Source organism: Carya illinoinensis, chromosome 3 (assembly GCF_018687715.1).
Source record: "Carya illinoinensis cultivar Pawnee chromosome 3, C.illinoinensisPawnee_v1, whole genome shotgun sequence".
In the NCBI taxonomy this organism is placed as follows: Eukaryota; Viridiplantae; Streptophyta; class Magnoliopsida; order Fagales; family Juglandaceae; genus Carya; species Carya illinoinensis.
Genome location: NC_056754.1, coordinates 53947702 through 54090824, shown reverse-complemented (window position 1 = coordinate 54090824; position 143123 = coordinate 53947702). Strand labels below are relative to the sequence as shown.

Genomic DNA, 143123 nt, shown 5'->3' with positions numbered 1-143123 from the left:
TTCTGTAAATTAACTCTGCCACCTTGCACCTAAGCCTTCGACTTTCGAGAGGCAGATTAGTAAAGCAGTTTGTTTTTAATTTTTTCCAATCAGACGACTGGAAACTGAAGAGGAAAGCCCCATCTGAACCCCATGCATGTTTTCAGTAACAACTTTGGTCAGAAACAGTAGAGGACCTTTTACGGTGGCTTCGGGTAAAGATACCCCAATAATCGCCCCCTTTCGTTTTTTCTTTTGGTTTTTCATTTTGATTTACTTTAATTGGTCATTTTCTTCAACATTTTGGTGGTGTAGGTGTTGCCCTGTGAGACTTTTCATTCAAGACTTCGCCGGCCCTTCTATTTTCGGGAATTAGACTTTGGGTTTGTGTTTCTGACTATTGTGAATTCGATGCCTGTGAAATTCCTCTTTGTTCTCTGCGGTTAGTACTGATACGGTTATGTTGGTGTGAGCTGCATGCTGATTATGAGTTTAAACTGAAAAGTGTTATGCTTTCCAATCAAATTGGGATATATTGGGTTTGAGTAGACCCACTTTAATGGTTCCCGTGATAACTTGTGAGTCAAATTTATAGTTCAGTGATGGTTGTGTGGGAATTTTTGTAGAACAACAGCTTCAGTCTAAACTTCAGTTAAATGGTGGTCCAGCTTATTTTCATCTATATGATTTTATGATCATCATTGTTGACTTATTTGCCTAGTTGGTGAAATGAAATCTATCAACATCTTTGGTTTTTTTGAATTGGTGTTTACTATTTGAGGATTATATTTTACGTATAGAAAGATAATAGGAGGGATAATACATTCTGGTTAGTTCAGTTGTTCTTCATTAAGATGGCATAAAGCTTTGTGTCGAGGATTTTATAGTTAAATATAAGGCAATTCCTACATGCTCCATTTTTGTTGACGAGGAAACTTTTTAAATCAGCAGCACCTTGGTTTTCATTTTAGCATGTGGATAAATGCATGCACAACACATGTTATATTGTTATTGAGGTTCCAATTAAGATGTTACTTAATGTGGGGTCAAAAGAAGTTAGTTAGACAATTGCTGCTTTTCACAGCGCTTAGCTTGTAATTAGGTTAATCTCTTGTATACTTCCTGTGTACTTGGGCCATGCTTGATTATGTGGATTAATAAATTCTTCTTACTTATCAAAGGAAAAAAAAGAAGTTAGTTAAGACAATTGAATAAAATTGTCATTGAACCAAGCACATTTGAGATTTCAATGATGAATTCATGGCTTTTGTTTATCTTTAGTAGAATTCGAGAACCCAGGACTTGATTTTTTTTTATAAGTAATAATCTATCAGTCCTTTCCAACCATAGACACCACATTAAGCACAGAGGTATCATCCGCCACAGAGCTGCCAATTGAGCGCTATTGTGCGGCTGATTCCAGCATGCAAGTAGCTCCACCACACTCCTAGGCATAATCCAACTCAGCCCGGCTCTACTAAGGATACCCGCCCATAACTCCCCAGCCACCTCACAATGTGGGACTTGATTTTTTATTAGTATGGTATGTTTGTTAAGCAATAGAAATGAAATTAGATATGGAAGGAAAAAAAAATAGCTGCATCATACTGTCTAGTATTGGAATCTGGAATGAATTAAACAGATGTGGCACAATTTAAGTGACCGAAAAACAGAATGCCAGATCCTATTGCTTCATCCTTGGGATCAGCTATAATTGTGCAGAGAAAAAAAAATTGGCTTAGTAGCATGCTTTCACAGGTAAAATCCATCAAATTATCTTCCTTAAATCTGTCATCCGGTGGCAAGCAGCAGCTAAATCACAAATTTCAGTAGTATATATATCCTCATCCCCTTCTTTTGCTGGTTTGCTTTGCAACAGGTAGAGTGTTAAGTTCTACCTATATGATGCTTAGATGTTTATTTCCTTCATATCCCATTTTCATGCCTTGAAAATGGGTGAAAGGAAGGGTTGAAATATGGTTGTTTACATTTATATTGATTTTCTTTTATCAGCCCATACCACCATATCGTACATGGTCTTGGGATATTTAGGCAGGGTGCAAAATATGTAGAAGCATGTTAGATGGCTGTGGAAACTTGGTGGTTTGGACAATCTGTGAGATACTGACAAGATGTATGTGATAGCACCTTGTGAGCCCTGATTTATCTTGTTTATGTTGTTGCTTTATATATCGATGATGTCACTTGTGTATCCAAATATCTACATTTTAATCCACACGATATATACCCTATAGTATGGAATGCTAATTCCACATGCAATCATATTTTTTTGCGAGGAGCTCAGTTCTTTTACCCATATGCTGCTATATGCTTTGGAGTATGTTGGATCGATTGATTGCATTGTTTTCCCTCCTAATCATGTCTTTCCACATGCTTGATTCTCTTGTTGGCTTGCTGCAGTCAATTTCAAGCCTTGCTTGAGGCGCAGTTGTGGTCCTTGTGAACTGGTGCGGACTATTAACCATTATAGCAGTGAGCATAATCAGTTGGACTCTACTTCAATATCTTCCCTATAATTGATTCCTAAATTGCTTGGATATTATTACTTATTTTTTAAAATTTATTTTTACTTTATAGTGCTGATGGACTTAGGGCACAAAAGGTCTTGTTGTAATGATGAGAATGTGGAAAGTTTCCCAGTTCCACCAGGTTTTGTATCTCTTACATCCTTCACATTGAGGAGGGTGGAAAGAAGTGAAGAAACCAATAATTCCATGTCCTTCGAGAGTGCATCTACACTAGAGCCAATCAAGACGGACAACATGTCTGACGTGACCGATATTGCAGAGTTGAAGAGATCTTGCAAACGCAGACCATGGATACCTTTCGACAAAAGCAGTCACAGTCCAGAGGAATCTGAATCAGGACTCTTTGACATGGTCATAAATATTCTTCTTGTTTATACAATGCTTTAGTTTGGTGCTTTGATATATTATGCTACTGTGTGGTGTAAATTTAGGGAAGCGTTGTTTCAAAATATTTGTTTTCAATGAAATTCCTTCTCAGTATTAATTTTCATACCTGACAAGGTCCCCCACAGCGTCCCTCTCAATTCCGAGGATGATGTGTTGTTATTTTACATTTCTAATCTTAAACTTAGTGCCTAAGAATATCTTAAGAGAGGCATAAATGCCCAGGTCCATGCTTTGCTATCTTTCTCCGTACCATGAAAAATTGTATTGTTGTTCTAATTTGAAATGAGGATATTGATATTGAAGAGGCAAGAAAGAGAAATAATTGTATTTGTATATGGTTAGTAATAAAATCATATAGGGACAAACCTAGGAAGCTGAATGCAGATGATTTGGCTGTGTGCATGGAGTGATTGTATTTATATGTTTTAAGGGTGTGGCTTAGAATATGTCTTACCTCTGGATGATTCATGTGTTAATAATAAGTGTAGTACATCACAAGCAGTATCTGTTTGATTTGTTTTTTGATATGAGTGGTAGTTATGGTGGTATTTCTTTCTTTGCAGGATCTCCCTAAAACTTGCCTTCCAAAAGGGGTTACTCGTGGATGCCCAGATTGTAGTAATTGTCTGAAGGTTGGTTCTTGTTAGTTAACCATTCTGTTTGTATTATGAGGTCAAACTTTCCATTGCACTTGAAAACTTGCAAGCATTACTTGGACAGGTTCCCATGACGTTCATTGTCGGTGGATTTTTTGTAAACAGGTAATAGCAAGGTGGCGTCCGGAAGAGGCAAGAAGGAGTGTCAGTGAAGAGGCTCCCATTTTCTATCCAACGGAAGAGGTGTTTCTTGTCTTATTCATGCAATTTCTTTATTTTTCTTTCATTTACGTGCTCTCAGTATCCTTTTTTAAAATGTAAAGTATTTTTTTCTTGTTGGAAATTTAATTCTTGCATGACCTTGAGCCTTTTGCTGCAGGAATTTGAAGACACTGTTAAGTATATTGCAAGCATACGCCCTAGAGCAGAAGCATATGGAATTTGTCGTATTGTTCCTCCTTCTTCATGGCAACCTCCTTGCCTAATTAAGAAAAATAACATATGGGAAAATTCTACGTTTGTTACCCATATTCAGCAGATAGATGGGCTTCAAAAACAGTCTTCACAGAGCAAAAGAGCTAGATTTAATGAAAATGTAAAGGGTAAGAGTAGAAGTTTGAGTATGGATCTAAACTATGAGTCTAGTGATGAAGATGCCACAAACCCTGATGATGTTGGACGTTTCAATGTTGAAAGCTTTGAGTCTGAACCTGGCCCAAAATTTGCTCTCGAAACTTTCAAGATATATGCAGATGATTTCAAGTGCCAATATTTTTGCAGTGGAGGTAAGGTTACAGGTCGGGATAAAAATTCAACTGGGTTCCAAGATAAGGGGGAACCATCATTGGATGATATTGTGGGTGAATACATACGTATTGTTGAGAATCCAACTGAAGAAATTGAGGTATGTTTGAAGTTATACAGCGTATTCATTGCGTGACATTTTCTATATTCATGCCTGTTCCATTGAGCAGATTATGTTGTCATGTCTGCCCACTTTTTAGGTGCTTTGTGCAAACCTGGAGACTGGAGTTTTTGGCAGTGGATTTCCAAGAGTATCCAATCTTGTGGAGATATCTGGTTATACTAAGTATTTGAAATCAAGCTGGAACTTAAATAATATACCTAAACTGCCCGGTTCTCTTCTTTCTTTTGAAACCGAGGAGACGTCTCATATCTTACAGCCTCAGCTTCGTGTAGGAATGTGCTTTTCTTCACTTCAATGGGTAAGATAATTGGATTCTTAGTTATCTGGGTATAGATAGATAGTTCCCTCATTAAGTCGTTGAATGTCCATCCTATTAAATCTCATTCCATTGATTTTCAAAAACAGAAATCTGAAGAGCACCACTTATACTCATTGTGTTACATGCATTTGGGTGCTCCTAAAATATGGCATTGCGTTCCAGGATGCTATAATGTTAAGTTTGAGACGGCCGTGAAGAAATACTTTCCAGATTTGTTAGTTGAACCTCTGTTGGGTCATAAGCTGGTGAGTTGCAATACCTTCTTATGTAATTGCTTCATTGATGCGAAATGCTTTTGTTGTTCAATAAATTAATGGCATGGGATGCATATCTTCTGCTACCCGGTGGACTCATTTTCATCACATGGAGCTGATTAGCATGCACATATTTAAAACTCTGTAAGAAGCATATACTCTGGTAAAAATGCAATACCTTTTTGGCTTGTAGTCCCACTTTAATTCCCATTTGCATTCGTATATATACTCTGGTCAATAGGCACGAAGTTCTTATGATTCCAAACTGGAGCATGTATTTTCTAGTTATGCCATGGATGCCACACCATTGACACTACACTGCATTAGATAGTTCTTGGCCATAAAGTCTACTTTGTCTCCTTTCTATGCTACTTGCTGATTTCATAAGCCAATATATGCTATCATTATTGAACATGATCCTTCATGCTGATTGGTCACCCTTGTTTTCCTGTGCCCAAGTCGATGTTGATGGAAAATAATGTTTCGCCAGGATGTTTTAGAAATTATTGAAAGACGCATCTCATTCAGTACTTGATGTTTTATGACATTAGTTTCTTCTGTACAGGTTACTGAAAAATCTGCCTCCATGTTGAAGTCAGAGGGTATACCCATCTATCGTTGCATTCAATATCCTAGGGAGTTTGTTCTTGTCTTCCCAGGAGCATATCATACTGCATTTGACTCGGGCTTTAATTGTACGGAGGTGGTAAATTTTGCTCCCCTTGACTGGTTGCCCTTTGGGCAGAATGCTGTAGAACTCTATCATGAGCAAGGAAGAAAAACTTCACTATCCCACGATAAACTGCTACTTGGGGCAGCTAGGGAAGCTGTGAGGGCACAATGGGAACTTGTACTTTGTGGGAATAACACATCAGATAATTTGAGATGGAAAGATGTGTGTGGAAAGGGAGGGATATTAGCAAAAGCGCTCAAGGTAACCCCTAGATTACACAACTCCAGCTCCTGAATGTAAAGCAGATGAATAATAGAAACATTTTTTTTGTTGCCAACACATAATAGCGGTTGAGTTTTGAGCTTTTCTTCTGTTTTATTACTTTTTTCAGTTTTCTTTTTATTATATTCTTTACTGCTGCTTTCATTTTTGCACTTAACAGAAGACTTACGTTTTTCTCAACATTGTTGGAGCGAGTGACCTGATTCAGACTTCTTCGTTTTTTCTTTCTTTTTGTGTAGTCACGTATTAAGTACGAAGGTATTAGGAGGAAGTACCTTTGCAACTCTTCACGGTCACAGAGGATGCGTAAAAATTTTGATGCTACCGGCAAAAAGGAATGCACAGTGTGCCTCTATGACTTGCACATGTCTGCAGCTAGTTGCCAATGCAATCCAAACAAATTTTCATGTTTGAATCATGCAAAGCAGCTCTGTTCTTGCCCTTGGGGTGACAAATTTTTTCTCTTCCGTTATGAAATGAATGAGTTAGATATTCTACTTGAAGCTTTGGAAGGAAAACTAAGTGCAGTCTACAGATGGGCTAAAGATGATCTTGGACTGTCTCTTCATTCTTCTGTCTCCAAAAATAGTCCACAAGAACCATGGCTTGCAGGCCGTCAAAACTCTCGTTCAGAAGAATCAAAACAAAAGGAGCACAAATCCCAAAATGTGGGAAAACCCAATGGAATTGATAGAAACTCTGCTTCTAATATTAAGGCAGAAATAAAGGCACGTCTGCTCCAATCTAAAGTCTTGAATAACTTGAAAGCAAAAGACGATACCGTGGAAACCCAAGATGCAGCAACGCGAAGCAGCATCAGTACTCCTGCATCTGGTATTGAGACAGAAACAAACGCACATGTGCTTCAATCGACAATGTCCAACAAACCAAATGAATACGATAATGCAGTAGCATCTACAATTAATTCGAGTGCGACAGCAGATGGTATTTCATTTTTGCAGAGACAGGTGATATTTGAGGTTTCTTCTGAAAGCACCAGTGTGTCAAGTTGCTCAGAGTCTGAGGAGGAGACATTGGATCTTATCTTTGGTTCAGCTAAAAAGGGTGCTGTATAGGTAAAGAAGTTTCATTTGTTAATCTTTCAAGAGGTGCTGCAATAGAGTTGACTGCATTGTTTTAGGAAAAAAAAAAGGAGTACAATAGAGTTGAACGTTCAAATCCAAGATTAATGACGTAACATCTTATGATAGGATGAGAGTATCACAGACATCTGTACTTTAAGATTACTTGATATTTACCTAAAAATCTAAAGGTACATCTTCGAGCAGTTAGGCCTCACAGAAGCAAATTTTCAAATAGTCCCATAGATTTCTTCCCAAAGCAGGTTTGTTATTGTAACTTACGATATTCCAGTTGATTTTTAGTAGAGTTGTAAGTGACAGAGACAGAGAAGATGACTTGTGATGTGGTGAATTTTTTAGGGAAGGCATCTTGCCTCCTCTTGTTTCCTCAACTTGAATGCAGCCTGCTTGAAATTTGTTAAATACTGAGTAGTCTTCAATCTTCATCACACATCCTTTTTTTTTAATAACAGATGACATCCATTCATTAAAGAGGACATATAACTTTGACTTAAACAACAAGCTAGTTATAAACGTTAATAGCTTATCAACACATTAATGTGGTTGACATGATCTAGTCCAGACGGCTAACTTTTAAAGACCTAAGTCTAAGAGACAGTTTAACTCTATCCATGATAGAGTTACCAAATCTCCATATCCGACTAAGCAGAATATGGGACACCAACCCCACCAAACCCCACCAAACGGAGGGGGGGACTACTCCATCCGGACAAAAGTCAGATGGTACTATTTTTTTATTTTTATTTTTGGAAATAAAAGACAAGACAAAAAAAAACACTGGAAACATTGTACACGGAAAACCAGTGAACCAGTAAGTATTGTAGCGCATGCAGTACACGTGCCACGCTAGAAGGAAACTGACAGCAGATCTTGGTAGTCCCCGACTCACAGGCTCCAGAAATGCCGCTCATGGCATCAGCAGAAGGATTCCTGGTTGCGTGTGAGAGCCACGCGCCGGTACGCCCGGAAACGTTAGCCAGTGCGTGCGGGCCCTTCTCTGCTCCGTTTGGCACCGTATTCGGTGGTCTTGAAGATCGGTGGCTGGGCAACGTCATGGAAGGGCGCATGTTGGTCAGTGGTTGCCGAATTCTTCCAAATCTGCGATTCTCTTATTTAGCCTAAAAAAAAAAAATAACAAAACACAAAAATAGAAGGGGGAGGGGTAAGGAGGCGAGGAGATGGAGGGAGGGGTAAGGGAGCCGAAGCTCCCACCTCCTCTAGCCGAGAGACGTTGGTGGGTGTTTAGAGAGAAGTGAGGTTTTAAAAACTAGAGAGAGAGGACGCTCTTCTTCATATCACACATCTTATTAAGTGATCAGTTTTTGGTGTTATGCCCAACACTCTTTATATATATTATTTTTAGAAAAATATTAATATATATCACTATCTTATCATTAATCATTCTCGTGACAGTATTTAATAATTCTTGTATTTTTTTTTCTATTGATGCCATCCCCCTCTCAGATATCTCATTTACGTGATAATGACTTCGGCTATGGCGATTTCCGTTCCTCTTGGTGTTTAATGCAATGACCACCGCCGACACTCACTCGTTATATTTTATTACGGCGAGAAGTAACAAACATATAACGGCGAGCTTTCATGCTCATTTTTTAAATCCATCAACCTCGGATATCTATTACGTTTTTCCCTCACATCTCCGGAACAATGGGTTCTCTCCCGCTGAACTCTTCGTCGGAACACCTAGTTCCACCGGATTCTCCACCTCTCGGAATTGACGAGAGTACCCTCCTTACTCTCTTCAAATCCCAGCAGAACCATCTGAACTTCTTCTTCGAGAACCTCTCGCTCCCCCAAGCCCTTTCCTTCGCCCGCATCCTCCTTTCTGCCTCCGGAACCATCTTCTTATCTGGCGTCGGTAAGTCTGGATTCGTCGCCCATAAGATCTCCCAGACCCTCGTTTCCCTCGGCATCCGCTCTGCCTTCCTCTCCCCCGTCGACGCCCTCCACGGTGACATCGGGATCCTCACACCGCGCGATGTCGTCGTCTTGTTCAGCAAATCCGGGACCACCGACGAGCTCCTCCGCCTCGTGCCTTGCGTGCGGGCTAAGGGCTCGTATCTTGTCTCGGTCACGTCCGTGGAGGGCAACGCGCTCGCCTCGGCTTGCGATATGAATGTGCATTTGCCGGTGGAGAGGGAATTGTGCCCGTTTGATCTGGCGCCGGTGACATCTACGGCTATCCAGATGGTATTCGGTGACACGGTGGCGATCGCGCTCATGGGGGCCAGGAATTTGACCAAGGAGGAGTACGCGGCGAATCATCCCGCGGGTCGGATTGGAAAGTCTCTCATTTTCAAGGTCAGGTTTCTGGTTTCGATTGGAACTCAAGAATGTCTCGATTCCTTTGTTAATTAGCTTAATTTTCTGGAATTTTGGTGTCGTTTAGTTCCGGTGTGGATTGTTAAAGTTATCTTTTTTCTTTTGTTTGGCTTAAGGAATTAAAATTTACAAATGATTGGTATTAGTTCATTCAGGTATTATTGGTTGGATTGTTTCATATGATATGAATGCGCGATTAGCTTAGATTTGAGTACTTGTCTTCAGTTTATGGGTATTAAGTGATGTTCGTGTGTTAGATGTTACGATTGTTTTGTCCTTTCTTTATGTAATTGATTCATTTGGTGGCAATGCTTATGTTGCGCCGGGGAGAGGAGGTGGGGTATATATATATGCTCCTACTAATGCAGGTATAGTTTATTTAGTTGTTTTCTCTGGTGTTGCTGTAATTTGAGATGATTCGCTGTTAACATAGCTTTTGGAGGTTTGTGGATAACTTTTATTTCTTTTCTCAGTAGTTTATTTACTTATTTGTTTTTTCCTAAATGTTCGTTGGTCGAACAGTCCTTGGTTATGGAAAAAAAGTAGACCTTGTTGGCTATTCAAATTTGATAATGAATAATATTACTGGGAGCATTCACTTACTGAAAACATATTACCGATAGCAGTTACCTGTATGCATAGCAGGCACCATATCCTTAATAATGGCCATGGTGATGGCTGAAGTTGCAGACACTTTTTTTTTTTCTTTTTTTTTTTGAGAACAGAAACATTTGTACTCATATTAATAGTATTGTTTAGCATCTAGCAAGACCCTAGATTGGATAAAATTTGGACATTGATGACACCACTGAATGGTGTTTGACTGTTTTCCACAAAATGAGCATGCCTTGTAATTAAATGAGCTGCTTCATTTCCTTGCCTACCAACATGAAGAACATCATACACTGCAAATTGAGAAAGAAGACTTTGAATTTCAGAAATCAGATTCCCTTGCATTGAAAAAATAGGTTCCTTAGAACCAATAGCTTCAAAAAGGGTCAATGAATCCCCTTCCAATAGCAAACTGGAAAAACCTATATTCAAGATCATCTCCCTCAAAGCTGACACCGTTGGTGGTGGTGATTTTGGGATAGCAGTGGCATACACCTGTTATGTGATATCCCCATATGATAAGATTGAGGATAGGTGGTGTATGGGATCTCACATTGCTTGGGAATGAGAAGTTCTTGCTCTTTATAAGATTCCAATGGGGCTCCAATTCTATCCTTGACTAGTCCTTTTTGAGTATAGGCCACATGGTTTGGGCCTTCCATTGGGGTATTACATGTTACAGTTTTGATGGTGCCTGTACTGAGGATTGTGGCGTTGTTGCTGGAAATAGCTTTGATTTCTTTATTGATATTGATGTACAATATTTAGTTTTCTATAATTTACCATATTTCCCTGAATTAATTTTGCCTATCTTTTCTTCTTGTGTGCCTGCGATGCAGATGCTTATAAAAACAGGCAAAAGTTGCTCTGTAAGAAAGAATATCCGAACTTGATATTAACAAGTAACCATTTATTTGAGGTTCAGGTAAAGGACGTTATGAAGAAGCAGGATGAGCTTCCAGTTTGCAGGGAAGGAGATTTGATAATGGATCAGCTAGTGGAGCTGACAAGTAAAGGATGTGGGTGCTTGCTTGTTATAGATGAATATCATCATCTGATTGGAACATTTACTGATGGTGATCTGCGGCGCACACTCAAGGCTAGTGGAGAAGGCATATTTAAGCTCACAGTGGGAGAAATGTGCAATAGGTAATAGAAGGAAAATATTCATCTTCTTTATCCGTAGTTAACCTACAATTAGGCTAGCTTGCTCCTTCACAATTTTTGTTGGGTTCAAAATTTAAAGAAGCTTACGTGGTTAGTGGGCACCATGTGGAGTAGATGTTACTGTGATTTCTTGTTTCCATATAATGACCTCTTATATGGACGTTCTTGTTCATTATTCAGTTTGCCTATATTGCGCAAATTGTGATTAGGCTGAAAAGATGAAATATTTGGATCCTTTGGAAACTGCTTTTTAATCAAAACCTGGAAGAAATGGTTTTGAACATTCTCTAGGTGATAACACATACATGGTACACACTCACAAATGTATGTCTCGACGGAAAGAGGGAGAGTGGGACTAAGATAATTGTGATATTTTATATGATACGGATAAAGGTAGGTGGTGTATGGGATCCTATATTTTTTGGGAAGGAGAAGTTCTTACTTTTTATAATATTCTAATAGGACTCCAATTGTATCATTGACTAGTCATTTCGGAGTATAGGCCATATGGTTTGGGTCCTCCATTTGAGTGATACTAATGGTATCAGAGCCAACGTGGGACTTAAGTTGTGTCACTTACGATGGACTAGCCCGATGAGGACATCAGGAATTTAAAGGGAGGGAGATTGTGATATCCCCATATGATATGAGTAGGTGCTGTGTGGAATCTTATATTGTTTAGGGATTAGAAGTTATTACTCTTTATAATGTTCCAATTCATGTATTATTGATTGGTCCTTATGGAGTATAAGTCATGTGGTTTAGACTTTTTATTGGGATGTTACAATAACCTTCAAATTACTAAGAGTCTCTCGGTTATTTCAGGAAACCAAGAACCATCGGACCAGATGCAATGGCAGTGGAGGCAATGAAAAAGATGGAAGCACCACCATCTCCTGTGCAATTTTTGCCTGTCACGGATCATCAAAATATATTGATCGGCATTGTCACTCTGCATGGACTAGTTTCTGCTGGCCTTTGATGTACTTACGTGCTTTTTTATGTCTTCTATGTTTAATTCCTGTGATGATTCTTTGTTCTGTTTATTCTTTTCTCCTGTGGCGTACTGCATGCAGGGGGTTGATCTGTGCTGCTATTATTGTATTGTGGATAAAGACAATATATGTTGGCATTGTGCCACAGTAACGTCACCTCTAGTGCCTATGAGCATTTTTCTTTTCTTTTATTTTCTTTTCTTTTGAATTTGTCGTACGAAAACTATAATACATGTACGTGTTACAGTTAAATACATGCTTTTTCCTAATTCTTGTGTAGTACGTACGGTGAGAATTATAATCTCTGACTTTATCTTCTGATCCTCTGTTCTTGCAAAGAAAAGCATATCGATTGATTATGTACAGATAGCTCAACAAAGAGGAAGGCAGCTAGCGCTATGAATTGAGACGTTCCTCGTCATAAAAATGAATTGGCCAAGGAAATTAGGAAAGAATAGAAAATATTGCATAATTATTTTAGGGTGTCGTTTGATTATATAGATGAGATAAAATAAAATAAAAAATTTATAAATAGAAAAGGAAAAATACTTGAAGCTAGTTCTTAGGAGAGAGAGAGAGAGAGAGAGAGAGAGAGAGAGAGAACCCTAGAGGAGTCGTCACCACCTGTCCGGCAAGTGATAATACACGTCCAGCACAGATAGGATTGGCAGACACCGACGACGTCACTAAAGGGTATCTGGCAACGGATATTCGATATCCTTCTAGTGACCTGGTTATTACTTGTTTTGTCTCTACTTTTCTTTCGCACCAACGTTCTCGGTGGAGACACCATCGTCTCTCATAGAAAACTACGATGGCCTCTTTGTTGGCCTCCGACGTTTGCCTATTCTTCAAGTGATTGTTTTTTTTTTTTTGGCTTGGGTTTCTTTTTCCGAGTCTATTAGACAACTTCTCTGATGTTAGCTTCTATAGAACTTAGGACATCGGCAACTTCTCGAAAGGCATTTCGTAGTCACCGTTTTCCTTCCGGTGGATTGGTTTGTATTTCATAGTTCCCGTAGCCTTTTTCGACACAATGAAGCCCCCTTTCGGCTTGGAAAGCCCCTACTTTTGAAGTTGAATCAGTATGGGTCAAATGGTGCCCTTTTGAATAGAATCGAAGGCTTTTGAGTTTTTACCAGAAACTTGAAAGTCTTCATTGAAAATAGTGGAGAGGGACAGAAGGGTTTGGAGATCTGTAGTGATGGGTTTGAGTGCTATAGAATGGTTGGTATCTATGGTGGGAGCAGCATTAAAGGCTGGAAAAAATTCAGATTTTACAAAACACTTGCGCGAAGGTAACTGAGAATTCATGGCTTAATGATGCTTCAACAAGCATAGTTGGTATCTAACTGTCACCGAATATGGTGGAGGAGGTCGACGGAGTGTTATAGTAATTCCTGAAGGGCATGAAGGACAAGGTTGGGAGGAGAGCGTGGCGGGTCAAAAGGAAACTTAGGTTATTTGAAGTGGGGTCTACGTCTGGTGTTGGTGTAGAGAATGCAGTAATGGAATGTCATTCGCTTAAGGTAACACAAAATAAACCATTAGACAGTGTTACACCCTTGCCTGAAAATGGTAAATGAGTTGTAAAAATTAGCTGAAGTTGCACGTATAAGGTCGCTTGAGGTGAACGGACTTGCTGTCACTCTAGAAGCTCCAATGGCGATGGAAAGAAACAATGGAGTTGATGAGAAGGTACGAGACTTGTCGTTGATTCCTCGCATGGAAGAAAGTCCAGAATTGGAAATGCAGTTGGTTAATGTGTCTGAGGATAATGTTGCTCCCCTGGTCTCTTTTCCCTCAATACCAGATTGGGTTTTGCCTAAAGTTCATGAGATCCTGCCTTTTGTGGAGATTTCACGTGAAGGATGTGAAGACCAGTTCAATGAACTAATCACCGCAATCGAGGCAAGCCATGCGCTTGAAACCAAAAGTTTTAAGAAAAATAGGGAGTTATAGCGTCTCTCTTGGATAATTAACTACGACACTAAGGGAGGTAACTCCAGTAAAGGAAAGTCTAAAGGGAGGACAATGTGAAGACGGGAAACACAAGGGGTTGGGGTTTGGCTTGGGTATTAGTGTAATTTTTTGGGTAGTTTTGGGTTGTTTTTCAATGGCTTTTTTGGGTCATTAATGCCTCTTTTTTATGGGTTAGGTGTTTTCTTGTATACGTTCAAGTGTACTTGATTACTCATTTTGATATATAAAATATTTTTACTTGTAAAAAAAATTGTAAATAGTAGTGAGATAGTTTGTGAATAGTAGTGAAATAGTTTGAATTAAAATATTTTACGAGATTTTGGAAACGAAGACAGAAAAAGTTGAATAAAAATATTATAAAATTAAAATATTATTAGAATATAATTTTTTAATATAATTTTTATTTTGATATTTGAAAATGTTTGAATTATAGTTTATATTTTGTTTGAAAATTGTTAAAGTTATAATAATTAAGTAATGATTAGATTACAAAATTAAAATTTTGAAATTGAAAAGTATTTATATATTAATAGTATTGGGATATATATATTGAGATCAGATCAGATGGATTTAGACTATATATAAAATTAAATGGTGTCCCTAGTTTAGATTAAAAAATTATCTAATTATTATAATTTTTTTTAAATTTTAAAAAAATACATATAATAAATAATTTAAAATTTTAAAATATCAAAAATGATATTGTATTATCGACTCCTAGGTGGGCAGGGAGAGATGGAGACTTTTTTGGGTCTTAATTACTTTCAAACTCATGGAAAAAATGGCACCTCAATCTATATAGGTGATTGAGATGATGAACCTGCTATAATATATAGGTAATTGACTTAAATATATATATATATATATATATATATATATATATATATATATATTGGGGATAATGATATATAGATAGATAGCTGCATTATTAATGTATGGATTTGTCATTTTGTATAATATTCCATGAATATGATGGATATTTGCAAGAACTTTCAATATACAATTATATAACAAATTTTAAATAATATTGACACAATACATCAATCAATTAATCAATCAAAATATATATAAACATGACTTATTTTCTTGTGCAAGCTTTATTTACGTAAGAAAGATCGCACTGTAATATATATCAAGAAAAATCTTCGAGGGCCCTAGCTTGAAAAGGCAGTACCTCTATTTTCTCAACCAAACGCCCTACCTACCTACCTAGCTAACTACTTCCATGCTATAATATTAATGGCCTTGGTGGTAGCTAGGGTTAATGGAATCAATTAATATTGTATATATCAAAATGGAATAATAGCTTTAGTACTCTCATTAATTAATTAATGTCATTAATTCCTAATCGATCTAAGTATTTGAATCAGTTTTCTTCTCAATCTTAATCGAATCATGAATTGTATATCCTATTTTTAATTTATATATAATATATAAATAAATTTTTACGATTAAAATTTTATAACTATAATGATTACTATCGACGAGAACAAACACGTTTTAGTTAGAAATAATTCTTTTGATTATAAAATTTTAATTTGTAATTAAAATTTTATTTATTTTTAGTGCATATTGTCCTACAAACTATATAGGTAAGATATTATATATATGTTTTTTTTTTCTATATAAAGAGACAAAAATTACATATTCAAGAGTGATTACTCTTAATTTTATTAAAAATTTCTCATTTGTTACGGAAGAAAATCGTGATCAAATACTTGAAATTACAAACCAAACCCAGTTATGCGAAAACCATTCAAATAAATGTATATGTTATGGTCATTAAAATGAATAATTGCTCATGAGTAGTACACTTCAGCCACATCAAGTACTTAAACGACAAAGGTAGGTACGTAGGGTCGGATGATCTTCATGATAAGGTACAATTGGAATGATTAAATATTTAGCTAGGCTTTAGATTTTGTGCAGTGCTAGCTGCTAGTAGTACGAACTATTACTGCACTTGTCTCGTCATAAGGACCCTTGTGTTAATATCGTTTGATCTCATGTACATATGCATGTTTACTTTGTGGAACTCATATATCGTACGTGCGTACTACGTTAATTAATGAAGTTATGGAGTTGATCATCTGATGCTGCATGCCCATTGATCTTCAGCCCAGTAATTAAACTCCATAATTAACGTACGTACACGTATTAATTATTATTTTCATAGTTGAATATATAAGGTACTCATCGTATTACTCATCCAAAAATAAATTATTATTCTCCCTCGATCTACAATATTAATTTATCAATTTTTTTTTTTTATGTATAGTTATTTTTATATATTATTTATATATTTTATTGATATAATTAGTTAAAATAATTATTTTATATTAAAAAATAATACAATTAATTGACAATTATATTAATAAAATACACAAAAAATATGTAAAAGTAATTACACATAAAATTTTTGTTAACTTATAGAGAAGTACTGCTACAACTATAAAAAAATCTTATAAAATAAATTTTTTCTTAGAAAAACTTTTAAATTGATACGATTTTATTATATGATATATTAGATTTAATACTTTATAATAAAAATAATTTTATAATTTAATATATCATATCAAATCACATTAATTTATATATTTATTTTTATAAAAAAAAATTTTAGATATAATAGATCAAATAGATTTGTAAACAAATTGAGTTTTAATATTTGATTTGACGTACGCCCTTAAATAAAAATTTGAAGTGCATTCTTTAAAAATTAAAAAAATCTGAAACACTCCACGGATAGAATTTCTCATATGTACGAAATAATCTGTTGACATCGCGGCATACGTACCCTAATTATAACAATAAACTAATTCTGACACTTTATGAATTCAATGAAAAATAAGAGAGTTTCAAGAGATTGAGAGAGAGCGAGAGAGGAGATTCTCTTATTAATCTATTATCAAACTTATGAATTCCTTAAAGGATACGGCGATATATATAGGAGTATAAAAAAGACTATACTTTTGATGACTAGCACTATATATTTGACGACTAACACTATGCATTTGACGGCTAGTTAAATGTGGTCATACAATTCAAGATAGTTTATAACACTTTCCCTTTAGATGACCATATTTAAAGAATATGTCTCGTTAAAACCTTGCCAAGGAAAAACCCTGTGAGAAAAAAAAACCAATGGCGAAGGAAAAAGAGTACAGTATTCATGTGTATCGCCGAGTGCTTTAGGATTGTCTCATTAAAACCTTGCAAAGGAAAACCCAATGGGATAAAACCTTAGCGAAGGAAAAAGAGTACAATCAGCATAAGTCTTCAAGACATTACTTCCCCTGAAAAGTGTATGATAACAGGTCTTCAAATTTCCGCATTCCAATGTTCTGCACAATTTTCTTAAATGTTGCAGTTGGTAATGCTTTTGTGAATAAATCTGTCAGATTTTTACCTGACCGTACCTTCTTGATATCAATTTCAACTTTCTTCTCATGAATTGCAATGATCTTCTTGTGTATATCTGAAATATAACTCGCATCTGTACATCCAACTAACTGTGGACTTGATCCATGTTGATAAAATAATCACAACTGGATCTTTCTGCTCATCACTACTCTTCTGGAGTTGTACTCTTCTGGAGTTCTTGTAAATAACACAGTTAGTGGAGAATTCATCAACATTAAACCACTAACCTCATTTTTTAATAAAAACGGTGGCCAGCCTTTTAAGATCAGACAAGCACCGCGGATTTTCAACTCCTCTGTAGATGTCAGGCGTGCTGTCAGGCACTGCAGCTGTCAGGCGTGCTGTCAGACGCCGCAGAGCTATGAAGCTATATTCCATCTCTTTTCTCTTGTTTCACGAGAGATGTTGTATCATAATTTTCTCTATAAAAGAGATATTTAGCTCATCTTCATTCGCATCTCATCTTCTTCACTTTTCTGTAATCATACTGCATTTTTACTCTGCAATCTCTTTCTGCATTCTTATCCTACAATGGCTCAGCGATCTTCTCATGGCCAATATATGAGGTACTCTACACCTCGTTCATCAGCTGTTCCTGCTTCTACCACAGGTGCTATCATGCAATATAATGATCTGACTCATAGGTCAGATAATGAAGCTATCTATGAGCTTGTGAGTCTCGGTACCCGATACTCATCATCCATTGTCGCATTTTCTCAGCGACTGCAATCCAGAACTTGTGGAGTTGACAATCTCCACGAGAATATTGCTATACTTCAACGACTTCTTCTGGAGTTCAACATGAAGATAGAATCAATAAAGTAAGAGAATAGGAATTTAAAATCCTTACTTAAATCTTCTTTTCGATTGCCCACCCCTTTAGATAGGGATGCCATGCAGATTCTTGAAAAACAAGAGCGTTTGAAGAATTAGGAAAAGTGTCTCAAATTTCTGTAATTCTTGCTTCAAGATAATAAAATAATATTTCACAAATATTCATATTTGTGTTTTTATCTTTTGGTAGATGTTCTATGTGCTCCCTTTTATTTCTTCTTTAATAATGCACACTTCATATCAAACCCATAATATGAATCTGAAATATTAATTGTATTAAAAGATGGTATTTCATGACTAATAACATCATCCATCTTTCCTTTAAAGCCGCAAGGGTTTCAGATTTATATTTCAAATATGTGCAGTTTCATGAGCTCTTCTGGAGCCTCAATGACATTTAAATCATATATATAAACTGCAATAATAGCTTGTTTCCATTTGCGTTTGGATTGCTTTAGATCATATAAGGATCTTTGAAACTTGATAGAATACATATTTCCAGATGTATTCATATTAGAAGTTTCAGACATTTTTTATCCTTCAGGGATTTTCAGATATATATCATGATCCAATGATCCATATAAATATACAGTTAATCATGCATATCCAAACTCTCAGTAACTTTCAAGCTAATAAAAATCTCAATATGATTTCAACCACTTTAAAATCATATCAATATTGTTTCTTCGAGAAACTAACTTGTGATTTCTATATCACATTTTCATATTAAAAGCTTCAGGCTTTTTATATCATGTATATAAATATCCACTGATATTTAACAAAAATCACCTCTTTAGGTGTTTGGACTTCAAGTCCATATTTATCACATTTTACTTAGTGATATCAATTCTGCAGGAATTGAGAAACTAACTCGTGATTTATATATCACATTTTTATTTCCTTTCTATAAATACCCACTGACATTCAACAAGCATCACCTCTTTAGGTGTTTGGACTATAAGTCCCGATGCATCATATTTTACTAGTGAATCAATTCTGCAACAATTGTTTCTTTCAAATTTGGCCAATATTTTACGTCGTATTCTTCGACGATTCTTGATTCACTTTCATCATTACTTCTGGTAATATCAATTGCCATCTCATATGGAAATACGTTGTCGACAACGATTTTATTTCTATCCATAATTTCTCCATTATTCATGAAATGTATCGAGATCTCGTTATTTTCAGGTACCTGTTCCTCTTCAATGGAAGACATTTTCATGAAAAACCTCTTCAGGAGGCACTCTTCAAGAGTTTATATAGGAGAATTTTATACAGAAAATTTGGATGGACTTTATTGTTTGTTTTGTGGGTATGGCATCTTCAGGAGCACCAAATTATTTGTGTATTTCTCTTTTGAGATACTCTATCTTTTGTATCGATAAGTCTCACATACCTTTAGACATGTCTTTAGACTGCTGAATTTCTTAATTGTCCTACAAGGACTTCAATCCTCACTGGAATTTTAGCAGCTAGAATATGAGACATTTTTATCTTATTGCATCCAAAATTTAATTATCATCTGAACTTCTGGTTCACATATGATAATCAAGATAACGTCGAATAATTTCATCTTATTTGCTTCAAGCAAATTTTTCTTTCCACTTCTGGTAGTAAGACTTTATAGTAAAAGAATCTTCTGGTTCTTTTATGGACGTCCATATGAAAATCATTCGACTTATCGTAATTGATTTTGGATGATCAAGATAACCATGAAAAGATACAAATATTTTGAATCATATCACCTTTTGATGCATCATAATATTTGATTCAATAATTTGTATAATATCATCTCAAAGAGAAAGTTTACAGCTTTTCCAATACGAGCTTCTGGCCCGAAAAGATATTCATTATCACGTCCAATCTCTTAGTTTCTTTGAATGAAACACATCATTCTTTTCATTTCAGGGAATAGAATGATATAAATTCATTATCATTCACTTCAGGGAATGATGTAGATCTAGTAAGACATGAATAATGATTCTTATCAAAAACTCATTATTTTGCTCAGTCACTGAAAGACCAGATATAAATTTAGAATATATTGTGAACGTTTGCATTTCATATTGCTACTTCAGGAGCATACTCGATATTGTTACTTCAGGAGCACATTCGAGACGTTCATTCAAATATATATTCTTTCAACAATTTCAATTATGCAACTTCAGGTGCATAAATCATAATGAGCTTTTGGTACACGTGTCACTCATTTAAACTATGAGGTACTCAATAAAATTATTGATTTAGGGCAATCCTTCAAGGATACTCCATTTCCATTCTCAGATAAATCATATCATCAATAATTTATAATAAGTATAAAAACTATGTGAATAAACATACAATTTATCAAATAATAATAATCAATATAATCATAAATATTCATCTCAATAATTATAAAAACTCACTTGAAGTTGAAAGATTACTAACTTCATAGTTTGTTTTCAACATAATCTCGTGCAACTGTCTCTGAAGACTTTATCATGTGAAAGCTTTTTGCGTGTGTTATCAACTCCACTTTTTACTCAAAAGCTTTCAAGAAAAGTCTAACTTATCCAGCGCCTCAATAATCATAACCTATCAAGTAAACATGTCAGAAAATCAAGCACACAAAACTGAAATGTTTAGCACGGAATTGAAAATAATAATATAGCTCTGTGAGGCGTGGGTCCTGCTCGTTTTGGCACAAGCTCCAGAGGTGGCCGATGCAGGTCTCCACCATCACCAAATAAACCCAAGCTTTTCTTTTACACCCTGCATTTTTTCAAGATATAATATTATAAGTGAGAAAAATATAATAGTATAATAAAAGTTGGTAGCCTTTTGAGGCCTTCATAAAAATAATAGGCGGCTTCTTCAGCAACCCATTTTTGACTTTGATCATTGTTTGACTTGTCTTCTTTTAGCAACCATTTTAGACTTATTTCCATATTTTCTCCGTAATAGAGTGAAATTCCCTGCCGGCATCGCCCAAGTGATGTTTTCCAGAATTTTTATTTTTATTTATTTATTTTTATTTTCTTATCTTCCCTTCAACATCTACAACTTGGCGACGACCCTTGCTGTACCGTTGTAAATGCCTTCCGGTGCGAGAAACCAAAGCAACCATGTTTTCTTGAGACATCAAGGTCTGGGTTTCAGCCTCAAAGCCACGTAACTTTCTGGTAAGTCCCCCAAACTCACTGTACACTCCTTTACAGAGCTCGAGGGAAGCCAAGGCCAGCTTATATATCACCCAATTTCCTACTCCCATCACCACCATCCGATCCTTGCAGATGGAGTCAAGCTTGTTGAGAATACCATGGCAGATGGAGGAGAGCTCAGAAAGTTTGGCTTTGAGAACATCCATGTACCGAAACTGGAGCAGGGATCCGAGCGGCACCAGGCGCTAGAGCTGATCTGCAGAACGTAGCCATTTTGAAAGAATTCGGCGAGGAAGCTCCCGATCTTGGTCATGAATTGGCCGGCCGAACGGAGTAGTTTCAGGCCGTGGTCTCATTAACAAAGCCAGGGGCTGCCAGATCCCGCCGGCGGCACTGAGGACGGAGACCTTGCGCTCGGGATGCGAGCAGCGGAGGTTGCTCTGCTTCTAGCTATGGCAGATTGTTCGGATCTGAACATCGTCGGCCTCATTTTTCAGGAAGAAGAGAGACTTGGTGCGGCGGTGCTTCACGGTGCCGTTTTTCTTTCTTAAAGTGGACGAAGCTGGTTTTAATCCTCTCGGCTGGATCAAACTTGCAGATCGCATGTTTGCTCCCACCAAGATATAGCGACGGCGGCATCGGAAGGTCAACATTAACCTTAAACGTTACGGGATTGTTTCGTCCATTGTCGCCTCCGCTATACCCATCTTTCTCTCTCCGGCCCATTGAGCACGAAGCACACCAACTCTTTCAAATCGGAGGTTGCGTGAGAACTACGACGAGGAGTTAGATTCTGGTGGTTCGTTTGAGAATCGTGCTGATAACGTGTTATGAACTCAATGAAAAATAAGAGAGTTTCAAGAGATTGAGAGAGAGCGAGAGAGGAGATTCTCTTATTGATCTATTATCAAACTTATGAATTCCTTAAATGATACGGCGACATATATAAGAGTACAAAAGAGACTATGCTTTTGACGACTAGCACTATGCATTTGACGACTAGCACTATGCACTAGCACTATGCATTTGACGGCTAGCTAAATGTGGTCATACAATTCAAGATAGTTTATAACAGACTCGACTTAATTTTTGCTATGGTCTTTTTGCTAACATGACGTGCATGCAATTAATTTTGTTGCCTAAAATTAGAACTCATGACGTCAGTTTGCTTATTGGAGTTAAAGGGGCTTGACTAGTTGCCCTACTCAGATTGGACATGGCCACACGGCTCAATAGCCGAGGCTCAATCTTAAATGGGTCATCTTTGTTTAAAAATATTTTAAAAAAATCTAAACTACTGTAAAAATAAAATAAAAAAAATTAAAAAGTTAAGATTTAAATAGAAGGACTAAATCAAACAACAAATCGCAAATGATAAAATTTAAATTTAAAACTACAAATTATAATAAATTTAAATTTATAATACCAAAATATTAATAATATCATAAATTTCATTCAAATATGAAATAGTCACAATCCCTCACATTAGTCAGCTTGATAGTCCATACATTTGAGTCAATGACTCGAGGGTGATTTTCAATTTTCATACATGAAGTTTCTCAGATACACTATTTAATTTTTAGTCATTTAACTATATACTTCTAAACTATCAGTCAAGTGATATATGACATAAACATATTGTGATGACCCGCTTTTATGTGTATTTTCATTGAAGGGTTATTTTTAATTTAATTAATATATTAGTTTATTTATTTTAAATTAATGTATTTAAATTGATTTTTAATTTATTTGATATTGTGTTTTATTTATTTAGTCATTTTACGGTTTTTAATATCGTTTTCAGCAGATCAGTTTTGATTTTCGGAGTGAGGACTGGATCGCATTTCTTTCCTCCATCTTTTCTTCTCTTTTTCCCTTTTCTCTTTTTTCTCTTTTCTTTATTTTTCTTTTTCTTTATTTTTTTCCTCCCTTTCTTCCCGTGCGTTGACCCCCCCGTGCGTTTTCTCTCTCTCTCTTCTCCCTCACACCGTTCCGTCCAGCCACCTAGTACCGCCGCTCGCTGTCGCCGTGAGCCACACCACCACCACCAATCTCTTCCTCTCCCTCCGGTGAACCACCCCACAAATTTCCACCGCCAATGGAGCCTCCGTTTAGCAGAAAAGTCACCATCAAGCGAACGGTTTTTGATCCGTTTTGCCGCCGTCGCTCCACCTCCGGCCACCACCTCTTCACCACTTCATCACCAACTCTTTGCCGTCCTAACCCACCCATTTCCGGCCTCGATCTGTCGCCGGAACAGTCCCCACGAGCTAGCTTTCCGATTTGGGTATTTTGGCCTCCTACCGCCATTCTCGCCGCCACCCACAGTCAAACTCCACTTCCTTTAGCTTCATAAACATCCCTAGACCATTCTCTATTAATCCTGAGCTTTGATTTGTCCCTATTTAAAAATGGATATTTTACAACCCACGGCCACAGTCACTGTTACGTTATTTTTCCTTCACCGTTTGCTGCGCGCCGATCCATCGAAAATTAATATATAGCGCTGTAAGTATTTTTTAAACTCTACTTTTAGATTTAAATATATTTTACTCTTACAATAAATATTTATCTGCTGGTTGGTTGATTTCGGACTGAGTCCGAGGAGTTCGGGGGTCGGATGGATTGAGAACGGAGTGCTTGGTTTTGGTTGTTTGTGATTGCTTGGTTATTTGTGCCATGAGGCGTGCGTTACATATTGCATACATGTGCATTTTATTCAATTGAGAAAAACCATGTTTTATTGGCGTAAATAGATTTCGGGTGCGTGTGTCTCACGAGCCCAAGCCGGGATGGGTTATTATCTCGATGAAGCTCCTCTAGTCACTCGGGAGCAAAATATACTGAGTGACGTCCCCTAAGTTGTCCCTGGGCGACGACGAGAGCGGGGGCTAGAGGATGCTTGGCTACGAACGCGCCAGGCGCGGAACTAGATATCGCTCTACTCACCGACTCTGTGGCCCTTCTCTGGCGAGGGCTAGAGGATGCTTGGCTACGAATGCGCAGGGCGCGGAACTGGGCATCGCTCGTTTAGGTGTCACACGCGTGGTCGTTACCTGCGGTGTGGCACAGGAGCCAGGGTGTGCGGATGACCCCTAGGGGAGGTCATGGTGCATACAGTTTAATTGGTTAATGGATATGAGTTGGATATGGGCCAAATGTGATTTTTGGCGGGATATTTGGAAAGGTTATGTTTTTGGGCCAAATGAGATTTTTGGGGTGCGTGGAAAAATTATGATTTTATGGGACATGTGCATTGCATTCTTTCATACATGTTGTTTGAGTTAATATGTTTTTATCTAGTGGTGTTTGGATTTTACTTACCTGCAGCACCATTTTTGATACCGTAGATTTTGGTGCAGAGTTCGAGGAAAAGGAGGAGGCTGAGCTCGAGGATGCGGCTCCGCCGGGATGCTGAAGTTAAAGTCTATGCTTTGTAGTTAGTTTTTAAAATAATATTTGTGATTTGTAATATTTTATTATGTATGTTTTGAACAGTTTTGTATTAAACAAGAAAAATTCTGGTACTTAGTTTATGGCTTTGCTTTTCGCTGCGTGTTTCTCGTGCACATTTGTTGCTTATACACACACTTGGTACTTGTCGATAGGGTGGTGACCCGTGATGTCATCATCCGGACGTCTCTATTTCCCCGTGTCTGTGCGTGGGGATTTGGGGGCGTCACACATATTATGAACTTGCCTCCACTTTTAACTCTGACGAGTTTTGCATTTTGGTATTGAGTTTGTCACCAATAAATGGGCCATCCCATAGTGTGTCTATTTCATTCATCCACAATTAGTCTAGGGCTTAAAGTTAGGTTTACAAAATTATATAAATTATAAATTAAATAATAAAAACATTCAAATTATGTAAATAATTATTTAAAATTATAAAATTACCTGATTCAAGCATATATCTCTCGACATCAACGGTATCTACTCCAATGAAAGTTGAACTTAACCACTTCTATGTGTAAACGAGGGCTTCGACGTTGCTTAGAGATAATAAACTCCGATAAGCATCCAAGACACGACCTAATCCAGTTCTAAACGCCGACCTAAAGGCAATCGTAGTCATAAGAATGGCTAGCACATCCCTGCCTATTCGGGAAATGACAAGAAACTTGTTAGAATTCAACTTCCATGTTGCCCAGATGAGTAACATAAGAGGTGAGTCAATTAAGTTATATTTAAAAATTAATAATTATAAATCAAATACATAATATAAAATATAAATAAAATATGAAGCAGCAATAAATATAAAGAGTAAGGATAAGAGAGAAGCAAACTTAATATGTTAACGAGGTTCAACCCCACTACCTATGTCCTCGTCTCAAGCTACCCTATGAATATTCTCAAATTCATTATTCAACTTCCTTCAAGTGGAGATGAAACCTATTACACCTTTGAGCAACACCTCTACAAAGAATCTACGTAGAACACCATCTACACTTACAATCACCTTACACGTGGTGATTTAACTATTCCCTATGTAGAACACTTTCTATACGCATAAGGGTTATACACACCCTTTTACTGATACAAGAGCAGATACTGAGTAGGTTATCAGAGAATACTTCTCAATAAATGAAACAAAAACAAAACAGAACAAACTATATCTCTCTCAAAATGAATAAGGATTAAGACTCAATACTTATAGAATAAAGATTGAAAGTTGTGAATGAATGTTGGGCAATGATATGTGTATACTTTTGTTATTAATTTGAAGATCTCAATTAAGCTATTTATAGGCATATGAGACTCCATATTCAAATTTGAAAAGATTCACATGTCAAATATAACATCATTCACTTTTCAAAAAATTCAAATAAAATTTTTTCCTTTTTGTAATTGTCAAAGACAACAGCATTCATTTTTTAAAATATTCAAATATAATATTTTTACTTTTCACATAAGACAAAATGAGTATTGTTTAATTTTTAAAATTTTCAAACAAAATCATCTACATTTTATATAAGTAAAAAAGAGTATCAATCACTTTTGAAAATATTCAAATAAAATATACACGTGAAAGATGACAATTAATCATATTTAATATTTTCAAAATTTAAACTTTTAATCATGTCTTGTACATATGAAAGATGGTAATAAATCATCTTTCAAAAATTAAAATTTAATTTTCAAAAATATTATGCACATGTAGAAAATGTAATTTAGTGTTTTACGTGAAAATATTAATTTTTAGCCTAAATCCTAATTTCGAATTTTTTAATAGATTTACAAAATTACTCTATAAGCTTTAATGTGAGTTTATTCCCTTCTTGCTCATCTTTGATTCCTTGATGTGCTTGGCTCTATTGCGTAGACAGCTTGAGATTGAGACTCATTTATTTGTTAAATTCATTTGTTATCATCAAAATCAATATGTAAATATATAATAATATTAAACTTGAAACCTTAAGTTCAACATTCCATCAAATTAATATTTGAAATGTATCAACAGGTGCCTCGATATCTTCCATAAAGTAACGCTTATCTTAAGACTAATACTGCATAATATTGCTATGCATAGTTTTGATAATAGTATCGTAGCCACAATAAATTAAATTTAAACTTTGTATAAGTGTTTCATTATAGGAAGATGTCGAGTCGATCGAGCGTGAAGAGCTACCACGTACATTCGGTTGAAGGCTGACCACTACTGTTGTAATGTCTATATAAATCATCAATATCACATTTAAGTGATCTAATAAATTGATCAGCGTCTTCATCATTGAGGACTTCCCTAATCCAATCTTCTACAATCGCCAACTTATATTGGGGGTCAAAAATCACAACTACAAATAATAATCTATTTATTTTATCCACATCTCCCCAATATTTTTTATATTTGTATTTCATTCTCATAGTCATTGCATTCAACAAACTCACACTGTTAAAACAACTCTGTTGCAAGTGATCATAAAGCTCCGAGAGCTCCTCAAAGTACATGTTTGTAGTAGGATATTTTATCTAAGATATTTACATAGTTATATCATAAAACAACTTCTAAAATTAAACAAAATACTTGATATTGGCCCAAGTGTGCCCGGCACACCAAGCCTCATTTTCTTCCTAACTGACTCCAGCAAAGCATACATCATGCCTCCATCCTCAGCCTCCATTCATTCGAACGTTGTTTGGTACTTCTGTTCTATATCTAACATATCATGCATGTAGAGTTCTATCGAGTTAGAACGACCAGTTACAACATACTGAAAGGTGTGATCTCAAGTTGTTCAACAATTACCTTAAGAAAAAGTTTAGTTGCAAGCACATTTGTGTACCAATATATGTACTAATTTATTGCGATTAGTTAAAAAGTAGATTTTATTAAAAACAATGTTAATTTAAATTTTAAGTATGAAAGAATCAGTATTGATATGCAGATTAGTACGCGACTTTGTTTATATATAACAAAATTCTTACCTTAAACTAACGAAGCCATTGAGGTAAACCCTCACATATCTAATAAGGTTCTAAATTTTAATAATAGAATATCAACATCCTTAAACCTTTTAAAAATTATGAGGTTGATAATATAGACATAATATCAAATATGGACATACTGATTTTCACAAACGATGGCCTCATTTATTAACATATTTTGTCTGAACTGCTCAATGCTGGTGTCATTCACATTGATATTATCAACTGTGATAACTAATTGTCATGAATGATATCTCTGACTTTGATTCCGATTCTCCAACTTTAATCGAGCCTATCGGAACCTTATCGGAATTCAGTATTTTTTTTTTTAAAAAAAATTTATAATATTATTAAAAAAATATATTAATAATAAAAAACAAAAAATTAAATAAATAAATAAATAAATAAATAAATAAGGCGGTAGGTATCAGGGAGCGGTGATTATATCATTTTCCCGAATCAAAAGCGCGCAGTTGATCTCTAATAATCATCGGAAAAGTGAAAGTTGAGGTCGAAGGAAAAACAGATCACTAGCTAGGGAAGACAATACCTTCAGTACTACTGCTACTACATCAACTTTCTGTACTACTACGACTACAGATCAGTACTGCATGAGTGTAATTAACCATGGTAACTAGAAAGAAACGATATCATGACGTTTTAAATTATTTACGTACGCGTGTCAACACAAAAACTGTAAGCTCTCCTGGCCCCTACAAACAAGTAACAGGATCGAATGGGAACATGCACACATCCTAATCCTTTGTTCTCCGACAGGAAATTAAGGATCAAGGGTCCTACCTACGTGCGTAGTTACCTATGCCAGCTGATGCCCGCCTAGATACCTCTAGTAGTTTTCATTTCAGTTAATATAATTGTTACTGTAATAAATGTTAGTAAACGTACCAAATCCCGATCAATCTTTTGGAATGATCAACCTAAATAATGCAAGGGTTATTCTGCATCGATCTCTGGTAAATAATGCAAGGCCTATTCGAGTACATTGGATGTCTGCTTTCACGATCGAGCGTCGGACCGTACGTATAGTCTAGGAAGTTCTATTCTTAATTGACAAAATGTGCAGAATTAATGCAAGTGTATTATTATACATATGTAGATATAAGCATGCAGGAATATTTTGACCGGGAAGAAAGACAGAACCTTCAATTATATTGTCTTATATTATTACAAGCTGTACTGGAAATCGGAAAATCAAGACTTTAAAAAAGCCTAAAAATATGCCATGCATGCACGAATCCAAATGTAGTAAAACAAACTACTAGTTCTGTACAACGTTGAACGTACTAATCGTGAAGGCCAAGGATTTATTTTTATTTTTTTAAAAAAAGAAACTAAAAAAATACTCTGGCATTATGAGGCAGAAGAAAATACTGGAGCTCCTGCAGTACTGTAGAATCTCCTCTTTCTTACCGGACTACAGTCATCTCTAAGTGACATGACATGCCCCTGATTTGGTAAAAGTGAAAAAATATAACATTTTCTGATAATGACTAATCCAAACAGTAAAAAGTGGAAGAGTGCGACCCAAAATACGCCGGAAAGGTCCAAACTGTACAGTCGTAGACACTAGACAGTACAAACTGGGAAAGATGATGAGATTGGGACCCACGCGCACCACATCCAAAGCGGGAAGCCAAGCAAGCGCATTTGATGTGGACAGAACACTCAATTGTCCACGTGGCAATATCAACGATGGTTATGGACTGCGAGACTGACGGAGGAAATGAGATGGTCGTTCGCGGTCATTTTACTGTAGCAGACATCGGTGACAGGACGGCACGGGGGGACTTTCAGGGCTGTAGGGTCCGGTCCATGTTAGATCCCCACCGACGGCATTTCTCACGGTTCTCTTTTTTTGCTTTCGTTTTTTTGTCAAATTTAATGTCCCGTCTGATTGACCGTAGAATGCGGGATTCTCGTACGACATAGCGTTTTCTTAACTTAATCTGTATTCCAGTGTGTTGTTAAGAACCTTAAACACCCTTCTGAGGTCTGATACATGAGAAAAACACCCTCCGTTAGCATCATCTTAATACTCGTTAGAAGCTTTATTTTTCCTCCCATTTGAACATTCAGAAACCTTTAGAGAGATCTACATAAACATGTTTTTGCGAGAGCGAGGGTTTCTTGTGATGAAGTTGGGGCACTTTTGCAGAAACTGCAGACAGCATGACAAAAGGTAGTGGGGAGGGAGTTGGTAGCCCTTTGGAGGAGCTTTTCTTTTTCTTTTTTGTTCTTCAGAGAAACAATAAAATTGCAGGCACAAGCTTAAATCATGCACTTATGGGGAACGTAAATGTTTGGGCAGCCTTTCTGCCATTTTTTTGGCGTCTATTCCCCCCCCCCCCCCCCCCCCCCCCCCCCCCCCCCCTTTTTGTCTGCACTGGAAGACACAGTATTCTGGACATAGAATTAAAGCGAGAAAAGAAGATCAGGGATAACATAAACTCTTCGTGAATATGGCCACTGCAGATGATGAATATGGCCACAACAGATGATGATCATTAGTTTGACCAGGTATATAATAATCGCTTAATATATAAATATATATATATATATTACTGATCGACATGTAATAAACATTTGATTTCACTGTAAAGTACTGAAACAGTAATTACTAGAAGAATTTTTCAAGAACATATAAACACCGGCCTATTTCGTTCCAATATTAATTTTTGTTGCATTTTTCTCCTAACTTTATGCATGCAAGACGATCGTGTGAAATATGTTCTTTTCCGACATTCATCCACGACACAAATCTGTGTCGTGTTTTATAGTAGTGTGGTCATAATTGTTTAGATTAAACTTTAAAGAGTTAAGAGTTTAATTAACTAATTCAATATATTATATCTAACGTTTTTAGGATTTTTGCTTAGAGGAATATTTGATCTAACAAGTGAATTACAAAAAATATATATATATATATATATATATATATATATATATAAATATATTTACGAACATAAAAGAACATATAATTAAATCTCCCTTGTAAAGGAATTATATCGTGATTTCGAGTTATGACAGGACCTATAGGTTGAATTAAAATATGTTGGTATTATGCATGAACATCATCATGTTATGTCCCATATGTATGTACATTAATTGAATGTTACCATCAGGTCAATAGTAATATTGATAGATCGTGAGTAGTTGACGTGGATGTTGGGTCTAGGAGTGTAAATTTTGGAATATTATATATTATCCTAAGTTTGAAAAATTTAACTAAATTAGACTCAATGATACAATTGTCCTGTTGATTAATTCCTTAGATAAACCCCTAGTACTTTAGTTTTAATTGTATATTCCATATTCTAGATTTTATTATCATGATGATCATCTCTACGACTTGAATTGTCTTGTAGATATATACCATGCATGCATCTTGGCAATGCCATTAATTTCTTTATAACTTGATCTAGTTGGAACCCATATTCATGAGCTGTACTGAACACAGGCAAGCAGAATTCATGACTCAAAAGAAGAGCCAATTCTTTTTAGGATTTAGGAACCAGAGAAGTACGTACAGTAGTTTTGTTTCTTTTGGGCGCATTAGTTTTGTCTCTTAAATCAATTAGTACTGTCCTTAATTTTGACGATTACGGGGTTTCTAATTAACTTGGTTGATATTTTGTTCTTCCTCTGATTGGTTTCTTAGTGGAAACCATAAAACTCTTAATTAATTAGTATCATTAATCTCTCTCTCTCTCTCTCTCTCTCTCTCTCTCTCTCTCTCTCTCTCTCTCTCTATATATATATATATATATATACATATATATATGTATGTATGTATGCATGTAACAAAGCCATTATATTCACTGCAAATTAACTCTATATATATCTTAGGCCATTTTTTACTCTTGCATTAATGGAAGTTGAAATTTAATTAATTCGTGACTAGCAACATTTATAAGAGGGTCGACCATAATCTCATTGAAAAAACCAAATTTCACAACCACTTAAAAACCTGCCACGATAATTATATATTCTTATTAGGAGGTTAGAGGTCATAAAATCAATTGCTCTCGCTCATATGCTTACCAAAACTCTTAACTAAAATTTTTTTATTGTCTAAATTACCTGAATTACTCTCTTAAACACCCTATTCACGGTATTGGCATTGTGTTATTAATAAGAATGGGAAAAAGATCCTCTCTTTTTTTCTTTTTCTTTTTCCGAACTTGAGGCCTCAAGTACATGGCCGACCATATATATATTGTAGCATTCATTAATTTCATGTACATGTCTATTTTTCTTCTACTTGCAATTGAGACCCTCAAATTCAAACAAAATATTGAAGAAATCTTGATCCAAAAAAAGGTCATGATTGATTTGATTTATAAAATTATTTGCGTTCTATCATCTATATATATATATATATATATATATTTGGAATTGTGGTCGCTTGAGATCAGGTGATTTGATGCTCACCGTTGTAATGGGATAATTTGACCCTCATGGAATTATATATTTCCTTTGGTCTTGAGAACTTGGCTAAAGTAAATATCTCAATAGGGACACTTAGATCAGAATGATGACCTTAATTTAAGGTAGCACTAGACAATCATTAGCCTCAAGGGGCTGAGCAGTAATGGGTACCTCATCATGTTTTGACCGTGTACTAGATTGATCCGACCAGGCTTAATTTGTGTGCTTATGAGTTGATAATTAATATGAGCTTTGTGGTAATTGTGTGCTTGTTTTTGAAGCTAAGAAATGAAAACAATTGCTCTCAGACATTTTCAGACTACTTCATTACTATTCATAAACTATTCACTATTATTTTATTATTATTTACAAACTATTTTACTATTATTCACAGATGATTTAAGATTTTCTTAGCATCCAAACGGAGACGGAATGTTCCTTATCCGACAGTGAAACCAGATGTGTATATTCATGGTGGACTTCTCATCCTCGGTGTCTTGTTCATGTTGTGGTTGTGACCTGCAGAATGCGCTTTTTCATATGCTTTGTGTTGCAGTGGTGGCTGATTGATCTGATCCCTCCAGTAATATCAGAGATAGTTTGGAGGCATTGTACAAAAATTTTTTTTGTCACTTGCTATAAATGGTGAGAAATAATTTGAGATACTCTAGCTAGCCATAGGTTTGGAATTATAAGGTTATTGCAAAATTAATTGTCTTCCTTCAACATTCTCATGTACTTTTTTCAACTCTAAAAGGATTATTGTTTATGCTCATGTCATTGTTGTTCAGATTATTTTAAATGAAAGTAGATATATATAGTAAGGGTGTTATTTAGTTTTTTTTTTTTTTTTCTTTTAATGGGAAAAGTAGTTGTGCAGGAATTTACTTATAAATTACGCTCCCTGATCATCCCCTAAGAAAAAATATCCTTGATCAAGTCGACGAACGCTTCTCTTACAGTACTAATTTAGCGTAGCATTCGAGCATAGGAGACAATATGTATGGTAAACTTGAATCGAACAATATATGTGTGCTTAATTGTCAAGGTCGACAATATTAATAATGTTAGCTTTAAAGCATTACTTATAATAAGCTGCGTACGTGGTCATGTTTTGTCAATAACTCTACGTACGTACCTATATATAAATATGTCTATGGACTATGATGTATCAATATTATTGATTATCTTGATGTGATTTGATAATTTTCAATGTATATTGCAATATATGTACTTTTACACTAAAAAAGAAAGAAAACTAAAAGGTCACCTATCGCTTTAATTTGTCATATATATGTATATATCCTAGCTTGATCATGATCAGATTGCTTAAATATTATGAATACTGCAAATATTCTAATCATTCTTTTTGGCCGGACTTTTCATTCTTTGTCTTTGTTCCCGCACGACCTTTTCATCCATCATTTCAAGCTAGGCAGCCATCCACGGCGCGCATGCATGATGATCACCAGCTTCTTAATAATAGTGAAAAGTCTCCTCCTAGCGAGCGAGCTAGCTAGCTAGCTCATTGGTGCAGTTGGAGGTTAATTTTCACTTAATGTGGGGGACGGCAATGATTCCACCCATGAACGTCGAACAAGCAGCGAATTTGGTCATTGACTGTCATTCCAAAAGATTCTTATGATATTCGATCTTTATATATGTGTATATATATAGGGTTTTTTTACTATATATCTTCACCACATCCTGAAAAAGCAAAAGATTCATCTCTATCTTTTTGTTGGCTGATCACTATCAGATGATGGGATGGTACTGACGATGGTAACGAAAACATATTATATGTGTGTGTGATTAAGTAAAAACAAACATGATCGATCGATGATATATGCTAGCGGTAATACTACTACGTACTAGCACTGCTGCATTCACGTTTAACGAATTATAAACCTTCCTCTTCTGCTAATCCTGTGCTCTAATTAATTTAGTGAATGCCTTACATTTTAAGCTACGTTCGCAGCTTAGCATAGCATTTCGCATATACATATATTGTAATCATGTAATTCTGGCGCTTCTGTAAGTATTCAGAATTCTATTTTGTAGAGTACAGGAGGCGTTAGAGAAGCATTGAAAGTAGCTAGCTACCTAGAACTTGGAACAAATATACGTGTGAGAGAGAGACCAATAGCAGAAGCTAGACAAATGGAATCTGAAACTGCATGCATCAAAAGGATACCTAGAATAATACTACAGATCATCACTATGAAAACAGGTAATCTAATTAACCCAAAATCGTTAAGATAAAAACTAATAAAGGATCTACCAAATTAAATTGGAAACTGCATGATTGGAACAGATGAGACTTATCTCAACTCGTATCATTTAATTATTATAACTTTCCAAACTTCCAACACAAGATATAATAAACAATTCATTTTTTCAAATTTTAAAATGATATTTTAATAATATTTTATTTAATTTTTAACTTTCATCTCAACTCATCTTAACTCAACTCATTATCCAAACTTAGCTAGTTTATGGGGGAGAGGAGATCAACAAAGTAGCCAATTCTAAGAATAAAAGACGATCGAGGACTGATGTTTAAAAGAACTCAGAAGATTACACATGCATTAACTACACTACTTAAGATTCTTCAGGCCAAACAATCAGAAAAATAATATTATATCCAAATTCATTGGGAAAAAGATGAAAAATAAAAGAAGCATAAAGATGACAATATGATATAATGCAATCAGTAATAAATCCTATGCCTTTACATGCAGGGCATGATAGACAACAGACAAATCGATAAAGATTGAATTGAAATCTGGTTTTGACAGAAAACATAATCATTTTTGTATTGTCGGTTAAATCAGCCAAAAGTATAACATAGTTATAAGCCAATTACGTACAAAATGAAGATATATGGGAAAACAGAGCCAAGAAAAAATATACTGGTTGACAAAGAATCATGTCCAGTTTAAACTAAAAAAATAAGCTGATCACCATTCAAAGGAAAGCATCGATCATTCAGTGCTTCATCGGTACCATCGATCGTGAATGATAAACGTTATTTACGGCTGATAACATATACAAAGGTATATATGATTCAAAAATGATTTATCTTATTTTACTATATATTAATTAGAGGGTCCCTTCGTTTATATTTAAACATGTTAGCTTATCCTGATAAATCCAAATGAATGGATTCTCTCTATGCACTAAAGTGGTAGCGATATATATGTAGTTTCACATCCTACTAAATAACAAGAAGAAAGGTTCTACCATGATCATTAGCCTACGTACTAAAGGTGTTTTTTCCCCTTCTAGGTCATATTGTTGTGATGAGAACTTTCTACATCAAGCATAGGATTGTGGCGTATTCTAATAATTAAGATTAAGAAAAACAAAGAGGGATGAAATTAAGGGTCATACTCAGATCCAGATAGATTTTTTTGGCCTGACTGATTAACAAAATCTCCTGACATCTGATCCATAGGTTTGTTCCTCCAATCACTTTAATCGTATTTGATTACTCATTATTAGTGCATATATATTTTTTCCCAGTTAGGATCAATAATAGCAGGAAGTTGGATGTTAACTTTGTCTTTTCTTCTAATTAAAGTATATTTTCCATGATTGGAATTCTTACTAGTCCCACCATTTCAACAATATTCCTAGTTAGTGGGTGTAATTTCACTACCTCAATGCTTTAACCTCTTTGTCAATCACCCCTTTTAGGGTGCATGCAAGCTGTTTCTAGGTCCTCTTTACGCATTGGGAAATCACCATAAATGAATCTTTACAGGCAGATAGGTTAAAGTTCATTAACACATGAGATCAAACAAATAGTTAAGATCGAAGATTTACAGTTAAAAGCTTAGACGAAGTTACACTAATTGCATTTCTGCCATTATTCTTAAATGAAATGACAGCACCAAAGAGACACGATCTAAATTAATTGAACAGTCATAAGCACTAGGAAGATTTCAAATATTCTGAAAAAAGCCCAAAATAATTAGCCTAAAAGAAAACTTGTTATATATGATTGATCTTTTCGAGATTTTATATATCTTTATTTACACTCTGATCAGCTACTTCTCTTGACTTCTAAGACAGTAAAGTAGTAAATTAAAGTGGCAACACAAACGAGAGAAACAAGGGAGAGTCAGAAGTAAAGACATACAGAAATAAATGATCAACAGACGACCAACAGTACTGAGACACATCCATTAGACAATGTATATATAGTGATAGACATTTCTGACATATATATTTAGTGATTCATAAGTAAAGTCCTTTCAAGCATTTGATTCAGAAACTTTGAAACCGAATTGCCAGCAACATCGACAAAAGAACAAGAGAAACGAAAGCAACCTTCAGAAAAGATATGAAATCCAACACATAACCCTGCAAATCTATAGCTTTGCATAGATGATATTCAAGTACTACATAAAACTATGAGCAAAATATGTTCTCAGTTCCACATAGACCATATCTCCTGGTACACTATCTTTCCATAACACTTTTTCAGTGATAGTCTACTACGAGTGATTAACACTGTTTGGATCAAAAGCAGAATCATGATATCTCAGATCCATAACATTGCTTTCGTAAAACCCAACAGAATACACATACAGACGGTCTGTAATAGCTACCAACTTTTAGCTAGATATTTAACTAACCCTAAAGACACTACTAAAACGCCACAACGCTGAAAAAGAGAAGAGGGAGTACCCATTTTTAAATTTTAGCAATTTAAGAGATAGGCCCTGGATCGAGGAGGGTAGAATTTTCGGAAGGCCTTATTGACTTGCACCTGGGGGAGGCAGCGCCAGCGGTGGTGGCAACTGTTGGCGGGGGCGCTTCCGCTTCTTTTTCTCATAGCTGATCCCTCTTGCTTTTGACTGCAAATCACGTACCTCACGAAGATAGAGTCTAACTGCTCGAGCCCCAAATGGGTTAGCTTCAGGCTTCCCTCCGTTCTCTTCAAAGGCAGCTCGGAGGCGTCCAATGAGCGCATCGAGGCTGCCCCAGGCCTGGCGCAGCGGGCATGGGCAAGGGGCTGGAGGGTTAGGGTGGCCATAAAATGGGCAGATTGGAGTGTGCACCTTTGTCTTCCCAAATTGGTCAAGGTACCTGTTGGAATATATAAATTGCATAACCTTTCTATAGAAATCTAAACCCTTAATATTAATTTGTTTAAGCTTTTGGGAAAAAAACTAGTAGTGTCGATTAATTTAAGCTCTACCGGAGGAATTCAAGAACGTGGGCACCGCTGCATCTTGAGAGGGAAAGAGGAGGACGGTGGTTCTTCAGGTATTGGCCGAAGGTGTTCCAGTCCCGGCGCTTCTGGTTTTCGTAGCGGCTGCTAGGAGCAGAAGCTGTTGAAGAAGAGCTAGCGGCAGTTAAGCTGTTATTGATGGTAATAGAATCAGTGATGCTGGTGTTCTCGGAGTTGGAACTCTCCATTAATTCTGGGAGTGAGTCCATGGATCTCTTTTGGGTTTTTGTTTGGTTTTTCTTGGATCTTAGAGCAACAGTAGCTTTTTTCCTAGGAAATTGTGATGATGTTATATTTCTTTGCTCTTGCGATCTTGTACTCAAGCTAGAATAATCCGAGGACAGTGAACTGAGAGAGGGAGAGAGATTTATTTCAGGAAAAGATGTATATATACTGTAGTTTCTTTTAGTAGAGAGTCATCTATTTTATTCAAGGGCACGAAAAGTGAATGAAAGAATAGAAAAGAAAAGAAAGATACTAGCTCCGATTACTAATTTTTTCCTAAGCTCCGATTACATAATTTCCATTTTCGAAGAAAGACAAGCTGGGAGGGAGATCAGGAAGGGAAATGGAGCTGCAAAGGCTGAGGCAAAACAAGATTTTGATATTAAAGATGATGTGAATAAGGGAAGAGATTGATTGGAGAGTGAAAGGACTTCTCCTCTTTACCGTCTCTACTGTGGCCTTCCTTTCTCCTTTTCACTCTATCGGAGTTTTCTTTTTTCAGCAATACTATAAAGTTTTCTTTCTTTGAGTAATACTATAAAGCTTGGAATTAAGGATATTTCAGTGGTAGAATTTTCAGTTGCTTTGGTTTCTGAAAATAAAGCAACTGAAAATGTAAAGAATCATTTTTCCTACTTTCTCTCTATATAAAGTTGATGCAACCCATTTTTTTCTTAATATTTAATTTAATTTCCGCTCGACTCATCTGATCTTACTTGTTTGGCAATTATTAAGGGTGCATTTGTATCTTAGATTTAAACTTAAATCAATTCAATTTAATTTAATTTTTAATTGAGTCTAATATTTAAATATATAATTTTTAAATTACTAATTAATTCATCTCAATTCAAAACTTGAGACGTATAACATTTTTTTAATTCAACGCATGACTCATAATCTTTTTTTAACCTTTTATAAATATATTTAAACTCATCTAATTATCATGTAAATACATCTAAATTCATTTTAAATAAATTTTATAAAATTTACTTCACTATCTCAATTTAATATTATTATAAAACAATTAACTCATCTTACTTAAGTCAATTTCTAACCTAAATATAACAATTCCACTTGTTTGTACAGTCGGAGAGAGAGGAAATTATGTGCTAAGGCTTTTATGGAAATGGCAGAGTTAGGCAGAGGTAATGCAGACAGGACAATGTTTGAAGGGGAAAAAAATTAAGGAAATAACATGATTGTTTCTTGACTCTGTACCACTGTACCAGTGAATGACAGTTCCTTTCCTTGGGACTAGAATGCCCTTTTTCTATTTTTTTTTTTCCTCATAATGAATACTACACAAGAGTTCGGTCTCATCTTAGTTATTAATTACATAAAACAAGTGCCCATGGACACTGGCAAATGTATGGAAATTTTGTTTTAGGCAATCATAGAAAACATAGGATATAAAAGTGAGGATTCCAGGATTATCTCGATTAATTTCACGTAAAAGAAAAATTAATTTTTAAAAGTAAACAAAAAATTCAATTAACAATCTCTATGCATGCCCAATCAAATTTTGACAACAGTAGTTTGTCCGATTATATATAAAAAATTATATTTAAAATTATAAGTATTCAAATATCATTCAATCACTTTTAAAAAAATAATAAATGTAGGATTTATATTAAAAAATTAATTTTTTAATTGTAGACCACAATTTTTTTAAAGTAATCGCACAACGCTTACTCACTTCACGACTATATATGACATTACTCATTATATAGAGATTGGAAACTTTTGATTTTATCAGTGGTTTCGGTGCATGTCGTTGTATACGAGTGAGAGTTTTATATCCACAGAAAATTTAATAAAAATAAATATATAAATTAATGTATAATTTGTAAATTTATTTTTATTAATTTTTTTTGTGATTAAAATATTCTGAACCCTAATTGTGACGAATCAATCTTCCTCTTTTCTGTGCCTAAATAAACTATGTTAAGGGAAAAAAAAAGGAGTTTCCTTATTTTCATAGTTCTTGTCCACAGTCGTTTCAAAGAGAAAAGCTGTCAAGAGAGATAGGCGGCGATAAAATGAATTAGTTTTGGAAATTTTATGCAACAGTTGGGTTAAAATAATTAGGTTAATAATTTTCTAAACCTAATTAATTAATGTACAGCCTATTTTTGTAGGCGGGCTTAAAATAAAAAACAATTGTTTCCTTCCTTTTCCATGGATCTGGAAGGTGTACAAATTACGTATATTTGTAATGTTTTTTGAAATCTCCAGAGGTTAGGAGTTTATGCCATAAAAAAGAGAAGCAAAGTCTTGAAGCTAATTAGCTAGCTATATATAATCAATATTGTAATTAATTAATTAATTACACCTTGTAATGTTGCTTATACATATTGTTAACATCATGTTTTGCATGTTTTTGGACTGGATTCTCAGCAACTCGAGTTTTCGATCTTGAGCCTGCGGACACAAAGAAAAGATCGCGAGACAAAAGCTGTGGTGGTGGTCGAGGAGTCTCCAATGTTAAAGTTAGTATCATCTTAGAGTTTAGTGTAAGTATGTAGAGAGTTCAGAGAAAATTTCTTGTATCTGGGAATCGTCTTTTATATCCGATCTCTGAGGTTTATGTTTATGCCATATGTCAGGAAAATGTGTCCTCTCAACAGCTCATTCAATTAAGCTTACTTAATGTGGCATGGCTATCTGGGATGGTGCATTTAATGTAACGTGGCTCTTTACCCCGTTCAGCTAGGAAATGTATGCGATCGGGCTCTTCTTTCCCTATCTGTCAAATGATCAAAAGCTACCCACAATCTAGACCCACCTGTCTGCTCAAGGCTACATGGGATCATGCTCTGTTCATCAAGGTGGCGTGTACCTCCCTCCCAGGGTGAGTTGCCCGCACATTCAAGGTCATAGTTCGATTTCTATTCCAAGCTTGGAACCCTTTGATCAGGCCAACGGGTCGTTCGGTTGGCCTAGGCCCTTAGTGGTATTAGGCTCACACTGGGAACAAAACCCCCTTACACATACATAATATCTTGCTTCATATTGACTACAACTACGTACTGCAACGTACAACATATATATGTATCAACTACGTGTTTGTAAGTAAAATGTTTTAAATGCAAGCCAAAATAATAATAAATCTGAAATGATCACGTAAATTAAGTTACACATCTTAAACAATCAATTCAATACCGGTCAAAGTCGTCATGATCACTTTGATGCATACCCACGGCCTAATATCATGATCATCATAACCAAACTATTATATATATAGAAGATGGCTACCCTTAAGCCATCAGGAGCCATGAACTGATCATGAGTTCATGAGTACTACGTACTCAAGATCACGCGAGTACAATTGAGTTTCAAGTCAGATTATTGATTTTTTTTTTATACATTATTTTCCCACGTATATTTAAAATGTGATCAAACATGCAACAATATTATTGAGGTGGCCGTAAATATTGTACTAATACAAGTTAAATGTGGAATTAATATTTCAACTATTTAATTTGCAAAAGAATGAGTTGGAATTAAATAAGGGCTTTCTATATATACATATATATATATACATATAATAAAGTAACGTAAGAATAACTGTTTGTGATTAAAATAGACTCATTTTGATAAATAAAAAAATACTTATAGGTTTGGGTGTTGAGAAGTGTTGAGGAGAGTTGTGAATAGTAATAAAAAGTAGGTGAAAAGTAATAATAAAGTAATGAATAGTAATAAAAAGTAAGTAAAAAGTAATGAATAGTAGTAAAAGTAGATGAAAAGTAATAATAAAGTAATGAATAGTAGTGAGAAGAGTTGAGAAGTGTTGAAGATACTTCAACACCCAAACACAAATGGTTGATCAAAGTACTAACGATAAAGTACTAGTTCATGATTTAATTAATCAGCATTATTTGCATATAATTTTGACATTGCCAATTAGCTAGCTCCTAGCTGGACAAGAATGCCCCCAAATTAACGAGGCTAATTAAGAAGGTATAATTAAGGAATAAAGCAAGCTACTAATTAAGAGATACGAGGATAACTTTCCTAGATTTTCAACAAACTAAGCTGTATAACACACACACACAAAAAACGAAAAATTAATTAGTATTCACCCGTAGTACCAATACTCCTCGACAGGGGATCAGGGCGCTGTTGGAAGCGGCCGGCAGCATATGTATATAGTACTACTGGGAGATCACATATATCCCTCTACATGATGACCATCTCTACATCGATCATGGATTCTTCATGGGGCGGCTCAAGCCACCTTGCTATATGTAAGGGGTGACTAGCAAGAGGGATGGGGCCGGTCAGCTCCCCGGCCTCCAGTCCTGCTTTTGGGTAAAACATCGTCGAAATAGGTGATTTTTTATGGTCCAGTAAATGGACTGAAAGCATTAGAGGCAGGATTTTGTGGCGGCGCATATAATTTACATGCACAGCTTAATTGCATGGGTGACAGATAGGCAGCGATTCTTACCATGTCTTCTAAGAGATCAATATGGCCGGGCGCTATCTGTTGGAGATCTTAGTACTACAGTGGTTTGTAATTGTCCAAAATGCAGTAAATCCTCATGATATTTACAACGTCCTAGAGGAAAGGAAAAACATGAAGAGAGAATCGCATACTTAAACCAGTTATTTAATCAGTTATATATTGTATCTGATGATAATCAAGAAAAGATTTAAGGAATAATAAGTACCTTGCTGCATGCATCATTCCTGATCTAGACTCTAATGGAATGAATGTGTCGGCAAAAGGAATATCGGAAACAAACCTTTGCCTGCTGGGACATCCTTAATCATGTACATGCACACGTACATGAATTAATTACCAAAGTTTGATAGAGTTCGAACAAAGCCAGCCATGCAAATAAGAGACGCAACCTTGGGGAAGCAAACTAAACTATGGTTCTAGATTGAAGGCCGAGAAGATCTAGATCAGCAACAGGCACAAAATAGGGCTTAAGAAATGTTGAGCTCAAAACCGCCTAGAACACACACCAATAAAATACAGATCATAATATTTAAGTGGTTCAGTAACTTGTCTATGTCCACTGAAATAAAATTCATCATATTTGTACAAGTTTACAAACGTATGTACACTCAGTATAAACTATCTTCTCTCCTCTATTTTTGCACGCTAAAAGTTTACACATCAGAGTTTTCATTTTATAAGAGAAGTTCTATTAAATATCAACCAATATTGATGACAAATGGTGACTTGCAGCAACTATGTTCAATTTGTAATAATATAGGACGGTGCAAAGCAGTTATTTGGACGGTGCAAAGCAACTGTTTTGGACTCCTTAGTTGCAACAATCACTCCCTCTACCCAAATGTGTCATACTAGGCTACTTACAAATTGTTGCAACCTTTAAATGATTGCACCTCCTCCTCAGAATGCTTATTAGATTTGACACGAGAGACTTCCGCTATCAAATGCGTCTTAAGGAGCCAATGCACCCAAAGGTGCTCAGCAGTATGTAATATTGATCAAATCCAAGTAGTGTTGGAACTTGATTCCTGTGACGAATTTTGTTAACATATCTATTGGATTATCTTCAATGTCAATCTTCTGAAGTAGAATGTCTCATTCTTCTAATATCTCATGTATAAAGTGAAATCAGACATCTATGTATTTTGTTCATAGTGGATATATTTGATTCTTGACCAAATGAATTGTACTTTGACTATCATAGTAAATAATAATATCTTTCTGCTTAAAACCCAAATATGTTATCAGTCCCTGTAACCAAATGACTTCTTTCACTGCTTCTGTTACAGCCATGTATTCAGTCTTTGTAGATGATAGTATAATTATAGACTACAAATTTGATTGCCAACTAACTGGTCCTTCAGCCATAGTGAACACATATCCAGTTGTTGATCGGCGTTGTCAATATCACATACATAGTCTGAGTGAAAGCAATTGTTGAGCTCAAAACCGCCAAGAACACACACCAATAAGATAGAGACAATATTTAAGTAGTTCAGTAACTTACATATGTCCACTGGAGCAAAATTCACTATGTTTGTACGAGTTTACAAACATTCAGTATAAACTCTCTTCTCTAATTTGTTTTTCACACTTAGAATTTACACATCAGAGCTCTCTTTTGATCAGAGAAGTTATACTAAATATCAACCGATATTGAAGTGTTTGTACGAGTTTACAAACATTCAGTATAAACTCTCTTCTCTCATTTGTTTTTCACACTTAGAATTTACACATCAAAGCTCTCTTTTGATCGGAGAAGTTATACTAAATATCAACCGATATTGAAGACAAATGGTGACTTGCAGCAGCTATGTTCAATCTGTAACAATATAGAACGGTACAAAATAGTTATTTGGACGATGCAAAGCAGTCATTTTTTACTCCTTAATTTCACACTTAAGTGATTTTCAACAAGAAAATATCAATATGCATGCTAAATTAGGCAAATGGTTTTACACGAATAGTGTATAGAAATAGAAATATTGAATATCTATATATGAAGCTAGCTGCTCGGCCCATTTGCAATGACAAGGAGATGAGTAGTAGGGTCGGTTCTCCAGACACAACAAATTCATTTTTTAGTACCTACTGATCAATACAAGAAACTAATTAATGTTTCTCGAGCTCATAAAAAAAAAATGAGGTTTGATCTCGAGAACAGGAATTCTATTTTATATACAGTTCTTAGCTCTTTGCAACATGCTGGCAATCCCTTTAATTCCCACCTGAAGAAAATGCCAAATCAAATACTTTCATTAGTTATACGGATTATTTTATTTTTATTGTAGTACTTTTCGTCATGAGATTAACCACTGTTTCCCAAAGCAGAAAGTTACGAAGCCCATTGTATATATGCCCATCATGCTAATCAAGGAACCGCCTTAACCCCTGCTCATGTGACCCTGTCCCCTAATTAATTACTTGAATTCATGCTAGCTCCACATGATCATGTACACCAACAGATTTAGAAACCATACAAAAGACAGAAAAATTAATAATTAAATCGAAAGAATCACGGTTCCGACAACGATTGCATGTCGGGTCAATTGAACTCTATAGCATCTGGCCGGATTGCATGCAGCATGTACATATATATATATGGATTAGTCTGCTGTGATGACCTTAGTTCCAATTATATATACAAATCATGATCATGTGTAGCCCCACAACGATTAATTGTAATTTATCGGGTCGAATCTAGCTAACTCCACAAGCGAGATTATAAGGAATCATAGTTTCGACTAATTAATCTGCCTCTTAGATAATAATTAATGTATTGCATGCATGCATGTATTGATAAATTAGATATTAATAATGCTTCCTGATAACCTCGTACCGGCCAATTTCTTCGTTACAGTAAGCTGGATATAGTTAGCATTTATGTAAATCAGATTTGTTCGTGATGGATACACGTGTCGTGTGTGTGTATATATATCGAAAAAAAAAACTAATGTCGAATAATACATGAACAGTACTTTTCTGCATCGGTGGGTCCAAATTCAGTTGAGTACGTACAGCTTTTGGTCTGCTGGAACATGGGGACTGATTTTATTGGAGCAAGTAGCGCCATGTTTAATAATTGAACCCTTCAACTTCAAGAAGGCCAGACGGCCTCTACTTCTGTCCAATCAGAGGTTAATCCTTTTGTGAGCCACTGATTGTTGGTGACACTCAGTGCATGGTCGATCTAGGAGTACTTGCTTTTAGCCTAAGAACCACAAGTTCCAGTATACAAGGCAAGATCGATGATGATGATCACATATAGGAAATCAGTTAGATGCTGGGAATCATATCCACTGCTCTTAAAAAATCTCACACAGATCATAAAGAGATACAGAAATGCTTAACTGGGACACGGCCGGAAGCTTTGGAATTTTCTTCACTTTCATGAACAGTTAGGCCTGTATCAATACTGTTCATAAATATATTCAAAGGCTCCGAAATGAATTATTGATCAAAGTCCTGCAGAATGGTTCTTCAACCATTTTGCAAGATCAAACAAATTTTTATATGATCTTAATCATGAAATTTTAGTATCTTAACTAATAACCCTAACTGATCATACCGCTATATCTATTTGTGTAGCTTATTTATGAAGATTTTACATGACATAGGAAATTGGTTCAGGTGAAAAAAAATAAAAATGTGGTTAATTAGTTTTGAAAAGCTTCTTTTTCTCAAGAATTGTGCAATTCTTGCTGCTACAGGAGGGCTATAGCTGCTATTGTTTGGCCCTCTGTGCTGCTGAACTTGTGCATAACTCATACTGCTTGACAGTTGTTTCGCTTGCTTTTGTTAAGAGTATATGTTAAGGGTTTGAGTACCCTGTTAGGCAGAGAAGCTCAATATGAAATTATGAATCTCAATCATATTATTTTATATCTTTTTATTTCTATCAATAAAGGTTCTAACTATTAATTCATACAAAAAAAAATATAAATAAATAGGGTAATTAATGGAAACGGATCAAGTACATGATCTTCTAGAGTACTTTATATATTGTTACCTAACATTATTTTGAAATTAATCAATTACTTTACTTCTAACATTTTGATTAATCAATTTCATCTCACATGATGAGAATACTAGCTAGGATGATAAGATTTATTTATTTTTAATAAAAATTTAATTAATTCCATATCTTAACATTTCCAACGTACATACCCTCTCTTTCTGAGAGTTATGTGCTTAATTAAAAAAAAATGGATTGTACTGTCATTTGGGATTACCGAACAGATCAGAGGCAAAGTTTGCGCAAGCTGGAGACAAGGTAGCTAGTCGGCTAGTCAAATATTCCCGGGCAGAGCGGGCAGAAGGGGCAAACCAACCCGAATTTTTTTCTCTTTTTATCTTGACATTGAGAAAAGCAAAGCATAATATTGCTGTCTTCAGATATCTTTGTATTAAGCAGTTCAAGTACTGTACGAGAGATTATTTAAACAAAGCCCCTGTTCCAGAATTAGATTTTATTGCCCAAAGAGGGGAGAGAGAGAGAGAGAGAGAGAGAGAGAGTTCTTCTTTTCTTGTTTGTTTTTTTCCTGGTGATCTATAGTACTGGAAATTGTGAAAAAAAAAGGAGTGTCCTCTTATCTTAAAACCCTCACATGAAATGATCTATGTCTGGGTTCGAGTTTCCTAAAATGTTTATTTGTTAATCTTATATTAAATGGCCGACGTGTGCCATGCAAAGTGCAACATGACTTGATCTTCGGCACGTGCATGGCGCTTTATTTGGTTGCTCCAATGTCGAAACATGAGCAAAACCCTAGCTGCTAAAACCCCACCAATGGCAGGCAACGACTTTCAACACCAACTGCATTAACTTATTAATGCCACATCGATCGTCGAGGTGGGGGATCAGTCCATCTCAGTGCCTGTATTTGTACGTTTCGCAGTTTTTATTGTCCCTTTGGGGGGAAAAAAAGGAATCAGTGTGTTCCCTTCATTTAATATATGGGAAAGATCAGGTAAAGATTAAAGATGAAAATGATTTTTTTAAACAATTTTTTTAACAATGCAAGGACTTTCCTTTCCACTCTGCCTTATAGTAGATAAGAGGAGAGTCCCAGTTTTGTTTTTTGAACCTGAAGGACTACGTTGAGTTGAATGGTTTTCTGGGGCAGGTGATCAATCGTCAGAAAAATCCCTAGAGAGAGAAGCTATCAAGGCCGGTCCGGTGCCTTTCCTGTTTTTACACCCACATGCAAGAAACTCCCTTCTACACTCATCAATAGCGATTTCTCTCCCCCTCCCTCACGCAAGCCATTTCCTCTCCTCCCCTCCCTTGCACAGCGTCGATTTCCTCTCCCTCTCCCCGTGCCTATTTCCTTGCGCGCAGTCGTGTATCTCCTGGTAATTGTATATACTACGTTGTGTATTCCCTTCCTGGCCTACGATATCTTCTCATCGTTCTTGTGGCCATTTGAATGGGATTTCTCTAATAAATATCTACTGTCAGAACCAATTTCTTCCAAATTATACTTCACCTCAGAATTGAATAACCTAGACCCCTGAAAAAAAAATAATGAAAGAAAATGTCCCACAAATTGAATTTTAGACGGCCGAAACCTTTGTTTTGAACACGTCAAAACATGGTAGGCTTCAAAGGGAAACCGATTAGGCAGAGAGAGAGAGAGAGAGTGAGAGGAAGTTATACTAGTGATAGATAGGCAGTTTCAAACTTTGTGTGCAACTGTGCATGCCAGAGGGAAATATAAAATGTTTATAAAAATAAATAACTTTAATTGATTGCGACACTTTCTTAACTAATCTTATTTTGATTATTTGGTCATATTTAATATTATATTAAAGATAATTGAATACTTTAATATTAAATTAATAGCTTTATTATGTAATTTTTTAAACGACTTTAATGTATTGAAAAGTGATAATGAATCAGTGTTACATTGATATTTGATAGGCTTATATTTTAATATGTATATATGACTCATATCAAGTTAAAATTGATTAAGATAAATTATCTCATTTATTTATAAAAAAAAAAAAAGAGAAATAATCTCATTTGTGCTTCAGCCAATAAAAAAAAAATGTGGATCAGATTACCGAGCTCGAGTCGAGCTACTCGAGCTCGTATCAACTCATATATTTTTTGTACTCAAGTTCGAGCTGATATATATGCTAAACGAACTCTTGACCCCCTGTTCGAATTCAAACTCAATTCGATTCGTTTGCAGCTTTATGCGTGAATAACACAACCCGACCTAATATGGCGGCCTAGGTTCCCAAATAGTGATGGGAAAATTAAGCGCCAAACTGCTAATTGATAGTATATATGTATTCTGAGTGTTATACTTGTATGGGAAAAGTAGGCACGATTGTGAGGAAATCAGCGCTGCAAGAGGGAGGGGGGAAATGAATCACTGTTGATGAGTATAGAATAGAGTTTCCATGTAGGTGTAGAAAATGAGTTTCTTGCAACTCCTGCATGGCAAATCTTCATTGGTGAGTGTAAAAATATGGAAGGCACGCGACCGGCCTGTAGCTTCTCCCATCTCTAAAATATCTTACATTTTTTCAGATTTTTAGAGGGACCTAGTTAGATTTTTCCCTGCTTAAAGCCACTATCCCTGATGTCTAGCCAGTTTTAGTTTTCATCTCATGTGCCCAAAAAAGAAAAAAGAATCTTTTTTGCTGTTATCTTAGGCTTGCGAACCACATGCTAGGAGATTGTCATATTCTTTTAGCACATGGAATGCAGGACCAAAAATTAAAACGAAAAAGGGGCATTGGTTGAAATGGGAAGCAGAGAGAATCCATGGAGGAAAGCACCCATGCATGAATCCAGCCCCTTCGAAGAAAAGGCATCAGAGTACCCGATCGAAAAGGTGAACTCTAGGTTTGGGCTTTTACTACCTGGAAAGGCTATAGGGTTTGGGCTCCTCGATGAGGCTGTGGACCAAAGTTTGTGTCTTGAAAAGATACATAATCGTTTCTCCACTCCGGGAGCATTTAGTTGACTTTACTCTTGCTCTTTTATTGGGCACTATGCCGAGAAATAATTTGCCAAGGAAAACTTAGAAATGATGATTTATTATATACACAAGATCCTCTGCCTATTGAGAGTTGCAGAATTTCTTTTGAAGAATTGGCTTATCATCTGTTTTTCTCATTCTTCAATTTACTTGGAAAAAACATCTTTGTACCATCTACTTAATTAGAAAAATAAAAACATATTGTTACATTCCTAGCCCCACATAATCCGGAAGAAACTGAAGTAAATACATAGAATCTGATGACTTTGGGACTTGCGAAAACACCTCAACTGAAAAGTTTACTCGGTTTATGCATAACCCTGTGGTGGGCACAACCATTTTCAGTAAGGGTAAACAATTCCTCTTACTTTCTTCTCATCACCTGACTGGAAATTCACTTTCCAGTAAGCCAAACAGAATCCTTTGAAAATACATCAGAAGCAGCATCGTAATTCGTCTAAAGGCTAGAGCACCAAAGGCATTTACTAAACACTGTTCCAGTTGTATTTTCTTTCCTTTGTTCCAGGAATGAAAGTGGACCACTGAACATGATTGTTGCATACAATGTCGATAATGAAGTACTAATTATCCGAGAAATGCCACCCAATTTTCACAAATGTGAACTAGTTTTGGGTTGTGGAGCCTCATAAACTGGTTCATGTATGCATAACCTTTAAGTGGGTGTTGATCCCACATGCTACAGAGGTACGAAAGTCCAGTAGTTACATGGCGCCACAATAACTACCAATAAAACTGGAAATTTGGTGCAAAAAATAGAGCAGATGACAAGTCTCTATCGCATATATATAGCATAAACACTGTATGATATATACAATATATGTACAACACTTCAGGAAGACCTAAAAACAGCATAAACATGTGGCAACTACGTGTCATGCTTCACCAAGGTATGTTCTCAGGAAACTAAATAGTCCTAACTTCAAAATCCAGTCCCATTTTGCACATCATAAGAAATCCATCACTACCCACAATAACGGAGGAAAAGAAAATTTTCAGGTCTATGCTGGAAATGGACATCTTTGAAACTAAAGAATGTATGAAAAAAATAAAAGGCCCTAAAGGAAAATCTTAAAGAAGAGCAACTAACGAGGAGAATAATGCAAAATAATAATAATAAAAAATTGTATGCAGCAAAAAACCAACAAAATTTGTCTCTTCAAGATTTGCCCTTCCCTGCAGCCACTTCTCGCTGATTTCGGAAGTGACTGAGAAGCTGTTGTGCCTGCATAATATAAAACAATTATATATTGTCATATCTGTTTCGTCAATTTTGATCATTCTCAACAATCACAAAATTTGGACAAATTCTGTATCAAGACACAGTCACTAGGTATAAATATGATGATAACCACAGTCGACTTCCAGAATTTATTAATGCAGCAATAAACCAATACAGTAATACTCTCTGAAATGTTCTTGTTTTTCCAAGACATCTTATGCACATACAAATGCTTTCTCTCATGTGCTTTATAGCTTCTGCTATATGGATGGATCACTCATCTACTGTTTTTTTTTTTTTTTTTTTTTTTTATAAGTAAGAAAGAATCACTCATCTACTGTTAAAAGTATTAGAAATTATAAACATGGATAAAGGAAAATGGCGGCTGATCACATTTGGGTTGGGGTGGGATGTTGTTACTCTTAACAAAAAGGAATATCGTCATTTTCTTTTCTTTGTTATTTCACTCTCGTCTTCCAAGTCAAGCCCTTCTTAGAAACACTCACTGAGTTATATATGCAGAACATCAAATCTCTTAAAAGCATTCTCCTTAATGGCACATCAACTGGTAAGCAGATGAGCATACCAAAATGAAAAGGATGGGCAGGCATATGACAGAATAATAGAAGAAACTGTGTACCTTTTCGGCACATCAACTGGTAAGCAGATGAGCATACCAAAATGAAAAGGATGGGGAGGCATATGATAGAATAATAGAGGAAACTGTGTACCTTTTCCTTTGCTCTTGGTGTGCCGGACTGAGATAACGCAACCAAGGGAGGAACAGCTCCTTCTTGCAGAACCAGGGTACAATATTTAGGACTATGGAGGCACAGTTGCAACAGTATGGAAGCAGCATTTTCCTTTCCCCTCTGAGTTCCTGATTCAACAATCTCAACCAGTAAAGGGATACCCCCTTCCTGCCCAATTGCTGAACACCCCTCCCTAATTGTTGACAGGTTTGATAGAAGAGCAACAGCCTTGTCAACCATCCCACTATCAGGGTCCATCAAAACAACAAGGTACTTCACAGCTCCAGCTTGAACTATGCGAGCCTTATTTTCATGAAAAATTGATAGGCTGAACAAAGCAGTAATGGCATCTTTCTTCCCTCTAAGAGTCCCTGAGCCTAGAAGACCCACCAATGCTTTAACTGCACCAGAACGACCAATTTTCGCCTTGTATTCTTCTAATACAGAGAGGCTGAATAGTGCAGCAGCAGAATTTTCTTTGGCTCCATCATTTCCAGTTTTCAGAACATGGATAAGTGGTTCTATAGCTCCTGCTTCCCCAATCATGGCCTTATTATTTTCATTAATTGACAAATTTAATAGAGCTGTCACCGCATGCTCTTGTGTTATCTTCATTTCTGAATACATCAGCGAAAGCAATGGTGCAATAGCTCCACACTTGCCTATAATGATGCGATTCTCCATGTTGTGCTTTGCAAGAAGCCGCAACCCTTCTGCAGCTGCAGTTTTTACTTCATTTGATTGACACTTAAGGTCTTCAATCAATCTCTTGACATGAGGAGTTGTGGTCAACTCATCAGATCCCAAGTCCGAAAATGGGAGCGAGTTTTCTCTGAAGTAATTATGGTTTCCATTCTCTGGTACTTCAACTTTTGTTTTGGAGCTGCCAAATTTTTTTTCTGATAACCAAGAAAATCCTCGTTGGTTATAGCGAGGAGAAGCAGCAAGAAATTCAGTTGTGATTTCACCGGAGAGCTCATTCACATTTTCATGCCTATTAGAAGTACTTGACACTTCATGTGATGGTGGAGGCACATAATCAACACAGGAAATGGCACTTGAGGCTGATTCACTCCTGCTATGAATATATGACTGATCAGGTGATGCACGGTCGAACTTTTCCATCTCCTTCCTTTGGCATTTATTGGAGTTCTCTCCTGTTAATCTAGATGAAACATCACACTTTTGCTTTTGAAATCCATTTCCAACTTCAGGTGATGATCTTGATGTCGAATTGCTACTGTGTAATGAACGAGGCGAACTATCAGTGCAGATTAACTTTTGTGGAGATATATGATCCGAAGGGGATGACATTGAGGCAAAATTATCAAGTCTTACATTGTTTTCATCACACCAGTTTGCTACCATGGCTTTTACTGTATAATTGGGAATGAGTTTTGTGTGTGAGAGTGTTTGACGAGTCTTTGGACAAATAGTCAACCCATTATCAAGCCACATTTGAATGGAAGACCTCTCATAGGTTTGGCCTGAAGCCAAGATCACGGGATCCAACATGAGTTCTGATGATAACGGGCATTGGAAATATGAAGGGACTGGGACTCCACCTGTAGCTTCAAACCGCTGGATTTTCACCATGCAATCACGAATGTGGGAGACAAGATTCATGATTTGGTAGAGTTGATCTAGTTCCCCTTTGACTTTGTTGACCTGGGCATTTATTCTCTCTTTCTCCAGAGAAATACTTTCTTTTAAAAGTTCCTGTTTTGTAGTAAAACTAAGCAATTCAATAATCTTCTCTAGAAGTTCTGTGCAGGGAATGATATCATCTCTTTGACTTCTAAGAGCCTCTCGTATATATTCCGTTATTCTTTCCAGCTTCAGACATTGAAGTTCCTGCATACAATTCTGAAACGGTACAAGAAATTACTCTTACAATTGCCTTCAATGACCAGAAACGAGTCATAGCTATTTACAGCCAGTAAACTACACTTTCTAAGGAAATATGAAACTTGTAGAAAAAGAATAAGAAACAGAAAGTTTATCTACTAAAACCAATTTCACACAGAAAACAATATAGCAAACATGATACCTGCACACAAATTAAAGTAGATGAAGATGACTGTAACAATCTATACAGTATGCGACAAATCTCAAGTGATGAGCTCCGGATTTTCATCAACAATGGCTCACTTCGCAGAACCTGGAGATACAGCATATAATTAATTAGAAAATAAATGCAGAAAGTCGTCAATAAAAATATGCACACTTGCAAAATACTTACAATGCTCCTCTTTATTACCCGAGCACATAGGGATATAAATAGAAGTTTGCAGTCTAACATAAATGCTGTGGTAATGTTACCCTTTTTCATCTTTACCCTATGATTATTTCAATGTTAAAAGATATCAAAAAGTATTCAGTTTCCTAAGGCATGAGCCAGAAAGAAAGTTCCACAACTAAAAACTAGATATACCAACGATACTAATACTGTTGAATAATGTGTTCCAAGTGCACTTTTTCTTGCTTTTCATTTCTCGGGGAGGAGGAATGGGTGTTCAATTGATCAGGGAAAATAAGCCAATAAAGCATTACTTACACTGCAAATTTTGCTCTTTTTTGGAGACCAGTTTTCTATGAATTCTCTAGCCTCATTGATAGCCACATCCAATTCTTCACACTCCTTATATAAGATTTCATCTGAAGGAATTTTGTAATCAACAGTTTCATCAAGAACTGCTTTTAAAAGCTTCAGTACACCTACTAGATGTCTGTAATCCTTCTGAAGAGGCATATGTTTTATTGACTGAGATGAAACTAGATGAATGAATCGAGAAATGCTGTTGATAAGACAATTCACAACTGTTGCATCCATTTTACCTGTTCTGATAAAACATATAACAAAACTAAATAAGTTAAAAATAGAGAAATTTATGAATGTAAAGCATTGTTAGAATATTAAGTAGTCTACAATTATAAGAGTTCCCTTTGACAATGACTATGTTTGCATTGCAATAGCAGGGGTCTGCTGATTCTATAGAAAAAATGTGCACTCATTACCTATTACAAACTCCACAGCTTGAAGAATTTCTTTAGACTATCAATCAACACATCAAGCTATCTCCTTTCTTCCTTTTAAAGAAAATAAGAAAAGGCCCATATCAACATATGATTATACTTAAGCATAATATAAAAGATAAGAAGATTTTGCAATGAAAATGGGGTAGAAAGATAAAGGATGAAGAAAAACAGAAACTTGAAGCAGCTGGAATTTCCTGGCAGCTCAATCAATTGTCACATGAAAGAACAAAAAGGCAATAAAGAATCAATGTCAAGGTTCAGTCTGTAAGTACGTCTCACGGAAGGATGCAGAGGCCTACCAAACAAAACAGGAAATGGGACTGTCGCTGTAACAAAAGCAGCTGGAAAGGGAGCAGAAAGCAATAGGAGATTCAGATCTTAGTGGAATAGCCTGTATAAAGTTCCCACATGGTTCTGGAGAATGATGAAGAAAAGTTGGTCCCAATAACAAAAACCATGTAGCCAATTTAGGCATAAGAGAGCCTACTGAACTAAGGTCTTTGAAAAGGCTAAAGTAGAATGTATAGCTTGTGGCTACTGTCTCTGCAATGAGCTTGTAATTCAGCCAATATGTCAAGACATCCAAGTCGTCACATGAGCCAAAGGTGGCCCTTCTCATTTTAAAACAATAATAATAGCAATAAAGAAGTCCCAAAAAGAATTAGAAGACCCACAAAACAGTAAGGCATTTGCTAAAGAAAAGCCTTGAGTTTTTTGTTTTAAAAATTTAGAGCACTAGAAACCCATCACATGTAAAAAATTAAAAATTAAAAATTAAAACACAAGTCTAAATCAATGCAACTTACTTATAATGGGCCTGGGAAACAGGGTTCCGAGACACAGCCCACCTGGCCAATCCACTTCCCTAGGATTCCTGGAGGAAATATCCATGTGTTAACCTAGACGGAGCTGGCAGATTCCTTATTTCAGTAAATGAAACGGGGCAGGGGGGCAGGTGGGTTAAAAAGTCAGCTGCGACTCGCCCACCCACCCACCCAACCTTAATTACTAAAATCTAGCTCATTAAATATTTTCTTTACTCCGCATTGTTCTTCTTTCTGCCACCTCTCCTTACTGTTTTTTTTTTTCTCTGACAATGGTTGGTTTTGGTTTTTTAATTTGTTTCTTTATTTTGATCATGAGGTTGTCAATTTTGGATTCGTAGCTTAGTTTTTGGTTGTTGTAATTAGTCTGGGTTAGCCTAGCCCCTATCCACCCATTCATAGGGCATGGGTGGGGGACCAGGTCGAGGTAGCTAGTTACTTCCCCTGCTCTCCAAGTTTTAGTTACTTGAGTGAAAGAGAAAGAACAAGAAGGTAGCCAGTTAAAGGAAGCTGCATGTTGTGGCTGGTTAACATTGGTATAGGATTAAAAAAATATATATGACAAGGCACCTCATCTTTAAAGGCTAAATGATTGCATGCCAAAACTCAGTTTAGTGCTTGTGTTGACCATCCTAAACCATCCTAAAAATAGAAAAAGGAAACCCCATTTTGGTTCAGGAAAAAAAAGTGAAATCAACTGGTAATTAATGCCTTTGTGTCAATCGACTTAGAAGAAAAAGTTAGTGCCGAGTGCAATCTATCTAAAAAGAAGAAGACATCTTCATATTTTTCTTTTTTCTAAGTGGATTATGTTACAACAAAAGAACTACCAAGTAGGACGATTTCTAAAAATGTATTTGTATTATTTTTATTTAACCTTAAGACATTATTATAATATTACATTAAATTTTAAAAAAGCCCTGCTTAGGAATTTCACCTTAGACCTCCATTCATATCGAGTCATCCCTGGTGCTATGTTGCCCCTTGAGGCATCCCAGCAACAATGTATATACCACTGTAAGTTGCTTTTGAAACGAAATACTGACATACTAGAAAGCTACCAGCAGCTTGCAGAGAATTTAATGATGTCAGGTTGTTAACCAGAGAAGCAAGCATAGAGTATATAATCAAATACTCATAATCCTTGAAAATGCATCTTATGTTACACTAACAAGAATATGTGACCAACTAAACCTTTGGCACGGTCGGAAATCCCCTAGAATGAGTTTGAGCCACAAGTCCTGAAAGAAAGCACCCCACGGACCACGGACATGAATCTAAGAAAATAAAAGAAATGAACCTTTCCTGAGGATTCACAAATTCCATACCCATTTCTCTCTTAAGCGAAGCCTTTGGACATTGGAGATTATAATAAAATATTATTTGCCTTCCCTTTAGTAGCTGAGAAAAGCCTGGGTAGGGAAGAGGATTTATATTAGTTTTAAACTATTCACTTCGCCTGGAAAAACAAGAACCAGAACTGAATTGAGCCTAAAACAGCCATTTGGATAGAATGAATAGAATTCCCATTTATGGAAAAATCGTATGAACAATAAGATTCCAAACATTACAATTTTCTCCTTCCAAGCCTTTTAAGCAACGAGCCAAAGGGTATGCGAATTTGCTAAACCAATAATTATTGCTTCCAACACTTGAAAAACCAAGCTAAAAAATTTCTCATCAAAGGAGTGCAAATATTAGCAAGCCAACATTCTTTGATCACGTCCTCAAAGTTTCACACATGAACCAGAAGAGTTAGACGGCATAAATCCATACAAAAAATAATAATAATAATAATGATAATAAAAGGGAAAGGGAAACCCCAGCTCATCTGATCTCCTACCCATTGACATATCCCACAAAACATTCATATATTTAGGAAAACCCAACATTTAATTAGCAGAAACGATAAAGATATAATTGAAACATACCTTTCTGCATGTGGCTAAAGCATGAACAGATCTTGATGAACCCCAAAGCTTAAAACTTCACCATGAAAATCCATATGTGACTCATAAAGATTAAATCATCGCTAACGAGTGCAGGTCTTCGTGCCCTGCTTTCCTTGCAAAGCTGCGAAAGAGAGAGAGAATGAAGAACCAGAAATAAATTATAATAATAAAAATTTAGGGAAAAGTTAAAAAAGGGTAAATTGCTGGGGCCCGACGTAGTTGCATTTTTGTTGGGCTTTGTGGGGAAAGCTTAAGTAAGAACATAATAATGATCAGTGGAATGATAAAGAAAAAGTGGAGACTAAAAATGGGATTTTGGGATCATATGATTACATTAAAGAGATAATGTGTAAAATAAGTCAGAACTTTATTTATTAACTGATGTAACAAAAGGCCGAGTGATTAAGAGAGAAGTACCGTGATTGTTCTTCAGAGACACCCTTTGTTTTGGATATATGTTGTCATGTTCATGTCACTTTTCCTTTTCTTTTTCTTGGTTTCTTTGGGTTGAGGTGATTTCTCTCTTTAATTTTAATCCAAAGACCTTTATTAATGGAACTTTGTTGGGACAATGGGGATATATATATATAATGTAAATAATAATTATAGTAGTGAGTACTTAAATACTATATAATTATTTTTAAAAAAATAAATAAATAAGAGATCTATATAAAAAAAATAATAATTTTTTTAATAATAAATTTTATTATTTTTTAAAACAACTGCACGACAGTTGTTTATTTCTTATCAGTATGTAACATTATTTTTATATTATAAATATATATATATGGGGTCCACGATGTTGGCAATTTATGTCACTTCAACCAATAGCAGCTACCCCATGAATTGGTGTGTTGGACCGGACCATTCAACCATGACATATAAAAGTGAAAGATTACATTAAAGTCAAGTATTTTTTATGTATGCTAAGATGTTAATTTAATACTAGATGAACATCAGATGGCAATAGGGAGAATTCTCTTCCCTCTCAATAATAATACAAAAAACAAATCGGTATTATGGGGGATTAACTAGGACATGATCTCTATCATTTCACAGTTAAGATAATCCAAATTTCATGATAAATAATTTCAATAAGTTTAGAACAAATGGGGCCCATCTCGAATTTGCTAAAGTATTGTGACCTACAAAATACCTACCATAAACAGTGGCAAGAATATTTATAAGGTTTTTTCATGATTCCAGACCATTTTTGTAGACTTTTTAGTTTGGGGTCCATTTAACCATAGCTCATTTAAAAATCCCTGAAGTATTTGTGCTAAAGATTCCAGGCGAGGCCAGGCTGATTGCATGATTGATTGTTAGATACTAACTAACCCCAGCCCCAGCAGCAAATCAAATTGATTAATTTAATGTTGTGTGTAATAGACCATATATCTAACCTTATCTGGTCTAGCTACTACTACCATACAATAAAAATCAAAGTCTTTGGTAGCATGAGATGACTCTCGGTGTTGGTAATATGCCTTAATGGCATCTTGTCCCCTTTTAAGTCCTATGTATGAGATTATTGTCTTTTTTTTATGTTTATGTTTTTGTTTTTTAAGGTAGAACTTTGTCACGTGGAAGCGATTTCGTCTACAAATTTATTCTTTTCTTCTTTTTATTTTTCTATTAAATTAAATTATATCACGTAGATAGTTTGTAGTACAAAATTTTTTTAATATAATTATTCTAAATACTTCATGGGTTTCAATAACCTATCTTAATAGAGTTTTTTCCTTTTTTTATATAATTCTTTTACTAGATAATAAAAATGTTTATCCCATTGTAAATTCATTATGTTTAGGATTCAAGTTCTTAAATTATCCAAATGGAGCCAAGATATTGTCAATATCTATATATCTACATGTAGATCTATATATAGAAACAAAGATGAGTAAGGAATCAAAGATTTAGAAGTTGCTCAATTAAAATCTTTAAGATCAAAATGCTAAAATTAACACTCTTTTAAAATTTCTATTTTCAAAATATGCTAACTTAGTTACATATAATAGTTTACATTTAATAAATTTAAGTACTATTCTTGCGCATTGCGAAAGTATACAATTAATATTAGTAATACGATGAAATAAAATAAATAATTCAATTTTTTCAAATCTTAAAATAAAAATAATATTAAAAAAATATATTCTAATAATATTTTGTTCAACTTTCAACTTTTATCTCAACTCATCTCATTTCATCTGCCAAAACTAACAAATCTATGAAATGAACGACAGGTGGAGTGTAGAATAATTTTATACAAACTATGAATTGTGGTAATAATTATAATAATAATAATTATAATTATTATTCAGCTATATAGTGCATTTATATATGAAATGTAAATAAGATGATCAAGAGACGTATGTTTAGAGATAATGATCACGAGTATAATGCGATTTGGAATGAATAAAAATGCTTCTCTATGATAACATGAACTGGTGGGGGTTGAAGTTACATTATTATACAAAATCAATTACTAATTATATTATTTCCCTTATGTGATAGTATGTTCTAAGAAGATTGACACATTTTTTTCAGTTTTTAGGCCATTTTATGCTTTCTGGTTCAACAATTAGTTGACAAATCAAAGGAAATTATCAGCTTCTCGAGTCATCTAATTTGGAAGATAGCATGCATGCATATTGATGATGGTTTTAACAGAAAATAGCAAGACAAGAATAAAAGATAAGCTTCAAAGTCAACTGAATCCTCCAAAATAGCATCCTTTTAAGTTTGGAGAAGATCGTGAGTCAAAGGATAGTAGGATATAGCCTGATAACAAAAGTTAGAACTTAATTTCAACCACAAAATACATATATGACCAAATGATATCCTCTAACCTCTTCTTGGACACTAATGATTTCCAAAACAAACCATTAAAATCTTCAGGAATTCGGAAGAAAAAGACAGACAGCATTTGTTACATCAGCATTCACAAGTTCAAAAAGGATGCTTATTTTGTTGGGCAGTTAAATGAGGCCAAACAGTGTTATCTTGAGGTATATTCTGAAGCTGCCAAAGCCATATCTACCCTGGAATTCTTTGCCAGGTACATGGTAAAATTGACCTTGAAAATTCACTTTGATTTGCCAAGAAAAAAAAAAAAGAAAAAGAAAAAAGAATCACTTTCATTTCAGGGCAAGATGCAATTAACATAAGACTGCACATCATTTGGAGAATTGAATGCAATGCTGGCCGTAATCTTTTTCACTCTCTAACTATTAGTTGGGCGCCACTGTGATCCACTGATCCCTTTAGTGGTCAGAAGATGTTAAACATTACCTAACTAATATCTCTCATTCCCTCAACTGTGCTATTACCCATCTGTCATGCTATTTGCCCAATTAATCAGAAAGAGTCATCCAAGAAACAGACTGATCCATCTCAGCAAGTTCACTAATCAATTAATGGTCTCCTTGTGATAAGTTGGAACTGGCAAGGAATGTGCTATCTAAATTCAAGTCCCAACAAATAGAGAGAAATGTTATTCTAAGGCCTCTAAACCAAACACCATCTACATGGCGTAATTTGATTTGTAAGATTCAAATTTTATATGGTGTAGAAGCCTTAGAATAGAATGATTCATCTAAATAAATATAGTTACATCAATAGGGCCATTATTTCTAAATGTGTTAAGAGTTGCAGTTTTATGTCTTTTCTTCCTGGTTAAATAATGTATCACGAGTAAAACCTAAGATTCTTGAGTTGTGCATGTTATTTTATCACTTTACAGACCATTTTAAATAACATCTTAGTCTGTAGTAACATGATCTATGACCACTGACTCTTAAACTAAAGCATCATCTAATTATTCGAATAAACCAAGAATTGTTAACATAAATAATATCATAACCTTCGAAGCTTGACTCCACTCCCAAGATGTATCGGCTCCAGTTATGGAGTCTGTCCCCTGATTAAGTAGTAAATTATTACTAACTAATTTGATCATTTATGTGGCCGTGTTCCACAGTCTAATAAATAAAAAATAACGGGTTTAAATGACAGAGCTCAGCTGGGAACTGGCACTCATCACTACCGTACACACACGCCCCCAAGCTTCCAAACCAACTTAAAAGGTCTTTGGCATTTTCTTCACCTCAGTGGCACACCTAATTATTAAGTATTCTAACAAGATTGCAAGCCATGGACAGGTGTAAAAAAAGAAGTATAGAGTCTCAGAACTCAAGCAAAACAAGTTTCTGATAATTAGGATCATAGCTCCATAATATATATGACATAACCAAGATAATTATTTACGCCTAGTACTAAACAATTTTGAAACATATAAACGTTAAAATGAACAGATGGTAACTATTTTAGTCGACTGGTTAAACAAGAGTACGGGACCCCTATCATCAATCATGTCATGTTTCATATGGAACTTTTCTTTTTTGTATGGGACAGTTTCATAGAGCATGCTGGGTTTACCCATCCTCCCTTTATATTTCTCTGTGAGCGGAATCTGCTTTCCACGAAAGTTTTATAAATGGAATCTAAGCTTTTATTTATGACAACCTGATAAATTTAAGATTACAACCTCCCCGTCTATTACTCTTAATCATGATGATACATTGCCAGCTTAACTCTTACTAGATGATGTCAATCTCTAGCCTGTTGCATTCTGGCACCCCACTTCACACTATGTAGGCACACACCTTCCATATTCACTGACATAAAAGCAGCTGAATCATTAAAGTGTCCCTTCATTTTTAATTTTTATTATTATTTTCTTTTTGCCTTCTTTCTTGGCGTGAAGGGGCCCCTACCGTCTCAGTAAGCAAAGGGCTCAGTATGAACAGTGAACACTAGGTGTAGTAGATTCAGTTGACTTAGTAATGAAAATATTTCACATTGATTTGGTGAATGAATTGTTGACCCTTTTACTTGTTTGACCTCCAGTTCATTCCTTAAAAGCATATGCTTGCAACTCCCAACTTCAAAACCTAAACACTAATAAAAGCGTAATATAGAATTAGTATCCATCCCTTTACTTCAACAATATTTTGTTTCCTTGATCTTGCAAATTTCTTGATTGTTTCACCTTTTGTGTTTTTTATTTTTTTGCCGTTTAAGCAATGCTGCCAGTGCCAGGAAAGGACAGATTCATAAAAGAGTATGTACCCCGCGTGGGGGTGGGGAGAGAGAGGATAGAGAGAAGGAAAGGACTTTTGTTGTCTAAAATCAGTGACTCACACTCAAGCTTTCAGTTAAGCTTTGCCAGCTGGGTAAAGTTATGAGCAGTAAAAAATGCAGTACAACACGATCACATTGGTGAACTGTTAATGTTTTATGCAAGTGTCGTAGTAGCAAGTTACGACAAGTTGGAGATTTTCGTGGATTCTATGAAGCATGCCATGTGCTGGTTTCACCCTCTCTTTTCAGATAAATGGAAGAGTAGGGTCATTGATGTTGGTACCCGTGGGCCCTGTCGCTGTGTATTGGCATCATCAAATGTTTCAGGACACATTTTTGGCATCGATCGAAGGTGCCAGACTTACCTGGAATGTCACCCAACTTCAATCGGCACGTCACAATTAAGAAAACTCATTAAAAACACGTAATTGATTCATTAACTATGCATCAACCCCAGTTTCTCTTAGAATCGACTTCTTTAATGTTCGACGCCAAGGCTGCTCTCATACAAGGACTTGGTGTTCTTTACCAACTGATAAAACTGGGTATTGTTGCTGCAGTGTATCTTGCCTAGCGAAGCGGCTGTTACTGCTCCTTCTTGGCTGGCTGTCCATTTGACTGCTGCATGCATTAAGCCATTCTTGGTTGTAAAATGCATCTAATGAGAGCTTTTTAAAGTTGTGTAGTGTTATAGTGCATTATAGAGTTTGTAGTGCTCTATTGTGTGTGTGGCAGTTGGTACCAAGTAGTTGATCAGGTGTTCACGAGTTTATTGGTCATAAGCACGTAATGCTCTGCAATTTTCTCTGGCATCTGATGTATATTGATTTATAACTTCATGTACAGGACTTTTGGCTAGTGAAATCTTATTTAGGCAGATTTATGGATGTAACTTCCTCGTCTTCTACTCCATGGATTACACACCACCGATAGCATAGGTACTTGTCAGACTGCTAGTCTATATATACTCTGTAATTGCAGTAACATTGAAAAAACAGCGTTTCCAGAATAGTTCCATAAAAGGAAAGGGCAGTTCCCCTTGCGAACTGTACATCACAAAAATGCAGGGTTGCAATATGTGCATTTATGTTCAAAACCCCATTAAATGAATGTCACAAGCTCATGGATAAAAAAATATATTAATGTCAAAATCTTAAAACAATCCCAGCTCCATAATAATATGTTAACTTATCAGACAGCATAAAGCCTCACAACCTGCTTTATCTTAGATCGGCATACAGGGCAAACACCTTTCTTGGCCTTGATCTCAACCAAACAGGACATGCAACCAGCCATATGACCACAGGGAATGCATGCTCCCTCTACTGGAGCTTCCCAACATATGATACACGAGGAAGAACTGCCTTTATCTTTCACATCATTTGTTACAGAATCCCCATCCTCTCTGGCTGGAACAGACCAGTCCACTGGGCTGAAATCAATGGATGGATAGTGAATTGGCCCTTCGTCCAAACACTCCTTGGGAATAGGAGGAGCAGATGGAACTGAAGCTGAAGAATCGGATGTAGAAACACCACTGTTTGTGGGAGCAAGAGGAGAAACATTACCGCTGGTTCGCCCATGTTGAGTTGTATTGCCAACCGTCCCAGAAGCAGGCAAATCCCATCCATTGTAATCTTCTTTTGAAGGCTCATCCATCCTCTCATTGCTACTTACATTTATTTTTGCGGTTCCTACAGCAGGGCCCCACCCATTGTGACTAGCATTCACAGTAGAATCTCCCCAACCATTTGTGTCAATTGATTCAAAGCTCTGGTGAGCATTTGGAGGAAGTGGGGGTCTCTCCATGGCAGTAGACTGGATGGAGGCATTCATTCCCACAGCCAACTCAACAGCTTCTGCAGAAGTTTGAGGTGCAGCTTCTAGAGTTGAGGTTTGAGTATTGTCAAGCACTGGGGGAGGCATAACCTGAAAAGCAGAGACATTAAACGGCAATGTTGTGGGTTTTTTATGCTCTAATTTGATTTGGCTAAGGATGAATCAGAAGAAAAGGAGATTATTAAGATGCTCAAGGTTCCTTCCCCAGCTACTTTTATGCTACAACTCACTTCCTTCACTCTCCTAAATATCCATTTACAGTCTTAATCACACAAAAAATAATAGTATAACTTCTAATTCTTTATTTGGGTGGAGCCAAGCTTGATGAGCAGAAATTTCTTTGGGGCTGTGCTTAGGCAAACCTGCACCCCGCCCAATTGACTGATTCATAACTAACTCATCATTCATCCTGATGTAAAAGTAGCTACTGTTGTTATGCAAGCAGATTGTCCCATAAATAAACCAACAGCATATTCCAGTATTCAAACTAATTTGTCCTTAATGTGTTTCGGAACAAGATTTTTAAAATGTACTCCATAGGGCATTGCAATGTTTCAACTTGGTTAAACAAGAGCCCAAAAGAAATGGCCATATTTATTGTACCATCAAGACAAGTTACAGTTAATAAGTCATCATGTTACTGAAGAATACACTGCAAACATTCTATTGTGAACCGGAACATGGCTTCCATCACTATAAGCAGTCATCCATACCAACAAATTTAGAAATCCATACAACTATCATGCATGAAATGCGACAACTTGTAACTTGAAGCAGAACTACATTCTGTGAATACTTTTTAATAGTGTACCTGAGAAATTCCTACGCACACATTATGTAACTGTCGAAGTTGCTGTTTATCACCCTCAATGGCGGATGCAAGCTTATACCGAGTTTCTGATAAGAAATACGTGATTAGTAGACAGAAACAGCTCAGCAAGACAGCAAGACATTAAATATACACCATTATTTTTTTTTTTTTAAAGAGAGTAAAATGGTGTTCAGTAAAACATGCTCTTCCTCCATTTTAAATAGGTGATCTTTATTTCTCAGATTAAAAAAATGGTCAGTTGCAGTTTCAACTCCAGATGAACTAGGAGATCCACCTCAAACAAGTAAACACCCAGAATTAAAAAAGAATAAAGCATTTGGCAAACATAGTATGACTTGTTGATAAACATTTTACATGCTTATTCATCACTTTCTTTACCAATAAAAAAAAAAAAAGTTCACATGCTTATAACTTCTAACTTCAATGAAGAGCATAAAGTATGTCTTTGTAATAACACTTTGGCATTATTGAGCGGGCCCAAAAAAAAAACAATCAGAGTACCAAAATCAGTAGTTAGACACGTAACCTAAGAAAGGTACGTGACCTAAGATATTCTCCCTGCACTAGATAGACAACAGGATGCAGCATTGTTTTGCTTCAGTTCCATATTTTCATTGTCAAATATATCATAAATTGGCAGTAGAGATAATGACTTACAAGAGGCATAAACCCAGAATGCAAAATTTATAAGAAACACAATGAGATGGGTGCATTCGAAAAAAATGCACTATCCAAATTTAAAGAGAGAGAGAGAGAGAGAGAGAGAGAGAGAGAGAGAGAGAGAGCAGGAAAACAGATAATTTGGGTGTCTGTGTCCACCACAAAAGCACATTCTGGGGACAAGCTGATATGATCGATAGAGAAAAACAATATGGAGTAATTTGATAAATGCAGCAGATGCTTCAACTACGTAGGACCTTAAAGAGAAGTGATGTGTAGACAAAACTTCACGCCTACTTAAAAGGGAAGATTCCAACAGCACGAGACGTGTCTACTTAAAAGGAATGATTCCAACAGCTCCAACAAATGACTAAATAGACCTCAAAAACTCCATACATGCCTTGCTTAGATGTTTCAGAAATAAGGATCACTACATATCCCCACACGAACTTTTGACCAAGATATAATGATAATAGTAATTGTGCCATGAATACCTCATGACAACTAGACATTTATTGGTGATTAATCATCTATAAATCAAAAGCCATCAATTAGAAGATTATATATCAAGAAATAATAATTTCACTGGCAAGAATTACTGGAAAACTGATCAACTATAGTTAAAGCTGGATCCTTTTGATGAAAAACAGGTTCCTCAATTCTGGCCTTCCAAAGAGCAATAACTGAACGAGGCTGCACATCCTGTTCATTGATCAAAATCACAGTTTATATGAAGCACAAAAAAATAGCAGGATATGATAGTGAAAAACAACTTTTTTGAAGTACAAACTTTCAAATGCACAAATAAAGGAGTAGGCAATGAAAGAGTACGGGTCCATTTGGCAACACAATTATTCTCAAGTATTCTCGGATATTTCATTCCCAAACATCACTCAAACACAAAACACATTTTCAATTTCAAAACTTCATCTTGTTCATCTAATCATTACAACTTTCCCAAACTCCCAAAAAAACACACAAAAAAAATTACTTTTTCAAATTTCAAAAAAAAATTATATTCAAACAATTTTTTAACTTTATAAAATTTTTATTCAACTTTTTCTCTCTCCTTCCCAAAACCCAATAAAACATCTTAACTCAAATCATTTCACTATTATTCACAAATATAATGAGATATTCTAAGTATCCAAACAGGCCCTAAAACAGTTAACATATCTTGAAGTACAAATTATAAGTAATACTACTTCGAATCTTAGAGGAATTACTCTATGAGTTCAGCTGGTAGCAAGAAGTATTTTTGGCCGCTACTCTAGTAGCTCAACAAATTTTAGTTGATTCTCCCCCCAAAAATAGGGGAAAAAGGATGCAGCACAATGATGGGTATAAAACCCAAATTCTGTTCATGTGGGCAACGCCGCAGAGCCAGAGAACCACATGAATAAGGGAGAAATTTATTGTTGCGGCAACGATTATCATTCATCCACCAGCCAATACCAGGAACTTGGTTTGCAGCTGTGGCAACTCCAAATGCAGAAATTTGGAAACAATGGCAAATTTAAGAAGTGCTTTGAATCCTTATTATGAGGAAAAACCATGACCCAACCAGGTTTACAATCCATTAAATTAGCAAATCATGGACAGAAATGTTGCATTGGCATTCAGACATACAGTGTCTAAAGAGCGAATACTAATTAAACATACAGAGAACTAACTTTTAATTAAGTGAAATTTCTTAGCAGACAGGTTTTTGCATTAAGCTCTGTATGTATACAGCACCAGATCATCCAGTAGGGTTCTGCAGTATAAAATGATTTACTAAACAAAACTCTCCATAATTGACATAAGAACGGCACAAAGAGGTTAACAAAGATTTTATTTTATTATTTTTTTTTCGGGGGATGGGGGGGGTGAAGGCAATAAGACAGGAAGGCTTCTTATGGGATTTTGCCCATGGAATATGTTTATAAGTTCCTGCAGAAAGAAGCCAGCCAGATTCACATAGAGTGTCTTCTATTATAACAATCATCTTGACTGACTGACCGACCGATTAACTTAAGAGACCAAGCATATACAAAAGAAAGGAAGGCCAAAACACATCCATTAGGTTGTGCATCCACACACACCCCACGCCTTTCTACCCAAGGTTTATCTTTTTGCTGAGGTGTTAATCAAGAATAATTTCTAGAATCCTTGAAACAAACTGAGTATATGCCAAGGTCCTTTGGACCAGATGGTATAAGACCTGGTCTCCAATAGGACAACCAAGTTCTAACCCCCTCCCCGTATCAAGAAAAAAAAAAAAACTGAATCTATGAACATCTATGCTAAGGTTGGGTAGGGATGCCAGCATGTATCAACCAGGGTCATACAACTCATAACATACTATTCCTTTCTATGATATCATAGATAGATACCAGCTGGCAGTCTTATGCATTTTTTTTCCCATAATCCAATTTCATAATAGGTAATGACAGCCAAAAGAAAGATAAATGCTCCCATCAAACAAAGAAATTAGAATCACAAAAGTATAAAGCCATAAATAACTTCACCGACTATGTTCTGTCATACTTGCAAAGTAGGATATATCATGAGCTCCATTTTGAGAGGCATTGTAGAATTACTGGAACCAAAAGGTATAACAACCACCCAACTGCATGCAATGAACTCATATTAGCAACCATAAACATATATAGGGATCTTTTCCAATTTACTTATTAAAGAAACATATTTTAACAATAAAATTCTTAAATTCCCTTTGGGAAAAATGGTAGATTTTGTATCTATAAGTAGCATTTGTGTGGTCTCAAAAGTGCATGATAGAAAATGATATCCTTAAAAAGAGCATTATAGAAATTGCAGTGAAAATAGAGAACGTGAATACTATACAGACATTGTTCTTGATAACAGTTTAGGTGCTAATGCTTCAAGAAAGCTTGGACCATAAAATTCCCGCAACCAGCCAGAGAAATGGCAGACATGATTCTGAAAAGCAACAAACAAAGAGTACAACTTTGAACAAATTAGACCACAAAGAGAGAGAGAGAGAGAGAGAGAGAGAGAGAGAGAGAGAGAGAGAGAGAGAGAGAGAGAGAGAGAGAGAGAGAGAGAGAGAGAGAGCTTTTAAGTAATTGTGACTTTTAAATTTCTCACACACACCTCAATTGCACGAACAACATTAGTGTGCCCTTTTACTCTGGCAACATCAAGTGGAGTTTGACAATCATCATTCCTCACCAGGGCATTTGCTGCAACAGTTATTAATAAACTAGTCCTTTAGATGTAGCAAAATAAATATCACGCTAATAAATGATATCAGCTTGTTGCAGCAACGAAGCCCATCCACATTAATATAATAAAACAAACCTCCATGGGAAAGAAGTAACTTAACAGACTGTTCCAAGCCTTTTTTTGCTGCATGATGTAAAGGAGTACCTGCATGAGCCCCTGCCAAAAATGAAACAAATCAGAAAGCAATCAAGCAGATACAATTAATCTTTCCTGTTCATGGTATTTCTATTATTCAAAGTGCCATACAACTTTTGTAACTGTTTTATCATGATTATCTTGTTGTTTCAGTTGTTATGTTTTTGTAATAATTAGTAACTTGGTGTAAGAACATGAAGTAAATTAAACACGAATAACTTTGTGTATGTTATGTAACAAGATATACGTCTGACTTCAACTATAACTAGTTGCCAATTGGTGCAACTACCCCATTTGCAACATAATAGCCAACGATTCAGTGGAGAACGAAAGACTTTCACAGGCATACCAGGACGATAAGCATTGACGTTGGCACCCAATTCAATAAGAGTTTTGGCAACATGAATCAGTTCGGGATTCATGCATGCCACAATGAGGGGGGTCTTTCCTTCTCTGTCAATCCACTGTACAAAAATCAAATTGTCAAAAAGTTCTCCATAAACACGCATAGAGCAACCACATACAGCTTAAAGCAAAAGAATCAAGTTTTAGAATTAACACGAAGAAGTGTTTCTGTTAGAAAACCAGTACAATCATTGTTTCAATCACGAAGATACAGTCCCAAGTTATTTTCTTAACAGAATCGATGACTATAACAAAGACCCAAGATGACAGGATACCCTGACTTGATCAATTCACCATAGTTTGTTTGAACTTGTACCAAAAAATGTCGTTTATAGTCATTCGTACTTAATTCTCAATGACCAGATTGATTTTTCCACTGCCAGAAAAATCAATAACCATGTGAAAGCCCATTATGCTAACCGCTATTCCCAAACTTATCAGAAATGAAGAATAAGATGTAGATGGTTGAACTTAAAGATGTTAAAAATAAACGAATTGGAAGGGGTGAGGAAGAGGAGCATCGTTGGCTTTACCTCAAGGCTAGCACCTTCCCTGCAAAGAGCTTTGATGGCTTCCACGTTTCCAGTGCTGACCAGTTCATAGAGCAACTCCGCTCTGGGTCGTTGTTGGCTCATGGAATTTAGGCTTTGGCCCATAATTCAAGACTCCAAAAAGAAATGATGTAACAAGAGAGAAAAACAGAGAGAGCAACAGAAAATCTGAAGCCAAAAGGAAGCAGAAGAATCCACAGGAGAGCAAAATCTGTTAATTCTCTGAATTGTAAATGGGTTTTTGATAACACACTCGCTCAACGGTTTTTCAGAAATTTAGCAGTGAAGAGAAGTCCTGGGTTGCTTCAGAGGAGGTTTTCGATATTTCTTGAACGTTTTGGATTTTCGAAGAACAATGCTGCGCCTCATATAATTTTCTCAAAAATTAATTATTTTTAAACAATTCTATTTAAAAAAATTTATATTGATGTGAAAAGTTTATACAATGTACAAACCATATTAAAAATGAGATTTTTAAATAAGTTTTCTCTTTAAAAATACTACTCACTCACGTGACAAATATTGATGGATTTGGGCAAGACAAGAATTTTTTATTTTAGATAAAAATTTAAAATATTATTTTTTAATATCATCATTATTTTAAAATTTAAAAAATAACTTAAAATTTAAAAAAATTAAATTATTTATTATATTCTATATAAAAATTTAAAAAAGTTATTCCGATAAAATAAAATAAGAATATAATTTTATATCTCATTCTACCTGTCAAACATGTCCTAAAAAGAACATTTCCCAGTGCTTATTATTTGTATTTGTGTGTGTGTATATATATATATATATTTAATAGCCATCAGATTGAAAGCACAGGGCCAAGGCTTCAAAACTCTTCATGGTTCATTCAAAACAACGACAATTATCAATAGAAAAAATATATATGCTGATTTCCTTTTCGGCGCTCTATTATAAACATGGAGAACCAAGAGCTGTATTAATTATTTCCTCCATGGTATTACGAATTAGCAAGCAAAACAGATCAACTTTGTCGCCAAAGATGCTGAAAAATGCAATTGCTAATCAAAGTCAGAAACTTTACCCTATGAATTCGATGCATTTTAACCAAAAAGTAACATGACGAGAGACAACAATGAACAATCTCAACATGGACATCAATAGCTCATATCCAAAAAGACATAGGAAATGGAGAAAGGAAAAGATTCAGAACTCGCCATAGTCATTGAAGCCCTCGGGAGGGTTTGAACAGAAGTACAAAACAAACTGATCATAAGTGTCTACTACTAAAACAAACCTAAAAACGAAGAAACGCTATCATGTTTTTGCTTCAGTCATACATCATGGATCATACCAAACTCCCACTTAGCAATTCCACAAGCTCACTCTTCTTCATCTTTGAATACCCTCTTAGACCAAGAGACTTTGCAAGTGCCCTCAATTCTGGTAGCTTCAATGCACTCAAATCCCCATGCACATTTTTCGGCTGCAAAACTCCATTCTCATCATTAAAAGGTTCGTCAGCATCTGAACTCTCACCTTCAGACAAATTGGCAAGTCCACTATCTAGAAAAGTGGCCTTTGGCTTGGATTCAGGCTCAAGCGCTAGATCCGGCTCTGTCTCTGGCTCTGCTTCCAACGCTTGTTCCAACTCTTGTTCAGGCTTTAGACCATTCTCAATTCGATTCTCATCTCCCTTCTCACTTGAATTCACATGTGGCATGGTATTGATGGTTTCCGCACCAGAATAAATAGGCTGGTATTTAACACGAGGGATAGGAGACTTGCGTTGGAAATTTGACACAGGCCTACCTAAGAAAGTGCCATTATGTTCTTGGGCCTCATCCTTCAGACTGTTATTTGAATTATAGTAGATTCTACTTTTTCTTCCATTGTAGGAGTCATTTTGCACTTGCTGGTCCAACATGAGATCTTTGTTGCTGCCATTACTTCTGCTGTTTCTCTTGCTTTGCTCTACAGAGTGTTTCCTTAATAACTTAAGGAGGGAATCTACAGTGTCACTCTCTTTGCCTTGCACTTTCGAGGTTTCAATCTTCTTTTCTACTTTGCTTGCAGCTCTCTCTCGAAGCTGTGCCTGAACCTTCCTGAACAGCTCAACTATCTCCTTCTCCCTAGGTCCAGGGGCTGCAGTTGCATGGAACTTTGGGGTATTGGAGAGGGAGAGTAATGGTCCATTTTTCGGTGATAACGCATCAGATTCATTGAGGTTATCAAAGCTCTCTCTCTCTTCATTTTGCCTGTGCCTGTTTCTGGAGAAGCCATGCCTGTTTTGCCTTGAGAAGTCTGGATTTCTCCTATGACCACTAGAACTTGCTTTGCAGACTAAAGCTGCTCCCTTAGAAGCATCTTTCTGTGATCCAATTTTGACCTGTGAATGGAATCTATAGTCAGCACGAGAAGAAGAAGATACAGTGGTTGCTCTTCCAGAAACTCCTGAACAAGGAAGACAGCTGCCTTCCACCACTCCACAACCTGCAAGAAACCCAAGATTTATTTCTAAAGAAACCAATAATCACAGTGAAAATTTTTCATTTTTCTTTTTAACTTATAACACACATCAACACTAAGCCATCAGATGTGACTCCCACATAAAATAGAAATATTCAAAATTAAATCATTTAAATACCACATAAAAGGCTGATGGTGCTTTTTGCATCTATGCATTTTTTTAAACATGCTGATTAAAGCAGGGAAAAAGCACAATAATAAAGTTTGGCCCAGCACACAATGCATGCTGCAAGAGGACCAAACTAAAATAACCAACACTACATAAGGACATTGAATTCTTAAACACTAACCAACTGTTTCTGAAACATTTATTATTTGAAAGCATGAGCATCCAAGTTTGAGTTATTAACTTACCACACCCATAGATTTAGTGATCTTAAATCAATGGAAATAACTGACTTCTTATTAGCAAGTTTAAATATCAACTAATCGGAAAGCAACCTTAGACTCTAGTGTCTGCACTGTACATGATGTAAGTGGCATATATTTTTTATAACTAGAGAAGAGGCCCCTGACTATAAACTGTACAAAAATGAATTTAAACTTAAGAATGTTAATCCAAAAGGCTGACCTTATATGTAGATTCATGCTTATAGTAAACCCCCCTGGTAGTTTACAATTTATCCAACAAAAATTAAAACAAAACTTTTAAACAATCAATAAATGCAACAGTACAAGTGCCTTACCCATGCACTAACATTATATCATAGTTAACCAAATTCAAGAATGAAATCATTTCAACAAACAGATAGCGGACAACACAAAATCCACAACGGCGGTACAAATGATTTGTTCATTTCCAATAAATTTTCCTAGTGTATTACGCCAAACATGTCCACTCTCCTAGACCCCTTTCACGGCAACAACCAACATTCACATACACATACACATAAACAAAAGCGATTAAAAAAAAAAAAAAAAAGGAAAAATCTTAGTAACCAATCACCATAAGAACACCCATTTAAAAGAAGTGTTGAAATTTCAACAAAAAAAAAAAAAAAAGAAGATAAAACTGGGAGACACCCAGAACCGAGTTTTTTTTTTTTTCTTTCTTTGTCCCACCGTTCCTGAAGAACGAAACAGAACAGAAGAAGCACAAAAGGAAAGTGGGAGCTGGAGAATAATAAAGAAGACAAGTACCTGGGACGTTCTTGGCGATGAGGTGGCTTGCTTGAAACATTGCTCGTACAGGGAGTGCTTGGCTGGAGTAAGTTCAATGGTAGTTCAGTTTTGCATGTTACGCAGTCAGAGGTTTTCTCTGAGTAGGGGCTATATTGTTTGCAAAATTATATAGCCATTGATAAGGGACTTGTTGGGTAATATACGGTTCTCGTAGGGGCAAGAGTGGGTGAAGGGAGGAGTGACTTCACTGACTTGTTATAAATTCAAGGCGTCTGTGGATCGGGCTAGTTTCGAGTTGGGTCATTTGACCCGAATCACCGTATGTCTCTCTTTCTTAGATACAACTTGAAATTTGAATTTATTATTTAAATCATAGTAATTGATATGATAATTTAAGCAATTTTTTATGTCAATTATTTAATTAAAAAATATAAATTAAAATAATTGAAAATGACAAAATATAAGATAAAAACATCATTTTCCTCCATTATTTTTTTTTTCCTAATCTTTTTAGTTTCAACAACTTCCCACATCATTTTTTTATTTTATTTTTTATTTTTTGTATTCATATCATAAACTTGATCCACATCATTTATTTGATGATGAAACAAGATTTATTTAAGACAAATATTAGGTACTTGAAAGGAAAAAAAATTAAAAAATTAAAAATTATCTAATTATAATCTTGGTTTACTGTATACATATGTTGAATGGTGCACATGTCAATACATCTTACTTGCCATTTTGCCCACTGAAACACACATGCACTAAGAGATTTATGTATTACATATGCCTTTTTGTATATAGAAGAATGGTATTCTTACACCATAATAACACATCAGATCTTCATGTCTTTTTGTATTTATTACATTTTTTGTATGCATTTGATGGAATAGAAATAAAGCGATCGGCATTGCGTTGTTGTAATAGAAAATGAGTTCACCGGCAGAAAAAATAAATACTAGATGAACATACATGCGACCACATTTTGGGAAAAGACCATGTAACAAAGTCTTGTCGTTGCAAACGGGATCAAACCAGCAAGCTAGGTGGTACTCAGTTTTAGGGTCTTTCAACGTCCTGAACCTTTTATCTGCTTTCCAGAGTCATGACTCATGAAAGCTGACCTTAGAATGGATATATCGATTTCAAATGTCGATAATTAATTAGGAAAAGAAAATCACATTTGGTGAAAATGCTAAGCATGATCTTTGAATGAGATTGACAATCTAAGCCATTAGAACATGAAAATACAGGCAGTGTAAGTGTATTATTACACTTCTATTGCAGAGCAAAAGGAAAAATAAAGACTGCCCTGTCTCAATCCCAGTGGTTTGTAGAGCATAACAATTAAAAAGCATGTTAAAGCACGTCCAAGGATGGTAGGCAGGCGGGGCGAAAAATAGGAACAGCTTTCAGAATTAGATGTTACATTCAAAGCTTGGCGCAAGCTCAAAGGTAATTAAAGGCAAGCCATGAGTTCTAAAATAAGCATCCAGAACTGCAACAGATGGATTCCTTTTCCGTTTCGCTCTTTTGGCTAGTTTTTAACACTACCATACTTTTTGAAAACAAGCTAAATATAGATTAACCTCAATTCAGAGCAGGCCGCATCATATGCTCCAGTTGGAAAGAATGACCAGATTACCCGATTAGCACACCTGGTCACGGATAACCATGAATATGCCAACCTCCCGTTGCTGACAATGCAAAATCCATTCTTTTATTTCTCACTCGCAGTTCAAACAGGAAAGAAAAGGTAAACCAATTGTGACAAAGGGAAGGGAGGAAAAGAATTACATACACACCAAGTCGGTGCATTTTGTGGGCATAGTTTACGCTTTGTGGTTTTTTGCCATCTCATCGACATCCAGTTCAACTTCCAACACTGGTAAATCCTTTCTCATACTGAAATGACTGGTGGAGGAAGCCAAAAATTTCAATCATCACCAGCACTTTTATAATATAAGAAGAAAACTGAGTCAAGTAAAATGAACTGTGAACTTGAGCAGCTCACCTGTTCTGCACAGGGCCATGATCCACAGCTGTTCGCAAAGAATATATTACCCTGCCAGCAATGTCTGTCATGGAAACTGGACCAAAGGTTCGACTGTCATTCACTTCCTGCTATTAGAGTGAAAAAAGAAAATAAATTATCCATTCATGCTGAGCATAACAAATGATCCTTGGGTAAGATTCTCACAACGGAAAACTTGAAGAAAAGGAGGGTGATCATCGTAGATTGGTGTTGCATGTGTAGGAAAGGGGGGAATCCGTAGACCATCTTTTACTACACTATGAGGTAGCTCGAGGATTATGGAATGAGATATTGAGTAGACTAGATTTGGGCTGGGTAATGTCGGAGACAATGGTGGCGGTGTTAGCTAGTTGGACAGATTTGAGAGGCATTCAACAGATCAAGGCTATGTGGAAGATGATCCCCATTTGTATAATGTGGTGTGTATGGCAAGAGCGTAATGAACGAACCTTTGAGGACAAAGAGAGATCTATGGAGGAACTAAAAGCTTTCTTTTTTAGAACTCTTTGTACATGGGCCACTGCAGTTAATCTTAATGGCCAAAATTTACATGATTTTCTTGTATCTATTGAGCCTACGTAGTAGGGCATTCATTGTACCGAACAAGGCTTTTGCCTATTCTTTTCATTAATATACTTTGATTTTACTTATAAAAAAAAAAAAAAAAAAAAACAAATGATCCTAGCCACTCCAAGCATACTTTTTCTAAATTATTGAGAAAGAAAATGGAAAGAGAGATAATAAAGAAAAGAGGAATGCATAACTGCATTTGTATGATTAAGAATGCTGCCAGATGGGTAGCATTAGGGCTGGGTCCAGAGGCAGAAAGTTTTTTTTATTGGCACCAAGTGTTCGAGAACAAAGTCCCAAATAATCCTGGGGGTGCGCAGGCCCTCGGCAAGGAGTCTCCTGCAAGTGCACCTTGGGTAATTCAAGGGGAAGTTCCCTAGTCCAATGGCACTTAGAAATTGTTTGCACCCAAGAGAATTCGAACCAACAAATTGAAGAAAAAGCAAGAGAAGACACCAAAACCTCCAGTTCCTATGAGCTTGTAGGCATGTGTAAAATCATAAGACTACGAAAGCAGAATATTAAATACTAAGTACTTCTCTTGCCTTAGATTCATGTTTCAGTGAACTTTTGTTTTTTTGATAAGATGTTTCTGTGAACTTTTGTAATCAGCTAAAGAATTAGATGCCTCCAAAAATTGTGTATATTATTATTAAAAAAAAAAACTTGTAGAATTTAAATCGTGAACTAATTGATAGTACTTTTATGAAACCTGTCCCATAAGCCTACTTATGAAGTTCCAAGAAGAAGGATTAGATTGGATCTCTGAGATTTCCTGATGGAAAGTTCAGCATCAGAACAGTCCCAGAGCGCAGTATGTACTGCAGTATGTAGAGCAGATACAATAATAGGTTTCCTTAAGGTCCTAATATAAATCTTCTACGATTCCAAATAACTAAAAGCTAATCCTGTAACCTTGCTTGCTGGATGAAAACTGTGCTTCTGTGGCAAGACCAGCAGACAGCAACTAGGCTTACAAATTGCTCCCATTTAAATCATTATTTTTCTTCAAGTAATTAGCATGTTTGAGAGGATTATAACCCCTTCCCCAAATACCCACCCCGTACCATCCAAAAGGAGAGAAAAAGGTTAAAATTAAAATTTTGAAAGAAGAGAACTGAAAATTTGATATGTAGAATTACATGTTAATAATTCACTAAATGCTTCGAAGCATGGTGATTTCTCTCAGAAGATTAGCTTTCCAATATGCATACCGTGTATAAAGAGAAGTGGGGTAGTCCGGTAAACAAACAAGAACTCAATTATCAGATTATTAAATAAGAAAGTCCCATCTACCTTGGGCTTTAAGTTTTCATTATCAGCCAACACCCAGCACTGGTCCTTTTCAAGAACAAAGGGCTCATCTTTTTCATCTTTAGAGACCATTTCATACCCTTCAATAGCAGCCAATCTTCTGACTATATAGTTATCTGAGTTCTGGGGGTCCTTCAACACCACAACATCTCCAACAAAAACACGCCTGCCAAAGCAACACACATGCTGTAAATCAGATTTTAAGTCCACAGAAGATATGAAGAAACTAGACAACAAATAAGATATCAAAGAAAATAACTATAATGTCAAAATGATCCCTCAAGTGTGGAAACAAAGGGTGGCAGCATGGTGGAACCGAAATAAAGGCTTAGATTATTTTTTTATTACAAGGTCGTACACATATGATATTTGTTAATATAAAGTACATTATGTGCAAGGAAGCATTATCGGAAAACCTTATCCAAACTATTCGACTCAACAATGTAAATTTTGCTTCCTTACCAATGGATTACAAGTTTATTATCATAACCCTTGTCCATGACAATCCACATTATCATTGGAAACTTTGCATTTGCTACAAAGAATCACTGTGACAAGATCATCCTTTGTCAAACACTCTGACAAAAAGAACATCTGAACCTGGTTTGGATAAAAAATTTCAATTACATTCTCTCCATTCCAGTTGGCAAGCCTGTCAACTTCATAGGGCTTCATCAACAAGCTAATCCAGCGAACTGGTGACAGTTTCCATTACAAAAAATAAATAAATAACTGGTGACTGCCCCTATTGTTTGTCAGTGTGAATACTCTGCTTGAAAAACAAAGATTTTCACACGTTCAAGGAGATAAATCCAAAAGTATCATCCAAAGCTTATTGTAATTGACAACAACTCTCCCAATAACTAAAATAAAATTCTCATCACTTTCCATTTATATTCACAGAACTTTTAAACAACATTTCGGAGTTCTGTGTCTCATGTATTTTGCAGATCACTGGGACAATAAACTGTTTGGGCAAGAGAAGCAGGTTTCCATTCACTCATACATGTGGACAATCCACAAGTCTCCAGGGAAATATTATCAAGTTCAAATATATATGCCATTTCCATATTGATTATCCTGCTAAGGTGAGCAGCATTATAGGATGGGCACCTCTCTCGAAATTCCCAACACAGTGTTTGCAGAACACAAAAACAAAATATTAAAATGGGACCAAAAAATCAAAATACTCTTTTGGGTGAGTAAGAAAAGAAAATTCTTCACAGTTCCAAATAGGGTCACGTTTGAATTCTATAAATGTGATAGTGCTGGCCAAAATTACTGTCATATAAAAGACTCGTTCCTCTAGTAAGTACGGCAATACAGGTTTCAATTGATTTATTTTATGCATTTTTTTATTTTTTGGCATAGGGTGTCCAGAACAAAGTCCCGACTAATTCAGAGACAATACTGGTGGTTATCTTAAGGCTTACACTCACTCCATTTTTCATCATGTGCATAAATTGTTTGAAGCACAAGAAAACCATTCTGCATTTAATCAAGAACATATAAGCATACAAGATTTGCAATCATGTTAAAACTGTTCAATTCCAAGCATATCTAAAGTCATAGGACAAACCATACCCATAAACTCAATTACTTGATGTTCCAAGTGAATCAAGAAGGATAAATGTGACGATAAACATCAAGAAAAAATGCGATATAGTCAAGTTATTTTCTAATTGGTTTTTCTTTTCTTTCTACAATTTTGATGGGGGAAAGCCTCATCCAGAGTTTCTAACCCACACAAAGTTGTATAAAACAAACAGATCTAGGCCTGATTGGGTACATCTTTGGCAAAAAAAAAATGACAATTCCCGCCTCCCCAAAACAAAACAAAAAAAAAAAACCCCAAAACCCTCACGAAAGAATAAGAGGGAGAAAATGTGAACTATAATCACATCATTCAAATGAGATGAAACAAAATGTGATGGAGATCTCTAAACTTGTAATTGAATTCAACTGAAAGTTCTTATAATGGTATGTTCAACAAATATCCTTCTAAACGCTTGAGTAACTTGAAAGAAGACATTGGAGAAATATATTACGACCAGATTATTGAAGTGGAGAACCCACATTCTGAACCCCACATCCACTCGAAATGCCACGTATGAAAGTAACCCAAGTGATCAACACCTCAGCAGAGTAGTTGCATCCATTTAGATGCGTAGTATGATAACATTACAAGTCATGACACAAGGATCATTCGGATTTTGACTGAATTATATACTTGATCAAGACAATGGTTAAAATACAACAACCACAGCAATATAAAATTTTAACTGAAAAAAGTGTTCCCTTTAATAAAAAGAAAGGTAATTACGTTGGATCTGTAGCTGGTAATTTCCGGACGAGAAGAGTTCCCCCTTGTGCACCTATAGTAGGGGCCATTTCCTCTCCCTTATTCCAGTGCATGTATGTTAACTTTCCCTGAAATAGATTCTTCCAAACGGCATTGCCTACTTCTTTGTCTGTTATTTGACCTCTTTTATAGCTCTGCATCATATTGCAGATATGGTCAGAAAAGTATATAATGGAAACAGTTTTATGAACAAAATCCAGTGCTTTATGAACAGGAGAATGAATCTTAATTTTCTATCAAAAGTGAAACGTCACTTTTTCTTTTCTTTTTTTTATAAGTAAAAGTGAAACGTCACTTTGCATTGAAGAAATTTACCCAGAACATGAAAAGAAAGTCAGAAACCCATTAGGTAAACTAAGCATTACTTAACGAAGCATCTCTCTATGCAGAAGCTCGTATCAATTTTGTGACACTACAGTTGTAAGATTCAGACTGCACAAATTGATTCACACCATTGCTATCAGAAGCTATAAAAAAACTGCTTTTATATAACAGAAAATCTCAAGACGATATTTTTGAGAGCTCAAGTGAATTCAATGCTCCTTAACAGAGGACACAGAGCGCCCCAAGCTCGTTCGCAGATCCAAGAACCAATTTTGCTACCGAGGTCCTAAAAACGTTGTCAGGATTACACAATGATGCAAACCTCGAATATCATGCCTTGACTTTCAGAGCAAACTAAAATTAAGGTGCTAACCGTCACCTTCTTTCTTCCATTATAGATTGCTTTGACTAACAATTCTTCGATATAAACATTCAAATTTAGGAAATCCGAAACACAATGAAAGCTAAAATGACTATTCGCGCATATCCCAGAAAACCCATTTTCTATTCAGAAAAAACCCCGCAAAGAAACCAGGTGATAACAAATTAGGGATTCCAATAAGAGGAATCAATCAAAATCAACAAAACCGATAAGCGAAATCACATGCAAAAAAGCACCGTGAAGGGAGGGACCTTCCAGCTGAGAGAGACGGAGTACTCGAGCTTGTGGGCTATGTAACGGAACCACGTCGATAGGGAAACCATCGCAAACGGGGAGACAAAAAGTTGCTGCTATCGTTGTTGTTCTTGTCTCCTACGTTTTTGAACTGTAGTTGCAGTTTCAGTGATTACCAAACCCCTAAATTTTATTTTTTTTTATTTTTATTTTTTTTATTTCAGTCTCATCCATTTTTATGGCTTCACCTAAACTTTTCGGTTTTTTATTATTGAATCCATTGTTATAGAATATTTGATCATCATCCCAACCCATCACACATCTTTTTTTTTTAATTTGATTTTATTCTTATTAAATTTATTAAATTTTCTATTCATCAACCATATATCACATATTTAATAAAAAATATATATAATATATGCTGTGTAAAGATAATAAATATAATTTTTCTTGTTATAAATATCCTACTATGAGTTTTTTTTTCCTTAAATAAAAGAATAATAGTCTATACTTATCTAATTCTCAATTTTTTTTCCTAACGAAAATATTAGAAATTCGGTCCTTCTTTCACCCTTTATTCTAATTTTCTTTTAAATAAATAATACTTACAATCGTGAATATATAAATATTATGTAATTATTTTTAAAAAAATAAATATTTACAAGATTAATATGAAAATAAATTAATTTTATTATTTTTTAAAATTATTACACGACACTTATGTTCTACACGACTATATATAGTATTATTCAAAATTATTATATTTTGATGTGCCATTTTTCTTTTTTTTAGTTTAAGTGGATAATACAAATATTTTATTTCTTTAAGAAAACACAATATCAATCGGCAGTTTAAAAAATAAATGTTGAGTGGAAACTTACAAGATTTTTCAGCATAAGCGATATTGATAATTTGAAGAGAACTTCACATGTTGTTGAGTTGAGGATTGGTACGAGACACGTGATCTCTCCCTTCAAAGTAGCCAACTTTTAGTACAACAATAATGATCCATTGAATAATGGTGCGTCGAAATGTAATCTCTGTTATAGAACTATCGAAAAGGAAAAAGAGAGATAGATTTATTATAAAACTTTCTAAAAAGAGAGAGATAGAACTCAGAGAAGTTATGAAACTTATGAATTTCTTAAAAAATTCAACGATATATATAGGCGTACAAAGGGAACTATGCTAGCTTACTATGCAGTATTATGCTGACATTATGCACTGTGCATATGTCGGCCACTTACTATGCCAGTTACTATGCAGTACTATGCTGACACTATGCACTGTGCATTATGTCGGCCATTCACTATGCCAGTTACTATGTTGACACTATGCACTGTGCATATATCGGCTAGCTCAAGGTGGTCATACAATTTATTTTACAACAATGTTATTTTACAACACTCCCCCTTTGGATGACCACATATAATGAATATGCCTCGTTAAAACCTTGCCAAGGAAAAACCCTGTGAGAAAAAAACCAATGGCGAAGGAAAAAGAGTACAATATTCATGTGTATCGTATAATGCTTTAAGATTGCCTCATTAAAACCTTGCAAAGGAAAACCCAGTGGGATAAAACCTTAGCGAAGGAAAAAGAGTACAATCAGTATAAGTCTTCAAGACATTACTCCCCCTGAAAAGTGCATGATAAAAGGTCTTCAAGTCTCCGCATTCCAATGTTCTGCACAATCTTCTTAAATGTTGCAGTTGGTAATGCTTTTGTGAATAAATCTGCCAGATTATCACTTGATCGCATCTGCCTGATTTTAATTTCACCTTTCTCTTGAAGTTCATGAGTATAAAAGAATTTAGGTGAAATATGTTTGGTTCTATCACCTTTGATATATCCTCCTCTAATTTGAGTAATACAAGCAGCATTATCTTCGTATAAAGTTGTTGGGCTATCATTAATCACTGGAAGGCCACACTTTTCTTGAATATGTTGGATCATTGATCTTAGTCAAATACATTCTCGACTTGTTTCATGAATTGCAATGATCTCTGAGTGATTTGAAGAGGTAGCAGATAATGTTTGTTTGACAGATCTCCATGATATAGCAGAATTTCCATAAGTAAATACATATCCAGTTTGAGATCTACCTCTGTGTGGATCTGAAAGATAACCTGCATCTGCATATCCAACTAATTGTGGATTTGAACCATGTTGATAAAATAATTCCATATCAACCGTACCTCGAAGGTATCGAATGATATGTTTAATGTCATTCCAATGTCTTCGAGTTGGTGCGGAACTATATCTTGCAAGTAAATTAACTGAAAATGCAATATCAGGCCGAGTGCAATTTGCAAGATACATCAGGGCTCCAATTGCACGGAGATAAGGTATTTCAGGACCAAGAATTTCTTCATTGTCTTCACAAGGACGAAATGGATCATTTTGCACATTAAGTGATCGAACATCCATTGGAGTACTCAGGGGATGAGATTTGTCCATGTAAAAGTGTTTCAAGACTTTCTCTGTATAATTTGACTGATGAATGAGAATTCCATTTGGCAAATGCTCGAGCTGCAGGCCGAGACAAAATTTCGTTTTGCCAAGATCCTTCATTTCAAATTCATTCTTTAAATATGTAGCGGTTCTTTTGATCTCTTCAGGAGTTCCAACAAGATTTAGATCATCAATATAAACCACAATAATAACAAATCCGGAGTCTGATTTCTTAATAAAAACACATGGGCATATTGGATTATTCTCAAATCCTTCTTTCAATAGATATTCGCTAAGGCGTTTATACCACATGCGTCCGGATTGTTTTAACCCATATAAAGATCTTTGAAGTTTAATAGAATACATACTTCTGGATGTACTCAGATTAGAAGCTTCAAGCATTTTATATCCTTCAGGGATTTTCATATATATGTCATGATCTAATGATCCATATAAATATGCAGTGACCACATCCATCAATTACATATTCAATCTTTTTATAACTGCCAAACTAATCAAATATCTGAATGTGATTGCATCCATAACAGGAGAGTATGTTTCCTCATAATCAATCCCTGGTTTCTGCAGGAAACCTTGTGCAACAAGTCATGCTTTATATCGCACAATTTCATTGCTTTCATTACGTTTACGTATAAATACCCATTTATATCCAACGGGCATTACACCCTTTGGTGTTTGTATAATTGGTCCAAAGACCTCTCGCTTTGCTAGCGAGTTTAATTCAGCTTCAATAGCTGATTTCCATTTTGGCCAGTCATTTCTACGTCGATATTCTTCGACAGTTCTTGGCTCAATTTCTTCATTACTTCTGGTAATGTCAAGAGCCATTTTATATGAAAATATGTTGTCGACAACAGTTTTATTTCTATTCAAAATTTCTCCTGTACTCATGAAATGTATCGAGATCTCGTTATTTTCAGGTACCTGTCCCTCTTCAAGGGAAGACATTTCATGAAATACCTCTTCAGGAGGTTCTTTCTCAGGAGATTTACTCTCTTCAGGAGCATCAATTACTCTTATGGCCTGTGTTAGTATGGACTCTTCAGGAGTACCAAATTCATTTTGTATTTTCCTCTTCCGAGGAATTTTGTCCTTAGCACCAATAGGCCGTCCACGCTTCAGGCGTATTTTAGATTCGCCTATTGCTATTTTGGCAACTTGTCCTTCAGGGACTGCAATCCTTGCTGGAACATTAACAGCAGGAATATATGATTTTACCACACCTTTAGTGTCAGTAAATACATCCGGTAATTGGTTTGCAACACTTTGCAAATGAATAATCTTTTGAACCTCTAGATTACATTCTTTTGTACGATGATCAAATTGGGAAAGAGTTTTATTTTCCCAAGTAATTTCCTGTCGTGCTTCAGGCACCGACTTCTCATTACCCAATATTGGAAAAATGGATTCGTCAAAATGACAATCCTCAAAACGTGCCTTAAACATATCCCCTGTAAGAGGCTCAAGGTATCTGATAATAGATGGAGAATCAAACCCAACATATATCCCAAATCTACGTTGAGGGTCCATCTTTGTACGTTGTGGAGGTGCAATTGGAACATATACAGTACATCCAAAAATACGAAGATGAGAAATATTTGGTTGCTGACCAAATGCAAGCTGTAATGGTGAATATTTGTGATATGCTGATGGCCTAACTCTAATTAATGATGCTGCATGAATTATAGCATGTCCCCAAGCAGAAATAGGAAGATTTGATTTCATGAGTAAAGGTCTAGCGATTAGCTGAAATCTTTTAATCAATGATTCAGCTAAACCATTTTGAGTGTGTGTGTGGGCAACTGGATGTTCAACATCTATTCCTATTGACATGCAATAATTATCAAAAGCTTGAGATGTAAATTCTCCTGCATTATCCAATCGAATAGTTTTAATTGGATAGTCAGGGAATTGTGCTCGTAGCTTAATTATTTGTGCAATAAGTTTAGCAAATGCAGCATTTCTAGTGGAAAGTAGACAAACATGTGACCATCGACTTGATGCATCAATTAAAACCATAAAATATCTGAACGGTCCACTTGATGGTTGAATAGGCCCACATATATCTCCATGAATCCTTTGTAAAAAAGATGGAGATTCAAAAACAACCTTTGAGATAGATGGTTTGATAATCAATTTACCTTGAGAACATGCAGAGCATGGATATTCATTGGGTAAGATAATCTTCTGATTCTTTAGGGGATGCCCATACGAATTATCAATTATTCGTCTCATCATTATTGATCCCGGATGTCCAAGGCGATCATGCCAAGTCATAAATATTTTGGGATCAATGCACTTCTGGTGCATTACAACATGTGATTCAATTATTCTTATTTTTGTATAATACAATCCAGATGAGAGGGCAGACAGTTTTTCTAATACGAGCTTCTGGCTCGAAATTATTTTAATAATGAGAAGATGCTCTTTATCGTCTTCGTTAATGGTTTCAATATGACAACCCTTACGACGTATATCTTTAAAACTTAATAAATTTCTTCTGGATTGTGAAGAAAATAGAGCATCATTAATACAAAATTTGGTGCCATTAGGCAACACAATATAAGCTCTTCCGGAGCCTTCAATTAGATTCGATGAACCGGAGATGGTATGAACATAGGCTTTACTCAATGTTAGATTTTGAAAATATTTTTTATCCTTAAGAATTGTGTGAGTTGTAGCACTGTCAGCCAGACATACATCTTTATTATTCATCTCGGAGATAGAAAGTTCATCAATAAGACTCATGATTCTACAAAATATATAAAACTTTCATTACTAAAAAAAAATTACAAAATAAAAATATTTTACAATAATATAAAGGAAATACATTAATTAAAAAGGAACACTTCCATGATCAACTCTACCACTAGAATCCTCAAAGAAATCAGAAACATCAAGACTTGTAATATCTTCTCCATCTATAGAATTTAAAGCATATGATGGTTCAGCAAAATTTGTTTCAAATTTCTTTATTTTTTCTTTTATGGAAGATTGGTATAAGTCAACCAAGTGCTTAGCTGTACGACAGGTACGAGACCAATGTCCAGTCATACCACATCTATGGCATTTATCTTCATATTTCTTTACAAATTTATTTTGAGGACCTTTGCCCTTTTCTGAGTTGAACCACTTCTGGTGGTACGGTGTATATCTATTATTTTCCCTTTTAGTGTGGTCACTTCTAAGACCTCCACTTCTATAGTTTTTCTTACCACGTCCACGCCCTCTTTTTCTTTGAAAAGATGCACCATTCGCTTCTGGGAATGATGTAAATCTAGTACCATTCACTTCAGGGAATGATATAGAACCAGTAGGACGTGACTGGTGATTTCTTAATAAAAGCTCATTATTTTGCTCAGCTAATAGAAAACAAGATATAAGTTCAGAATATTTCTTGAACTTTCGCTCTCGATACTGCTGCTGCAGGAGCACATTCGAGGCATGAAAAGTAGTATATGTCTTCTCTAACAAGTCATCATCAGTGACTTTTTCACCACATAATTTCAATAGCGAGCTAATTTTAAAGAGTGCAGAGTTATACTCACTAACACTCTTGAAGTCTTGCAACCTCAGGTGCATCCAATCATGACGAGCTTTTGGGAGGATTACAGTTTTCTGGTGTTCATATCTCTCCCTTAAATCATTCCACAAAATAAGTAGATCTTTCACCGTTAGATACTCAGTTTTTAATTCTTCATGAAGATGGTGCCGAAGGAAAATCAAGGGTCCTGCACGGACCCTTGATTTCCTTCTTTAATTGTATCTCCCAGGTTCATTGCATCCAGATGGATCTCAGCATCAAGGATCCAAGATAAATAATTTTTTCCAGAAATGTCAAGAGCAACAAATTCCAATTTTGTAAGATTTGACATTTTCTACATATATAAATCAGGAACATAAGTATGTTTAATATTTCATATTCATTTTGAAAACTACAAAAAATATATTGAAAGACTTACTTGAAGTAGAGGACTATTAGCTTCAAGATCGTTAGAACTCTCGTGCTGATAACGTGTTATAGAACTATCGAAAAGGAAAGAGAGAGATAGATTTATTATAAAACTTTCTAAAATGAGAGAGAGAGATAGAACTCAGAGAAGTTATGAAACTTATGAATTTCTTAAAGAATTCAACGATATATATATGTGTACAAAGGGAACTATGCTAGCTTACTATGCAGTACTATGCTGATACTATGCACTGTGCATATGTCGACCATTTACTATGCAGTACTATGCTGGCACTATGCACTGTGCATTATGTCGGCCATTCACTATGCCAGTTACTATGCAGTACTATGCTGGCACTATGCACTGTGCATATATCGGCTAGCTCAAGGTGGTCATATAATTTATTTTACAACAATATTATTTTACAACAATCTCATTATTTTTCGATTAATTTTATTGTGTTCGGTTACATCGATTGACACGTATTAAGTAACTTTAAGATGGAGATCAACATTTCTCACACTTTTAACTTGTTCACATTGTTTCGATAGTCCGGTCTCTCTTAAGTGGCGGTGTGATTCAAGGGAACTAGAGCTAATCCATGGTAATACGAGACGGTCAAAATCCATTGTCTCGCCCTCAATCGAAGGAATTGGACGGTGCTGAGAGGGAAAAAAAAATTAAAAAATTAAAAAAAAAAAAGGACGGTTGGACAATAATGAGAGGCGTTATTTGTTTTAAATAAAAGTTAAAAATTAAATATCATATTATTTTTATTTTAAAATTTAAAAGAGATGAATTATTTATTTTATTTTATATAAAAAATTTAAAAAATTATAATGATTGGATTATATGAGCTGAAAAAAATTATAAAAATAAACAATTCAACTTTAATATTTTAAACGAGTAAAAGCGAAATGAAATGTCTATCATGTTTTTAAGGATTAAAAGTTTAATTAAATTAGTATTTAATAGTCATATTACTTTTGAATCAATAGTTGAGTTATTAATAATTGATATCAGAATAAGAATTACGTCACGAGTTCAAGTTACGGATAGAGTTTAGCTACTTACTATATTAAAATATAATGATATTATGTATGTGCAATGGGTGTAGTGTTAAGCCATTAATATATATATATATATATTTTAAAATTAAGTCATTAAATATTGATAGATGAGTGAAGCTAAAAAAAAAAAGGGTTACTACTTGATTAGTATGATAGCTAATAGTTGAGACCCAATTGGGAGATGTTTCGGCTTATATTCTTACTAATGTAATTTCGATTACAGATGGACAAATATTCTTATCCGCCAATCTATTCAATGTTGGAATCAGACCTGCTATTATCGTCGGTATTTCCGACTCTAGAGTAGGATTCGCAGCTCAAATTAAAGCCATGAAACAAGTAGCCGGCAAATTAAAATTAGAATTGGTGTAATTCGCAAAATAAGAAGCATTTGCACAATTCGCTTCTGATCTCGATAAAGCTACTCAAAATCAATTGGTAAGATGTTAACGATTACGTGAGTTGCTCAAATAATCTCAATCAGCCCCTCTCACAGTGGAAGAATAGATGATGACTATTTATACTGAAACGAATGGTTATCTTGATTCATTAGCAATTGGATAGGTAAATAAATTTTTCGTTGAGTTACGTATTTACTTAAAAACGAATAAACCTCAATTCCAAGAAATCATATATTCTACCAAGACATTCACTGAGGAAGCAGAAGCCCTTTTGAAAGAAGCTATTCAAGAACAAATAGAATGCTTTATAAAACAATTTTTTTTATATAACTTTCTAATTTGTTAGAAATAATTATTTAGATAATCTAATATTTTCTTGTTTATTATTATTTTTCTACTTCACTTATATATATTTGATTTTTCTTATATATATTTGATTTTTATATTAGATTTTTTATATTGTATATTCATTTTCTATTTCATATTAAGATAAAATAAGTTATAACTATAATATATATAATTAACTATAAGTGTCTCTTATTCAAATCATTCAAAATACCTTGAAGAAATATAACAAATAAAATATATGAAAATAAATTGCATTCAATAGGATTTGAACCTATATTAAAGGTTTAGAAGACCTCTGTCCTATCCATTAGACAATGGACGTTTTTTTTTTCTTAGTTTTATTTTCACATCTTTTGTTCAAAAAAAAAAAAAGAATATGCGAGAGAATTCTAGAAATTGCGCATTTAATTCAATGATCCGTTATATTAATTACATTAATATTAATAATTATATTATCTCTATTTATTATCTATATTAGATTCTCTATATTAAATAATATAGAATAAAATATTCTAGAATAATATTGAATTATTCATAAATATTCACTTTAATATTAATATTTATTCTAAAATTAATATGCTGTAGACCTTGAATTGAAAAGCATGGTAGAATATTATAATCTCGATATCCAATATTGATAAGACTTTTGGATCAATTATGAAGTCTTTAATAAAATCTTAAAAGTCGTAATAATATATACCTTTCGAAACGGTATATCAATACATATTAGTATCGAGATATTATTTCAGTTGAAATAATCACTAAGATAAAATTAAAACTTTGCCCCCAAATACATATGACTAGGTACTTTCATTCTATCACTAAACGTCGTGTTATTAAATTTGTCCACGTAAGTGTTATTTATTTGACATAACATCTTAGAATGGGATGAAAATACTGCAGATTCGTACTCTATGAGATCTTTATAATTCTACATATTTTGATTATAAAAAATAACTAAATTATAAAATTATACAAGATTAGTATGAAAAGTAATATTATTAATTTCAAATATTGTCATTTTTATTACAAAAATTTTATGTGCAGTTATTTTTACGTATTCTCTCGTATACTCTAGTGATATGATTAGTTGTATATTAAAAAAATCAATCCAGCTAATCATATCAATGGAATACATAAAGAATATGCAAAATTAACTGTATGTAATATTATTCTTCTTATTAATGTGACATGCACTAAATAATTATTATTAAAATAATTAATACATAGAATCATTTAAAATGATTACAAGCTTATCTTTTAAAAAATGAAAATGATTCATACAATTATAAAATATACAGATTTCGTACTATTCTCATAGAAAAAAGTAGTAGAAATTTGTGAATCATATAAAAAAAAAAATTAACTTTTCTTTTAGTAGATTTCATTTTGTTCTAAAATACTGTATAAAACTTGTACATTTTATAACTATATATAGCAATAATCTTTTAAGAATACACCGCTGGAAATTGGTTCGCAATGACAAATGAATATAAAAGTTGCTCCCTAGTTTTGCCATTACACCTCGTGTATTTTATTTTGTTTTTTTTTAATAATTAAGAAAATAATTATTAATAAATTTATGCAATTATTTTTAAAAATTTTAAAGTTTTTTAAAAAATATTTGGAAAAAAATAATACAATTACATTAGAGGACACGCCAAACGATTCATACTAGAGGGCAGAGTGGTGTTGCTTTAATGACAAAACATTAGCATTTTGATATTTTGCAATTATAATGAATCCCTTCCATAGATGATACTGGTAGAGTGGTAGATTAACATTGAGCCTCAAATATGAAATATTTTAGATATAGGATCTTTGGACAGTGAGATGAGAGGAAATGATTTTAGATTAAAATTGAAAGTTTAATAAAATAATATTAAAATAATATTTTTTAATATTATTATTATTTTAAAATTTAAAAAAATTGAATTGAAATTTAAAAAAATTTAATTATTTATTATATTTTGTATAAAAATTTAAAAAAATTATAATAATGAAATGAGATAAGATAAAATAATAAAAAAATAAATAATAATAAATAATAATATAAAATAATAAAAAAGAGTTAAAAAATAATAATAAAATATACTGAAAATAATGCATCACTTAAACTGGTCCTAAAAGTGTTTTTGATCCAAATCGTCTCGATAAAAGCGGGCATGAGCTGTCTCCACTCCTACCGTGAACAAGCCTAATCTGTCGGTTTGATTTGGATAATTATGTGTATTTATATTTATAATCGATATTGAAAAGAAAAGAATTTATTTCCATTTTCCACGTAGCGACGGGGCCGCATAACAGGCAACGCGTATCCGAGCTTTTGACTATTCCCATCTCTCGCGCGACATCGGAGGAATTAATTAAAATAAATAGAAACTAGGATAAATTCGTGCCTCATCTGTATCCTCCAACTATCGAAGGTCTGTTGAATTCTCTCCTTCCCATTTTTGATTTCTCTTTCTGATCTGTTTGGTTGCTATGATTTACTTGGCATTTTAATACATAACGAAAATTGGATGTATTTATAAAATTATACCCTGGATTTTGCTCCCCCATATAAGAGAGGTAGCGAGACACAGAGAGAGAGAGAAGAAAACCCAGCTATACTCGAATTTCTATTTTCTCGTTAACCAAAGGCTTTGGATTTGGTGTCCTAGTTTTTCCTTCCAATTTTCTTAATGACCAAACAGTGACAAATCATTTTAGAGGAGAGAACTGAAACTGAACTCGCTAGGTTTGGCTTAGCACATGAGACTAATGAAATGAAGTTTCTTTACTTTTCATTTATATTTCATCTTATTTTTTTTTTTTTTTTGAAAGTATATTTCATCTTATTTGATTTTCTCTGAGGCCACGCAGGACCCGCATAATGGACAAGTTGAAACTAGCCGAATGGGGCGAGCGTTTGAAGACCGGAGGAGCACAAATGGGCAGAATGGTGAGCGAGAAAGTGAAGGGAATCCTCCAGAGCCCCACGCCAGAGTCAAAAATGGTGGACGAGGCCACGTCTGAGTCCATGGAGGAGCCGAACTGGGGGACGAACTTGCGGATATGCAAGATGATCAACAGCGAGGAGTTGAGCGGGACGGAGATCGTCAGGTCGATAAAAAAGAAGATCTCCGGGGGGGAAGGCGCGGTGAGCCAAAGGTTGAGCCTAGATTTGTTGGAGGCCTGTGCCATGAACTGCGAGAAGGTGTTCTCGGAGGTGGCGTCGGAGAAGGTGTTGGATGAGATGGTGAAGATGATCGATAATCCGCAGACGGATCGTGGGAACAGGAAAAGGGCGATGGATTTGATTAGGGCTTGGGGAGAGTCCGGGGACCTGGCGTATCTTCCTGTCTTTCGTCAGGCCTACATGGTAAGCATCTTGCAAACGACAAAAAAGGCAATGGGCAAGGAATGCTTTAGATTAATGATAAATAAATGATATACAAGGACATGCAATGAGAATTGAGTCAGAGTAGTTAGAATTGTTGAAGAAATCTTTATGTCAGGGGCGCCACTGCTATGATAGTAGACAGAAGTTATTTTGTATCTAAGTTTAATAAACTACTCATAGTTAGGGATGCTGCTGTCTTTATGACTGATAGAATTTTTATTTTTAATTCTTAGTTATCCCTGAATTATTTTAATGTTGATCTTCTCCTTAGTTCATTATGCATAAAACTTTTGCTTGTGTTTTACTTGGCAATGCTTGGTGACTTCTGGCTATCAAGCGTAGTCCTGCATCCACTTGAAGTACTGGGAGTCTCTAGCCGCTTAGTACTACCTTAGCATTGCCATGCAGGAACCTAGGGAGGGAAATGCACAATTCCGTTGGAATTTATTAAATAGATGGATTTTTTTGCCTGTCAAACTAATCTCAAATTTACATTAAAACTGAAACAATTTGACGAATGTTTAGCAGAATGCTGCTTGGGTGTAATCATTCACAAAAACGACTACGTAGAGCTTTTCGTGGTGATTAGATGACCATTAGCTCAGGCCATGTTCCATTTATCAGATGCATCCAATGGCCTGCATGTTTTCCCACAAGTGCTCTTCAGGAAAATTTTCTGAAGTGGACCATCCAGGCGTATCTGCCTACCTAATAATGCCCAAGTATTCAGTTAAAAGAAAAGTGTTTTGTCAGTATAATTTAGTGTGTTTTTTTATTAGAGTTGGACTGCCAGATAAGTTGACAGAAATAGATTTTATAATGGTTGAACTTATATCTAGTTGACCTAGGTTTCAATATTTTTGAACTTTTGTCTGTTCTTTTCTTCCCTTCTTTTGGTAAGAAAAAAAAATACCAAGTTCAAAATAAACATAGTTAGCAGAACCGAAAATCTGTTAGCCTCAGCCTTTATGTTTTCTTTAATTCAACACGGCTTTCTTCATTCTGATTCTTCCTTTATATATGTTGCCTTTACTACTATCTGAATGTTTATATGACAGGGCTTGAAAGGAAGAAGCATACCTCCACTAGTAGAAGAAGGGAACTCACTCCCCATGCAGTATTCCTTGGAGTCATATGTTCATCAACAACCTGTGTCTCCACCCGGAAGCTACCCTATTCCTGACACAGGAATGCATGACATAGGTGGTAGTGCTTTCCCTTTTAACTATCCAGGCCAATCAGTTGAAGAGAAGAGGGAATACCTTGTTGTAACTCGAAACAGTCTTGAACTGCTCTCCAGCATATTGGACGCTGAAGCTGAGCCAAAACCTTTGAAGGTATCACCCGGACTTCTGATAACAATGCAAAAATATTTATTGATAATAGATTGCAATTCTATTCAAAATCTCAGCAGTTTGTTCACGTTCACCCCTTCCTCCCGTGCTGCATAATTCTATGTTACATTCTCTGTGGAGATCTTGCATGAGATATCTAAATATAACTGCAAGTAGAGCTATTAACTTTTCATTGTTTGGGTACTTTAGAATGTAAACTAATCATAACTAAAAGGTAATTATGACAATTGACATAAAGAATTTTCGGACATACATGATCTTTGTATATATGTTTTTGTGTTAATTGCATTTACTTCGAGTCCATGGTCCTAAACGTGCTGGGAAGTTTTTTACTTTCCTGTGTTATCCATGTGCTGTGTAACTTCGCGCCTTGACATGTATAGGCAGAAGATAAAATAAGAATTGATAGAAGCTATTGTGCTATTGCAGGAGGATCTTACAATAAGCATGCTGGAGAAGTGCAAGCAGTCGCAGCCTGTGATTAAGGATATCATAGAAAGCACTACCGATGATGAAGGGATGCTTGTTGAGGCCCTTAATCTTCATGAAGAGCTTCAACAAGTAATCTCCAGGTATGAGCAGTTGGAAGCTGCAGAAAATCCTGGAGGACAACAGCCGGAGAAGACGGACCCCATCAAGTATGAAGAGGTGGAAGCAACTCAAAAGTCTGGAGAAGAATTGCCTGAGAACTCAGTTGCCTCCAAGAGTGAGGAGTCAGAAGCTGCTCAAAAGCTTGAAGGAAAATTGCCAGAAAAGCCTTATCCCTTGAAGGCCGAATCAAGTGCCCCGAGCACAGTTGTGGATTTATCGGAAGCAGAGGGCTGTGACTCAGGCCGCGAGAAGAAAAATGAGAAATGAGGATCAAACGTAGACACCACAACTGATGGCTCCTTTTGTACCAATGACTCGAGCATCAGATTATTGCAATTGGTTAGTGGTAAATCTAATTTAGACTGTTGTAGTGAACGTTTTCTCTAGACATGTAGTATCTGCAGGATGTTTGTCAACAGCCTTTCTGGGCTGTTTACAACTTTTATGGGATCTTACTCCCTTGTACTACCGAATAAAATACATTTCCTTTGTTTATATTTTACACCGAACAAATGCCCCCCATGGGAGAAGCGAGTAAAATTGCAATTCAGAGGATCCCAAAGAGACTATCTTGTACAAAAATAACAGCCAAAAGAAACAGTAACAGTGACGAAAACAGCATTACATTTGGAACACATAGGCTCACGGTTTATCTCGTTTTATCTTATCTTAACGTTCAAATATAAGTAGTTTTTAATTTTTCTTTTATATTTTTTCATTTAATCATTTTAATTTTCTCAAACTTTCATATAAAATATAAAAAATAATTCAAAAATTATATTAAAAAATTATATTATAATAATATTTTAATTTTATAATATTTTTATCTAATTTTTTCTTTCTCATTTCTTAAAATTCAATACAAATTTTAATTCAAATTATTTTATTAATATTTATAAATTATTTCACTATTATTTACAAATTTATCAGTAATATTCAATTATTGAACAAGGAGGAAAGAATGTTAACAACCCAACTGTGATCTATAAAGTATCGACAACCCATTTGAAGGAATTTAACTGGTAACTCACAATTATCGTTGAGAAATAGACAGGATTTCCTATGGATCAAAATTTGACAAGTTTTTTTATGGATCCCATTTTATAAACTACGCTCCCATATAAAATCGTATTTCAACCTTCATTTTAGCCCTTTAGGATATGTTTAGATGTCGATATAATCTATAAATAATAATTAAAAATAATAATTTGTAAATAATAATAAAATAGTGTAAGATTACTACACTTATGAAAGACAGTTGAGTCACCTTCTTGTTAAAACGATCATCTGAAGATTCTTATATGTTTATGGTATATTATTTATATATATATATATATATATATTAGAGTAGTGCTATATATCACACTATTATTATTTTCATCATACTATATATGATGTGGTGCATTTATCACTATTTGATGATAAAGAAATATGTAATAAATAATAATTTAATAGTAGTAAATGTATTACATTTTACTTAATAGGATGCAAATAGAATGATAGTATAGTGTATAGAATTTTATTATTATTTAAGTTTAGGTAAGATTTGCAAACTTCAAAACAATTTTCACTATGACGTAGATTAGAGATAATTTCCACTCAACGACCATAAATCCGTTGTAGTCTAGTTGGTCAGGATACTCGGCTCTCACCCGAGAGACCCGGGTTCGAGTCCCGGCAACGGAAACCTTTTTGAAAATTGCTCAGATGTATATAAATATTAAATACAAAAAGAAAATCGTCCCTTTATTTTTTGTTTTGTGCTCTCTCTCTCTCTCGTCTTTCGAATATGGTTACTCATCATCACCCTCACTAGAATCCCCCCATCTTCCCAAAATCTTCCTCCCGCCAATTCCCTCCACAGAACCAAAACCTCTCTTCTTTCAAACCACGCTCACTCGCCCAAACCTCCACTCACTTTCCCCGGAAACTCTCACCTTCCATAGAAACCCTAACCATCCCTTCCCACTCCCAAGACCCCAGGGTTTTAGCAAAAGGATGCCATCCCTCGCCTCCCCAGGCAAAATCCTCCGATTAGAGCTCGAGAACTTCAAGTCCTACAAGGGCATCCAGACAATTGGGCCCTTCTACGACTTCACGGCGATTATTGGCCCCAATGGCGCCGGCAAGTCCAATCTCATGGACGCCATTAGCTTTGTCCTCGGCGTACGCTCAGGACATCTCCGTGGGGCGCAGCTCAAGGATCTGATCTACGCCTACGACGACAAGGAGAAGGACCAGAAGGGCCGCCGAGCCTTTGTCCGTTTGGTCTACCAGCTTGGGAACGGCTCGGAGCTCCACTTCACGCGGACCATTACGAGCTCTGGTAGCAGCGAGTACCGGGTCGACGGGACGACCGTGACTTGGGATATATATAATGCCAAGCTCAGGGATCTTGGGATTCTCGTCAAGGCCCGGAATTTCCTGGTCTTTCAGGTTTATTTCTTAAACCTCTGTCTGTCTTTTTACCATTTTTGTATTTGACATATTCTTTCCGTTTTAAGTATTTTGAAGGCTGCGAATAATATCCATGTTCCATTGAGTGGAGCCCATTACTGATAAACGGGGTTGTAGGATCGACTTTTCTGGGTTTGTTCAACATTAAAGTATGAATGTATTGGGTTATAGGTGTTTTTAGGGGTTATCCTTTTTACTTGGGCTATGCCTTTCTTTTCGTATGAACAAAACTCCTTGACTACCTATTAAAAAAGGTGTTTTTAGGGGTCCGTATTTTTGAATGTTACTTGTTTTGTTGTTTTTCTTTTGTAATTCGGCTTATATGTCTTAAGTTAGTATGAATGTATGACTGTGTTTTTTAATATTGTAGTACTTATATATATAAAAAAAATGTTCAACTTTGTAGTATGAAAAATATTATATTTAAAATGGATTATTTGTATTTTTAGGGGCCAAAATATAATTAAAGTAATATGTTCATTTTAATTAGATACGTCTAATTTAATTTGAATATATTGCTTAATAATCATATATCTGATTAAATTGGTATGAATTTATTGTCTGAAAATACCATTCAACATCGTGGTATATATCTCTATTATACCATCATATCATAATTTTGCGTAAAAGCAGTTTTATTTGCACTGCAGACTCTCTTTACCTTATGTAGTTGTTTTGGGAAGAAAAAAATGACTGCATTTTTAGGGAGTTGAGTTGCTTACTTTTGAGCCGAAATCCTTGATTTTACAATCTTTGAGCCAGTGGTAAATTATATCTGCTCTCTTTTCCTTTATGCGCAGACATCGTTGATCGAGTACCTTTGATAGCAATTATTTAGGGACTTATTTATATATATATATATATATATATTTATCAAACTTTTATTGGATAATAAGGATAGGCAATATAGCCCATGTACACAGGACATTTTTTTTTTTTTGGATAATTAATAAGAGTTTTATTACCAAGAATAGGCATAGCTGAAGTGCACAGGAACACCAATATATGACACAAATTCCACAATTCTGTAGATTTTCCGTAGTCATAATTTTATCATGAGACACCAGCCAACAGTAAAAAGCCACCTTACTCGGCACCTTAGCTTTCCAAATGCTTTTCCAGGGGTAGTTGCATACACCCTGACAGATTAATGCATTGTAATAGGATTGAACAGAAAATCTGGAATTTCCTTCACTAATCGACATCAATCTATTCTCCCTTCCTTGATCAGTCTTTAACTCATATAATCTAGTAAAAAGTCAGAGATAACATTAACTTCCCAGTCATTCACATTTCTCACAAAATCAACCTTCCATTGAATACCATTATTCAAGTGGCATCTTGATGCCTGGCAATCTGAAACAGTGAAGGGAAGGCATTCTTGAGAGTTGACTTGCCACACCAATTGTCATGCCGAAAATATATTCTAGATCCATCCCCCACCTTGAATTTGACATGTTTAACAAACTCCCCTCAACCCATTCGAATTGACTTCCACAATCCCACCCCATACGCCTCTCTTACTTCATTTGAACACCAACTCTCCCACATACCTCCGTATTTAACATCTATCACATTTTTTCATAATGCATCCTTCTCTAAATGATATCTCCATAACCATTTCCCAAAAAGAGCTTTATTAAAAAGCCTCAAATTTCGCACTCCCAAACCTCCACTTGAAATCGGTTGACATACCTTATCCCAACTTGCCGCTGCCCCCACTTTTTTAGGAATCAAAGAAATAAAAGTAGCATTGAAACTTTTCTCAAATTTCATAAACGAATGAAAATCCAGAAAAACCTTCATAATGTCTTCCTTCACTATCTCCCAACAAGCTTGGAAAAAGCCATCGCAAACCCGTCTGGACCTGGAGCCCTGCCTTTTGCCATTCCTTTAACAACATCAAGCACTTCTTCAAAAACTCTCTCCATCCATTCTGCACTTACTTGGTCAATAGAATAAACAATAAGCCATCTAACTTTGTTCTCCACAAATATTCTTCCTAACTTCTCATTCGAGGACCAATTCACAGTCCTACTCACTACAATAGAGGCGGGTCATGTACTTGGCACAAAATCATGATGTAAGAAGAGCAGAGAGCTAAAGCGTCTTACTTGAGCAATCAACTATGACAATAAGGGGGTAGTTAAAGTCGAGGGAGGACCAGAGGGAAGACAAAACCAATTGTATATTGTTAGTAGGACCAGTGTGTTGGGCAATTTACAAATGGCTTGGTATATGGGCAAAAATCTGGTTTGGTGGGATAGGCATTGGTGCACTGGTAATGTTTTGGGGCAGGCACATTTTTGGGCTTAGGCTAGGGCTTTGTTAGGTTCATTTTCTTAGATGGGTTTGTTGTTGGGCTAGGGCTTTGTTGGGTTTATTGTTCCTTGTATCTTTTTTGCACCCCAACTAGGTGTTTTCTCTTGTATACATTCAGTGTACTTGGCTTTGCCTATTGGTATTAATAAATTTTTACTTATAAAAAAAAAATTTCTCATAAAATTGACTGCATGTTCCTTGATGGCCTCTTGATCCGAAAGAATGTTTTCACCATCTTGAATAACTTCAATTGCATTATTCCTTCTATGAGAGTTCGCCATCTGATGAAAAAATATTGTACACTTAGCACCTTCCTTTAACCAACGAACCTGAGATTTCTGCCTTCAAGAAATTTCCTCCATTAAAGTGATATTTTCCAGTTTAGCTATCACCCCTTTTTTCCTCTCCAGTGAGATACTTCTTAATACTCTTCTTATATGCTCATGTCTCCCCTTTTAGTGATGCAAAATTTCAATTCTGCTAAAAAAATATATGAATACCTTCCTAAGAACTCATGTTGTATAAAGCAAATCAAAGGTTTCAATAGGGTTAAACCTCCACAGAGACAGTTGTAAGAACTTGCAACGGTCTTAGGTCATGATGGTCTGGTTCAGATCAGTTTGTTGCAGGGATTACTTGATTGTCTGAATAAGCATTCTTTTCTTGCTGCCGATTTTGGGTTGGATATGTGATTTTCTTGGAAGGTGATGCTTGCTCCTAATGGTGAATTGACTTTGTTGTGTAGGGTGATGTGGAGTCCATTGCATCTAAAAATCCTAAAGAGCTTACTGCACTTCTTGAGCAGATATCTGGGTCTGATGAACTGAGGAGAGACTATGATAAATGTGAAGAAGAGAAAGCCACAGCTGAAGAAAAATCAGCACTTACTTACCAGAAAAAAAGAACAATAGTGATGGAGAGAAAGCAAAAGAAAGAACAAAAAGAAGAAGCAGAGAAACATCTACGCTTGCAAAATCAATTGGTGTGCATCATATGGATCTTTATGGCGTTCTAGTTAGGAATGTGTGCATATTCATCCGTGCATGTTGGTTTACTTTTATGTGTATGTATGTTTTATTGATTGGATAAACAGCTTGTTTGTCATAGTTTCCGTAGTTCCTCTTTAGCATTGTACGTTTGTCGTTTCCTTAGGCCTCCATAATCTGTAATGCTCATCTGGTTCTTACTATATTAGTTTTCTTAAAAGTGTTTTTGGGTGAAATTGAATGAAGACTAGGCAGTATCCTCATGAGAGGGCCTCATTCTTTCATCTGTGTACACTAATATTCTGGAAAAAGTTTTTTAACATAGCTTTGGAAACCCAGTAAAATTCATGTTAATTCTTCATATTTGAAATAGGTTGACCTAATCTCTGGTTTCCACTGTTGTAGTCTTTAAGGGTGCAGGTTTTTTTTTTTTTTTGGTTAAGATCTTTATTAATAAGCTCAAAAGCACAATATACAAGAGAGACACCTAACTAGTAGAAGAAGTCTTTAAGGTTGCAGTTGTGTAAGATATATGGTTGCAAATTGAATAATCCTCAGTAAGCTTTCTTAAGCCCTCAAGGTGGTTTTTACTTGTGAAAAGAGCACATCAGGAAAGATTTTTTGTAAGGTGCCTTTGGATGGAGGGAAAGAGTCGCTGCTTTGAAGACCAGAAACGCTGCATGGATGAACTCAAGAGGGTTTTCTTCAACACTTTGTTTTTCTGGGCTAATGCCATTGTTCTCAATGGGGCTAGCTTTCATGACTTTCTTGTATCCATTTATAGTCCTTAACTTGTAATTAGGTGTCTCATTGTATACATCTTGTATACTTGGACTATGCCTTTCTTCCTTTCAATAAAATTTATTTCAGTCCAAAAGAAAATGTTAGGAGGTATTACAAATTGTTTCATTGTTACACTACCTATAAAAAAGAAAAGTTTCATCATCACTCTCGGGATTGGTCGGGACGCTGTTCCCGAACACCAGGTGCCAATAAAAAAAATGTTTCATCATATTTTGTTTTTTGATGTCGGGGAACCTCTCCAAGTTAGGTCCCTTTGGACCCACCCCTGCAGAGTAAACCTTGGTCTCGTGCACTGCACTTTCGGAAGTTCCCTATACAGAGTTGGTTAAATCTCTGGCTTTTCACTAGGGGTTGTGGCCCCAAAGGATTTTTTGCACCCATGAGGTGTTGAACCTTGTACCTTGAAGGGAGTGATACCCCAAGACCAAGGTTTTCACCACTTGGGCCAACCCCTTGGGGTTAAAAAGAGAAGTATAAAATCTTTTTAAATATTTTCATACTCTTTGTTTAGATGGTTTTCAAAAACTCTACTTTTTTGGTTGTTGTTCCTTGTTTTCCTATAATAATTTGATATGCAATTTTAGTTAACTATCTCTCACACGCAGACACATGCACGGCCAATCTAGGCTTGGTGCTGAATGCCTATATTGAGACATTTATATTATGGCCATATTTAAGTATATTAGTATATTGATCACTTGAATGAAGAAACCGTGGAATTTTATTGAAAGTAGCTTCGGCCTCAAAACTTTTGTCTTAAAGATTGCGTTATTGTTCTTCTCAATGTCCTATGAATATTCTAACTGCAGAGTTTGCTATATACCTTATATGTGATATATTTCTTCATTATCATCCTGTTTCTTTTCCTTCAGAAATCTTTGAAGAAAGAACACTTCTTATGGCAATTGTCCAATATAGAAAAAGACATTGCAAGGACAACCGAGGAGCTTGAAGACGAAGTGAAAAGCCGCGAAGATGTTATAAAAGATCTAGAAAAGTATGAACGTGAAGCTGGTAAAAAGAAGAAAGAGCAGTCAAAATATTCCAAAGAGATTACCCAGTTGGAAAAGAAGATTGCTGAGAGAAGTAATAAACTTGACAAAAATGTGAGTCTCTCAATGTTTTGGCATTTTATTTTCCCTTTTTAGGGGAGGGGGAGGGTGGAGGGTTAGCAACAATCACTGTGGGTTAGACATAATAGTTCTGTTCATGTATCATATATTATTTGCCGATATGCCTTGTGTGGATTTTGGCTCTTACCATGTTTATCTGTTTTTGATAAGTAATTGAATATTTTATTAAAAATTGTGAAATAGGATGCATACGAGAGGAACACCTAATAAGAATTAGGAACTCACTATGCCTATGTGTTGCATGTGGTATGGGGTCAGCAAGTAGATCTAAAAAAATGTGGTTATCATTTAACAAATGTGATAACAATGGGATTTGTGAATGAATACTACCACCATGACAGCACTGATCCACGTCCTTTTTGTTTTCTCCTTTTCCTGCACCTAGTTACCTGTGATTTTTTTTTTTTTTTTAAATTCTTGGTCCATGTTAGGAAATAGGATTAGTTGCTACTTATAAAAAAAGATGGGATTAGTTGCTACACTTGAAGAGGGGGAATCCTCTTTGACGTGTGTGCTTGCTGGAATTGGTTTGGCATTTAGAATTAATTGTTTGCAATGATAGCGTTAATTAAGGTTTGAGATTTGATGGATGGAAGCATAGGTTGAAGTAGTTGTCCTGGACACCTATATAGTTCTTTTTTTGTGAAGTAATCGAAGATTTTATTAAAAATTCAAAAGGCATAGCCTGAGTACACCTTCTACGTACTTCTTTATTGAACTTAATGAAGCAAAGCTTGGTTAATATAGCCTAAATGTTTAGTATGATTGTTTTTTATTTTCAATGGTACTGTGGGCCACATCTACATAAATAGAAGAAAATATTGTGGAATCTGTGACACATCTCTTGATTATTACTAATGCTTTGTAATTTGGCGGATTACGTGGAGTTCATGGATTTTTTTTTTTTTGATAAGTAAAAAGAGATTTTATTAATCCACCTAATTAGGCAATGTCCGAGTACACATGAAGTATACAAGAAAGAGCCTAATTATAAATTACGCGCTACGGAAAGTAGCATAAAAGTCATTAAAACTCGTTTTATTCAATACAATAGATGAAGCCCAAAGCAACAATGTATGAAAAAAAAAGCCCCTAAAACCATTTGGAGAGTGTTTCCTATTGTCAAAACAATGACCATTTCTTTCGTTCCACGTGCACTACATTAAGCATAGAGGTACTATATTCCAAATAGCTGCAATGTGATGATTGCCTCGAATCCCTCTCCAACATGACAATAAATCTATCACCCTCCTAGATTACCTATGCGATACAGAGCCAAGTAAAGATTTCATCCCATAAAGCCTTGACTACTTCACAATGAAGAAATAGGTGATCTGCTGATTCACTATGGTGTTTGCACATGAAGCATAAAGATTTCATCCCATAAAGCCTTGACTACTTCACAATGAAGAAATAGGTGATCTGCTGATTCACTATTGTGTTTGCACATGAAGCACCAATCTATTATGTGAAGGCCACGCTTTTTCAGCTTGTTGATAGTCAATATTTTCCCATGGGATGCCAACCAGCCGAAGAAGGCAACCTTGAGGGGAGCATTGCTCCTCCAAATGCTCTTTCTTGGGAAGGCATTGGAGGAGTAAGTTGTCAATGCCTTGTAATATGATCAGACTAAAAATTTCTTGTTCCCTGTGACTGTCCAAAGTAATCTATCCTCCCCTCCTGCCTATAGTTTCAGCGCATATAACGTGCTGTAAAAATTAGCAATGTCTCCCACCTCCCAACCTTGTACATCTCTAGTAAATCTCATGGACCATTGAAGGGAATCAGTGCAGACTCTCATATTATCAGCCACAAAGGCGCCTTTATTTGATGCTAGGGCTGTACACCAAATTGAGAAACTGACCTCCACTGACGGAAATTGGCTGTGGGAACTAGCCGAAACCGGTGAAGAATCGGTTGGCTGGTGAGTTAAATATATAGGAACCGACGTTGGCCGGTTCGGTTTTGGTTCTCTTGTGTGAAAAACCGCTAAACTGGTTGACCGGTTCTTATATATATTTTTTTCTTTTATACATATAGAAACGACACCGTTTCACTTAAATGAGTGAAATAGCGTCATTTTAAATCCTGGAAACAGAAAAAGTATATAAAGGAACATTGTGCCAAACGGCACCTTTTCAAAATGCGATTAATAAACCGTCCTCACCCCCTTTCTTCTTCTTTCCGTCTCCTTCTTCCTCAGTCCTAGGTTTTCTCCTCTGTAACTCTCTTCCCAGACTCATGGCAGACGACGACGCGACCTCCCTCCTTTGTCATAGAGACGCCGACGGCAGACCGAAGACTGCACCGATGCACGTCAATCGGTTTTGGCCAATTTCCAAACTCCCACACTGTAAGCCCCTCTTACTACATTAGAGCACCAACCTCCCCAAATACTCTCATATTTAACATTGATGATGTTCCTCCAAAGAGCATCCCCTTCTTGATTATATCGCCATAACCATTTTCCAAGAAGGGCCTTGTTGAAGGTTCTTAACTTTTTTACCCCCAACTCGCCACAAGACAAAGGGGTGCAAACTTTATCCCATATAATCAAATGGAATTTTTTCTCATCCTCTAACCCTTCCCATAAGAAGTCACGGAACTATTCGCCACCCCTGTAGGCAAAAGAAATAAAGTTAAAAAGTACGTTGGGAGATTAGATAACGTACTATTGACTAGTGTGGTTCTATCGCCTTTAGACAAGTAAATTCTCTTCCAACCTGCTAGTTTGTGTTCAATTTTCTCAACAATGCCATCCCACATTGCCCTCGATTTATGAGGAGTGCCCAAAGGAAGTCCAAGGTACTTCATAGGCAAGGATGACACCTTGCAGCCCAAGATGGCAGCCACTTTGCTTTAATTATTAACCAAGCCAACTTGAACCATTTCAGATTTTGATAAATTCACCTTAAGACCAGAGACAACTTCAAAGCAAAGTAGGAGGGCTCTCAAGGAGCAAATCTGATCGGGATCTGGATAACAAAAAATCAACGTATCATTGGCGAAAAGGGGATGAGAGATTGATAAGCTACCATGCGAGGAGCCACCAACCTAGAAGCCCGAGATGAAACTCCTATCCACCACCCCCTCCAACATTCTACTAAGCATATCCACCACTAAAATGAATAAAAGTGGGGGAGAAAGGGTCCCCTTGTCTCAAGTCCCGTGAATTGTTGAAGAAGCCTTTGGGAGTTCATGGGTTTTTTTTTTTTGATCGGTAATCAAGTAGTTTTATTCAAAATAATAGGCAATCCCAAGTACACACGGAATATACTTGAGAAATACCTAACTAGAGTTTACAACTGAAAGAAGAAAGTCATGGACATTTAGTCTATTACAAACAATGGCCCCCACCCAAGAAAACAATGTTTTAAAGAAAAAAATTTCAGCTCCCCCATTGTTGTCTCATGGTTTTAAAGTATTCATATTCATTTTTCCTCGTGTGTACTCAATGGAGCTTGCTTTAATGATTTTCTTGTATCCCTTTCCAGCTCCCTTGTTATGTAACTAGGTGTATGCTGTTTGTATATCTCCTGGGTAGTTGGGTTATGCCTATTTACTTCTATTAATAAAATGTTTCTTGTTAAAAAAGTATTCATATTCATTTTCTGAAGTACTTTTTTTTGCCCTTGTCTGTAGCAACCTGAGCTTTTAAAACTAAAGGAGGAGATGTCACGTATAAATTCGAAAATCAGGAAGTTCCAGAAGGAACTTGATAAGAAAAAAGTTGAAAAGAGGAAACATGATCGTGATATAGTAGAGCTTAAGAATGGCATACAGGATCTGACTGCGAAGCTAGAAGATTTACAAGCAAAAGGTTGTGATAGTGGTGAAAAGCTCAAGTTGGATGACAATGAATTGAGGGAATATTTTCGAATGTAAGTACTCCTTGCTTCCATTGCTAATACATTTTGTTATTCTCTCTCATATTTGAATCATGCTTGCACTTATTTTCCTATATATATTTTTCTTCATGGAGTTGTTGATGTATGATAGAGTTAAGGTTTACCGTCAGTGATTAAACCATTGAATTTAGAAGGTGCAGTTTCTCATGATGAGTATGTTGATTGATGTATACAATTCTCCGAGAACCATGCAACGTATCTTGAGGCTGAAAAGAAACTCATATAGGTTTTCTGGATAAGTAAAAGATTATTCGGAGGGAAGGGACAACATGGCAACATGTATGTGATAGTAAGGAATCAATACAATTAGGTAGCATTGGTGGTGTTCATCTGTCACTTGTTTATTTCATATTAGAGTGTCTTCAAAAGTGAATGGAAAAGTTGTAATGCCTAGATTTAATATAGGAAGGTGGTGAATGAGATCCCACATTTAATGGGAGGGAGAAGTTTTGTTGTTTACTATGATTCTAAGGGACCTCAATGGTAGTCTCGAGTCGTCTGTTTAGAGTACAAATCTAGACATGTCTTGGACTTTCCCTTGGTTGTTACAAAAGTTGAGCATATTGAAGATAATTAAAGTGTTAATCATTTGTTGAATGAAGAGAGAATTGTTGTTGCATTGAATTGAAATTGCATTCTATATACTATTCCTTGGGTTGTGCCTTTGGCGCTCATTAATTAGGATTTTTTCTTCGAAAAGAAAAACTGTTTTTGGGTGGTTGGGTTCGTGTGTCCAGGGTTTCCTCCCTATGGGTGGATTGATGGAAGGGCCATTGTCGATAGCTATTTATGGGAATCTAAGGCCTGGTTTGTTTTTACAAACCATTTCATCTCATCTTATCTAATCATTACAATTTTTTCAACTCCCACACAAAATACAATATACCATTCAACTTTTTCAAATCCCAAAACAAAAATAATATTAAAAAGTTATATTCTAACAATATTTTATTCAATTTTCAATTTTTATCTCATCTGTATAACCAAACGAGGCCTAAGTCGAACATGCTCCACATTGCAAAAAACAAAAAAACATGTTTATGTGAATCTAAACCTAATGGAATTCCTCGTACCTATTCCTGGTTTGTGTAGAGTATGGTGATGGGAGTCCAAATGACCATTTTCTAGAGTTAGCGTAAATTCCATTCTGACTTCCTTGGTTCCATTTTTCTAGGTAGGGTTTGATGTTGACAAGATTTGTCTCAACTCAAAGACAAGACTTTTTTTTTGATAAGTAAAAGATAAATATTATTGATCAGAATAAAATAGGCATGGCCTGTGTACACAGGAAGTATACATTAGGCACCTAAGTACATTCTATGAGCGATGAATTAAAGACAAGAAATCATGAACATTGTCCCCATTTAGTACAATAGCGGAAAACCAAAGCAGCAAAGTGTGGAGGAAAAAGTTCTTTAGCTCTACCATGGTGCGTTCTTTGTCTTCAAAGCAGCGCGCATTTCTTTCCGACCATATACACCACATGATACAAGATTTCTTTCTGGCCAAATACAAGATTTGTCTCAACTCAAAAGATGGTGGCTTGCTGTTTCATTCTTCTTTGGCTTAATATGGGATGAAAGTGATTTTGTTGTGTCTTCTCCCCTTTTCTTTTCTTTTCTATTTATCGCAAAGTGACAAATGCTTTTAGGATGGATTTTTTTTTAGAACTTTATCTTTTCATTGTTGCTGGCTTAGATACATTTTTTGGAATTTAGATGATCCTGTATGATTGTTTTTGGTCAAACATTGGTTGTACTGCTGGTTCCTTGATTCCTTTCGAAGGCAAAAAGTTCTTTAGTGTGTCCTTTACTTCAATGGCAACTGCAGTGTGTGCCTATTAAGAATCGTGCGGCAAACTATTTGCTTTGAGGAACTGTTTTAGGTTGTAATGTGGTTTTTCATTATCCATAAGCATCCTAGAAAAACTCAAGGTGCTGTGCTAAGCAAAGTTTCTTGTTGGCTGGAATTTATTGTGCAATGGCATTCTCTAGCATTGTCTATGGTTTTGGTGAGTGAAGTTTTGCATAAATGTTTCATATGTATTTAGTATGTTTTTCAAATGGGAATGGGCATTTCACTGGTTGATGGCAGTCACACATAATGGTTACTAGATATATAAATTCCAGAAACTACCGTGAATCTTGTCAGTTGGCAGTAGGTGAATAAATTGGTCTGTGGTAGTTTATCCTCTAGTAGTTTTTTCCACAGCAGCTGCATGTCAAATTGCTTGCTTCCTTCCTTGCCCAATAAAAAAGAGATCACTGAAAATCTTTCTACTTTATTCTACATAACAGGATAGCTTATCTATGAATTTTCTGTTTTTTTAAGAGGTTTTTAATTCCTATTGGTATGCTGATGTTACAGTAAGGAGGATGGTGGGATGAAAACTGCAAAGCTAAGAGATGAGAAAGAAGTTCTGGACAGACAACAACATGCTGACACTGAAGTTCAAAAGAATCTGGAAGAGAATCTTCAACAGCTTAAAAATCGAGAGCGTGAACTGGACTCACAGCATGAACAGATGCAAGCAAGACTGAAAAAGATTTCCGATACATCTGCGAAACATAAGGCTAACCTTGAAGAACTTAAGAATCAACTGCGTGCGATGCAAGACAAACATCGAAATGACAGGCATGTGGTGTACTTGTTTAATTGATGCTTTTTTAAAGTCACAGCCTTTTCCCTTTTAATATATTCATTTGATTAGTATATTCTTTTTAGCCTCTGGCTTGTATATTTTTTGCCATCTTCTTCTGTGTGTTCCTTAGATTTGATCTTTTCCATTGACCTTTTTCTTTTCTTCAAACATTATGCCTATTCATTTCTTTTGCCCTTACAGATCTAAATATGGAAATTTGAAAAAAAGGCTGACTGAAACAGAAGATCAACTTCGCGAATTGAAGGCAGATAGATATGAAAATGAGAGGGATGCCAGGTTATCTCAAGCAGTTGAGACTCTCAAACGCCTGTTTCAGGGAGTCCATGGTCGCATGACAGATCTTTGTAGGCCAACGCAGAAAAAATATAATCTTGCCGTTACTGTGGCTATGGGTAAATTTATGGATGCAGTAGTAGTAGAGGATGAAAATACGGGGAAGGAATGCATCAAGGTACTAAAATAAGTTTCTAATTTTGTTGTTTACCCGGTTGCATTGGCCTTTAAGTTATTGATGTGAGTCATGTGACCACTTATTTTACTTCCATCAGCAGTTTTTTGTGTTTGGAAGGAAACTTAGCAAATATAGCTGGGAAATAATATTTATATAACTATTTGGGCTTACTGAAAACCAATACCTCTTGACCTCCCTTTTCCCTTCAAGATGATGGTACTGAATTCTATTCAACTGCTTTCCAAGGTAACTTTCAAATATGGTTAGCTGAAAGGCATAACTTTCCACTGATTTCTTAATAACTCAACTTTGGTCTATCATTTATGTAGGAGTTGATTGAGATTATTGAGTTGATTTATTGAGGGTCTTAACTTTCAAAATAAATTTATCAATTTAACTTATATTGAGTTGATTGAGATTATTGGATTTGTGAATAACAATACAACTGTCAATTCTCTTGCTTCTCTATAGTACTTGAAAGAACAAAGGCTACCTCCCCAGACATTTATACCTCTTCAATCAATTCGTGTGAAGCCAATAACTGAGAGATTGCGCACATTAGGTGGTACTGCAAAGCTGGTCTTTGATGTAATCCAATATCCTTTGATAAAACTTGTTTACTTTTACTTATACATGCTGCCAGTCGCACTTTCATGCATGTTGTCCTGTTCATTGACATAAATCTTGTTAGATATCTATTTATACTACACTATGATCTTAATTTGATGGTGATGGATTGGTGCTTCATGTGTAAAAAAGATGGTGAATCTGTTAACCACCTGTTTCTTCATTGCAAAAAGGTGACTGTTTTGTGGAGTGAGTTATTCGCAAAGGTAGGCATTGCTTGGGTGATGCCTTTTCATGTGGTGGATTTCTTGGCTAGTTGGGAAGGTGCTGCAGGTTGTGGAGGCAATAAAACTGAGTGAAGGATGATTCCTTCGTGTTTGTTTTGGTGTTTATGGCTTAAGAGAAACGGGAGGTGCTTCTAAGATTGTGAACGCACTATGGGGGAATTTAGGGATTTTTTCTTTAGCACTTTAAATTTTTGGGTGAACAATCTAGTGAGGGATATGAATATTTGTAATGCTGTTCTTTAATTTTGTTTTGCTTTAGTTTGTTTTTAGGTGTATTCTCTTGTTCACTTCTTATGTACTTGGGCTATGCCTATTTACTTGGAATAAAATTTCTTATTACCTATAAAAAAAAAAAATGATGGTACCCACCCGTGGGTAGCCCAAGTGGTAAGGGTGAACTTGTGTGCATGGCAGCATGAGCCCCATGTCACAGGTTTGATTTCCTCTAGGATCAAAGTGCGATTTAAGTGGGAGCCATGGCAGTGGGTTGTTATGTTAAGTCTCCCTAGGGGTTTAGGTTCCATGAGTGAGTTCTAAGGGCTTTGCCGTGGTGTGGTTCCCCTGTCATAAAAAAAAATGATCTTAATTTGATGGTGAGTGCAGATTTTCCATTTCATCCAGAAATACTACATGTAGTACAAGAGTATAAATGAATGCCTAGAATTTGTGAACCTTAACTACTACACGTTTGATCCTGCCTTGGAGAAGGCGATTCTTTTTGCTGTGGGAAATATTCTTGTTTGTGACGACCTTGCTGAGGCAAAGGTTCTAAGCTGGAGTGGTGAGAGGTTTAAAGGTAATTATGACTTTACATTATTTACTTGTTCCATCTTATCAAATTGATTTTGGTTTAAAACTTAGTTATTTATGCTTGAATCAGTTGTGACTGTTGATGGAATTCTGCTCACCAAGTCTGGGACGATGACTGGTGGTTCAAGTGGTGGAATGGAAGCACGGTCAAACAAGTGGGATGATAAAAAGATTGAAGGTTGGTTCACCTGTGACAATTTCAAGTCAAGCATGGGATGATTAAACTATTGAAAGTTTATTTTGGAGTTTGCCTGTAGCATTGCTGTTACTGTCCTGTAGGATGTCAGAAATTGAAGGAACAACTCGAGTTGGAGTTGGAAGAGCTTGGTTCTATTAGAGAGATGCAGGTAAAAGAGTCTGAAGCATCTGGGAAAATTAGTGGACTAGAAAAGAAGATTCAGTACGCAGATATCGAAAAGGTAACTTCAGTAACTAATTTATACATTATGTTCTCTGTTACCCTGACATGGTTACCCACGTGTAACTGTACCCAGATCTGGATCCTCGTCCCTGTTCCCAAAGTTTTAAATGTTTGGTGAATCAAATACTTGGACTCGGACATATACTCGTCTTCGACACTTGAGCCCACGTCCATGTAGCATACACTCTAAATATATTCCCTTATGCTTCTTGAGTCTTGTACAATTAGTTTGGATTGCTGATTTGCCTTTGTCATCCTTTAAGTCTTTTTATGTGGTGGCACCATGCATTTGACTTCTGCTTCCCTCCCCTCTTTAATATTTCATTAGGTTCTCCAGGGCAGTTTTCAGTGATCCATTCTATGCAAGTGCCAGAGCCTTGTGGAATGGCTTTTTTGGTAGAGTTGAGTGTATTTGGATTATGCTCAGAAGAATAGTAGACCTCTTTGCCAATTGGGGAGGAATATGGGGTAGTTCATGAATTGCATTAGTGTGAAAGATGGTTCCTATCTATCCGGTGTGATGTTTTTTGAGGGAAAGAAATAAAAGAAAATTTGAGAATCATGAACTGATGACAGGAACTAAAAGTTTTCTTTTTATGTACTTTTTTCCTTTGGGCAGCTGCTATAGATTTTAAGGGGCCAAGTTTTCACGATTTTCTTGGATCTTTTTTCTATATCTAATTAGGTGTTCGTTGGTTTCTTGGGCTATGCTTTTGCATTTGTTAGTGATAAAAGTTTTCTATTTCATTTGAAAAAAGAAATCTTTTTTATACTTCTGCAGAAAGAGTTATTTAAAATGACTTGCGGAAGATAATCTCTATATCTTTTTTTTGATAAGTGATAATCTCTATATCGTATTTGTATATTGCCTGTTCCCATTCAGGGATACAGACAAAAGTTATCATAATGGCCAAAACAATATCTGTTTACATGAGCTTAGAACTTGTTTTTTCAATACTTTACTCTATTGGTTGATTGTAATTGATTTTCATGGCATGCCACATGACCGTCCATGAATTCCTTGTATCACTAAATCAGCAAGCTTAGGTGTTGCTCTTGTATATTTCCCGTATACTTGGGTTTTGCCCACTCTTTGTATCAACAAAAATTTGTTTACCTATCAAAAAAAATTTTTTGTTTACTTCAAAATGATGATTAGTACAAACTGCTACACTGTCAATTCCTTTTAACTGGGTCATATTGGAGAAGAGGTTATGGTGCTTTGCTAATGAGAGACAACCTTTGGAGAATGGTAATAGAGATGAGATAGGGTAGTTCTCGGAATGATAATAAGATTGAAGAGATTTGGTGTTAAGGCTATTTATTGATCTTCAGCTATGGTTTAGCAAATACCATGGGTGAAAAACATTTTGTATATCTCATTTCAGGTAGTTGCATAAGCTGATGAGGTTTTGATGGTTTTGGCTGTGCAAATACTACACGTAATTACACATCCAATAATTATCAAAAAAATACGACACGTTGTACTTTGTTAACTCTTTGTTTTTATTTTTGTGATTAAAGCACCTTGTGGTAGATTGATTATTTGAAAAATTCTCTTCCAGCGAAGCATCGAGGACAAACTTGCGAATTTGCGGCAGGAGAAGCAGAATATTGAAGAAGAAATCAATCGTATAAATCCTGAACTGCAGAAGGTAATGACACATATCACTCTCCATTAAGGCTGTTGTTGTATATCTCTTCACCCAACTGACTGCAATTGTTTTTGTTTTTTGCATGCAGCTAAAAAGTGCTGTTGACAAAAGGAGTGTTCAAATTAAGAAGCTGGAGAAGAGGATCAATGAAATTGTTGACCACATCTACAGAGACTTCAGTGAATCTGTTGGGGTGGCAAACATTCGTGAATACGAAGAAAATCAACTAAAGGCTGCACAGAATATTGCTGAAGAAAGGCTTAGTGTGAGTGGCCAGCTGGCAAAGTTGAAATACCAGTACGTTCTTTTTTTTTTCCTCTTCATTCTGCTTTATTAATTGGTATTACTGTTTTCATTATGATGTACGGAGGATTGCTGTACATTATGCATGTAAGCATTGATGCAGGCTTGTATTTCATACTGACTTACAAATACATGTCTACAGGCATGTGTATGTGCTCATATGTTTAGATGTATGCTCTCATGCATTCATGCATGAACACATACATGCCTGTTATTTGTATATTTTACTAAATCTCTGATTGAAAAAAAATTGTATATTTTGCTGGATGCATGTGTTGAACATGAAAAGCCCAATGACAAGAAACTTGTATAACATTCATTTTGTTGATTACTAACCCCCTCCCCCCTTCCAAAAGTAAAATAAAAAGGTAAAAATTGTGAAAGCTTTACAAGTGTTTTGATTCATTACAATTTGTCCTATTGCTAGTGCTGGGAATATTCCTTATTGATGATGATTCTTCAATTTTTGTGATACCTCATTCTAATAAAGGTAGGTGGTGTATGGGATCCCACATTGCTTGGGAAGAAGAAATTCTTATCTCTTTATAATGTTCCAATAATTGTATCATTGACTAGTTCTTTCGGAGTATAGGCCATGTGGCTTGGGCCTTCTATTGAGGTGTTACAAATGGCATCAAAATCTATCCCAATTAGAAACATTCCCAATTGAGTGGTGCCACCTACGATGGACTGGCTCGACAAGGATGTCGGGAATATAAGGGGGAAGATTGTGATATCCTATTTTGATAAAGGTAGGTGGTGCATGAGATGTTACACATTACTTGGGAAGGAGAAGTTATTGGTCTTTATAATATTCCAATGGGGTTTCATTTGTATAATTGACTAGTCTTTTTGTAGTATAGACCATGTGACTTGGGCCTTCCCATTAGGGGGCGTTACAATTTTGTTGCGAGTTCATGGTATCGTTTAAGTTGATATGGGATGATCTCAACAAAATCCTAGTTTAATCATTTGTGTAATGTGGATTTCATGTTAATCCTTGCAATCATCACTTGTATTTCGATTATATATATAATTTTTTTTTGAAGTATGTTCACCCCTCGTGAAGGCCATTACAATCCAATAAGAGAAAAGGGGGGGAAAGGTGGTGTTTTTTGGGGGGGGTGGGGTAGTATCAGAGCATGGTCGAGGGAGACACTTTTGGCACAAGTTAGGAAAGTGGGCCTCCCACAAAGGGGAGGCAATAAATCTGTCTAGCCTCGACCAGACCCTTCCATTAGACCATGTGAAGTCTCTTTCCGCCAAAGGTAAATCAACCAAATCCAACTCAAAAATTAGAGTTGAGAAGTCATTCATGGCTGACCTGATCCTAAAGTCCCTTGACCTTTCACTTGGGAATCGAGTGGTGTTAAAATCCCTTCCAATGCACCACAGGCCATCCCACCAACTACACAAACCTGCAATCTCATCCCATAAAAGCCTTCTGTTACCGTCGACATTAGGCCCATAGACTCGCTGAAAACCCTGCCCAAAACCATCATCAATGTTCATGAAAAAGCAAGCCACCAAAAATTCGCCAACATACTCCTTTGTTAGATTAACTACTCTCCTATCCCACATCACTATAATACCTTTTAAGGCCCCTTTGGAAACTAAGTAGACCCAATCCGTATAGGAGCAACCCCACAGGCCTAAGGGCCAGTTTGGTTCCTCAACCAATCATTACAATTTTCTCAATTTTCAACATAAAATATAATAAACAATTCGAAATTTTCAAATCCTAAAATAATAATAATATTCTAAAATATTTTATTCAATTTTCAACTTTCATCTCAACTCAATTCAACATTCAAACGCAACCTTAGTCTCCTGTAAGTAAATTACATCAACCTTCCATTCTTGAATTAGATTTTTCACTTGTGAGTGCTTGTTTGGGTCGTTCAGCCCCCGAATATTCCACAACAGAATTTTAGGCATCATATGGCACCAAATCCTGATCAGATTCGTTCCCTAAGGGCACTAATACTTTGTTTTGAAGCTGTTTCCGGTCTCAAGGTAAACTTATCTAAGTCTGAAATGGTCCCTGTTGGTGTGGTCCATAATCTAGGAGAATTGGTTGACATATTGGGCTGCAAGGTGTCATTCTTGCCTATGAAGTATCTCGGTCTTCCTTTGGTAGCTTCACACAAATTGAAGGCAATGTGGGATGGAATTGTTGAAAAGATTGAATGTAAATTGGCAGGTTGGAAGTAGATCTATTTGTTTAAAGGTGGTAGAATCACCTTAATCAAAAGTACGATATCTAACCTCCCATATATATCCTATCTTTACTTCCCTTACTTGTAGGAGTGGCCAATAAATTGGAGAAGATTTTTCATGATTTGTAATGACTCGGACCAATAATTCTAAGGCCGTAATATTGATAATTTTTATTGGGCCTAAATTATATCTAACGGGTCATATTGGATAAGCCCACGAGTGAAAAATTATTAAGGTTGATTAGGGGTTTTAATTAGGCTCAGTAACTAGGTTAAATCTCATTTAATATTTATTGAACGAGTTAGGCTCTTTTTAAAATTTAAAGATCGGCTATTAGAAGTTTATTTCAATTTAAAATCATGATTGGTTGAAGTTTTGTACATAGTCTCAGTTACTTCCAATCCTACATAAATGAGCTACTAGAGTATGTTTTTAATTTCAAACACACTAGGATTACAATTCTAGAATCCTCTTCACCTTAAAATTCCTAAACCCAATCCATATCATCCTATAAATAGTCTCATGCACTGTACGTGCACCTACCTCTTCAAGCTTAGGTTTTTTTGTTTTTAACTCTCCCCCCCCCCCCCCCCCCCCCCCCCAAAAAAAAAAAAAAAAAAAACTCCCCCAAAAACATGAAACACGGCAAGGCCACCATCATCTCTTCCTCCCTCCTAATCACAACCACTTTCGTCCCTCCATCGCCTCATGATCAATTTTGTGTCAGAAATTTTAGGAAGCAACACAATAAGGTAAGTAACTTGATCATAAATTAGGATTAACATACGTTAGCTAGTTATATATATTTATTAAAATCAGTTCTTTGGAAGCTAGTGTTTATGTACCATGCATATCATGATATTCGCAAACACGTTATTCATCATGTTTCATTCCGCATATTATAGTTATGTATATATTATGCATCTCACGTCGCATAAGATACGTAAGCTATCTTAAGTTCAAGTGCAAGATAAGATTGGATCAGTTTAATCAGATGATCATATAGATCCACAGTACCAATGCAGTTTAGGGTGGATGTGCAAGCCAGAGACTCAAGTGTGGTTCACCATAGTATGCCTGAATACACTATTAGCTGCTCCCCTTGCAGCTGAGGGATGTGGGGCTGGTCCACAATCTCGCACACAGGGTTAAGTTTGTTGGCTAGTTAGATCAATCAGATAAATCAGACCAGTCAATTAATTCGGATAGTTAAGAGCATTCTCATTGGATTATGCAAATACAAATCTAATGAGAAATTTAGCTAATAGGACTTGAAAATGCTCTACATTGGATTATCTAATTTCAAAATATTTGACTTTTAGCTATAGTAAAATTAAGGTTTACAATCAAATTTGATTGTTACTATTTCACATCCAAATGAATAAAAAATAATATCTTTATACACTCTCTCTTCCCTCTATTCTCCCTCCCCATTCTCATTCTTTCTCCTACATTATTTCTCCATATTATTTAATAAAAAATAATAATGCATTTTCATATAAGCTCTTAATTTAGAAAAAAAAATTAATAGAAAAGAATTTTTAAAAAATTATTAAATTTATAATATTTTATTATTATTTTGACTAATAAATGGATAATCCAATGTGAAAATAAGTTTTGAATGAAATAGCCAAATGTAAAATCATGTCATATTATGCAAATTGTACATTTGCATTTAGATAATCCAATAAGAATGCTCTAAGTCATGCATGTCATTAGCATATTTATAAACATTCATGATTTTAATTCTTAGTATGAAATATTTTATGAAAACTTTATGTTAAGTATGTTACGTTATGATGGGTTTCTTACTGAGTCATTAACTCATTTTAGTTTGTTTTTATGTTTTTAAACTACTTTAAGTCAGAATATTTATGAAGGTAGAGTTACAAGATGGGACTTAGTCCAGGGAGGCGTGACAATGGCTTAGATCATGTACAAAGATTTTAAGTTATGATTTTTATAGCTTAGATTTTGAAAAATTTTAAGAAATGCACTCATTTATGATTTCTATATTTTAATAAATGATTATATTTATTATAAGAAATCTTTGTACTTGGCGCTTTCTTTAGAATAAAAGAAAAATATTTTAAGTCAAGTTTAGCAGTAGCACTCCGGCTTCCCCAATAATTTCTAAAAGTGAATTTATTCTTAAACCCAAGGAGTGGGGTGTTACAGAGGCATAGAGGATGAGAAAAAATTCAATTGATCAAGTGGGATAAAATCAGCATCCCTCTATTTTGTGGAGGTTTGGGGATTAAAAAGTTGAGAACCTTCATTTCTGTTCTATTAGGGAAATGGCTATGGCGATATCATCAGGAAGGGGATGCGCTTTGGAGGAATGTCATTGAAGTCAAATATGGGAGTATTTGGGGAGGCTGGTACTCTAATGAAATAAGAGGAGCATATGAGGTGGGAGTGTGGAAATTTATTCGGAATGGATGGGAAGTTTTCTCCAATCATTTTAGATATGAGGTGGGAAGGCGCACACGAATAAGATTCTGGTCCGATACTTGGTGTGGAGATATCGCCTTGAAGAATGCTTTCTCTTATCTCTATAGGATTGTGTTGGACAAGGAGGCTTCAGTGGTCGACAACATGGTCATTTCAGCTGGTTCTTCGTAATGGTCAGTGAGGTTCATTAGAGCTGTTTAGGATTGAGAGGTGGGAGATACTACAACATTTATAGGGCACTATATGTGCTGAATCTTAAAGCTGAAGGGGAAGACAGGCTGCTTTGGACTCATTCTGGGAACAAGCAATTCTCGGTCAGATCCTTCTACAAGGTTACCTCACCTCACCCTTCTAATGTTTTCCCTTGGCAGAGCATATGGATGAGTAATGTTCTGCTTAAGGTTGCATTCTTTAACTCGCTGGCCTCCATGGGAAAATATTGACTATTGACAAGCTGAGAAAGTGTGGATTTTTTATAATAGACTGGTGTTTTATGTGTAAAAGAAATGGAGAAACAATGGAGAATGTGGATTTCATCCCATATGGATGAGTAATGTTCTGCTTAAGGTTGCATTCTTTAACTCGCTGGCCTCCATGGGAAAATATTGACTATTGACAAGTTGAGAAAGTGGATTTTTTATAATAGACTGGTGTTTTATGTGTAAAAGAAACGGAGAAACAATGGATCATCTTCTTCTTCACTACGAAGTGGTTAAGTCTCTATGGGATGAAATCTTCTCTAGGCTTGGCATTGCCTAGGTCATGCATAGGAGGGTGATTGACTTATTGTTATGCTAGAGAGGAATTCTGGATAATTGTCAAATTGCAGCTGTATGGAAGATGGTGCCACTATGTTTAATGTGGTGTATATGGAATGAAAGGAATGGCTGTTGCTTCGACAATAGGGAACGATCAATGGGAGGGTTAAGGGGCTTTTTCTATCATACATTGTTACTTTGGGCTTCAGCCATTGTATTGAATGGGACTAACTTTAATGAATTTTATACTGATTTTCACAGCGTGTAGCTTGTAATTAGGTTTATCTCTTGTATACTCCATGTGTACCTAGGCTATGCCTAATTACATAGATTAATAAAACTTTTCGTACTTGTCAAGTACATATATATATGTATGTGTATTTATCAAAAAAAAAAAACATATATATATGTATGTGTGTGTGTGTGTGTATTAGTGGATATATATATTTAATTTTTTTTAAATTTATATATATATTTTTTAATATATATAAAATACCTCACTTGTAGCAGAGGAAAGCCGTGGTAACAAATATCACTCAAGGGTTACATTTCGACCAAAAATATAAAAACTTACCACCCACCAATTGATCATTTACAACGAAGATATGTTAGGCCTATTTTGTCTAGTTTTATTACCCCTTGCGCTTTCCGTGGGATATCTGACCAACAACTATAAATCTTTGTCTCCCTTGTAGCTCCCAACTTGGCCAAATGGTCTGCAACTCTCCCCTGTAGAGTGAGTTCATAACATCATGAGCCTACTCAACATTCTAGCAAAGTTGGTGGCATAGAAATAGTGTTTTTTTTGTTGTGATAAGAAGATATTGAAATAGGCATAGCCCAAATACACAAGATGTATACATGTGATTACACCTTGTTAGGAACTATGGATACAAGGAAATCATGAAAGTTTAGACCATTAAAGTCATAACAATAGCCCACATAAATAAAGTCTTCCAGAAAAACTTAAACTCTTCCAGAGAGTGCTCTTGATCCTCACAATTTTGGTAATTCCTTTCCCTCTAAATGCACCAAAGAAGACAAATGGGAGCCATCTTTAACATAGCTGCAATATGGGTTATCCCCTTGATTCATTTCCAACTAGCTAGTAGGTCAACCACCCTCCCCAGTGGCATAGAAATAGTGTTTTTAGAAGTGCATCGGGGTGGTCTTTCAAGTCAGCACCTAATGCTAAGGACTTGTACTTTGGGCTTTGCATAGAGAATTCCAAGAGATCTTATATCTGCATATACAAGGGTCTGGTTTGTCAGTTGTATTTGGTGTTAGTGTTTAGTTTAAATAAAAGGCTGAAAAGCTGAAAATAACAATTATAAAGTAAATGGAGAGAAAGAAGAGTGATCTATCTAGTGTCAAGCTAGGTTTCATTCAGCATCATAACTGAGAGCAAGATGCATTTGGTTCAGATATACATGGTTCCTCCACAAAATCTATTGTGAGGTTGCCAGAACCTTGCCGAATAACTTTTTTGGTAGAGTTGAGTTAGCTTGGCCATGTGGGGGCTTCTTCCATATTGTTGTGATTTGTAAATTGCCATGCAGACTCCGATTTGCTAGAAGGTCAACCAGCCTTATAGGCATAACCCACATTAGTCCCACTCTATCGGAGAAGGCATTCCATATGGTCATGTCTACCTTACATTGTAGTAGTAGATGATCTATGGTCTCCCTGCTCCTTTTCCACATGCAGCACCAGTCCATAACAATGATTTAGCATTTCCTTACTGTCTATGGTCTTTCCTAAGAAAGCCGTCCATGTAAAAAGGCTGGTTTTAGAGGCACCTTATTCTTCCAAATATTTCTTTGGGGAAATGAATTAGTATTCTAAATGGTAAGGACTTGAAAGAATGAACTGGTGGAAAACTTTTCTTTTTTAAGGCGCCAAAATACCTATTATCTACACCTCCCACCCTCCTTCTATTAGAGAGCAATAGATCATAAACTTCGTGAAGCATCAACTTCCCAATCTTGTGCTGGTCTTGAAAATCTGACATACTATTGAGAAGAACCACTGGAAAGTTCAAAAAGATCGGCTAATGAGGCTGCCAACACCTCTGCATTTCCATGTGATTCTGGGAAAGCTTCCTTTAGGACACTATTTTTACACCATTAGTTATGTCAGAAATTGATTTTGGACCCATCACCCACCTCAAGGCTAGTATATCGAGAGGAGCTCCCATCCTCTTCTTATATGCTTCCACTACCCTATTCCTCAAGGTCCATGATAATATTCTGGCATGATTTGTGGTGTGGAGACATGGCTCTGAAAGAAACTTTCCGACGTGTACAGCGTTGCATGAGCAAAGGGCATTTCTATGGTAGATGGTATGGAGATATCTAGCGATTCCCCTAGTGTAAATGTAAGCTTCATCAGAGCACAGCCCATGACTGGGAGGTAGATGCGTTCAGCACATTTTTTATTATCTTGTATTCCACTAAATTGAGATGGGGAGGTTACCCTGTCAAGAGAGGGATGTTCAATATCTGTTTTTTTTTCCCATGATGTCCTTATTGGTAATAACAACTCATTTCCATGGAAGAATATTTTGGAAGGTTAAGGCCCCTTCGAGAGCTGCATTTTTTGCTTGGACAACCTGTCTAGGCAAAATTCTCACTGGAGGAAAAGACACCATAGTGGTCAATTGATTCTGCATGTACAAGAGTGGGGAGACCATTGATAACCATTCACTCCAATGTGAGATTGCTAGTGTGTTGTGGAATGACTTTTTCAGACAGGTTGGTTTGGTTTGGGTCATGCCTAGAAGTGTTCTTGGTAAGTGAAAATGCTTATACTAATTGAAGAATGCTTCCTACAGCTTCCAATAGTGAGAGAAGTTTTTTGTTTTTTATTTTGGTAAGTGATAAGAACTTGGTTTGAATTAAAGGTGTGGGACATTTTTTTTTTTTTTTTTTTTTTGATAGTTAATAAGAAAGTTTTATTCATGAATAGGCAAAGCCAAAATAGGCAGGACGTATACAAAGGAAATACCTACATCATACTAGAAACAAAAAGAGCCTAAAACAAATCCTGAAAATTAACATCATTTAATACAAGGACCTTGGCCCATGAACCCAAAATACAAAAGAAAAAATCCCAAAGGTCTCTCAAAGAACTTTCTTTATTTTTAAAGCATCTCCCATTCCTTTCCAACCAAAGACTCCACATCAAGCACAAAGGAATCATCTTCCATGTGGCAGCCACATGAATTCTCCCCTCAAAACCATTCCAACATGCAAGAAGATCAACCACTTCCTTTGGCATCGCCCAAACAATACATGTCCGACCAAAAATCTCATTCCACAAAGACTTTGCCACCTCACAATGAATAAAGAGATGATTTATAGATTCACCATCTTCATATCATACACATACCACGCTTTATTAGATTTTCCATGTTTAGAATTTTCCCAAGAGATACCAACCAACAGAAGAACACCACCTTCGTAGGTACCTTCACTCTATAGATGCTTTTCCAAGGAAACTCAAAACCACAATGACAAGTTAGCACCTAATAATATAAACTAACCGAAAACCTAGAATTTCTTGCATGCACCCACAACAATCTATCCTCCCTTCCCTGTACAACCTTTGAATTATAAAGTCTTCCCAAAAAATCAGAAACTACATTCACCTCCCAATCATTAACATCTCTGACAAAATCAACATTCCGTTGAATGTTATTATACAAAGAAGAAAAAGAATAAGCTACCACATCATCTTGATCCCTAGCAATCCTAAACAAAGAAGGAAAATTGATCTTGAGAGTTGAATCCCCACACCAAATATCATGCCAAAACAAAATCCTTTTCCCATTCCCCACTTTAAATTTAATATGTTTAGAAAAATCTCCCAAACCCTTCCGAATGGACTTCCACAAACTCACCCCATACACTCCTCTAACTTCATTTGAACACCAATCCCTCTACATACTCCCATATTTAGCTTCAACACCACTTTTCCTTAAGGCATCTCTCTCCATGTGATATCTCCAAAGCCATTTTCCAAGGAGTGCTTCGTTAAAGAGCCTTAAATTTCACACCCCCAAACCTCCACAAGAGATCGGTTGACAAACCTTATTCCAACTGACCAAGTGGAACCTTCTCTCAATCCTCCTTGCTACCCCTGCCAGCAAAGGAAAAAGAGAGAAAATAAGTCAGAAGGTTAGGCAATGTGCTTTTAATCAAAGTTATTCTTCCCCCTTTAGACAAATATAACTTCTTCCATCCAGCTAATCTCCTTTCAATCTACTCAAATCACCTTTCCCAAATGGTGACAGATTTATGAGAAGATACCTTGCATCCCATAATATTGGCCAGATCTGAAATATTGGAAATGGCACCCGCTGGAACAATTTCAGATTTGGATAAGTTGACTCTTAAGTCCCAAAATAGCTTCAAAACATAACAACAGTGCTCTCATAGTACGAAGATGATCTTGATTAGGCTCACTAAACATCAACGTATCATCAACAATGAGCAGATGAGAGACTTTTAAGCATCTTTGAGTCTCATCACCCACTATAAAAGCCAACAAAAATCTTCCTTCTACCGCCGCTCCAATCATTCTACTCAATGCATCCTAACAAGAACAGAAAGAAAAGGAGATACAGGATCTCCTTGTCTCAAACCGCGAGAACTATTAAAGAACCCAACTGGAGAGCCGTTCACCAAAATAGAAAATCTCGACTTGAAAACGCAATATTGAATGCACAAATGCCATTTCTCACCAAAACCATATCTCCCAAGTAAATACAAGAGGAAATCCCAACTAACATGGTCATAAGCCTTTTCCATGTCTAATTTAACTAAAATTCCAGATTCACCTAATTTGATCTACTCCCCAAACATTTATTAGCAATTAAAACTGAATCAAGGATTTGTCTCCCCCTCACAAATGCATTTTGAGACTTCAAAATAATCCTCTCCATTACCCCACACATACGATTGGCTAGCACCTTAGAAATAATCTTGTATTCCCACCCTTTTAGGTATAAGTGCAATAAATGTTGCATTGAAACTTTTCTCAAATTTCATAAATGTATGAAATTCAAGAAAAACCTTCATAAAATCTTCTCGGACTATGTCCCAACAAGCTTGAAAGAACGCCATAGAATAACCATTCGGACCGGAGCCTTGTCCCTAGCCATACCTCTAACCACATTAAGGACTGCTACTTTTTCAAACAGTCTCCATCCATTCTACACTTACCTGGTCAATGGAGTAAAAAAACAGTCCATCTAACTTAGGCCTTCAAGAGAAGTCTTCCCTAAATAACTTCTCATAAAAATTCACAATATATTCCTTGATAGCCTCTCGATCCAAAAGAATGTTATCACCTTCATGAAGGACATCTATAGAATTATTTATTCGATGAGAGTTCGCCATTTGGTGAAAAAATTTTGTGCGCTTATCACCTTCCTTCAGCCACAACATCCGAGATTTTTGCCTCCATGATATTTTCTCTATTAAAGATATCAACTCTAATTCAGCAACAACCCCCTTTTTTTTCCCTCTCCAAATCCTCCCTGGATAAATCCCCTGAGAGCTCCTTATCCTCCAAACACCTCAACTGATCCAGTAGAATCTTCCTCGAACCATCCAAAGTCCTAAACTCCTCTCTATTCCATATCTTCAAATCTATTTTAAGTGCTTTAAGTTTACCAGCCAATACAAAACTCGGAGTACCAGAAAAATTGTATGAAGACCACCACCTCCTCACCCTTTCCACAAAGCCCTCATCCTCTAACCGCATATTTTAAAATTTGAAATACCTACACCCTCCTGCAATTACCCCACAATCCAGCATAATGGGATAGTGATCAGAACCAATTCTCTGAAGCTGAAACAATTCATAGTGTGAAAGAAAGTGAATCAAGGAAAGAAAGCTATGATGGAATACCTTAAATTTTTGAATGCTGGGATGATATAACTGACAGGATTCCTTACACTAATTGTTACATGGATTGAATGCTTATATCTGGGTCTATGCAATTATGGAACTCTGATGTAAGCAGGCTCCTAGCTTGTCAGTGGTTTTCTCTACTGTGCATTTATTTATTTACAGAAGACCAATGTGGCAAAGGTGAAGGTATTTACTTGGGGTTCCTAATCTCTAGACTCAAGAAGTAAGGTGAGAGGGAGAATTAAATAGGGTAGGTATGGAGTGTTCTTTAATCAAGTTGTTAACCTTCTTTTGTTTATCTAGGATGCATTAGTGGCTTATTGCCCTAGCCTGGAACTATATTTCATGCAATAATTTGGATGATAGGTGACACTTGTAAACATTCAACGAATCTGCTTGAATATCAATAACAAGGCAATGCCTATGGGATTTTTCTTAGAGCTTTAAAATTTACATTATTTGAACGTTGTGTTGTTGTTTACATAATTTTCTCAGCTTTCCATAGCTTTTCCTTAGCTCATACATCTATTTACCGCAAGAACATGTCATTTGTCTTTTAAAGTTCTAAAGAGTAGCGTTAACTCAATGTTAATGTTTAATGTAATATTTGTTTAGTTGCTTGGGCACTTACCCAGAATTACATGTGCTCGTACCTTTTATTTTTGGCCAGGTTGGAGTATGAGCAAAACCGGGACATGGAATCTCGAATTAAAGAGCTGGAAGCTTCTATTAGTGCTCTAAAAAATGATTTAGAACAGGTTAAGGATAAAGAGGATAGAGCCAAGTCATCAGCCGAGGAAGTTACTGGTGAGGTCAGTCAATTTAAGGAAGAAGTACAAGGTACGGTTTTGCTTCCTAAGTTACTGATGAGATCAATCAGTCTAAATTTCATAGCCTTCCTGCTTCTAAAAACTTGCTTTATGCTTTCTACAAATTCCAGCTTTGTTTCATAAATACTACATTCATGCAATACTTTGAATTTTGGATTGAACATCTATAGATCATAAAATCAAGCAACTTTACCATAATCAGGCTATTTAAGTAGAAATCATCCCTATTGTACTTAAAGAACCTCCATGTCTGGCAGATTATTTTTTGATAACTAATAAGAAACTTTATTAATTATCGGGCAACAAGGTCATTCCTTCCCTTGGAAGAATATCTGGAGGACTAAAGCTCCTACAAAGGCTGCCTTTTTTGTGTGGACAGCAGCCTTAGGCAAGATACTGACTAATGATAATCTGAGGAGAAGGGGCCTTGTGATAACGGACTGGTGCTGTTTGTGTCAAAAGAGTGGAGAAACAGTGGACCATCTTCTTCTACACTCTGAGTTTGCTAGAGATATATGGAACTATTTTTTCAGCAAGATGGAATTAGCGTGGGTGATGCCAGGCCGGGTGGTTGATTTTCTGGCATGCTGGAGAGGTATCACTGGGACACCACAGATTTTAGCTGTTTGGAAAATGGCCCCTATTTGTATTCTTTGGTGTCTTTGGAGTGAACGCAATGAGAGACTATTTGAGGATCATGAACGTTCCTTGGAAGAGTTTAGTAGTTTCTTTTAGAAGACTTTGTTTTTGTGGGCTATTGGGTTGGATTTAAATGGGCTTAGTTTTCATGATTTCCTTGTAACGGTTACTAGTTCCTAAAAAGGTGTATGCTTTTGTATACCTCTAGTGTACTTGGGCTATGCCTATCCTTTTATCAATGAAATATCATATTACTTATAAAAAAAAAAAATAAGAAACTTTATTACCAAGAATAGGCCAAGTCCAAGTACACATGACGTATTTCTTTTTTAGAAGTACACATGACGTATACAAAGGGAATACTTACATCTCTCTAGAAAACACAAGAAAAGCTAATTCAAATCCCGAAAATTAACATCATTCATACAAGAGTTTTAGCCCACAAACACAAAAGTACTATAGAAGAAATTTCTAGGTTCTCCCATCGAATGTTCTTTGTCTTCAAAGCATCTCCCAGTCCTTTCCAGCCATAGACACCACATCAAGCATGAAGGAATCATCTTCCATATGGCAGCTACACATTTTCTTCCCTCTAATCCATACCATCCTGGAAGTAGATCTGCCGCATCCTTAGGAATCACCCAAACTATACCCGTCCGAGTAAAAACCTCATTCCACAAAGAAATGGCCACTTCACAGTGAAGAAAAAGATGATTTACAGTTTCTCCATCCTTCTTGCACATGACACAACAATCAGCTATAAACATACCTCTCCTCCTAAGATTATCAGTGGTCAAAACTTTGCCAAGAGATACCACCCAACTGAAAAAGCCACCTTTGAAGGTACCTTGACTCTCCAAATATTTTTCCATGGAAACTAACAGCTCCAGTGACAGGTTAAAATTCTGTAGAAAGAAGAAACAGAGAACCTGGGATTTCCTGCATAAACCCACAGCATACTATCCTCCCTTCCCGGCACCACTTTTGACCTATAAAGTCTTCCCAAAAAGACAGTAACATCATTCACTTCCCAATCATTAGCATCTCTAATAAATTCAACATTCCACTGAATAATATTATCAATACATGAGAAAGAATCTTCCACAGCTGTGTTTTGATCCCTAGCAATCCTATAAAGAGGGAAAATCCGACTTAAGCATAGAATCCGCACACCCAGTGTCATGCCAAAGAAGAATCCTCTTCCCCTTCCCACCTTAAATTTAATGTGATTAGAGAATTCCCCCCAACCTTTTCGAATGAACTTCCACAAGCTCACCCTGTACGCACCTCTAGCTTCTTTAGAGCACCAACCCCCCACAAACTTCCATATTTAACATCAACAACATTTTTCTATAAGGCATCTCTCTCCATATGATATTCTGGCAGATTATTTAGACTGTCAAATAACGCTATTAACACATTTCTTTATTCTTTGCTATTCTAAACTCTTCACTAAATAATAACTCAGTTAATTAATCACCACGGATACCCTAAGGAGAATGGGGAATCAGTGGATTATTTATTACTGCATTGTGAGGTGACAAGGGTGTTGTTGGATGAGGTTTTTAGAAGAATTGGTGTGGATTGGGTTACGCCTTTTAGGGTTGTGGATTTAATAGCTTTCTGGAAGGATATTCAAGGCTGTCCCCAAGCGGCTGCAGTTTGGAGGATGATTTCTTTGTGCATTATGTGGTGTATTTGGTTGGAAAAGAATGATAGGTGCTTTGAAGATAGGGAGTGCACAATGGAGGAACTTGGGAACTTTTTTTTGCTCATCTTATTACTCTGGTTTTCAGCTATTGTGCTTAAGGGAACTACTGTTCATGACTTTCTGTTTTTAATTTCTGGTTCCTAGAATGTATTTAGGTGTTCTTTTGTATAGTTCGTGTGTATATGGGTTTTGTCTACTTCATTTGTATCAATAAAATTCTCATTTTACTTGTCCAAAAAATAAAAAAAAAGGGATAACCTAAGGAAACATCACATTATTGTTATGGATTGGTGCTGTATTCTGCGTAGAAGGGGAGTGGAGAGCATGTACCACCTCCTACTCCATTGTGAGGTTGCTGGCACTCCTTGGTATGATTTCTTTTTTTTTTTTTTTTTTTGATATCCTTGGGTGTCCGGGCCAGCTTACGCGCACCTCGACTAATCCCAAGAGGCCCTGAAGTTAACGGCCAGGTAAACCTCCAGTGGCCCTGAGGGGACTCGAACTAGTGACCATTGGGGAGCAAACCCAAGGCCTGACCGATTTCTTTAGCATAGTTGGTTTAACATGGGTTATACCTAGAAAGGTAGTAGACCTCCTTGGCACCTAGAGAGGATTAAAAGGCAGTATACAAATTGCAACTGTATGGCAGATGGCTCCCTTTTGCCTACTGTGGTGTATCTGGAGGGAAAGGAATGATGCAGGGAAATTTTGAATGAAAATTGATGAACTCGAAACTTCATTCTATAAAAATTTTCTCCTTTGGTCAATCGCTATAGGTTTTAATGGACTAAGTATCTATGAATTCCTCTTATCAGTATTTAATTCCAACTGTGTTTCTTTTGTGGATGATCCATGTACTTGGGCTTCTCCTATTTTTATTATTAATAAAAAAATAACTCAGTAAAAGATAGCGTTAAAGTATAACTAGAGCTTTAGCTAACGGGATGTTTTTGGCAAAACTCAAGGACAAACACCAAGAGTGGTTGGGTATGAATCTTGATGAATTTGTTTTGAAAGATTGGATCTTGCATTGATTTTGATGATAAAACCATTAAAAAAAGGTTGTGGAAATCCATTATAAGATGATTAGAAAAATTGTAGAAAACTCACCTAGATTACCAAATAGAGGCCTGTAGCTAGGGTTGTTGATGAAGGAGAAGGGCTGTGAATTTGTGACTGGGGGCTGGAAGGGGGCAGCGGCGTGGGGGAATTGTGGCTGATTTGAATAATTGGTGTTAGGGTTCTATCAATAAGAAGATTTAAGGTTTTCTTGGGTTACATCTAGACTGACGAAAATAGGATTTTATTTTCCTATAGGATTATGTTTCCACGAAATAAATCTTTCAAACAAGTTCTAATATCCCTAAGACAAGCTTGCAGCCAAATTAAGAGAGAAAAATAGTTGTAGCTTTGAAGACAGCTGAAGGTCACAACAGAGGAACTCAAAGCTTTCTTTTATAATATACCCCATTAATGGATGGCTGCCCTTTCATGTTCACCTAGCTTCCAGATTTTTCTCTACTTTTTGTACTTCTTCAAATTAGGTATATCTTATGTAAGTCTGCGCTTACTGGATGGTGGTTTTTTTTAATCATTAACAATTTATCTAAAAAAAATGTCCAAAGTTTTAACGTTTTCTGGTTATCAAATAGGATGACAGATTTTATTAAATAAGAAGGCCCTCGTTCAACCTAGATTTCTAATGCTTCTTGCACCCCTTTTTGGCTAATCCTAATAGAACTAGGTTTAGTCCTCGGTACATCATAGTTAAAAGTAAACAACTTTTCTAACACTTCTTTGAAGCCCCATAAAATAGACCTAGAAATTAAAAATAAAAAGAGAGAAAAATTAACAAATTTTCTAAATTTTTCCTTAATAAAGTCATGGGTATGATAACCGTAGCTGGTAGACACTGTTGCTTTTTAGACTAAAATATTCCGACATAATTAAGTTCCAAATTTTGGTGTGGATCTGCTTCTAATTCCTTAATTTTACTTTTTGTTGTTGCTGTCAATAATTTGTTAACAGGTTATGTGATATTTTCTTCTTTCCTACACTTTTCAGAGTGGAAAACTAAGTTGGAAGAGTGTGAGAAGGAGATGCAGGAATGGAAGAATAAGACCTCCAAAGCTACAACGAGCATATCGAAAATTAACCGCCAGATATCTTCTAAAGTAAGTTTCTGATGGTCTTTTTTTATTTTTTTTTATTTTTATTATTATTTTTTTTAAAGCTCGGGTTAATGAATTCAGAAGCCAACTCACATTTTATTGACTTTACAGGAGACACAGATTGAGCAGCTGAAGTCACGGAGGCAGGAAATAGTAGATAAGTGTGAATTAGAACAAATAAGCCTTCCAATGGAGACAGGATCCTCAGCAGAAGGCCCCGTCTTTGATTTTAGTCAGCTAAATAGATCACTTCTGCAGGATAGGAGACCTGCTGATAGAGAGAAGCTTGAGGTTGAATTTAAGCAAAAAATGGATGCCCTAATATCAGAAATTGAAAGAACAGCTCCAAATCTGAAGGCTCTAGACCAATACGAGGCTCTGCAAGAAAAGGAAAGAGCTGTAACTGAAGAGTTTGAAGTAGCCAGAAAAGAAGAGAAGGATAAAGCTGATAAGTTTAACTCAGTTAAGGAGGAGAGGTACTAGTTATGATATGTTATTATATATCGTAAATTAATACCCTACAGTTTTGGCAAGACTTGCCAACTCTAAGATTGAAAGTTGGAATGTTAGACGTGAAACTTTTCCTAAGTCGAAGAAGGAATTTGGATTGTGTAGGGGGGCTGTCCTATCTAAACACATACAGTCCCTCTGTGTGTGTGTGTGTAACATGTGTCACTTTATGTAGAATAAAAACAGATATGGGTGCATGATTTGCATTTTCCCATCAAAGGAATGGAGCTGATTTTTTTTTTTCCCATGGTACAGGTACAAATTGTTTATGGATGCTTTCAATCACATTTCCAACAACATTGATAAGATTTACAAACAATTGACGAAGAGCAACACACACCCATTGGGTGGGACAGCGTATTTAAACTTGGAAAACGAAGATGATCCATTTTTACACGGCATCAAGTACACCGCTATGCCCCCAACAAAGCGTTTTCGTGATATGGAACAGCTATCTGGCGGGGAGAAGACTGTTGCAGCACTTGCATTACTCTTTTCCATCCACAGGTATGCCTTCAATGAACATAATTATTTTTATTTTTGTCACACAGGTATGCACAATATGTGCATATGTGCAGGCATGTGTGTTACAAAATATTTCCTATGGAACTTTCCAAGATGTGTAGATAGCCTACTCTATAATTTTCTATATCCGCTTGGGTTGTGGAGTTGGGAGTTTCTTAGCTAATTTGCAATTGACTTCAATCCATAATTGTCTTTGGATTAGGATCTAAATACATGGAATTATGGTTGAGGGTATGTCATCACCCTTAAATCTAATTTTTTATGTTCTTTCTTTATGGGCATTTTGACTTGTTTTCCACTTTGCGTGTTTCTTCTTATGGCTGTTACTTGCTGTGCTGCTCTTTTCTATGTTCTGTTGCAAAAATACAGTCCTGACGGCTGACAGAAAGCTGTCTTGTTATGAAAAAAATTTAATAATCTACATTGGTTAATGGGATTTCTCTTTCCTCTGGATTGTTTCAGTTATAGGCCTTCACCATTTTTCATATTGGATGAAGTTGATGCTGCACTGGATAACTTGAATGTGGCCAAGGTTGCTGGATTCATTCGATCAAAATCATGTGAAGGAGCCAGGGGTAACCAGGATGCTGAGGGAGGCAATGGATTTCAAAGCATTGTGATATCGCTGAAAGACAGCTTTTATGATAAGGCTGAAGCTTTGGTTGGCGTTTACAGGGACTCTGAGAGGAGGTGAACTTCATTGCATTTTATTATAGAAATGAATAATCACGTGTGGGATGCATTTTTTCCCCAATCACTTTAAGCAAATTAACTTGGGACATGTTGATTATGCTTTTTGCAGCTGCTCGAGAACTTTGACATTTGACCTGACCAAATACCGGGAGTCATAGAGGTGCAACTGCTCGGGATGGTCAAATGCTTGATATGTAAATAATTTAGTCACACCTTACTCCTAAAATTCCTGTATGACTAATTTCGTAGTTGTAGTAATCTTACTAGGCATTTTAAGATTCACTAATGCTGGATGTATTCTGTCTGTAAATCTGCTTGAAAATGTCACTCATGCTAGGGCAATCTGAAAAATATGTAGGATAATCTCGAGCCGCCTCCCATGTTTTCTGGACCTCGTTCATGGCTTTTGACTTATTGTAACTTGATTTGGAGATTCTCGAACGCACTTGACAGGGAAAGAAAAGGCCTATGCGCCCCACAAATGAATATGAAGAGGAACCAAAAAACAATTGTTTTTGAAATTTCACATGTTGGCATGTTCTTTGGTTGGTTCTTGCTTCCTCCAGAGCTGGTTCAATTATACAGTATGTAACTTCTACGAAATCTCCAGCTGCATGCAAGTTTCAAGCTCAAGGAAGAAAAGGTTTGCTTCTTGGCATACCCTTGGGCTCTTTTACGACTGTAGTTTTTGTCTGAGCCGTGTTGTGTGGCAGCTGAAGCCTTAGGATAGCGCTTACTCATGCTATAATCATAGATTTTCTTTCTATTAACAAACCTCCAGCAAAATCTGATCTTAATCTATTTGATCACTTAACCGTAATTCAGCGATGATATTTTAGATTAAAAAAAAAAAAATTTGGGTGACGAAAATAGTTTTTTTAATGCCTTAAGATTCAAGTTTAAGCTCAGTGCAGTGTTCGTAACACTCGGTAGTCTTCATTTCGTTGTTGTAGGATCCTTTTGTTATCTGCCTTATCATTTCAGCGGTTTGTAACAACTTTTATATTCTCGGCACAATCTTGCAGAAAAAAATGATGAAAAAGGAGTATTTGTATAGAAAATGGTTTTAGTTTGCGAGTTCTGTTATCTAATATTTTTTATGCTTTCTACTGATTAATCAAAATACTTATTTTATATTAAGAAAAATGACTTAGTGAATCACATTATTAGAGTGTATAAGAAATACACAATCATTTTATGGGTGTCGAGTGTATAAGAACCAACCCCACAAGCTTCCTGCAAACGCATCCGGTTTTATGGGTTTTCATTATGATACTTATGCTAATGGATCATACTCCATAATGCAGTACTAAATGATTGATGCATAGTGATGTATGAAATGATAGGTGTAGAGGAATATAATTTTTAGGGAAATAAAATCTAGAAAATAAAAAAATATGCAAAAAGTTAAAGAGGAAGCATCGTTCATTAAAGAAAAGAAAGAGCATCTGTAAAGTTCACTCTTTTTATTTTCCCATTTATTGCAGCCACTGAAATCATATCTGTGAACAGTGAACACACATACTTTTTCAAAGGAGAGTCGAACAATTCCGTGCAAAACTAACCGTCGGTTACTGCCTTCAAACTCCATTCCCTAAATTTGGCACCGACAACCAACGATTGGCATTTGAAAAACCCATCCTAGATGAGTCAAAACTGGTTTTCTTGAAATAGTCAAGGTTAATCTCATGCAAAACTTCTCTCCCCTGTTTCTCTCTCTCCAATATTGGATGTGAGCACCTGATCCGAGCTCCAGTTTCCGGCGAGTCACCTAGTCTCAGGTACCCGGAATTCTGCACACGGAGGAGCTCCACATCAACCAACAATGGAGGGGAAGAAAGAGACAAGGCACAATGAGAATGAACATGAGAAAGAAACTGGTCAAGAAGATGAAATCGCTTATGCTGATGAAATGAAGAGCAAGAAGAAGAATGAGTTACTGCAGTTCCGTCGCAAGGTCGAAGAGGCGATTATTGGGAATTATCTTCTTGGGAAACCAGGCAAGAATCCTTCAGCTACGCAAGCAAACCCGAAGACAAAAGAACAGCTAAGAGATATTACCATTTGGGGCGTGCCTTTATTACCAAGTAAGGGTCATGCAGGGACCGATGTTGTGCTCTTGAAATTCTTGAGAGCCAGAGATTTCAAGGTGCAGGACGCTTTTGAGATGCTCCGTAAGACGCTTCGATGGCGGAAGGAATACAAGATTGATGGAATACTTGAAGAGAAGCTGGGTTCTGACCTCGAAAATATTACTTACTTCAAAAGTAGAGACAGGGAGGGCCACCCTTTGTGTTATGTTACGTATGGAGCTCTCCAGGACAGGGAATTGTGCAAGAAAGCATTTGGGACGGAAGAGAAGTGCAGGAAGTTTCTGAGGTGGAACGTGAAAAACATGGAGAAAGGAATCAAGAAACTGTCCTTCAGCAATGGAGGCCGTGCGGACTCTATTTTGTACATCGTAGATTTAAAGAATTTTCAAGGACCAGGAATGGAAGAGGTTTGTTCTATTAACAAGAAATTCATGATGCTGCTTGCAGACTATTATCCTGAGATCATCCACAAATTTGTAAGTGGCAGGATATGTAAATATGATTTAAATAGTAATTTATTCCGTTCGAGGATTATTAATATTGCCTAATAGATATTAATTTCGTGTCATTGATTAATTAATTAATTAATTAAAATTTATGCTGTGTGCAGATTGTTATAAACGGACCATTTTGGTACTATGCATCCCATTTGCTGCTTTTACGGTCCACGAGTCGGAGAGACCAGAAAAATTTCGTCTTTGCCAGTTCAGGAAGAGTTCCAAAGACCCTTCTCAAGTGAGCATACTAACTACAGATCTTTTTTTTTTTTTTTTTGAAGAAAACCTCAGATTATTTCATTACGAAAACAAATAGTCGTACCCAAGTTTGCTTAAAATTAAACCATATGACCAGGTTTATAGCCCCAGAAAATCTTCCAGTCGAATATGGTGGCCTCAAGAGAGAGAACGATGAGGACTTTACTCCTGCAGAGAAGGCTTCAGAGCTTATAATTAGAGGAACTTCAATTACGCATATCGAGTTTCCAGTCACTGAGGTACATAAACTTAAAACTAACTAGAAATCCTTGAAGATTCCGATCGATGACTTCTTAGTTTGTAAAATTGATGATCTCTCTCTGTGGTTGGTTTTGGGTTGGGTGTTTTAGGTCGGGGTGACAATGGTGTGGGATGTGACTGTAGTCAGAGGGGATGTGTCCTACAAGGAGGAATTCATTCCAAACGATGAAGGCTCGTACAATATCTTGGTCCAAAATCGAAAGAAAATGGGAGAGACTGTTAGAAACTCCTTCTACATCAGTGAACCTGGCAGAATAGTGATAACCATTGACAATGACACCTTCAAGAAGAAGAGAGTCTTCTACAGATCTAAAACCAAACCCACGAATATCCCTATCTACGACTTCTCAAGTAAGAGCTAGCTTGCAGCTTCCATGCATCCTTTATACATTATATATGCTCTTTCTTTGAAGTGGGTTGTAAATTAATAGATCGAGGAATTAAAAATGTTACTCCATCTTGGTTTTATCTCATATATATCATGTTCTGTGAAGTGGGTTGTAACCTTAATTGATTATACATCTCAGCCCTTGCTGTGATCTAGCTGGGATTTGAAAGGAAAACGAAGTAATTGTACCTTGGTAATATAGTTTCCTACTGCCAAAGAAAACAGAGTGAGAGCCATGCCAAGAGTGACAAGCAAGAAATTTTTTTAAATTTTAAAATAATAATAATATTAAAAACTAATATTATAATAATATTTTATTTAACTTTCAAAACACTTTATTATCCAAACCACTGCTTAATGTTAGCTTTTCCGCATTTGTTACTCCAATCTTTCTCGGGTCTTGGGTGGTTCACCGGGTGTGTAGTACTGTGTACCCCCCCTCTATCTTCCAACTTACCCATTTTGCGCGCGGAGTTCATTGCCATCGATCGCCCCATTGTCGATCGTCTCCTAGCCTGTTTGCTATAAATTGCCTTGTCCAACGTCGACCGGCTTTACTCCTCTTTGGTCACCGTTGGGGCCTATGTTCATGACAGGCCTAGCTATAGCCCAATTCCCCAAGAGATCAAGTGCTCAAGTCAATGAAAGGGATGGATTGGATTGGATTTGATTTTATATTTAGAGCCTGATTAGATTGATCCTTGAGGAAGAACTTCAATGCAATGAATTTTAAATGATTAGATTGATCTTGGTAATCTTCACACGCGGCCAGCTTCTCCAATATCTCAATCCTCGCTTTGGCCCAAGATGGTCATGCATGATGACTATGAGCTCATGATGAGATCAGGATTCTTCAGTATGCGCAGGACGATCCAATGCAATGCTTGATGAACCACAAACAAGCTCTTTAACAGACTACAACATGGCCTTGACACTCGTTCCCCGTGACCTCACATGCATGCATGCATTCATGTTACCTGACACGATCAACTTTAACGCCCTGACGTCAAGATCAATATGCATATGATCTTCACCAAGAATCTACTCTCTCTTCACAAGTGTGCAAATTATTAAATAAAACACTACATGCATGCATGATTTAAAACAGATCACGTACATCACGTGCATAGTTTTGATGAGTTTATGGATTCGTATTGTGACTTAGCACGTACAGCTAGCTGATCCGCAACTACTTCATTGTCTTTTAGGAATTAAGTACTTTTTAATGCTAAATTTGGTATAATAAGTTAGGACACCTAATGAATTCAAAGTGATCACACAAAATAAATTTATAAATTGATGTGATTTCATGAAATCCGTTAGATCTATTTTATAATAAAAATAATTTTATAATCTGACGTATCATATCAAACCTATTGATTTTAGTTTATTGATTTTAGTTTTATGTGATCCGTTCATGATAAATTATTTTCCATTAATGTTTTATAAAATCATCTGTTTTCTAATTTTAATTTCGGTCGACGTACGTACTATATATGGGCCAAATGTCACTCGTACGTGGACGTACGTACGAATTCCAATTATGCAGTACTACTCTTGTCAACATAATATAAAAATAATAAGATGGGATTTATATATATGAATTAATAATTACTATAATTCATTTGCATTAATATTATCGGAATGATCGATCAAAAGAAGGAAAAAAAATGCCAAAACAGCCTCAGAAAATTTATTAGCATAGATAAAGTAGTAGCTGTTTACCTTATTGGATCTTGATCTCTTCATACATAGAAAGCCTTTATTAAGGCTTTTATTTTCTAGGCTAAGAGCCGAGCAGCCAAAAAAAAAACTACGTGCCGCATGGCATGCATGCTGTATTACATTAGCGCGCTAGCTGGCTAGGCATTTTACGTTATATTAAGCTTCCACCACCCTCCTGATGTCAGTAGAAGACGGCCTTGACCTTGACCTTGAGCGAGCCAGAAAGGTCTCCTGGCTGGAAAATTTGAGCCTCCTTGCATCCTCTCTCGGAATTTGGAAGGCGTTGGCCAGCACTTCCTCCGGTATGGCCCTGATAGCTGAAGTTCTGCCTACAAGGGGACTAATCATCGCATCCTCATTTGTCTTGAACGCAACCCACTCGAAACCCTCCTCCGTTGCTCTTTTCACAACCCCGAAGTTCTGTGGAATGATCAAGAGCTGACCCTCTCTAAGGTCATCATCGAACACTGTCTGGCCATAGTTGTCCACCACCTGAATTTCGGCACGACCCCTTATCGCGTAGACCACGCTGTGGGCGTTTAGGTTCCAGTGTGGAACATACAGAGCATCCTGCAAATTAATATGTATGTTTTTAAGATTAATTTTGTCAATATTTCAGTAATATTACTCCAAAACTAGTGCGGCAACAGAGTAGAATATAGAGTTAATTACACTGTAGAGAGCTCCCCTCTCGGCACTGAGTTGCAGCCAGCCCAGGATTGGAAGGTTTTTGCTGTTGACGGTGCTGATGCGACCTGCTTGTTCGGTGTAAATGTCTGCACGTGAAGGATCGCCGATGTTCTCCCTCAACCTCAAGGTGCAGACAGTCTCCTCCAGCCCATTATCGAAACGTCCACCAGTACGTCGACTCTGGCGGCGCTCGCGTTCCAAATCTAACTCTCGTTGCCTTTCTCGCCTATCCTCTCTCTCCTGCTCCTCCCGTGACCATCGGGGCCTGATCACTTGAAGGTTGCCTTCCACTTTCACTATGCTCCTCCTGTCGTCATGGTTGCTTTGAAGCCTTCTGGCCGTCTCAATATCCACGTTGAAAGCGTCCGCCAAAAACTCAGCATCGAAGCCACTGAAGACATTGTTGCCTGAGCCCCTCTGTTGCTGGCCAGGCTCACCATGGCGTTGTTGATGTTGTTGCTGGCGGCGGTGCTGCTCGTATTCCTGCTGCCCTTGTGGCCGAAATTCGTCGTCGGGGTTCCCAGCAAGGTAGAAATTCTATTGCCCACGTACGAAGCAACACAGTAATTACGTCTATTATCCAAACACAGTTTTAAAAATAGTTATGAGTGAATGCAAATTTCTTACTCTCGGGTTCTGGTCAAGCTGGTTGGCATTGTTGGCGGTGTCCATGAGAGCAACTATAACTACTGGGGTATCTCCATCATTGTAGCACCAATGGGCTACTCCGGCCGGGATTGCGATTACGTCGCCCTCTCGGAAATGGCGAATCTTCTGGTGTCGGTCTCTTGGGAAGCTGGTTGTTCTAAAGCTGGGTCGGATCCGGCTCTGTCCTTGTTGAGATTCTTCAAATGTTTCAGGACACCCAGGAAATAGAGCCCCAGTGATACCCCTACCTGCATACACAAAAGTGATTGATAATCACATATAGCCACATTATAGTTTACTTTTGCTGCTGCTAGTATATTGCGATAATTAGTGGGCATAATAAACATGGGTGAGAGCTAGCTAGTTCTGAATTCACCTTTGACAATGTAGAAGAGTTGAGGAGCATTGCTGTATTGAGGCAAGAGAAGACCATTGGGCTCAATGGTACGTCGAACAACGGCAACCCCAGCGCACTGGAATTGCTGGTTGTTGGGGTCCCAGGACTCGATCACACCGGCCTCAGCCTCAATACGATTACTGGGTTCAAGGGCATCCAGCCTCTTGAGTTGGCACTCGCCAAATCGTGGTTGTTGCCGCCCGCCACTTTGAGCAAGGCAACGATTGACGAGCACAACAAGGCATAGAGAAATTGATAGCAGGATGGGCTTCGGCATGGTGATCATGCGTATCTGGTGTGGGATGGCTGTTTTGAGTTTTGAGGTGATGAAATGGCGACTAGGAGACTATAGTATTTATAGGAGAGAAAACGGAAGGTTGAAGTGACACGCATGCATGCAGACTGTGGCGAAGGAATCTTTCGCCATTCTTCACTTTGCATGGCAATCAGAGAGCATACTTTCTTACACTTCATTATGTTTGTTGGGGCACGTGGCTTTGGGATTCAGAGAATGAAACGAAGTGTCTTTATATATCCGGGATATTCTTCTTGCATATTAGTGAGTTCGACAAATTTATATGGACAGCGTCGTTACTCATGTATTAAATGTAATTATATGATGTTTGTACGCATTTTTCTCTTTTTAAGTTTGGATCATTACCATCTAGTCTCCCCGATCCTGCAGGGGTCAGAGACACTACAATAAAAATAGAATTTAGTAATAGAGGAAATTGTCACAAAAAAATAATCAAAAGGTCAAGAAATACATTTGGTGACGGTTGAAAACTGTAATCCCGACCGTCACTTAATGTTCATCGCATAATACATTTGATAACAGTTTACTGTACAATCTTCACTAAAAATATTTTTAGTGACGGTTGATGGTGTGCCGTTTGATATAATATTCGAACGTTGTCTTTTTCTGCGACAGTTGAAATCTGTCACAAAAAGTCACGTTCGAACATAAAATTTAATGTTTGAATGTAAACCAAACCAATTGACATCCGAATGACAGAAGATAACATTCGTTGATTATAGTTTGAACGTAATCATATTTATGTTTGAACGTTTTTACATCCGAACGTACATATCATAACGTTCAAACGTTAATTCAAACGTTAACAAAGTAGCGTTCAAACACAAGAAGTACATTCGGACGTTTGGAACGTTAAACATTTAAACATTCGAACGTTATGTTCATTTGACGGTGAGAACGTTCGAATGTTTTGTTATAATTTTGTGTAATTACGTTTGAACGTGGGTTCGAATGTGAAACACTGTTCAAACATATTTTATTTATATTCGAGCATACATATCAGAAATATTAAACTCATCCAATTAAAAAACATACAAATTGTATCATATTACATAACATATTTCACAACTAACAATATTTGCAATTGTTTCCAAATTAAATATTAAAAATATAATACACTGATAAAATTCATTTCTTTTTCTTTTCTTGTCCACCGCGATTCTGTTGCAATGACATAACACGCTCCATTTGTAGCATCATCTTCGCTGCACTTGCTCTTGGACCTCACTGCGTATTCTTTCCTCCTAGTCTCTTTATTAGTCCTACAAATGCGTCTCTAAATGATATTGTCGCTCTAAGAGGGACTTCAACTCTTATTGTCTGCCTCATATACTCATTCTAGTGCCGTGCAGCTTCTAAATCTTTGGTAAGATTATTAATTTGTGAAGTCGATGAGATTGAGGAGAATGACCCAGAATGCTTGAAAGGTCGTCCAAAACCTCTTGTCATACTAGAGTTGGGGCCGAGCACTTGTGTGAAAATGTCTATGTCACTAGGAGAGGATTCCCCGAAAGTTGACTGCATCTTCATCATTTTTTCCTACAATTTGAAAGATTAAATTAACACACAATAAATAACGTATTAAAAGAAATACAAATAAAAAATAAATTATTCACATGTTGCATAATTTATTTAACAAAAGGAACACCGTTTACATAATTATCTGCAGCAGCATAATCCATCCACTCACTACGCTTATTAGTGTGAGCAGCAGTATAGACATGAACGAGGAAAAAGTTTTCAGGATCATCACGTTTCTAACAAAACGATATTAGCAATTTTAAAAAGATAGTGTTAGTACTTATATAAAAGAATAGCATGAAAATAACTAAATTAGATAGTTTATTAATTACCATTTTTTTAGCAAGACAATAGAATGATCTTGAATCAGCAAGATGGTGGATAGTCAGAGTGGATCTATTATGTGCATTTATAGAACTTAAGTGCTACAAAATTAATTAAGAATGTTAATTGTAATATATATACATATAATATAAATAACAAATATAAATGTAAATAATTAAAGGAAATAAATCTAGAATACTTGATATTCTGGATATGCGAAAAGATCACAATACTTTCTCCAATCGTCTAACTTCATCTGCTGGAAAGGGGACTGCGCAGCCTCTTCAAACGTCTCAAACTTCTTGAAGTGGTTGTGACATAGTCCCTTGTGACGTTGGAATAGTGTAGCCATTAACTCATTCATAGTTCTCAAATCCTTGCTACGGCCAAAATTGAGGTCGAATTCATCCTAATTATAAATTAATTACGTAAAAAATTTGATATATTAATCTAGGTAAAAAAATGAACTCTCAAAGTAAACTCACCAGCACACGACTTCGAATGTGCTCCTTAATCTCATTCGGAACATCTCGCCTGGAGCGCACATAAAATGGAGTATAAGCTCGAACTACTGTGCCAATATAGGAGGAAAGCGCTGTTGCACTATCATCCACTCTTCCAGTGGAATTATTAGGAATGGTGACTTCAGTTTTCTGTACCTTTGATTTTTTTCAAGTGAGATGCCGTGTGTATAGCTACCACCGTGACGAGCGAATGTATCAACTAATAGATAATAGTATAATTTTTATAGTTATATAGTTATTGAGACAAAAGTATCAATTATGTAATTAATTATCAACGACATTTCCTTACTGGTAGGTGTCAACTGTGTATCGTTCTCTGTATTTTTAAATTCATCTTTAGGAATGTATTCCTCAGGTGGGGGACTAATGGGTTCAGGACTTAGACTTGGTGGAGGAGGCACATTTCTTCTTTGTCATTTTGGCGGCATCCTTGAAATGATTAATTATATATAAAAAATTAATTAGAAGAAATTAATTTTAGTATAAAACTTTATAGTCACCTATATGAATAAAGTTTTTGGTACTTTTAGTCTTTATCTTTGGATGTATTTTCCATACTTATTTCAGAATCTCCCTTTATAACATCTTCGTCATCATTATCAACTTTTTCTTCATCCTCATTATCCACTTCCCCCTGGATTCTTTTTCATCTTCTCACTTGCTTGAATTGAATGATCATTTAATACAGATGGGTTGAGATGGACGGGTGGGATGTCATCTCTACACAAGGGGAGAAACTCAAGTGCACCGAGGTCAACAAACAAGTTAATATCCTCTCTATCTTCCTGATAAGCCTCTACAATCGAAGTGTCATCTTCATTTCCACTATTATCGTAATCTGCACTCGTTCCTACTTCATATATATTTCAGGGGACAAAATTTTGTACGACTCGCCAAGTTATCTTTCCACTATTTTCATCAGCGCTTTTCATTGGATCAATTAAGTAATAAATTTGAGTAACTTTACAAGCTAATACGAATGTATTATCTTTGTACCATTTAGATGTAGTATTGACAATCATGAAGTGATTATCCCTATATATCGAAACCCAACCACTGCCTAGATCCCACACTATGACTTAATATGAAGCAAACGCACAATAAATAATATTTTGAAATGTTTTGTACAGCCTGGATAAAGCTCGCACTTTGCATTTTCCCACATTATAGAAAAATTTTCAAAATCAGCCTCTCGGCTACTTAAGGCATTGTCATCAACCATATCCATAAACATCTCAGCTTCAATGTCACTCAACATCTCCTCCATCTCATCTCGCTCATAATCATCATCCATATGCTGCAAATAATTCGAATGACCGAATAATCCATTCCTTGATTGTGCATACGGCTCACCATGCATTACATATTGAGTATACCTCAGATCCATACCGTTCATAAATATATGACTTTCAGCTTCATTCAATCCTATAGCACACAAATTTTTACAACCTCGACATGGATACTTAATGTAACCAAAATTGTCAGTAGAAGCCCTTGCAAAATCAATGAAGGTTCTTACTCCATGTGCATAGGGTACATAATCATTTCTAAGTCTATCGTCTAGATGCATCCAACTTTTGTCCATTTCTAAAAACATCTATATATTAGTAACACATATATAGAAAATTCACGTGCATATCATGCTCTAATTCAAATTGCTCTTTCGATAAGGTAGCTAACCCTATCCCATTCGAGATTATATTATCCATATTGCACATATTTCGTCACTCTACTACTTTCCACGTAAGTAGAAATTTCGCCAGCACCTCCCCATAGTTCTCCAAGTATACATGTTTATATAGAAAGATGGTGACTTAACGAACAATATATCCGAAGAATAATAAAGGAAGACACCGAAACT

General features: G+C 36.0%; 11 protein-coding genes, 1 long non-coding RNA gene and 1 other non-coding gene across 54 annotated transcripts; 7 read left to right on the top strand and 6 right to left on the bottom strand.

The window, feature by feature from the left end:
• Positions 1–31: 31 nt before the first annotated feature.
• LOC122305345 (putative lysine-specific demethylase JMJ16) lies at positions 32–7472 on the top strand. Of its 11 annotated transcripts, none has more exons than XM_043117798.1 (13): positions 32–194; positions 295–362; positions 1993–2113; positions 2285–2317; positions 2401–2472; positions 2578–2879; positions 3479–3547; positions 3677–3754; positions 3891–4415; positions 4516–4737; positions 4845–5003; positions 5578–5946; positions 6207–7472. In XM_043117798.1, the coding sequence occupies exons 3-13, from the start codon at positions 2056–2058 to the stop codon at positions 7041–7043; spliced, it is 2724 nt and encodes a 907-aa protein (XP_042973732.1). In that variant the 5' UTR covers positions 32–194; positions 295–362; positions 1993–2055; the 3' UTR covers positions 7044–7472. The 11 variants fall into 11 exon arrangements, with proteins under 11 accessions (XP_042973732.1, XP_042973731.1, XP_042973735.1 ...); XM_043117797.1 differs by having other exon boundaries at positions 2401–2478; XM_043117801.1 differs by lacking the exon at positions 2285–2317.
• Positions 7473–8538: 1066 nt separating this feature from the next.
• LOC122305346 (probable arabinose 5-phosphate isomerase) lies at positions 8539–12456 on the top strand. Its single transcript, XM_043117810.1, has 3 exons — positions 8539–9392; positions 10951–11174; positions 12018–12456. Exons 1-3 carry the CDS (start codon positions 8739–8741, stop codon positions 12172–12174), a joined length of 1035 nt encoding a protein of 344 aa, XP_042973744.1. The 5' UTR covers positions 8539–8738; the 3' UTR covers positions 12175–12456.
• A 17947-nt stretch (positions 12457–30403) lies between these two features.
• On the top strand, positions 30404–33272 carry LOC122305824. Its single transcript, XR_006241258.1, has 2 exons — positions 30404–30537; positions 32843–33272. It is a non-coding gene; the product is annotated as an uncharacterized LOC122305824 (long non-coding RNA).
• A 3539-nt stretch (positions 33273–36811) lies between these two features.
• LOC122305344 (protein LIGHT-DEPENDENT SHORT HYPOCOTYLS 3-like) lies at positions 36812–38410 on the bottom strand. Its single transcript, XM_043117795.1, has 2 exons — positions 37658–38410; positions 36812–37545 (listed from the first exon to the last, which is right to left on the bottom strand). The coding sequence occupies exons 1-2, from the start codon at positions 37897–37899 to the stop codon at positions 37212–37214; spliced, it is 576 nt and encodes a 191-aa protein (XP_042973729.1). The 5' UTR covers positions 37900–38410; the 3' UTR covers positions 36812–37211.
• An 11745-nt stretch (positions 38411–50155) lies between these two features.
• LOC122305340 (U-box domain-containing protein 3) lies at positions 50156–57472 on the bottom strand. Of its 22 annotated transcripts, XM_043117776.1 has the most exons (10): positions 57168–57471; positions 56565–56648; positions 56431–56477; positions 56174–56293; positions 55219–55286; positions 54392–54463; positions 53931–54216; positions 53424–53534; positions 51353–53239; positions 50156–50624 (listed from the first exon to the last, which is right to left on the bottom strand). In XM_043117776.1, exons 7-10 carry the CDS (start codon positions 54204–54206, stop codon positions 50559–50561), a joined length of 2340 nt encoding a protein of 779 aa, XP_042973710.1. In that variant the 5' UTR covers positions 54207–54216; positions 54392–54463; positions 55219–55286; positions 56174–56293; positions 56431–56477; positions 56565–56648; positions 57168–57471; the 3' UTR covers positions 50156–50558. The 22 variants fall into 22 exon arrangements, with proteins under 22 accessions (XP_042973710.1, XP_042973707.1, XP_042973725.1 ...); XM_043117773.1 differs by having other exon boundaries at positions 56174–56477; XM_043117791.1 differs by having other exon boundaries at positions 53931–54031; positions 54212–54216; positions 56174–56648; positions 57168–57469.
• Positions 57473–63295: 5823 nt separating this feature from the next.
• On the bottom strand, positions 63296–70353 carry LOC122305339 (putative E3 ubiquitin-protein ligase XBAT34). Its single transcript, XM_043117771.1, has 9 exons — positions 69984–70353; positions 69395–69509; positions 68986–69066; positions 68779–68867; positions 68513–68604; positions 68191–68272; positions 66261–66363; positions 64981–65066; positions 63296–64259 (listed from the first exon to the last, which is right to left on the bottom strand). Exons 1-9 carry the CDS (start codon positions 70104–70106, stop codon positions 63522–63524), a joined length of 1509 nt encoding a protein of 502 aa, XP_042973705.1. The 5' UTR covers positions 70107–70353; the 3' UTR covers positions 63296–63521.
• A 754-nt stretch (positions 70354–71107) lies between these two features.
• On the bottom strand, positions 71108–73857 carry LOC122305337 (rho-N domain-containing protein 1, chloroplastic). Its single transcript, XM_043117760.1, has 2 exons — positions 73641–73857; positions 71108–72464 (listed from the first exon to the last, which is right to left on the bottom strand). The coding sequence occupies exons 1-2, from the start codon at positions 73678–73680 to the stop codon at positions 71320–71322; spliced, it is 1185 nt and encodes a 394-aa protein (XP_042973694.1). The 5' UTR covers positions 73681–73857; the 3' UTR covers positions 71108–71319.
• A 950-nt stretch (positions 73858–74807) lies between these two features.
• Positions 74808–81049, bottom strand: LOC122305338. 9 transcript variants are annotated; one of them, XM_043117763.1, is made up of 6 exons: positions 80849–81049; positions 79868–80040; positions 77527–77710; positions 75640–75749; positions 75427–75539; positions 74808–75322 (listed from the first exon to the last, which is right to left on the bottom strand). In XM_043117763.1, the coding sequence occupies exons 1-5, from the start codon at positions 80933–80935 to the stop codon at positions 75458–75460; spliced, it is 636 nt and encodes a 211-aa protein (XP_042973697.1). In that variant the 5' UTR covers positions 80936–81049; the 3' UTR covers positions 74808–75322; positions 75427–75457. The 9 variants fall into 9 exon arrangements, with proteins under 9 accessions (XP_042973697.1, XP_042973698.1, XP_042973696.1 ...); XM_043117764.1 differs by having other exon boundaries at positions 74808–75283; XM_043117762.1 differs by having other exon boundaries at positions 75431–75539.
• A 10315-nt stretch (positions 81050–91364) lies between these two features.
• LOC122305335 (TOM1-like protein 2) lies at positions 91365–94919 on the top strand. Of its 3 annotated transcripts, none has more exons than XM_043117757.1 (4): positions 91365–91519; positions 91959–92457; positions 93537–93815; positions 94263–94919. In XM_043117757.1, the coding sequence occupies exons 2-4, from the start codon at positions 91969–91971 to the stop codon at positions 94689–94691; spliced, it is 1197 nt and encodes a 398-aa protein (XP_042973691.1). In that variant the 5' UTR covers positions 91365–91519; positions 91959–91968; the 3' UTR covers positions 94692–94919. The 3 variants fall into 3 exon arrangements, with proteins under 3 accessions (XP_042973691.1, XP_042973692.1, XP_042973693.1); XM_043117758.1 differs by lacking the exon at positions 91365–91519 and adding an exon at positions 91537–91833; XM_043117759.1 differs by lacking the exon at positions 91365–91519 and adding an exon at positions 91537–91884 and having other exon boundaries at positions 91920–92457.
• A 1118-nt stretch (positions 94920–96037) lies between these two features.
• On the top strand, positions 96038–96110 carry TRNAE-CUC. Its single transcript has one exon. It is a non-coding gene; the product is annotated as a tRNA-Glu (tRNA).
• Positions 96111–96168: 58 nt separating this feature from the next.
• Positions 96169–132141, top strand: LOC122305332 (structural maintenance of chromosomes protein 1). The gene is made up of 18 exons (XM_043117753.1): positions 96169–96860; positions 99949–100185; positions 101866–102099; positions 105769–106007; positions 108402–108668; positions 108877–109147; positions 109619–109743; positions 110688–110797; positions 110882–110989; positions 111091–111230; positions 112798–112887; positions 112976–113184; positions 125212–125381; positions 129786–129895; positions 130004–130368; positions 130658–130909; positions 131390–131617; positions 131730–132141. Exons 1-18 carry the CDS (start codon positions 96423–96425, stop codon positions 131776–131778), a joined length of 3642 nt encoding a protein of 1213 aa, XP_042973687.1. The 5' UTR covers positions 96169–96422; the 3' UTR covers positions 131779–132141.
• Positions 132142–133079: 938 nt separating this feature from the next.
• LOC122305334 (patellin-4-like) lies at positions 133080–135239 on the top strand. The gene is made up of 4 exons (XM_043117755.1): positions 133080–134189; positions 134324–134448; positions 134566–134707; positions 134819–135239. The coding sequence occupies exons 1-4, from the start codon at positions 133446–133448 to the stop codon at positions 135089–135091; spliced, it is 1284 nt and encodes a 427-aa protein (XP_042973689.1). The 5' UTR covers positions 133080–133445; the 3' UTR covers positions 135092–135239.
• A 1549-nt stretch (positions 135240–136788) lies between these two features.
• LOC122305333 (11S globulin) lies at positions 136789–138917 on the bottom strand. Its single transcript, XM_043117754.1, has 4 exons — positions 138557–138917; positions 138160–138428; positions 137515–138069; positions 136789–137412 (listed from the first exon to the last, which is right to left on the bottom strand). Exons 1-4 carry the CDS (start codon positions 138861–138863, stop codon positions 136999–137001), a joined length of 1545 nt encoding a protein of 514 aa, XP_042973688.1. The 5' UTR covers positions 138864–138917; the 3' UTR covers positions 136789–136998.
• Between the last annotated feature and the right edge of the window lie 4206 nt (positions 138918–143123).

Excerpts from the sequence above, each read along its gene's own strand:
- LOC122305346 (XM_043117810.1), top strand. The coding sequence starts at position 8,739 with ATGGGTTCTCTCCCGCTGAACTCTTCGTCGGAACACCTAGTTCCACCG. Across the intron at positions 9,393-10,950 it reads GAAAGTCTCTCATTTTCAAG|GTAAAGGACGTTATGAAGAA; the intron begins GTCAGGTTTCTG and ends TTTGAGGTTCAG. Across the intron at positions 11,175-12,017 it reads GTGGGAGAAATGTGCAATAG|GAAACCAAGAACCATCGGAC; the intron begins GTAATAGAAGGA and ends CGGTTATTTCAG.
- LOC122305338 (XM_043117761.1), bottom strand. The coding sequence starts at position 80,935 with ATGGTTTCCCTATCGACGTGGTTCCGTTACATAGCCCACAAGCTCGAG. Across the intron at positions 77,711-79,867 it reads TTACCAGCTACAGATCCAAC|GCGTGTTTTTGTTGGAGATG; the intron begins GTAATTACCTTT and ends TTGCTTTGGCAG. Across the intron at positions 75,750-77,526 it reads ATGAAAACTTAAAGCCCAAG|CAGGAAGTGAATGACAGTCG; the intron begins GTAGATGGGACT and ends TCACTCTAATAG.
- LOC122305335 (XM_043117757.1), top strand. The coding sequence starts at position 91,969 with ATGGACAAGTTGAAACTAGCCGAATGGGGCGAGCGTTTGAAGACCGGA. Across the intron at positions 92,458-93,536 it reads TCTTTCGTCAGGCCTACATG|GGCTTGAAAGGAAGAAGCAT; the intron begins GTAAGCATCTTG and ends TTTATATGACAG. Across the intron at positions 93,816-94,262 it reads CTGAGCCAAAACCTTTGAAG|GAGGATCTTACAATAAGCAT; the intron begins GTATCACCCGGA and ends GTGCTATTGCAG.
- LOC122305333 (XM_043117754.1), bottom strand. The coding sequence starts at position 138,863 with ATGATCACCATGCCGAAGCCCATCCTGCTATCAATTTCTCTATGCCTT. Across the intron at positions 138,070-138,159 it reads AGCTTGACCAGAACCCGAGA|AATTTCTACCTTGCTGGGAA; the intron begins GTAAGAAATTTG and ends CGTGGGCAATAG. Across the intron at positions 137,413-137,514 it reads AGAGGGGAGCTCTCTACAGT|GATGCTCTGTATGTTCCACA; the intron begins GTAATTAACTCT and ends ATTAATTTGCAG.
- LOC122305337 (XM_043117760.1), bottom strand. The coding sequence starts at position 73,680 with ATGTTTCAAGCAAGCCACCTCATCGCCAAGAACGTCCCAG. Across the intron at positions 72,465-73,640 it reads CATCGCCAAGAACGTCCCAG|GTTGTGGAGTGGTGGAAGGC; the intron begins GTACTTGTCTTC and ends GGTTTCTTGCAG.
- LOC122305332 (XM_043117753.1), top strand. The coding sequence starts at position 96,423 with ATGCCATCCCTCGCCTCCCCAGGCAAAATCCTCCGATTAGAGCTCGAG. Across the intron at positions 96,861-99,948 it reads GGAATTTCCTGGTCTTTCAG|GGTGATGTGGAGTCCATTGC; the intron begins GTTTATTTCTTA and ends TTTGTTGTGTAG. Across the intron at positions 112,888-112,975 it reads TAAATCCTGAACTGCAGAAG|CTAAAAAGTGCTGTTGACAA; the intron begins GTAATGACACAT and ends TTTTGCATGCAG.
- LOC122305344 (XM_043117795.1), bottom strand. The coding sequence starts at position 37,899 with ATGGACTCACTCCCAGAATTAATGGAGAGTTCCAACTCCGAGAACACC. Across the intron at positions 37,546-37,657 it reads CACGTTCTTGAATTCCTCCG|GTACCTTGACCAATTTGGGA; the intron begins GTAGAGCTTAAA and ends ATATTCCAACAG.
- LOC122305339 (XM_043117771.1), bottom strand. The coding sequence starts at position 70,106 with ATGGGCCAAAGCCTAAATTCCATGAGCCAACAACGACCCAGAGCGGAG. Across the intron at positions 68,868-68,985 it reads GTTACTTCTTTCCCATGGAG|CAAATGCCCTGGTGAGGAAT; the intron begins GTTTGTTTTATT and ends TAACTGTTGCAG. Across the intron at positions 65,067-66,260 it reads TATAGTTGATCAGTTTTCCA|AAACTCGGTATAAGCTTGCA; the intron begins GTAATTCTTGCC and ends ATTTCTTATCAG.
- LOC122305340 (XM_043117772.1), bottom strand. Across the intron at positions 53,535-53,930 it reads AAAAGAGCAAAATTTGCAGT|GTTCTGCGAAGTGAGCCATT; the intron begins GTAAGTAATGCT and ends CTGTATCTCCAG. Across the intron at positions 53,240-53,423 it reads CTACTTTAATTTGTGTGCAG|AATTGTATGCAGGAACTTCA; the intron begins GTATCATGTTTG and ends GTACCGTTTCAG.
- LOC122305334 (XM_043117755.1), top strand. The coding sequence starts at position 133,446 with ATGGAGGGGAAGAAAGAGACAAGGCACAATGAGAATGAACATGAGAAA. Across the intron at positions 134,190-134,323 it reads CTGAGATCATCCACAAATTT|ATTGTTATAAACGGACCATT; the intron begins GTAAGTGGCAGG and ends TGCTGTGTGCAG. Across the intron at positions 134,449-134,565 it reads GTTCCAAAGACCCTTCTCAA|GTTTATAGCCCCAGAAAATC; the intron begins GTGAGCATACTA and ends CCATATGACCAG.
- LOC122305345 (XM_043117797.1), top strand. The coding sequence starts at position 2,056 with ATGTTAGATGGCTGTGGAAACTTGGTGGTTTGGACAATCTGTGAGATA. Across the intron at positions 2,114-2,284 it reads CTGTGAGATACTGACAAGAT|TTCTTTTACCCATATGCTGC; the intron begins GTATGTGATAGC and ends CGAGGAGCTCAG. Across the intron at positions 2,880-3,478 it reads AATCAGGACTCTTTGACATG|GATCTCCCTAAAACTTGCCT; the intron begins GTCATAAATATT and ends CTTTCTTTGCAG.